Source organism: Lethenteron reissneri, chromosome 52 (assembly GCF_015708825.2).
Source record: "Lethenteron reissneri isolate LAM-NWPU_2019-01 chromosome 52, ASM1570882v1, whole genome shotgun sequence".
NCBI lineage: Eukaryota > Metazoa > Chordata > Hyperoartia > Petromyzontiformes > Petromyzontidae > Lethenteron > Lethenteron reissneri.
This window is the reverse complement of record NC_083830.1, coordinates 3490459-3634637: the sequence shown is the minus strand read 5'-3', so window position 1 is coordinate 3634637 and position 144179 is coordinate 3490459. Positions and strand designations below refer to the sequence as shown.

At 50.5% G+C, this 144179-nt stretch overlaps 4 protein-coding genes across 8 annotated transcripts in view; all 4 read left to right on the top strand.

Annotated features, from left to right (window-relative positions):
* The window catches only part of LOC133355751 (nuclear factor of activated T-cells, cytoplasmic 1-like), a 156390-nt gene extending 113672 nt beyond the window's left edge, over positions 1 to 42718 (top strand). The window contains exons 11-15 of one of the 2 annotated variants that reach the window (XM_061573067.1): positions 4276 to 4331; positions 6067 to 6226; positions 8465 to 9289; positions 29100 to 29184; positions 35681 to 42718. In XM_061573067.1, the coding sequence (XP_061429051.1) occupies positions 4276 to 4331; positions 6067 to 6226; positions 8465 to 9289; positions 29100 to 29161 (1103 nt within the window). In that variant the 3' untranslated portion in view covers positions 29162 to 29184; positions 35681 to 42718. The remainder of the gene's footprint in view (positions 1 to 4275; positions 4332 to 6066; positions 6227 to 8464; positions 9290 to 29099; positions 29185 to 35680) is intronic. The other variant, XM_061573068.1, reaches the window with a different exon arrangement.
* A 14140-nt stretch (positions 42719 to 56858) lies between these two features.
* On the top strand, positions 56859 to 79241 carry LOC133356006 (copine-1-like). 4 transcript variants are annotated; one of them, XM_061573492.1, is made up of 16 exons: positions 56859 to 56986; positions 63515 to 63640; positions 64407 to 64586; positions 65605 to 65679; positions 66743 to 66814; positions 67718 to 67801; positions 67982 to 68071; positions 68830 to 68925; positions 69994 to 70077; positions 70366 to 70425; positions 71189 to 71322; positions 73331 to 73385; positions 74033 to 74084; positions 74828 to 74961; positions 75645 to 75884; positions 76108 to 79241. In XM_061573492.1, the coding sequence occupies exons 2-16, from the start codon at positions 63515 to 63517 to the stop codon at positions 76213 to 76215; spliced, it is 1590 nt and encodes a 529-aa protein (XP_061429476.1). In that variant the 5' UTR covers positions 56859 to 56986; the 3' UTR covers positions 76216 to 79241. The 4 variants fall into 4 exon arrangements, with proteins under 4 accessions (XP_061429476.1, XP_061429477.1, XP_061429474.1 ...); XM_061573493.1 differs by lacking the exon at positions 56859 to 56986 and adding an exon at positions 60539 to 60572; XM_061573490.1 differs by lacking the exon at positions 56859 to 56986 and adding an exon at positions 60923 to 60962.
* Positions 79242 to 82373: 3132 nt separating this feature from the next.
* LOC133355926 (CBY1-interacting BAR domain-containing protein 1-like) lies at positions 82374 to 93232 on the top strand. Its single transcript, XM_061573351.1, has 9 exons — positions 82374 to 82537; positions 84197 to 84431; positions 85171 to 85239; positions 85887 to 85988; positions 87007 to 87027; positions 88696 to 88800; positions 89606 to 89719; positions 90514 to 90630; positions 91502 to 93232. The coding sequence occupies exons 1-9, from the start codon at positions 82506 to 82508 to the stop codon at positions 91682 to 91684; spliced, it is 978 nt and encodes a 325-aa protein (XP_061429335.1). The 5' UTR covers positions 82374 to 82505; the 3' UTR covers positions 91685 to 93232.
* Positions 93233 to 101275: 8043 nt separating this feature from the next.
* Positions 101276 to 121746, top strand: LOC133355902 (GTP-binding protein RAD-like). Its single transcript, XM_061573319.1, has 5 exons — positions 101276 to 101658; positions 110518 to 110951; positions 111753 to 111826; positions 112450 to 112657; positions 113624 to 121746. The coding sequence occupies exons 2-5, from the start codon at positions 110519 to 110521 to the stop codon at positions 113941 to 113943; spliced, it is 1035 nt and encodes a 344-aa protein (XP_061429303.1). The 5' UTR covers positions 101276 to 101658; position 110518; the 3' UTR covers positions 113944 to 121746.
* Positions 121747 to 144179: the final 22433 nt, after the last annotated feature.

Here is a 144179-nt window from a genome sequence, read left to right as displayed (position 1 = left end):
GGAAGTTTTCAGCACCTAAATATCCTCTCGGAGGGAGCTCTCCAGAGCTTGGGGAGGCCGTTTCCGGCAGCGGTGGCGTGAGCCGGCAATTGCCGGGCTGCACCTTGTACCCCGGCGTGAACCCGTGACGCCGTACGGTATCGCCCACTCGCATCGGAAAAAGCGCAAGGGAAAGTACGAGATGTAAAAACAAAACACAAACCTGACACTCCCGTGTCATCGACGTAGCCTTACAACTGAAAAAAATATATATATAATGTCCTCTTACGAATTTGTCTGTAAGTCACTTACCGCCGTGTGTCAATCCACTGCTGCAGGAATGGCCTTCCCCTTTGACGTGTGGGTCCTAGAGGCTGTTTGACCATACTACACCGTGCTGGTTCGCACCCCCCTCTGAAAGTTTGTGAAGAACACTGAGCTAAAGGAGCTCGTGTCAACAGCACGAGCGGAATCACACGATGCTGTCTGATGATGATGGTGGTGGTGCGGTGGTTAGTGCACTGCGACATATGAAGCTGGTTCTCCTGAGTTCGATACCTGGTCACGGCTAACGTCGTTGGTGAGCGATGTCTGAACCGCTCCTGCGCAACCCTTTCACCGACCTGCGCTCATCAGCGTGGTGAAGAACGGTCAAACAACCCTCCGCACAACGCGGCAAGCACGGTCGGCTACGAAGTACGGTGCGAAAGAAGTTCAACGCACACAGGTTGGGGGGAGACCTCACGGTCGCTTCGGATAGATCTCGCCACTGACGATCGCCCTGTCCGAGGATCAAACTCAGGTCACCGGCTTTATAGGACGGTGGCGCTGAGCACGACGCCACTTTCGGCGGGCGTTATTGAAGAGGGTGGTTGCGGTTTCAACAAAAAAAATGATCTTATTTGCGAAGGAAAGTTGCCGTTTTTCGTATTTTACACATCCACTCACGGGGCAGTCAGAAACGGCTCATTGCTTTAGCAGCAAAAAACTCGCCTCAAAAAAACACAAATGGCCGAGGAGGAGTGTGGAATTTATAAATTCATGTTTTTTTTTTTATTTGATGCCTCGAGCGGCTTTAGTTGACACATTGATGGCCCGCACGGCTATAAGTTATTTACGCTCCGCAGGCCACCTCAATAAAGCCAACGCTGCCGTTGCATTTTTTACGCGAAGGTCAAATTCGCGTTGTTGCCCCCCCCCCCCCGCCTCATCCCGCCCCGCTTCCCCGGTGTAAATTCCACATTCCTATGGAAAGTGTAGGTTCTATCGTGCGCGCCGTTGTTCCTGTGCCAGCGCACCTTGGGGGCGCGGCTGCGTTGGTCGGCGTGAGGGCCGTGCACCCCAGAGGGTGGTGGGCCGTGCACCCCAGAGGGTGGTCGGCCGCAGTGGAGATGGAGCGATGAGCGCGTCGAGTGAGACTCGTTGCGGATCGCAATCCAGCAGCGGATTAAATCGGGAGTTAATTTTCCGAGTATCTTTTTTTTGTTTGTATTTGTGCAGCGTCTTAAGCTCAAGGCGCCTCTATAACAGAGTTTAAAAGCGGTGACAGGAACAGAGTGGTTTAGATGGCAGGGGCAGTGCAAGGCCCGAGGGATGAGTGACCGTGACAAGAGGGCACACGCGGGGGTCACGGCGGCAGGGGAGGGACGGGAAGGGGTGGAGGGGCGAGGGAAGAGGAAGGGAATGGGCGATGCAGAAGTGGAGGTGAGGCTTAGAGAGAGGAGGAGGTTAAGGAGGGAGGACTGTTTCATGTACAGGGGTAGTTTTAGGTCTATGGGCAGTGTTGAGTCTATGGGGCAGTGTTGAGTCTACGGGGTAATGGGAGTCTCTGGGCAGTGTTGAGTATTTGGGGTAGTGGGAGTATGGGGCATTGTTGAGTCTATGGGCAGTGTTGAGTCTATGGGTTAGTGTTGAGTCTATGGGGTAGTGTGAGTATGGGGCAGTGTTGAGTCTATGGGGTAATGTGAGTCTATGGGGCAGTGTTGAGTCTATGGGGCAGTGTTGAGTCTATGGGGTAGTGTGAGTCTATGGGCAGTGGAGAAAGAGGTGAGGCTTTTTGAGGGCAGAACGACAGGAGTTTTTAAGAGTAGTGCGACTGTAAAGCGGATTGAGTTGAGGAATGAGTGACAGCGATAGAGTGCTCCGTAGGGATCGCGAAAGGATAGAGATGCGAAGGAGTGGAGTGGCGAGGAGATGGGAGGGAAAAGGACGAGAATGTTCCGTAGAGAAGAGGTGAGCTGACGAGTCAAAACGACGGGTCTTGGCACATTATCCTTAGAAAAGCAAGAAGTGCAAAATGTTTAGATGCGTGTGTGTGTCTGTGTGTTTGTGTGTAACCCGTCCCGAGCGTTAAGTGCAGCGGCCGGCAAAGGTTCGCGCGGGCGACTTGAAAATGCGCCCCATTGCAGAGGAGAAATGCGCCACACAACTGGCCCATTCACCAGTGGCTTCGCCTCGCCTTAGGGGAGATTCCAGCCGAGCGCTCGTGGAGAATTTATTGGCCGGCGCTCGGGAGGAGACGTGGGGGCTGGGAGAGGGGGTGGGGTGGGTGGGGGCAGAGGGGGGGGGGATTCCAGGGGTTTCTCTGCCAGAACACAGAAGACTCGTGTGTAAAAACAGGAGAAAGAAATACAGATTTCTTTTTTGTTTCAAAATATATTTTGGTTTGTCCCCGTGGTAACACTTTTTGTGGAAAGGTCAAAGCGGGGAGGGTGTTGTGGGTGGGTAGGGGTGGGGGGGAGGTTCGTGTGCTCGTATGTGGCCGGGCTGCCTCACAGCGTGCGTGTTTGCGCAGACGTACGCCCTGATGAGTTTCTCTTATGAGTTCTGAGCACGCACGCGCGAGCGAGCGCACACACACAAACGCACGTGTGTGCATATGCTCACGGAACCTCGTACAAAATCCACCCCCCCCGCTCTTCCCCCGAGTTCATCCTCACGTGCTGTCGGTACAAGTGCTGAGCGTGAACACCTGTTGTGGTGCGAGTGGAGCGCTGTGCAGGGGTGGTGTGGCCAGCACCAACGCCACCCACACCTGTGTTTGGCAATCCGGCGCTAAATACTGCGACGAAACGCGTTCGGGTTTACTCGGCCGTAAACAACGTGGCCAAGAACGGAGTTTCTGGGACGATAGCGCTCTGTTTAAACCACGACTACACCACCCACCCCACATTTAATATAATATATATAAATAAACTAAAATATATATATATAATTAGCACAGTTGGCTACTTTCGGTGAGAAGAAGGTTCAACATACATATACATAATATATACATATATATAATAAATATATATAATAAAAACCTGTATAGACACCCAATACAAATTCCCCAATTATACAAGCCACACAACTGGAGCACATACTTGAGTTGCACCCCCCCCTCCCCCACGCCTCCCCCCCCCCTGGCATCACATTGCCATTTGTTAATTTTTTTAGACGGATATGTTTTTGTCATCTTGGTTCTTTCGGTAAAGTCAGGTAGAAGGGAAATAATAAAATAATAAAAATAAAACAATTAAATAATTCTCACGACGTTTCGGCCAAAACGCAAGCAGCCGTCCTCAGGTGAAGACCAGGTTTTATTATTGTATTATTTCCCTTCTACGTGACTTTACCGAAAGAACCAAGAAGATGAATCCCTGCAGTCACGAAAGCTTTAAATCGAAATGTTTTTTGTCAAATTGATTTGGTTGCCATTCTGATACGAGCGGCCGGGTTCGCTGGGCCCGTTTAGCTTCAGGAGCTGCCCCCTCCCCCCCGCCCCGGTCCCTGTCGATGGTGAGTGCGGTTCCACGCTAACACTCCCGCCCCCCTTCTTTCTCCACTGGTTTTCTGCCAAAACAAAAGGGGAGGAAAACCCCGTGTCCCTCGCCATGGATCCTCTCCCGCGACCCCAGCATGCATTTGTCTTTATCGGAGCGCCCGTTAGTTGCCGTGCACACAGACGGACAGGTCTCATGCTATCGCGCTTTCAACGTTTGGTTGGAAAGTATTGAAATACTCTTTGGTTCTTTCGGTAAAGTCACGTAGGTAGAAAACTCATAATAGATAACGACGTTTCGATCGCCACACTGCAGACGGTTGCTTGTGTGGCGATCGAAACGTTCGTGGTCTATTATTAAGAACCAAAGAGTATGGATTCCTGCAGTCACGAAAGCTTCAAATCAAGTCTTCAAATGCTTTACTTTTTTGGGTCTTTTGGAGCAGGGAGGGGGACCCTGCTGTCCGCGAGCGCGGTTCAAGCAGAGGAGTTACTAACGACGGCTCGTTTCGCGTCCCCCCCCCCCCCAACAGATGGGAGGAACCTGTGGGAGGTGGAGGCGAAAGTGGACAAGGACAAGAGTGAACCGGTGAGATTGACCTCTCGCGACCTGAAAAGGTTTCCCGAATGGAAGAGAACTGCGTTGCAGCGAAAACACGTTCCGGTGTGTGGGCACCGCCGCGCGTTAAGCGAGGGTTTGGCCTAGTCCTGTGCTCCTACGCCTGTGCTCTCCGCCCCCCCCGCCCCACCGACCTTCACCAACCACCGCTTAACCAGCGTGGTGAAGTACGATCAAATAACCACCGTGGCTCGTGGCGTGGGGAGGCCGTCATCCGGCAGCAGATTTACAAAAAGGGGCGTGCGTTAGCAAAGGTTCGTCAGTGTGTGATTTTTTTTTGAGTGGCAGTCGTAATAACTTCATCGCGGCGTTTCTTTTTAGTCATCAGAAATAACGTCTTTTTTTATAACACAAAGAAGGAAGTCTCGTTCGTCGCTTAAGTCTGCGGTTTTTCCACCGTAGGAATAGATACACAATTGCGAGCAGAAATAGCTTCTCTTTCGTTCTAAATTTAGCGTACCTTGGCAAAGGACAGACGTATTGTGTGCGTGGAGTGAATGCATATTTACGTCTCGGTATTTTTTTGCGCTGTTCCTGAAGCAGAACTACGTTTGCGTGATTCAGAGAGGGGGAACTTGCTCTTGTTGACGTTAATGTTACCGGTGAATTTTGTTGTCTTTGACGAATTTTGCGCAGCATTGCTTCGGTGTGCGCATCGTTTACGTGCGTGCTTTTGCATATTGTCGTTGTTATTGTGGGGTTCCAGAGTGAGCGAGATGTTAACCACCTGGGCCTGGTATACAGGAGGTTGTTGGTTCGATCTCGACCCTGACTCCCGTATACTTGGAGTTTTCATGTCTCCTCGATTCCTCCGGTTTTCCCCTCCACGTTTAGAAACACGCACTTTGGAGTATTTGGCTGCTGTAAATTTCCGTGCGGCAAGGCCACTTTTGAATCAGCTATAATTTGTGATGGCCAGGCCGCTTATGAAACAGAGCCACATAGCTTAGTGGGCCTTACGTGGTAAAATAAAAATAGTTGAAATAGTTTCGTTTTTTATATTCGAGCATGTTTCCAAGCAGGCATTTAAAAAAATCTAATCACGATGATTGCATTTTAACGGTGATGCTTTCAAATCTCACGTGTTATGTTTTCACATTGTTTCTTTTGTTTTATTGGGGAATACAATTATTGTGGAGTATTGCGTTTAGATCAATATAAATTGTTACATTGCGGATAGTTTGATCGGCAGGTCGTGTATGGTGGGATAAAGTGTGCACACTCCGACGTCTTGCGAGAATTCTGGCCAGATCCCCTCGAGGGAGGCACCCAAAGAGCTCTTGTTAGTGGAGGAGCATCCACCAGCAGTGGCTTGAGCGGGGAATTGCAGGGGCTGCACCTTGCACTTAAATACCTCTGCAACTCAAAAAGCGCCTTGTATCGCATCTCATCTCAACCATTACAGTGGCCTGCTTGCAGTCTTAGCCATGGGTGTGGTGGGGTAAAGGCCTCTGACGGCGTGAAAGAGTAGACCAAAATAGCCCCCTCTTACAGCTCTCCCTAGTGGAGGCTCCTGCACCACAACTGCCATGAGCAAGCAATTGCAAGGCGGCACCTTCAGCTTCGAGTATATGGGTTATAAAACCTAACGTGTGATCCTGGCATTCGCTATCCGCATGCTCTTCGCATTCCATGCCCCCCCCCCCTCCCGTGCCCCCCCCCTCCCGTGCCCCCCCCCCTCCCGTGCCCCCCCCTCCCCCACCAGACGAGCCTGGTGGTCGAGGTTCCTCCGTACCAGAACAAGGGCATCAGCCACCAGGTGCAGGTGCAGTTCCACGTGTGCAACGGCAAGCGCAAGCGCAGCCAGCCGCAGCGCTTCACGTACCTGCCCACCAACGGAGGCCTCTCGCCCGCACTGCGAGACCGTGAGAGCACGCACACGCAAGCATGCACGCACACGCAAGCAAGCATGCACGCACACGCAAGCACGCACACGCAAGCACGCACGCACACGCAAGCACGCACCCGCAAGCACGCACACGCAAGCACGCATGCGCAAACACGCACGCGCTCGCTCGCACGCGCGCAAAGTTCCCTTTGCAGCCCCATACAGACTGATGGGGCAAATGTTCTGCGTTTACTCTTCAGTACATGGGTGTTGTGCTGAACGTGTAACTCATTGGCATTTTTTGTGTGCGTGACAAACCTTACTGTTTGCCTGTATCGGGTGGTGGCGGGCTTAACGGCACATTTATATTTACGCGATCTAACCCATAAAAAAACCTCTGTTATTGTTAAACTGATGGGGCAAGCGCTGTTAGCGAGCAACCTATGGAGGGGCCGGCACAACGTGTGATGGGGTGGTGGTACGTCCAGTGTGCCGCGCCAGGCTGTCATTGTCTCCCCACACTGGAGCAGGTATTCACTTAAGGCTGAGTTGACCTAGAAGAGGACGAGGACCGGTTCAGATATTCGTCACCAATGTTGGCTATGAGTGGGAATCAAACTCGGGGCGACAACACTTTTATAGCAGTGCGCTAAACCACCACCCTACCAACAACAACTGCCATTGGCCACTAAGTGGTGGTGACGTCGCCGCAGTGCCTGTGCCAGGCTAGGTGCGCTTTGAGGCCCACGCGAAGTGTCGAAGGCTCGCCGGCAGGAGATCACCGGACAGACCCAGCAGGTGCCGTGGGTTGACTGACACAGATGACTGGCCGGTGCACCAGCTGCGCACGCGTGCGCACAGGCCCCGGTCAAGTGTGGCCTCAAAACAATGGGCGCAAATATTCCTTGTGCCCCCTTATAACGGGGTTTTTTGGGTCGAGAAATCATATATAGGCCGCGGGGCACTCCGTCCCTGTATTCGCCCCGGTATTTTTAAGGACACACTTCGTTCGTGCTTTCTGTTTGTCGTCAAAGTGGTGCTGGAGGTTATACTTCCCTTCGATGGGGGCGAGCCCAACCAAGCACGGGGCAAGCCGCTGTTGAGTTTCCCCCCCCAAACAAACGAAAGAACGGTCCCGTTGACCTTAGAGGAACGACGAGCCGAGTCGACCCCCCCCCCCCCACCACCTTGATCCCAATCGGGATTTTGAACGTTGCAGAAACTCTTCCGCTTGAGAGTCGAGCACTCTTCTTACCTGACCAGCGCACCGCACGGTGGGTGGCGGTTAATTTTGCCGTCGTGCGTGGAGCGCCGTACGTAGCGCTACATTTTACATTTATTTTGATTGCTTAGGCACTGTCGCGTGATGAACCCCGGGAATCGGCGGGGGGGGGGGGGGGGGGGTCAGATCAAATTCCTGGCCACTCGTAACATCCGCGGCCCCCCACCCCCCCCCATCGTGTTTGCCGGCGTGGTGATGGCCCACGGTCTAAAAAGCCACCCACAGCCGCGCGGGCACTCCGCTCGGCATAACGAATCGAGCAGAGGACCAGAGGGCCCCGGTTGGGTTTGACGCAAAGCGCTGCCAATTTGCGACTGTGACGACGGCGTATCCAGAGGGAGGGGGGCGGTGGGGTGAGCGGGGAGGCCATTACGAGCAAAAGCCCAGTGGCATCAGGTGACAATTAGTGCCACTGATTCGGGGGCGAGGGTGGGTGGGGAGGTGGTGGCTGTTTGTCAGGGCAACAGGCAGGGTCTGTTCCAGCGGTATTTTCACGCTTGCTTCCCATTAGTGCCGGGTCACAGAGCAGCGCGTGGCTGCAGCGTAGCGGCGGCGGTGGTGGGTGGTGGTGGTTGTGTCCTTTACTTAACCGGGAGTTGATGTGCAGGCCCGTTGAGACACGCCATACGTTCCCCCCCCCTCCCCCCCTTTTTTTTCCACGGGCGGTCTGGGTTACTCGGAATATTTCAAAACTTTTTTCGTTCAACAAAGTAGTAAAGCAAAAAAAAAGTCGGAGCGATTTTGCACTTTTCCGCTCAATTGAGCGTTGAGGCACTGGTGCTCATCTCGCGTTTATTTACAGCTGTGTAAAGCGAGTGGTTGGAAATTCCACATTCCTACGACGGTGGTGGGGGCAGGGGGCTGCGAGTCCATCTATGTAACACAACCACAAAGCGCCGCTTATATTTGTTTACCCCAGAGGGGGATGATGGACTATTACAGGCTTTGACGCGTGGGTGGGGGTTGGGGCCCTGTGTCTTTGTGTGCCGGCAGTGCCCATGCTGCCGATTAAGAGCGAGCCGAGCGACGACTTCATGGGGACGACGCCGACGACGACGACGACGCCGGGCGCCCCCGAGCCGGCCGACCTCTCGGTTGAAGTTCCGCCTACCGGGCCGCTGCTGCTCCACCTGGTGCCGCCGGAGTGCGCCGGCATGAGCGCCCACCCTGGCGAGGCTCAGGCGTACCAGGCCCTGCATCCCATGCCACCCAACGGGGTGGACATGCCCATGGACCAACGCTTCCAGGGGCTCGATCACCTCGGGCAGGCCGTGTTCCAGAACGCCGAGATGCAGCACCTACACCACCACCACCATCATCCTCACCACCATCATCACCACCACCAGCAGCAGCAGCAGCATCACCACCACCACCACCAGCAAGAGGATCACCACCACGGCACGGTGCATCACCAACACAATCACCCCCATCAGAGCCATCACGATCATCACCAGCAGCAGCAGCACCAGCTGCAGGGATCCCAGCAGAATAACAACCACTACGGAGCGCTGGCATACCAGGGCTTTCACTCCACAGGCCACGCTCAGCTGCCGTTCGAGACCTTCGCCTTCATAGAGGAGGGCGGCGACGTGGAGGGTCACGGCTTGCACATGGCCTACGAGCAGCTGGGGGTGAACGTAGGGATGCAGCAGCAGCAGCACCAGCAGCAGCAGCAGCACTACGCGTCGGCACCGCCGCTGCCACGCGGGGCCTACTCGGGCTGCGCGTCAGGTGGCATCAAGCAGGAGCCGGCGGAGGGCACGGACAGGGGCCGCTTTCCCATGCAGGGCAACCGGCATCACTTCACGTTGGAGGAGGGTAAGGAGAGGCGCTCGCCCGCAAACGCGCGTGAGGGACGGTCGCACGTGTGTGTGTGCGTGTGTACAGGGGGGAGTATGTGGGTCTGCCCCGTGACCTACCAGCGGGCGTTCGACACTTCACGTGGCCTCAAGGTGCACACGGCCTGGCACAAGCGTCGTGGTGACGTCACCGCCACTTAGTGGCGAATGGCGGTTGTTGTTGTTGTACGCACCGTACGTAGCCAACCGTGCTGATGGGAGGTGCGGTGGAAGGACGACAAACTAAATACACACAAAAAACGTGCCCGCCACACGTGGGAGCGTGGACCTGATGGACATGGTATGATGGGGATGAAGTGTGGACATTTTATTTATTTTACTTTTTTATTTATTTTACTTTTATTCATTTTATTTTTTACCTACGTGACTTTACCGAAAAAACCTAAAAGTATGAATCCTTGAGCTTCAAATCTAGAAATAAAGTGTGGGCAGTCGTACCTTTCCCGAGATGTCCGGCCGGCCAGTGTGGAAGAGTTGACAAAGATGCCATTCGAGGGACGCTCGCTAGAACTCCCGTTAGCGGAGGAGCATCCATCCGCCAGCAGTGGCGAGAGCGAGAAATTGCGGTGGCCTTGCTGCAGCCTAGCCAAGTGTGACCCCAGGGGCAGCTGTCCCTGTGCGAACAGAGACAGAGTGACAGAGACGCAGAGCTGCAAGGGGGGGAGGGAGCATGCGAGCGAGCGAGTGTGTTCATGCAGACAGGACATCGGACAAACCCGGGTCTTGATGTCCTTTCACGAACGTTAGTCAACGCTAAGACCATCCTCTCAGCCTCGCATTCATGCCCGCGCACTGCCACCCAGGGTCCGCTCCTATAGGAGTGCATTGAAGTCAATTGCACACGCAGTAGGAGCAGGTACCATTTCAATTCCTCAATCCCTCCGTTCCCACCCACTGTTGGAAACATTGTCGCGACTGAGGGTTGCAATGCTATGCAGAAGATTCTACTTTTTGGCTTGTTTTTACGATCTCATTTGTATCGCTTCTCATTTGTATTGTTTGAACAGTCTCGCTTGAATGCGATTTTAATCCCTCACCGATTAGTGCGGTTGGCTACATACGGCGCGAAAGAAGTTCAACCGTACATGCTTCGCTTCCGTGGCCCAATATGTAACGGCGGACTATAATTGTCATGAAGTTTTTGCATCGGTATTGCCATGTGGCGCTGTGGCAGAGTACAAGACCCGTGATGTTGATGTCCCAGGTTCAATTCCTGGTGGACCAGCTGACACCGTCATCCCTCCAGGGTCAAGGGGGGTGGGAGGGGGGTGTTTGGCGCGCGACTGCAACTCTCGTATCGATGATCGAATACGAGCCAACCTGTGGCGTTACTTTGTTTTCCTCTCGGGCACTTAAGTGGATTGAAAACTGACCAAAAAATCAGTCAAAAAAAGGGGGTTGCCCAAAATTTTGGGAGCACCAAATTCCAGAGCGGAGAGCGCCGTTTGCGAATATGTATTCCTGTTTTTCCTTCATACCTGTTTCCCATTCAAGGCAGCAAACCAAATTTTGGAAAGCGTTGCACAATACATCCCAATGCAGAGCTTGTTTTATATATCTATATACATCGTGTATATCTGTAAGGAGCTGTAGGGATCCGTTCTCACTTAACGGGGGTAGGGTAACAGAGCCGGCGGCGACGACGACATTCAAGCCGTGGCGTTTTATCGCACGGGCAAAGCAACGGCGACAAAAAAAAAAGACGATCGCCGAGCTGGGTACGCCGGCTCGCTGCGTGTCACGGTGCCGCGTTAGTGACCGCATCAATAGGGACGTGTGTTACGCGTGACCCTGTTTCCCCCGTCGCTGACCCCGACACCCCACGCCGTTCCTGTGCAAGGGGTCATCCGAGGGTATTGCCCAGAGGCAACGCATGGCTGACCCCTGGTGCCCTTTGCGCAGCGTGCGCACACCCCCACCAATGCCTTTGGGGCAGGGGCGGCTGGGGGTGGGAGCGGGGGAAGGGCAGCGGCTCCTGCGGTGATGAAGACCCCCAAACCCCGTTGAGAGGTCATTTTGGTTTCGGGTCATCGTAGGGTGGGGCTGCGTGGGTGGTGGGGGCTTTAAACGACACGCAAACACGCCGAGAGAGCACGCGGCGTTGTTGCGTTATGCAAAAGAAATGAACATCGGCAGCTGCTGAAGAAGGGCATTGTGGGTCCTCGTCTCTTAGGTGATCATCATAATCAATTTGAGCGAATATGACCGACTGACAGCAGCAGTGATGCCAAAACCATGGACCGGTTTTCGTCCTCATTGGTCCTCATCAGCACAGTATTATCACCGATGATTTGCGCACTGCTGCAAAGTCTGCCTCTGGGAACCATGTACGATGTGCAGTCCCTGCTTTCACAAGCTGGAGCCCCATTAGCTTGGCTAATGCCAAGATCAATCGCATCTGTAAATGACGAGGCGGGAGGGGCGTCGGTAGGAGTGCGAATTAGACTGCGGTAAGAACCTCGCATTTATTTTTGCGCGCGTGCGGTGGTTTTCCTTTCCGCCGCACGTTACATCCAGTCAGTCCACCGCTGGATAAAGGGCCTCGTCCTCACCGCACGTGGGGGGTTCCCACTGGTTGTTTGACCATACTTCGCCACGCCGGTCAGCGTGGATTTGGCGAGCCGACGTCATAGGAGCCTTTCACCGATAGACTTTGTTTATTTTCGCGCCGTCGCCCCCTCTGCTGCCGGTCGCAACGTAGAACTCGGCCGGTGCCCGGAAGCGTCCCGTTGTGCCGTGGCTGCTCACCCACCCGAGCACCGTCTGCGCTCGACGCTGCTCGGCAGCCTCTTGCAGAGGTCGCAACCGGGTACCCGATACCCGTACCCTACCTGATACCCGGCTACCCGTACCCGGCCGGGTACGGGTACCCGTTTGCGACCCTGGTGCGGCCGGGTACGGGTACGGGTAGGCCGTGAGTCACTGGTGAGTAACCGATTGTCACTCATTTCCCAACGTTTTGTCTCTTCTCACAATTCAAGTTCCTAGAATCAACCCACCCACGCCTGCAACATGGCTTCATCCCAGAGGTCGCAATCAGGTACCCGATACCCGTACCCTACCCGTACCCGGCCGGGTACAGGTAGGGTACAGGTACGGGTACGGCCGGTTACGGGTACGGGTACCCGTTTGCGGCCCTGGTGCGGCCGGGTACGGGTACGGGTAAGGAATCAAAACCCGTTTGCGTCCTCTGGCCTCTTGAGACCTGTTGAGCTATCACTTGTTGCCAGGTCGCTTCTGAAAAAGAGCGTTATAGCAGTGTGGGTCCTCACCTGCTAAAATAAAAATGAGTAAATTTCGGCAGGGATCATCCAGGTGAGCAGCCCCATCCAATATCCCTCTCACCATTGCTGTGACTGCTAGCAGTCGCCACCGCCGCCTATATAAGTGCCTGCGTGGTATGGCACCACCATTATTTATCGGAGTTACGCGTGCCTGCCGCCAACGATGAGAAGACGACAACACCTCAGGTCTGCTGCTGCTCGTGGTGTTCTCATCATCGTCTTTGTTGCGACGCGTAATCCCCGCCTAGCGATGAGCAGCGACCGCGCTTTTCAGAAGGCTTGCGCCCCTGTCGCATCGTGGAATTCTCTACCCGCGGAAAAAAAACTCAAGAACAACAAAGCTTGAGTTTCAACCACTTCAAGAGGCACCTTAAAATTATTTCAATGAACACAGCCTGACCAGACAGCAGTGCGCGTTCGGGATGCTATCGGCATGATTTTGCGTTTGTACGCGTGTTGAACGTCTTTCGCATCGTACGTAGCCAACCGTTTACGTTACGTTACTGTCGTCTACCGGCGACTCGAAAAATCCCTGGCCGAGACCACGAATCCCCGGTCACGCATTCGGCTGACTTATGAAAACCTTCGTCTTCATCGTTCCGTCGTTGGAGCACCGTGGCCAAGCGGTGAAAGAAACGGGATTGGGCGGAAAGCGGGGATGTTTTTTTTCGGTGGGGGAAGCACGGGGCGGGGCGGCATTTAAACTTTTGGCCGCTGCCGCTGCTGCTGCTGGCAGATGTACGAGCGAGCGATGGAGAGGTGAATTTGGTGCGAAGGGAAACGGGCAGGGGAGGGCCAGGAGACCATGCGGTCGTGTGGGTGTGCGCGCATGTGTGTGTGTGTGTGCGCACGTGTGTGTGTGTGCGCACGTGTGTGTGTGCGCGTGTGTGTGTGTGCGCGTGTGTGGGTAGAGGTTTTTGGATTATTCTTGGCAGCTGCAAAGGTGGCCAGGTATACAGTAGAGAAACAAGCCCGGCCAATTAAAAAAACAACACAAATATTCCATCCGCCCACTGTGTGACTGGCTTCACACGCAGCGAGGTGCAGTCTCGCTCTACGGGGATGTGTGTGTGTGCGTGAACTACATTTGTACGGACAGACGGGAGTACTCACGGGGCTGCTGGCGTGGTGTCGTGGTTGCGATGCCGGACTGCCGGAGTGCCGCCATGTGTGGTGGGGTAATAGGGGGGCGAGTGCAGCCACTTCTTTCAAGATGTTTGGCCAGCGTGGAAGAGTAGGCCAAATACCGTTCTGGAGAAGGAGCCTTTCCAGAGCTCCGTCTCGTTGGAGGCCCCTTCTGCCAGCAGTCGCGTGAGCAAGCGATTGCAGGGCTGCGTCTGTGCCCTCTAGAAGTGCTCACCGTATGGTCAAGGAGTGGAGTGTGATGTCCAGGCTGGTTTCCAGGCAGGGGGTCGGTTGGAGCAGCGCTTTTACATGGAGCCCCAAAGAATCCACTAATAGATATTCGTCAAGGCCATTCGTCGTTAGGCTGAGGGAGCTATTGAAAGTAGCTTCGCTACTTGAGGCGCGACCTCGTTTTGCTTTCCAGCGCTCGCGGCGTTTTTTTCCACCGAAGCAGATCAAGGTTCGCAAACATCTCGGCGGGGGCGGGGGGGGACGGATTTATTTATACGTATATAATTATATATGTAAACTTTCCTCCAAATTGGGAAAGTAAAACGCGTCGCTTGTCTGGAAGTGGGCGCACACTCGCTGTGAGCGGTCTGGCCGATGGATTTAATGTGACCTGCTCGCGGGACGATCAATTACCGAGTCACCTGTGCAGGGAACATCGGGTCTGGACACGGGGAAGCGCAGACCGGATCGTTGCACTAATCACAGCGGAGCCTACGACAACGCACTGACCCCCATTAGTCACCATTAGGCACGCGCCCAGCCTGCGCGTCTCTCTGCCAGCTATCTCCGGCTGTCTTGTTGACTCTGTGTCCCCACTCTCCAATCTTTGCTCTCCCTCTCGTTCTGTACGCAGAGCTTACCTCGCTTTACGCGCATTCAGGGCGCGCGCGTGTTTGCCGTTTTCGCGCTCTACTCGCGGCCGACCTATTTCTTGCTCAAAGTTCGCTCCGCAGCGCGGTCAGAATTCGCTCCGATGCGGCTGCGCGGTCGGACGGCGGGGAAACATTTCGTGAAACTGCACGCGCTGCTCGGCACGGGGTGGCGGTGCATTGTGGGCCGGGCGGCTGCGCCGGTGTCCGCGCTCCGCGATATCGCCTCGCGCGCGCCCCTCTTTCGGAATGCGTCCAAAAGCGATGGGGAAACCCGCCCGTGGCTTTTGAAGCGGCGAGCGGCGACCGATTCGCCGCCGATTGCCGCACGCGCGTTCGCCAGCCCTGCGACGCGGAGAGTCATCGAGCGCGCGACGCCTCGTGAATGCAGAGCAGAGCCCGCAACCCGCGCGCCTGATGAAACCCAGCACGCTGGCGCTCGTACGAACGACCGCGTCGAGGTCTTTACGGCTTCTTACCCGTGTCTCGTGGCGTAGCCGTCGGGTGTGCAGGCGGTGCAACTGCAACCGGGGCCAATGGCCAGAGTATCCCGGGCGGGGAAATTGGACGATTAGCACGGTTGGCTACGTCCGGTGCGAAATAAGTTCAGCAGTCACACTCAAAACAGGGCCCGTGCTATCGTCGGCGCATACCGGAGCAAGTAGAGGAGATGACTTCTCGTTGTGGATGGTGGAAGGATTATTGTGAAATGTTCTGAATCGTCCAACAAGACAAAAAAACAAAGATCCCCCCCCGATAGCATTTACAGGCTGTTGGGGCAGGTTATGTCAGCGAGTAGTGGCAGCACCTATGAAGGCCGGCATGGCGTGCGAGGGGCCCCCTGTGCAGGGATACAGACACATTCAGGCTCTCACTGAACAAAAATTTTAAAACAACATGAGTTGTATTTATCATTTTTACATAAGAAATGCCTAAAATAACGTTGCCCTATTTCATATCAATCGTACGAAAAAAACTTCTGTCGAGTAAAAGCAGACAATTTTTGCGTGGAAAAGTGTAGTTCAAAAGCTCAGCATCTTGATGTAGCCTCCTGGCTGGGCCGGAGGTTCGAGGTGTCGACCTGCAAAATTAATTTGGATTTGCGCAGGTCAACGCCTCTGCCCGAGTCACGGAAACGCGGCGCGAATTTTTTGTTTTACAGTCAGGGAGAAAACAAGACTCCGTTGACGTTTCACGGGTAAGACCGCCATCCTGCAGCGCCAGTGCCTCTTGAGTGTCTGTCACACATCGGATGACCTCTGACCCAGACGCGTAGTCTCAACGCTGTGAATCGTGCGATGCCGGTGTCATTCGCCCGTTCGCAACATAATGTTTTCCTGGTGGCTTCACATTCCCACGTACGGCCACTGCGCCACAAAGCCTGCTTAGCTTTTAGCATATACACTTTCAGGATTTTTAAAGTGGAGCCGTTTCATAAGATATAGCCCGTCATCCCGCGTGAAAACGACGGATGTACGGCTCTCTGTGGATGTTCCTAGCATGGATGCATTCATCAACGTGTCGATGAAGCAAGACCTTCCTGAAGCCGAGCCATTGGGAGCTCGGCGAGGCTTTCCTTGGTAAATATTGAAAATCATCATTATTATTATTAATGTTCCTGGCAAGTGTTCAAAAGATTCAGTGCTCAGCGGTAAATCATTTTGGCTTACTCTTTTGCCGACAAATTCCAGTGGCCCCGGCGCTTACCGGGTAAAAATTCAATAAACGTGTTCCAGAAATGGAGCAGGCGAGACTGGTCTCTGTGAAAGTGATAAGGCACCGGGTGGAATCGGCACGAACGCTCCTTGCGAATTTGATTAGTGAAGCATTTTGAAAGGTGAGCCCCCTCTGGCTCATTTCACGTTTTTTTTCTTTTTCCCGCTGGAATGCAACGGAGCTGGTGTCGAGCCAATCGTCCCCCCACGCTCCCCTCGGCACCCTCACTCCGCACTCTCGCCGCCTGTCACAAAGGCAGAGATCCCCCGTATAGCTCTGAACAGACTGTTGGGGCAAGGGCTGTTAGTAGCGAGCAGCGCCTATGAAGGCTGGCACGGCACGGCGCACGACGGGGTGGGTGCCCCCCCCCCCCAGCCCCGTTTGTCTCCCGAGTGGCGATGTATAAACACACCGCACCAGGCACTCACTTAAGGCCGAGTCGATCTTGGGGAGGCCCAGGACTTGTTCAGATAATCGTGACTGGTGTTGGCCCTGAGCAGGAATCGAACTGGGGTCGCCAGGTTCGTGGCGCGGCGCGCTGACCGCTGTACTACTACCGCTCCCCAACTTGCATTCATGCAAAGTGTGGCACGTCTGGTCAGCGTGGAAGATTCGGCCAATTCCTTTCTCGTGCAGTGGCTCTCTAGAGCGCTCTCTCTAGTGGAGGCCCTTCCTGCCAGCGGTGGCACGAGCGAGACATCGCGGGGCTGCACCTTTGACCTTTTCTCCGTGCACCGCTTCTGGGATGGTTACCGAGCGATGAGGACATCCCGGTAGAAGGAGACGTTCCTCTTTGGCCTGCTAGCACTTAGCGGGGGGGGGGGGGGGGGGGGCTGCCCTATCAGCAGCTGCGTGACTTTTGTATAATGTGGAGCTGTTTGTTCAGCTGATTCGCAAAGCCGACAGAGTTCGGATCAGGCGGTTTCTGGAGGCACGAGTGATTGGATTTTGCCAAATGAGTCCGTGTTGCAGATGAGCGCGCATTTCCATTTTTTTGGAATGCCGTGCCTACCCGCCATGTACCCGGGCGATCAGAGTTCGATTGCCAGCAACGGCTGCACTCAGTGGCGAGTGCTGTTTGAACTTGGTCCAGAATTGCCGCAACCACTCTGTTCACCAACCCGCACGGTCAATATAACCGCACGGCTCCGAAGAGGTTGGGAGTACCCACATTTTACCCCACCGCTCAAAACCTCACCGATGGATAAACTGTCATTGTACCCCTTTAAACTGCGGGGTGGGGACAGAGGTGGAGGTTAATATATGAATATATGTTTTTTTAAAGTGCCGATTATTTCAACTTCCGTGCCGGGAGATGGAACTGGTGACCTCTGGATCGCAAGTGCAGTGTGTTACTTGCGTGTACATTTTTTTTTTTTGTCGATGGTGATGATGATTTTTTCAGTCGGGAGAGTGGTAGAGTTGTTAATCTGCAGATATAATCTCAGGACTCTGAGCTTTGGCACCAAAAACAAATTCCCTTCTGAAATAATAATAATAGCGTAGCGAGCCAGGTGAAATTTTCACAAATGACAAATGTGACAGGTCCCATCTTGCCCAACCAGTTATCGCCCTTACTGGTCCCTTGCCAAAGCTGTCTCTCACAAATTGAATGGTAAATATTTTCCACCGTTAATAACACGGTCGGTCCCGTGTGGCTCTGTGGTTTGTGGTACCAAGCAGAAGGAATGATATTTTTTGTTCCTTTCAAGGATTGCAATTTCAGGAACGGGACAAATAGCCCCAATTCTTGTGGCTCCCCTTCCATCAACCACATGTGGCAAGTAGGATTCGTTATGCAACGGACGAACGGTACAACCAATCGGATTAATGCTATGCGGCAGGGTTGCCACCTTTTGAGATATGTAAAACACCGAGCACATGGTGAAGAAGAGTAGTCCGGAATTCGTTCAGGAACAACAACGACATGCGTGCATTGTTTTAAATACATTTTTTTTGTGAGCGGTGGTGTGGTATTTACGTAGTCAATAAGAGCCAGGACTTAACACTATTGGAACCTCATTTGCCAGTAAAAAATATGATAATTGTTTTTTTTACCCTTCTATCTGGCAACAAAACTGACACCTTTTTTTACAAGGAGTCATGTTTGCATAGACCACAATACCTGCAGTCATAATGCAATTAGTCATAATGCAAACATGACTCCTTGTAAAAAAAGGTGTCAGTTTTGTTGCCAGATAGAAGGGTAAAAAAACAATTATCAAGAGCCAGGACGTTTTCCTGTCCGGGGAAGGCTTTCAGATTTCCTAGGGCGGCTGCTTCAAAGAGACCTCGACCCCCGGCACAAACCAGGACAGGGGGTGGCTAAATCCTCACGCCCAAGGCCTGTAGGCCTACCGTGACGTTTTCCTGGCCACCACTCCCAAGGAGGTGAATGCGAGTTCGTTTACGCCACTCGTGTTTTAACGAAAGACCCACCAAACCCAACAAAGCAGAAACAGCCGTCAACCCTCTACGGTTGAGAACCTCGTCAATGGACCCCCTCTCCCCCTGCCGCCCTCCCCCCACCGTGCGGCGGTGCCACCAGCACGCGGTTTCACCGCCGTCACCGCCGTGGGACCTGGACCCGGTTAACGCTGGCGGATTTTTATCCAAGTCCTCCGATTTTTTTTTTTTGCCCCCCCCTTCCCACGTTTAGAATCCGCATCACACGATTAGAGAAGTTGGTTGCTGCTGCTGCTATAAATTTCCGTGCGACAAAGCCACTTTTAAATGAGCTATCATTCGTGATGGCCAGTCGCTTGTGAAACAGAGCTCAGCGGGGGCCCTACGGAGACAAATCCACATGACCACGGGGGGAGAGAGACATGCAGACTCTAAATATACAGCAGCAGGCGTCAGGGTCGGCATCGAACCCATAACCTGCTGCGTACCAGGCGACGTAGTTAACATCTCGCCATAATGTGTTTTATTTATTTATTATCGATGACGTTGGTCGTGAAAGCTCCGCGTTAAACTAACATCTCGCCACCGTGGCACCCAATGCAGCGGCCAAGTGCGCCGCTAGTAGCGCGCGTTGGGGGACCCTCGCTCAGAGGTCGCAAACGGGTTTTGATCCCGTACCCGTACCCGGCCGCACCAGGGTCGCAAATGGGTACCCGTTCCATACCCGTACCCTACCCGAAATGAGTGACAAACGGTTACTCACCAGTGACTCACGGCCTACCCGTACCCGTACCCGGCCGCACCAGGGTCGCAAATGGTACCCGTTCCCTGCCCGTACCCGTACCCTACCCAAAATGAGTGACAAACGGTTACTCACCAGTGACTCACGGCCTACCCGTACCCGGCCGCACCAGGGTCGCAATCAGATACCCATACCCGGCCGGGTACGGGTAGCCGGGTATCGGGTAAGGTACGGGTATCGGGTACCCGGTTGCGACCTCTGGTGGGGAGTGGCGATGACACGCCGGTGACATCACCACCGGTGGCATCACCGGCGCGCGCGATCGCCGTCTGCTCGTCCTGGCCGCCGACTCAGGCTGGCGAGGCCTGCGTGCTCGCGCTCGCTCGTGAGCCACGAGCCTTCACCCAGGCGTGATATCACGGGCTCGTTGCATTATAGTATGTATGTGGAACTTCTTTCGCACCGTACGTTGCCGACCGTGCCAATCGGAGTGTGCGGGGGAAGGGCAACAAACTTAACACCCCCCCCCACGGCCCATCCTGGCTCCTCCCCCCTCCCCTTAACCAGTATTTAAGGTCGTTTCTCTTAGAGCTCTCTTCACTTGATGCAATAATTTTGCTGTGACGGTTCCACCTGAAGACACGGAGGCTTGTGTTGCCTCCGAAACGTCGTGATTTAATTTATTTGTTTTCTTTTTTAACCTACGTGACTTTACCGAAAAAACCAAAGAGTATAAACTTAACACAAAAAGCAGTTCTAAAGAAATGAGTTTTCAGTCGAGATGATTTAAAAGTGCAGAGCTCCATTGCCTTCCTCATACCGGAAGTGGCTTCCTAATTTCACGGCGGATGACGTAGACGAAATATGTAGAGAGAGAGAGAGCGAGACTAAGTAGAGTTAAGAGTAGATGCAGATTGCGCAGTAAGTGAATCCAGTCTATTGTATGAATCCTGTTGGTTGGGAACAGTCGAGAAATGTAAAATCAACGCTCGATTGGTCCGCAGACGCAACTCGAGGGCTATTTTGCCTTGGCGGCAGTGTTTTTCTCTCCTCCACGAACTCCCTCCGATGTCCCTCGAGGCGATGTTCTCTCCTCGACAACTTTCCCTTCTGTTCATCGGTGATCGTAATCTGGCACCTGCGATCTTACACCCTCCCGGGGCGGATGACAGCATTCGCCATTCGTCTTTGGCTTTGAAATGAAAGTCACAGAGATGCGCGGTAAAAAAAGATCGCTGGCAGCGTCGGGCGCATCGAGATGTCTCGATCAGTCGCCCATTGATTTACGAGCAATCCCGGAGAGTTATTTAATGCGGCGGGGGGGGGGGGGGTGAGTTGGTCGGCAGCATATCTGTGTTCGCGTCGAGTTCGGCGAGTGAGCGAGCCAGCGGTGACACGGCCTGCATGAGTCGTCAAAGCGCGCGGTGGCGTAACTCGTGAACCGCGTTGGAGTGAAGCGTCGGCAAAGCTGCCGTCTTGCACAGGTCACGGAACCTTTGTCTCCGATGGGCGTGTGTATGTTGACCTTCGTTCGCACCGTACGTAGCCGTCCGCGCAATTCGGAGGTACGGGGGGAAGGACAACCAACCGAACACAAACATCAGTTCTAGACAAATTAGTTTTCAATCTAGGTGGGAAGTGCCTAGCTCCGGTGGCTCGCTACTTCCGCATCTGAAAGCGCCGCGCGATGCCGTGTTACCGTCCTTGTTCGATCAACACCGGCAAACGGGGGGGGGGGGGGGGAGTGCGTAAACAATTGTGCGTGGGGGAGAAAGATGGGGGGCAAGAGGTCTGCACGTTTGTCCGAGGCCAAGCGAGCCTCGTTGCGTCCTTGTGGTTTTTGTCCTTTTTATTTTCTCACATCTGGAATTCCAGCCCCTCCTCTGCCTTGCCAACCTCGTATAATAACCACATTCGGTTAAATAATTTGTCAACTCCTTTACAGGCTTTTTGTATATTTTTTATGCGGCCTAGGGTCTCGGTGCGTGCCGGTGTGCATGTGCACTCGCGGGCACACGCAGCTATAGAGACAAAGATCCCCCGTATAGCCTGAACAGACCGTTAGACTGTTGGTGCAACATGTGAAGCACGGCACACGAGGGGGTGGGTAGCCAACACCACGCACGGCCGCCTTCGTCACCCCAGTGGCGACATTGGCTCACCGCACCAGCTACTCATTTGAGGCTGAGTCGGCCTAGGGGAGGCCCATGACACGTTCAGATAATCGTCACTGGCGTTCTGCTGTGAGCGGTGAATCGAACTCGCGTCGCCGGGTTCGTAGAGCGGGGCGCTAACCGCTACGCTACCGCAGGTACACGCATGTACGCACGCACGCGCAAAAAGCAGGCACAGGCACTGCAGCAGATTGCCTTTACGTGGCAGCTTCGTGGTCTAACAACTGCAAAAATGCCTTCTGGAATTTTACTTTCCTAGCAAACTTTGTTATTTTTAGCTTCCATAAAACCTGCAAATCAAATTGGTGTTTTAGCTCAAGCTGAAACCTGGAAGCCCACCCGACTCATATATAATGTGCATGTGTGTGTGTGTGCGCGCGCATGTAGGTGTGTGTATGTGCTTGCAGGTGTGTGTGTATTGTGTGGGAGCGACAGTGTGCCAGTTAACTGCCCTATGAACCCGATGACCTCAATTAGTATTCCCACTCAAGGCCAACACCAGCGACGATAATCCGAACCAGTCCTGGGACTCCCCAAGGTCGACTCCGCCTCAAATGAGTACCTGGTGCGATGTGTAAATATTTCCACTTGGGAGACACGGGCGTGGTGCTGGCCACCCATCCCCTTGTTGCGCTGTGGCAGTCTAGAGAGGCGCTTGCTTTAAAGCACTTGCCCCAACAGTCTGCTATATGCTACACGGCAGATCTTTGTCTTTGTTTGCGTGTGTGTGTATCAATTCGTCTTTGTATACACGCTGTTACGTGTAGACGCGCGCGTGTTTGTGTGTGTGCCTGCGCCTGCCATATAAATGCGTGCGTGCGTGTGTGTATCTTGGTGCGTGGCCAGGCAGTGATGGCTTGCAGAGTCGTGAGCAAAACGGTGCGCGTGATTCCGCCCCTGTTGTGACCGCTCCGCGGAGAATTCACAGGGCTCAACTGATTCTGTTATGTCACCGTCCACCCACCGCGCCCTCTTCAGGTGTTTTGGTTGGAACCTAATGAGGGCATATAAATGGTGTGTGCGCTCTCGTGTGTGCGTGTGTGTTTGTTACTGGTTTTAAAGCACAGCAAGTTGGCACAGTAGGGGGGCGCACGGGTGGTGCATCAGCCAGTCGTCTCAGTCAGTCGACCTGTGGCATCTGAGTCTGCCCCGTGACCTCCTGCCAGCGGGCGTTCGACACTTCACGTGGCCTCAAGGTGCACATAGCCTGGCACAAGCGTCGTGGTGACGTCTCCACACTTAGTGGCGAATGACGGTTGTTGTTGTTGTTTGTTAATGGGAAGCGGCGGTGTGCGCAGTGGGTTAGCGCGCTGCGCTCCGCTCACGGCTGACACACGGTGACGAATATATGAGCCGGTGCCGGGCCCTCCCCTAGGTTGACTCGGCCTCAAATGAGTGCCGAAAGCGGTGTGTGTAAACATCGCCACTGAAGAGACGAAGGCAGTTGGGTGTGGTGCTGGCCACCCACCCCCTTGTACCATGCCGGTCCTCAACGGTGCTCGTTAAAAGCGCTTTCCCCCGCAAAATTATGTTAAAGTTATACGTGTGATATTTGTCTTAATATGTCCGGGGTGTGATCCATTTATAGACACCACGCTGATTTTCTCTTTCATTCTCAATTAGTTGATTGAGTAAGTGTGACACCCGACAGATCCATATCTTACAGGGAGCGTGAAGTGATGTAATAAGTGCGTTGAGATCGGTGAGAGATGTGAAGAGAGCATTGATGAATTGTGTTGCCCCCCCTCTATGAATTCCCCCCCCCCCCTCATTATTTTCGTGGGGCATCTGTGTTAAAATGGATCGGCCCCCCTGTGTATTTTTCCACACTTTAATTTAACTTGCCCTGTTGTTTATATTCTTTCAAATCTTTTGACGCTTAATATCTTCGGATCTACGAAGCCTTAACGGGCTGAAATTTTTGTCCACGCAATTGTCTCGCGTGACGATTCAAGATTTCGTTTGAAGAACCGGTCCAGGCACTGCCGATCCTGGGCCTTTTCGTGTTTTTTTTTTTCCGTAAAATTTCCTTTCAGCTCCGGCTGCCACGAGACTCCCGTGCAGAAATTCTCCCCGTGTGCCGAGCTCCCCTGGTGTTCAATGTTGGGATGTGCAAGAACGAAGGGCGCCTTAAGGTGGAAACGCCACCTCTGGTTTCCGAGAGGTTTTGGCGAGTGCTCATCGTGGGCTTCCCTGGCTAAATAAACGATAATTACGTTCCCACGTCTTCTGTTCCCCCCCGCCCCCGGCCCCACATCAACCATCTCATTTTCCAGCTTCTAAATTAGTTAATCTCGAAATTCTTACAGCGCAAGGCTCTCGCTACGAGGTGCTGCCGTGTTTCACGGGCAGGTAGAGTCAGCCAGTGGGGGAGGGGGCTGGGGAGGGGGCGACGTTGCTACGTGGTATTGGGTAAAAATTGGGTCGTCATTTGCAGGTGGCATTTTCGAATTTGGCCAACTGGGCGGCAGTGGCACATGGCCCAGTGCTTTACGCGCAGCAATCTGGGAATCTTTGAACGTCCGCCTTGAAGCGGACGCACGCACGGGGCTGGGGGGGTGGCGGGGTGCTGGCAAGCAGCTCGCATCAGTGGCAGTGGCTGAGACGACCTCCAGAACTTGAGGTTGACCTATTGCGGACGAGAGGACGGGATGCCATCCATCCAGCCGGTCCTGTGATTGTAAGGGGAGGGGCCCTCATTAAGTCTCTGCCGGTCGAGTTTCAGTCGGGCGTACGGGCATAAACCACCATCACGCGAGCTCCGGTCATCCTCATAGCGGTCATCCTCGTAGTGGTCATCCTCATAGCGGTCATCCTCGTAGTGGTCATCCTCGTAGTGGTCATCCTCCGATCACCCTCGGGCCCACGGCGAGTGCCGCCACTGCGTCGGGGTGACCACTGTGAACTTTTCACCAAGTTGGCACTCGTCGTGTTCACTTCTCCTCCGGAGGAGATGAGAAGGGTGGGTGGGTGGGGGACGAGGCCGATCGAGGCAGAGTTATCCCTCCACTTCAGACTGGATTTGAACTTGCGACCTTCTAATCGCGAGTCACGTGCGCTGCGCTCATCCCCCCATTCCGGATGCGGCGTATACTACATACGTGCGATATTTTTTTTCCCCTCTCCCGACAGTTTTACAGCTGTCAGCAACCTCGGCGTAATTACACGTGGATTTACGTGCACACTGTCCACGTGTGGGCGCGCGCCGCACTTGCGAGCGCCCCAGATGCACAGAAATAGCCGCCCCCCCCATCGCCCTCTACCCCCTCACCTCCCCCCCACACATGGCTGGCGGTGCCGTGAACCCGCGCTCCCTGAAAATAGCGACCTCGTGTTCTCTGACATTGCAGGTCTATTTTTTAGCTCGCGATGACAGCTGCGCACATTTCCGTGTGTCGCGCGTTTTGTGCGCGTTGCTAAAAATGACTTCTGGGCATATTTGCGACGGCGCTATTTGCGTGTCGAGGTTAAATGAATGTAGAGCCATATTTAATACGGGGGCCAAGGCATTGGTCAGTTGATGTTTCTGTATTACGTCGTGTGTAACAATAAAAGTAATAATTTATCGCCCGCTGTCAATGCACTGCTCGGTGGAAGGTCCCTCAACGTCATGTCGCTGGTGGGGGTTGGTTTGACCGAAACTTCACCACGCTGGTCGGTGAAATGAGGGTGTCAACCCATCACTGATGTCAGTCGTGGCTGGGAATCGAACTTTAGGTTGGCGTCCTCATGTTACTGTGCGCTAACCACTGCGCCGCTACTCGGCAATACCCGAATAGATAATAATGTATATTTCCACAGGAAAGCCTCGCTGAGTCTCTTAGACTCTCTTTCATGCGGGTGTTGTGTGTCTAGGCATGTCTGGCCAGTTCTGTTTTACCGTTCGTCCCGACAAGATGACACCACGAGATGAATTTCACCGTGACACCCATGTACGCAAGTCCATGTACGTTGCAATTTTTTTCTCAGCGTATGTAGCCAACCGTGCTAACCCGGAGACGCACCGACAATATCTCGACGACAACAACTTGACTATAATTCAAAACCAGACGCCACCGGACCTGCCACATTAGCAACTCAATGTCCGTGGCCTCCCCGCAAGTTTCGGGCATTATTATTATTGTAACAATGAGTCAACCCATGGAAGGCCTGTGGTCAAGGTAAGCGCGTTAGCGAACGTAGAGCGTTAATTTCTGTTGGTGCAGTCTACGGTAAATGGATCGAGGCCCCGTGACCAGGAACTGGGAGGCTGGGTCCTTGACGGGCGATGGCGATGGCTGCGTGCCGTCCGAAGCGTGCAGTTGTTTTCGGGCCCCGCCGTGTCTCCCGCGTTTATCTCCCCTTTCATTTGTCACCCTCGCCCTCTTCCTGTCGCCGCTCGGCCACGGGGGAAGCCGGCGGTCAAAGTGAGACGTCACCCCTGACGCCACCGCCGCCGCGCGCCCACATTTTTCACCTGGGCCTCACCGCCACCAGTTCTACAACTGCCCAATTCGCACCGCGACCCCCTCGCCGTGCTATTTACACGGCGCGGCACGACGCAGCACGGCGTGGAACAGCACGGCGCGCTTTTGAAGAGTTGGTTGTGCTTCGCCGGGACGCTTGCTCGTGAGAGCGCCTCGCGTAGACTCGTCACAGCGTGCACGGGAGTCACTTTACTGCTGCTGTTTAAAACAATTTTTTTTATTTTACCAGGGTAAGGCCCACTGACCTATATAGCTCTTTTTCAAAAGCGACCTGTCACAAATAATAGCTCGGCGTAGTGGGCTTATCATCGCGTGGAAATTTTATCGCAGCCAAGTACTCTAAACGCACGCTGTCGATTATAAACGTGGAGAGAAAAACTCGAGCACCCGGAGTAAAATCCACGTGACCACGGGGGAGAGAGAGACATGCAGACTCCAAATATTACAGGCGTCAGGGTCGGGATTGAACCCACGACCTCCTGTATACCAGGCGTGGGAGTTAACGTCTCGCCACCGCGCACCCTCATATGGTGAGCGTGTACGCCTGTGTCACGCCTCTCTTCGTATGCTTCACTGCTGTTATATTCCCGCCGTGCGATTGGGCGGCAACGTCGCAGGGAGCTGTGCGCCACCGAACAACATCGGCGAGGATCATAAAACTACCGTGGAAAGTTCTTTCTGTCGGCCTCTTATTCACACGCCACGAACACAACGCGTTTTATTGAGGGACTACCACCGCTGTGTGGCGTTATCTTGGTGTGGCCTGGCACTGTTTTTGTTGTCGCTTATGCTGCCTTGCCCAAGCTTGATAAATGAGGTTTATATATCTATATATTTTTTCTTGACTTGATACCCTTTTTCACTATTTTGCACTCCTGTCGTTTTTTATATTTCTCACTTGCCGACCCCCCCCCCCCTCTCTCCGGGCCTCTGCTGGAGACATCTGCGGAAAACAGAAAGAGTCTCATGGCTCACCGGATTCCTCCTCCTCCTCCTGCAGTCCCAATAAAGAGTCTGATCACGAGATCCTGAACGGGCATGGGAAACCGCACGGGGGCCTCTGCGTTCGTTGACCGCGGGTTGGGAATTTGGCCTGCTCTTCCACAGTGGCCAAAGATGCCTTGGAACTGTTGGGAGTTTTCCCGACATGTTACCCAACGCCGCCACCTCCTGGTTCACCGACTCGGGGCTCTGCAAACCAAGATAACAAGAAGGGGCACTTCTTTTCGAATTCGGCGGAGCAAAAAAACTTTCTTTGTCATCCACGTGGTGAATGCGTTGGCGGCGTCGTCGCCGCCGTCTAAAATAACACGCGACCGCGGTGGTCGAGCTGCCCGTCGAGATTGCGAGAATGTTACGCGCTCGGCGTGGGGGACGCCGCGTGACATGAAATGCACGGGCGGGAGGAGTGATAGAGTTGTCACGGTCATGCCTCTTTTGCTGCATGTAAATCACCTCTTGTTTGTTTCTGGACGACCTGCAACTTTCCGTAACTTTTTTTTTTGCGCGTGCGTTCTCGTTCGTTCACAAGAGGAGGGTGTTTGAGTTGGGTTGAGATCGGTTGCGTCAATTACAACCGATAGTTTTTCTTTCTTTTCATATTTTTCTGAGAAAAAAAAAAATCTCACTGCTGGACTTTGCCAAAGTAAAGCGACTTTTAACAAAAGTTATTACGATCGTATATTTTTTTTGGGTGGGTGGTTGTGCGGTGATTGGTGACTAAGTTGAGCCCGTAAAACTCGCTTCGCTTCAGAACGCCATTAAATCACGGGCTGACGGCCGGAAATCGAAGCCTGGGTCTCGGCAGTGCCAGCTAAATGCTGCCGATGCGCTATTTATTATCCCTCCGGAGTAACCTGGCCACCTCAAAAAAAAAAAAACAAATCTGTGAATATGAATACCGCATTAAAACTGTGTTAATCTCAGCTCTCTTTTTGTTTTCGTGTTGCTTGGAGATGCAATAGCCGTAGCACTCTTGATATTGCCCACGGCTACATCTTAACGCTGCGAGCCTGATCGCTGGCGGAAAATTCCTGTGCACGACAAGGAGCCTGTTCTTGCCAATGTAGAACACGGCCACTCGACGGTTTTTTATTTGAGGATCCAAAGTTCGAGTTTCACGTTCATTTTGTTTTCACAAGCGAGAGTTGATGGCGCTTGCGTTAGGCCGTGTCGCCATCCCGAGGCCAATTGTTTTCAAGGGCCGATGCATAATCTTATCAGAGCATGTGTTTTTTCTTCATATTTTGCCACAAGTACGTGTGGTTAATGCAGACTTTATTCCTTGCAAAAGGGATCTGTTTGGTGTTTGAGCATCTTAACACGACTCCTGTTTTATCGCCAGAAAGGGTCAAACCTCTTCCGATTATTCGTGTTCCTTCATGATTTTTTAAACTGGACAAAAAGGTTCCATGGATATCCACGACATCGTCCGTGACGACATCTAAATAAAAACTCGACAACCACGGCCGACTCGTGCAGCGCCACGGCACTTGAGCCGCCGTTGCCGAGTGGGGCTGACGCTCAGCTCGTTCACCGTGCGCGTGTACGTACGTAGGGTAGCGGTAGTGTAGCGGTCAGCGCTACGCTGCGCACACGAACCCGGTGACCCGAGTTCGATTCCCGCTCACTGGCCAACACCGGTGACGATTGTCTGAACCGGTCATGGGCCCTCCCCTTAGGTCGACTCGGCCTCAAATGAGTACCTGGTGCGGTGTGTAGTAAACATCGCCACTGGGGGAGACAAAGGCGGCCGGGCGTGGTGATGGCCACCCACCCCCTCGTGTGCCGTGCCGGCCTCCATAGGTGCTGCTCGCTAACAGCACTTGCCCCAACAGTCTGTTACGGGCTATATAGGTGGGGGGGGTGGTCTTTATCTTTGTCTCCATGCACGTTAGACTTCTTTCGCACCGTACGTAGCCAACCGCGCTAATCGTAGGTGCGGTGTGTGTGTGTTTGTGCCATCCGTTCCACAGCTTCGGCGTTGGCGACGCAGGCACTCGACTCGTACCAGGCAGGAGCGAGCCCCATCATATAGCGACGCGGCACCATCGTCTGGGGGTAATGAGCACTTTGGTTCACCTTGTCCTTGCGCGAATGACGCGTCGCTGTCGTGCCTTGCCAAGCACGTGATGACGACGCTTCCGCCACCAGAGTCGTTTGTTGTCCTTCCCCCCCGCCGACCACCTTCACCACGGATCAGCGCGGTCGGCTGCGTACGTTTGAGAAAGAAGCTCAACATCACCGTTGGAACCTCATTTGCCATAAAAAATATGATAATTGTTTTTTACCCTTCTATCTGGCAACAAAACTGACACCTTTTTTTACAAGGAGTCATGTTTGCATAGACCACAATACCTGCATATGGCTATAGGTATTGTGGTGTATGCAAACATTTGTTGCCAGATAGAAGGGTAAAAAAACAATTATCAAGTTCAACATCGTACGTGCGTGCGTTCGTCGCGTGAACTGGACGCTCGCGCTCAGGGCTTGTTGGTTTAAGAACGTGGCAAAATATTTTTTTCCTTAACGGTTTGAATGGGTGCCACTCAACGAATGGGGGGCCATTCAGATGTGACAAAACTAATACCAGGTAAAGCCCACTGAGCTATGTAGCTATTTTTCAGAAGCGATCTGGCTATCACAAATGATAGCTCGACGAAGTGGCCGATCATGTGGACATTTATAGCCGCCAAAATACTCTAAATGCGTGACGTTGATTCTAAATGTGGAAGGGAAAACGGGAGGACCCGGAGAAAAATCCACGCGACCACAGATATTTATACAGGCGCCAGGATTGGGATTGAAGCCCTGATCTCCTGTATACCAGGCGACGTAGTTAACATCTCAAATGTTGACTCCAAATTGTAACAGTTCATTGGGTGGAGGTTGGGACGTGGGGCAGGGAAGTGAATCATGACACACCAATTTATATTGTTTTACTCATATATGCCATTTGTGCTTTCGGCATCATTCAATGAGACAAAGATATTTTCATTTTAAACTCTAGCAGCGAGCAGTGGCACCACCTATAATGAATTAACAGCGACGTCCCACAACTATTTTATGAATTAACATTAATATTCCCTTTGCATGAGGGGCACACTTTCGGCAGATTATCATTATTATTATTTTTATTTTCAATACAATACAATTATAAAAAAAATTCAGTGTGTTTTACTTTGGAGGTACATTTTTCAGAAATCGCTGCACCCAGAGGCCACTTGCCAGCATCTGCCATCACAGCCACGCGGTGATTGGCCGAAAAGCGGTCCCTTGTGACACAATTTCGGCCAATGATAGAACAGCTGCACGAGCACTGAACTTCAAACGGGCCCCGCTCTGCTTTGCATCAGTGAAGGCCAGAAATTGGCGAAGGAAATCCCTGGACAGCTGAGCGAAGATTGTCGCTCGGACAAACTGCACAGACAAAGGGCAAATATAATGGTAGCGTAGAGACGCCAAGAGTGACACTCAACAGATGGGGTGGGTGGCTGCACGACAAAAAAAAAACAGAGGGATTTGATTAATCTATTGTTTTAAACTTCTGCCCTGCTTTGTGAGCAGTAATTATCGCAGGAGTGTATTCTCATTTTCAACTTGACAATTGAACCACAACGTTGAGGTTCGTCATAAACAAATGGTAAATTACACTTACTTCGTCCTATATGCCAGCTCTACCAATCGTCGTGGCCACACTGCACCCTCTTAACCCGGCTCTCAACTCACGACGGTGAAGAGTTGTCGTGCGCTCGAACAACGTGCTGCGCATGTTGGTCGTGAGCGGGAATCGAACTCGGGTCCGCGGGGTTCGTAGCGCAGCGCGCTAACCGCTGCGCCGCCGCTCCCCAGTGCGGCATTGACGAGCTCGCTACGCTACGCGTTGCCATGAACGGAGCCACACATCACACCTCTTTGGACATTTCCCCACACCTCGGATTAGCACGGCGCTAATCGAAGGTGCAAGAGGAAGGAAAACAAACTGAACACAAAAATCAGTTCTAAAGAAACGAGATTCAAACGCAGATTTAAAAGTGCATAACTGCAGTGGCTTCTTAATATCGGAAGGAAGAGACCCATAGAGACCCACAGAGATCCACAAGAGACCCATACTCATGTGTATGTTGAACTTCCGTACCGTACGTAGCCGACCGTGCTAAGCGGGGGTGCGGGGGAAGGACAGCAAACGAGCAAACAAAAATCAGTTCTAAAGAAATTAGCTAAAAGCCAGCTGGTGGTGAGACACTGCAAGCATGGATCTTGGTGCTCAGGTGTCAACATTGCAACGACGGCTGCAAGAGGTCACCACATCATTGGCAGCGATTGACTTGTTCACCTTGACCTGCGCCTGTACTGCCACCAACGCTGTGTGGTCATTGTTTTTTAGGCTTCAGGGGCACACAGCAATGCCGCGTAGAGTGGGTAAAGGCTTACTGACGGGAGGTCATGGGACAGAACCAAAGTAGTGTGGCTGACGGACAGGAATGGCCAGCATCCAACTATGTGTACACTCCAAACAAAGACAAAGATCCCCCGTATAGCCTTAACAGACTTGGGGCAAGTGATGTTAGCGAGTACCTATGAAGGCCTGTACGACACACGAGGGGGTAGGTGGCCAACACCACGCCCGGCCGCCTTTGTCTCCTCGGTGGTGATGTTTACACACTACACCAGGTACTCATTTGAGGCTGAGTCGAACTAGGGGAGGCCCAGGACCGGTTCACATAATCGTCACCGGTGTAGGCCGTGAGCGGCAATCGAACTCTGGTCGCCGGGTTCGTAGCGCAGCGCGCTAACCGCGACACCACCGCTCCCCACCGTATACACTCTGCAAACACACACACACACGTATACAAATCCCAACCACGAAAATCGCATGCATATACTCGGGCACATGCGCACAGATGCACTACACACGCGCGCACACTTAGCACGGACTTTTAATTTAGGGTGCATCGGTATGGCAACGGAAAACAAAACAGCGAAGAGCTACGCCCCTCTAATCAGGGTGTCACTGCTCCCCGTCGAGGCTGCCCCCCACCCCCGTCTCTCCCCTACCCTTCTAATGCACACAGCTGTTGATTATAATTAGGGTGCCCCTTGTGATGTTGTTATACATAGCAAAGTGGTGCTCACCACAACATCCCACTTAAAGCAGCCTGGCAACATGAGAGGAATGGGGGGGGTGTTGGTCCTTAGCGGTAGCGGTGGTGGTGGCGGTGGACAGGAGCACATGATCTGGTGTTGATAGCATGCAATGTACGTGTATGTTGAACTTCATTCACACCCTATGTAGCCAACTGTGCTAATCGGAGGTGCGGGGGAAGGACAACAAACTAAAGACAAAAAGCAGTTCTGGAGAAACGAATTTTGCAATCTAGATTTAAAAGTGCGTAGCCTCCAGTGGCTTCCTAATATCGGAAGGGAAGAGCGTTCCAGACGGCCGCAGAAGCAGCGTCCGAATACGCGCGATGCGGCAACCGTCTTTGTTCAATGGCTGAGCCAAAATCCGCCGCTGCGAGTATGATGACCGGAGTTCGCGTGGCCATGGTCGATGCTCCTCTTGTATGACGGAGTGTCGACATCGTACAGGTGCAGACGGTCGACTCGTGGTGGACCTTGAGATTATTGAGCCACTCCCCGTTGGTCTCGGAGACGTCACGTTGTCCCCGGGAATATAAATAGAAGGGAATTCATATTCTTGGTTGTTTCGGTAAAGTCACATAGAAGGGAAACAATAAAATAATAAAAATATATTATAATAAAATATTATTTTATTGTTTCCCTTCTACGTGACTTTACCGAAAGAACCAAGAATATGAATCATCCCTGCAGTCACGAAAGCTTTAAATCAGAAGGGGAATTATTTTCTTTTGTCACTCAAAGCTGCCGCACCTGATTTTCCCACAAACACCGCACGTCGCCCCCCCGGGTAAAAAAATCTGATGTTTTGGTTTTTCACATCACTTGATCTAGGCAGCATGTAAGGGCTAAAATATATAGATATTGTGCAGTGGCAGCTGCAAGGAGGTGGTGACCCAGACCATGTAAATTCTATTGATGTTTACCAAATAAAATACATTGAATGTTATAATTATTGATGTTGGACCCTATTTGAAAAAGCTCGAAAGCAAGCAACCTGAAGCGACATTCACGCCTGCTTTAAGTAGTATAACTCAGGAAACATCACAGGGTAGAACTTTTACTCCTTTATCCAAATAGGAAACGCATTTGGAGAAGCTTGGGTAAGCACTGCTGTCGGCATCCTAAACTACTAAACTAGTCACTGAGCAGCCACTGGATCTTAGCCGCCTCCTTACAGGGGACTCTTAAAGGCCCCCCCCCACTGCTCTCACCTGACCTTCGAGCGACACTGAACCACAGCGTCAGCGTTAGCCGTCCTTTATGTCCGTGAAAATGTTGTACATGTTACAGGTCGTATCATCATCATATTGCATTATTATAATAACAGCAAAATGGCTTATGGTATCTAAATCTGTTTGAGTGTTCCCCCCCGAAATAGACTCGGCCTAAATTCAGTAACTGGCACAATGTGTGAAACATTGCGGTGCTTGGGAGCCACACCACCCTGCACCATCCTGTGCTGTTCCGGCCTTAATGTGCGCTCGCTAGCAGCACTTGCCCCAACAGTCTGTACGCCTATGCGAGCATCTTTGCATTGACATGCGCACGTGTGTGTGTTATGGTGGTGTAGCGGTTAGCGCGCTGCGCCACGCTACGAATCCCGCGGCCCGAGTTTAATTCCCGCTCACGGCCAACACCAGTGGCGATTATCCGAACCAGTCATCGGCCTCCCCTAGGTCGACTTAGCCTCAAATCAGTACCTAGTGCGGTGTGTAAACATCGCCGCTATGGAGACAAAGGCGGCCGGGCTTGGTGCTGGCCACTTCATCGGTGCCCGCTAGCAGCCCTTGCCCCAACAGTCTGTTAAGGCTCTATGGGGTATTCTTTGTCGATGGTTTTTGTGTTACGGTCACAGCCTGAGACGAGGTAAAGCGACGGCAGGAATGGCTCCTTTATAACCGACGGGCGGTGGGTGATTGTGCGCGGGCTTTTTTTGTCTGTGCGGTCTCCGCTACACAAGCCCCGCAGTGTAAGCAAAGATGTACAGAGCTGATACCCTCCCCCATTTTTTTTCTGAATGGCAAGTGGCAGCACCAGATACGGCGGCCTGCGGACCAGAAGCCCCCCCCCCCCCCCCGTTGTGTTGAGGTTTCCAATGGGGAAGGGGGGGGGGTTGGGGGGGGCATTGCGGTGTGGGCTAGCAAAAGAAGAGATTTAGAACATGGCGACAGATAAAATAGTTTTTTTTTACGGTCATCCGATTTGTTGTGGAACGTTTTTCGCCCCCCCCCCCCTCTCCTCATCCTCAAAATCTCGTCTATTCTTAGTGCTCCGCAAACGCGGCCCTTTCAACCGTGGCCCCCAGCCAACCCGCGAGCCACAGAATGTCGTGCTGTGCGCCACGCCGCTACTGAATGAAAATAACCAATCTGCGTGCTATTTTAAAGCCGGGCCGAAATGAAAGGGCACTCTCAAATGTGATATCTTGGCGCGCACATCTGACGGAATTGATTGGAGTCTCGTGCCCCGCGCACCCGCTGAACTTATTTTGTAAGAGAAGTAATTAGGCGTTTGCTTTCTTGGATAATTAAAATGTTTGTTTACCCTTTCGTCTCTGTTTGGTGCCACGGTGGTGAGCGGCTTTCTTGTGGAGGGTTACAGAAAGTTGTTGTGGAACTTCCAAAAGTGAACGGAGCGTGACGCTAACGCTCCGCTGTAATCACGTCTCGTCGCACAATGCATGTGGACAAGAAGCAACTTTTATCACCAACTACCAAGCGACCACGTAGCCACCCTCCCAACTTCTTGCCTATTTACTCGCTGACCTAATTCCCTAACTACCCAGCTATCTTAACTACCTGCCTAATAACCCACTTCCCCACCTCCATGCCTACCATCCACCTATCTACCTTCCAACATTCCTCGCTACCAACATTTCTTCGTACTGACATTGCTACCTACATACGCACACACCCACTTAATCGTCTACCGAACCAACCAGCCACCTTACCCTACCCTACCTGGAAAATCCACTAACCGTTCGACAGAGGTCGCAAACGGGTTTTGATTCCTTACCCGTACCCAGCCGCACCTACCCGAAATGAGTGACAAACGGTTACTCACCAGTGACTCACGGCCTACCTGTACCCGTACCCGGCCGCACCAGGGTCGCAAACGGATACCCGTACCCGGCCGGATACGGGTAGCCGGGTATCAGGTAGGGTACGGGTATCGGGTACCCGGTTGCGACCTCTGCCTTTCTACCTCCATACCTCTCCAGCCACCTACCACGCACTGCCCACCGACTCTACCTGCCCTCCAACCAACGTACGTTCAGCTCTAAACAACCTCACGTCTTCTGGCAGTGCACAGTTTTTTTCTGCAGCACTGCTTCAAGATGGGCAAACATCGGTTAACGCTGTTGCGTTTGTGATTCTTAATATCCCTCTCTTTCCGTTTTCCCCTTTCGCAGGAGGATTCAGACATTGAAATCGGAAGAAGAAAAAAATGGCATTCAGAGTTAGTAGGTGGCAAGCTCCTCTTTTGTCATGGAAGCAACTGGAAGTAAGAGGAGGAGGAGGAGGACACTGAGAGGAGATGACCTCGGAGAGGAGGAAGAGTGGTCGCTGTTTTGTGAAGTGAAGAGGAGGTGGGAGAACGAGGTGGGGGCGTGGGTGGGGGGGGAGTCCTGCACTGCTGTTGGGGCTGGCGGTGAGCAGCACACCCTGGGCCTTGTCGTGGGAGCGGGAGCCACGCAAGGAGACCAGGAGGGAGGGAGTCGAACGTGTTTCTGATCTTCGCCAGCAGAGTGGCGAAAAAGGGGGGTTAGGGTTTTTATTTTGTAACGAATTTTTTTGTTTTTAAAAAAACGGACAATCACTAAAACAGCGAATACTTTGCATTAGCATGGTTGGCTACGTACGGTGCGAAAGAAGTTCAACATACGTAACATTGAGCAGAGACATAGAAAGTGTAACGGACGTTGTACAGCCTGCTTGAGTTAAAACCACAGTGGATACGGAGAAGAAGCTTACCAAAAATGAATGGAAGATGATGCAAACAAGAATCGGGAAGACCCCTTTTCATCGTCGTAAAGTGAAGCACAGTTGTTTGGGTTTTTTTCCCCCCGGATGTAAATTAACGAATAATATAAGCCATGTCTACCTTAACAATGAGCCTTAATATCCAGATCCTTAATTGTGTACTAATGTCAGGTGCAAAACGTTATCGGCGTTTATGTGGACCTTGTGCGTGCGCGTGTGTAATGCCCCAGATAAGGAGGTTTGTTTTAATTCCACGCAGCAAATAAGAACGTTCAATTAATTGACCAATTGGTCTTTCAGACGAATGCCTTTACAATTGATTCAACCAAACCAACCTCGCACCACGGCTCACGCCACAAACATCGGGCTGGTCCCTCCCCCGGCGCTGCTTTAGGCAGACCACAATTCACTGACGAATCTCACTCAAGGCAAACCCCGTTCAAAGTTGCACTTTTTTTTTTAATAACCGACAGGCAGAGGAGCAGCCACGCAATTTCTTGCTGGCACCCACCGTTGGCAGAAAGGAAGCCTCCAGAGAGCCCCCCTAGAGAGAGAGAGAGAGTAGTGGTTCCCAAGCACTCTGCATCAGCCGACTGTCGCTGTCAAGCCTCAGCAAATGTTTGCCCCCCACCGCGCGCACCAATAACATTGCCACAAACAAAAACATGTAAACCGCTCTGCATCGTAGCAAATGCAGCAGTTCCCGTGGACCGCTTCCCACGGGCCTCTGCGTTCGTTGGGAACCGCTGCTCTCGAAGGGGTATTTGGCCTGCTCTTCCACAGTGGCCAAAGATGCCTTGGAACTGTTGGGAGTTTTCCCGACATGTTACCCAACGCCGCCACCTCCTGGTTCACTGAGTCGGGGCTCGGCAAACCAAGATAACAAGAAAGGGGCACTTCTTTTCGAATTCGGCGGAGCAAAAAAACTTTCTTTTTCATCCACGTGGTGAATGTGAGAGCCGGTGGTCCTTAATAAATAACGCCACGAAGCAGTCATTCAAATAGCCGCGTGCATGCGGCTCCGGAGGCTGGCCGCCCCCCGAACCCATTTTATTCCACTGGGTGGACAAGAGCCGGTCACATTTAAGAAACTTTCCCCCATTGTTTGAACCCGCGACCCCCGGATTTCAAGCCTCAGTGCGTTGACCGTCGTACGCCCGCGGGCAGCAGCATCCAGGTTGGTTGTGAAACTCGAAACGTTTATTTTTTTTGTTTGGCAATTAAACAAACCTCCTCCCCCCCCCCCCCCCCCCCCACCTTGCCTGTCCATGTCCGTCGTTTGCGATTGGTTAGTTCTAATTGTTCTCGTTTTATATACAGCAGCGGACGATCGAGAGAGGATAGGGTTCGCCGCCTTTAACAGGAAGCCGAGTCCTGACGTCGCCTGCGGGAATGGTCGGCCTTAAATCCTCGCCGTGTGGCTTTGCCCCCTTCAACCTCATCTCGCCTCGCCGTTTTGCCTTGCACTCGTTCTCCCTTTTTACCTCCCGAAAGTAACCCCCCCCCCCCCCTCACTGCCACTTTGCCTTGGGCCCCCCTCCTGTGGCCCGCTCGACAATTTATTTCTGTTGTTGAACACGAGGTGCGTCTTGCCGAGCAACGGGCAGAGAGAGAGAGAGCGGCGCTCGCGTGGGCGGCGCGACGTCGCAAATCGCGAGGGGTGATTCTGACCGAAAGGTGGTTTTTAGCTCTCGGATCCGTTTCCTCCACCTCTCCCCACCCTCCCTCTCCACCCGATGTCGCTCGGCGTGATGTACGACGTTTCGCTACGTGCGCCGGCGAGATTCTTCAGGAGCAGATGTCTCTGCGCGAGCCCCCTCCCCCCCCACAAACGCCTCCGAGAGCCGCGTTGTTGTTCTTCCCCCCGCACCTCCGATTAGCGCCGTTGGTGTCTGCGTACGGTGCGGAAGGATAAGCGCGACGTACATGCAGTGCGGCCGCAGAAAGCCTAACCAGCCGTGCAATTGTATAGATTGCGTACGAAATGCAAACATGTGAGAAGGCTTGAAAACTAAAAAAACGTAATTGCCATTGAACGATTCATTAAAGAGGCGCCCAACTTTCCATTGGCGTTTTTTGACCAACCGTGGCACGGAAAAAACGATTTGCATCAATTTAATTTCTCTCATTTCTCACCTGGAATTTTGGAGCTTCCCAAGAAGTTCGTCGAAGCGGAACGCGCGTTACTCGAGAATGGTACACGCAAGCGGCGTTTCTGTCTCTGCCCGCGCGTAAACGCATCCCGTTTTTCTCACCATTTATATTTCCTTCCACGCACCTCCGATTTGCACGGTTGGCTACGTACGGTGCGAAAGAAGTTCAACGCGCGTGTGCGTATGTTTCCAAAGAAATGTCACGAGGTTTCCTTTTAGGATGTCGTTGAAGAACTTCAGGATTGAAAAGTGATTTGACATGCGCACATTCTCTCTCTTAGTATACACTTCAAAGAAAGCAGCACGAGTCTCTGTTGGCAAAATTCATTTTCTTCAACTAACTCTTAAAAGTGCCTTTTAAAGAAAGTGAGCTTACTGGTAAAAAAACAACAACAAATGGATGTAAAACTTTGCTTACGTTAAAATGTGCTTTCGAATAACAGGACGACCTGGGCATACAAGTGGCGTTGATGTTACTCATCCCGCTAGCGCCGATATAAATAACCGTCGCGTAACATTTGCGTTCTAAATGTAATCGCCGCGTTTATTTTCCGTCGCCGCGCGTACGCACTTGGCAAAAATATTCTACCGTGCGTTTGCGTCCGTGACACAAAAAAATGAACTTCATGGAAGGGGGATCGTTTTTAAAAAATAAAAAATGGGGAATATTCTTCACGCCACCGTCTCAGGAATCGACAAAACTCCGCAGGAAAATGCCGTCCTTCGAGGAGGTCGCTGTCGTGGATAGCGCGGTAGAGGCCTTCCCGATGCGTCATTTGAACATGTCTTTCGCCTCCCGTCACTGAATCGTACGCACGCGGCTCAAGTTCGTCGCTTGCTCCAATCGTTGGCAGGCTTCCTCCTCCGATTCGGCCTCTCAACGGTTTCCGAAAGACAATATCGGCGTTTGTCGCTGATGTTATTACGTGCAACTAAATTTAAACATTGATGAGGTCCTCGGTTTTTCTTCGCCTTACTCGAAACTTGGCCACCGCCTTTTGGCAATATTTTATTTAAACTACAACGAGGAGGCCTATGTTCAGGATGTGTGTGAAACTTTCCACAAATATTCAACCAAAGCCCATGTTAGAGCAAACGTTGTAATATAGGATATCCCCCCCAAGATGTTATGTGCAAAGCTTGGCATTAGTAGTGTATATATTTTGTTACTTTCATTACAACAAACTACTTTATTTTCCCTCAAGCGTGACCGTGTTGCTTCACAGACACACACAGAGAGCCACTAGCTCCCACTATCTCCGAAGCCACTACGTGATAACCACAGTACCGGTCGCTGTTATTCCGCTGTCTCGAGGGGGCAAGATGATGTTTGTTCCTCGTGTGTCCACTCAGCGATGGTAATGTTCAACCGCTGCGTTCTGGCGCAACCGATTTCAAAAACAACGCAAATATTTGCTGCATTAGGGTTTTTTTTTTACGAGCTATCTCTGAATATTTTAGGACGTCTGCCACTCCCGTCAATATGACGACAGTATATACGTCCGAATAGCATGCTATTTGGAAATACATTACATTTTCACTCGTGTTTGTTAAAGTAAAATAATCTATTGTATGGCATTTCAAAGGACTTACACGAATTAAGCAAAGTTTATATTGTAAACAAAGTTCATCTGTCGAGTTTTTCTGCCCCCACTCGCCCGCATGAGGTTTTTCTCCGGGCGCTGTGATTTCCTCCCTACATGTTAGGCGCTCATTCATTGGCCGATATCACCGTCGTGTATAGAGAACACCAGAACTTGGGCAATTGCCGGTGGCGCCGGCTCCTTACCGCGGTTTCTCGCGACTCCCGAGTAAAAAACCAAAAAAACTTTGGATTTTTACCAATGAAGGCCCACTGTGCTATATGACTTTTATTTTCAGCGGCGACCTGGCCACAAATGATAGGTCAACGAAGTGGCTCATCATGTCGAAATGTACAGCAGCCAAATACTCTAAACGCACGTTGATTCTAAATGTAGCGGGGAAAAACAGGAGGCCCGGAGAAAAATCCACGTGGCCACGGGGAGAGAGACACGCAAACTCCCAAGTATACAGGTGTCTGTATACCCGGCGAGGTAGTTAACATCTCGCAGCCACCACGGCGACCTTACCGAGTTTTTCTTCCTCGAGAGTGAGTGAATACCGTGCCGCGCTATATAAGTCGATATTACAGTTGTAACGTTATAACGTTGGCAGTTTTTGCATTTCATAATGAAGGTTTATGGGTTAGATCGCGTAAGAATAAATGTGTCGTAACCCTCCACCACCCGACACAGCCAAAAATCTTTATTAATAATGTTGGTCGCTAAAGCCTACGTGTTTTTGCATTTCACTTAAAATACAAACGCTGCGCCCCCCCAACTCGCGCTGTTCGATAGTTTCGTTTGATGACGTTGAAAGGATTTTGATCACCAAAAAAAAACACTTTTATTGCCTCGCCAAGTCTGTCCTTAGGGTCCCTTCAGGTTAACGATAGGAGTTTTAAGAATGTTCTTGAACTCACGGGGAGGAATTCTGTGACTGAAAAGCCGATATATGTCACAGCTTATAACCATTGGAGGAAGAAGCTATTTAATGATCTAAGACATACATCGAGTGACTATTAAAAACCACTCTTTCGGACGATAAACTTGCATAAAGCACCGTAATTTCATGCAGAACCCGTGTGACGAGAGAGTGATCTCCCTTGTCGATTCAATCCACTTCTGCCCTTGCAAGGTGAAGTTAAAGGCGCAGGACTGCATTGTGTCGCTCACGCCGGTTGCTTACCAGAAGGGGGGGGTGCTCCTCTAGGTGGGGGAGCTCTACAGAGCCGCCCAAGAGCATCGTAACCACGTGGAATTTTTCTCCCTTTTTTTTTAATCCGCACGGTCACGGGCTCCGCGATTCGTGATGGCGTGCGCAGCTTCCCCACGAGCCAGATACGACGCACGGAAGAGTTGGGCAAGGATTCTTGCGTGCGCCCTTCGATGCGTTGCCCGCGAACAAAAGAATCGTTTTTATTTTGTAAATCGAAGTTGTCACTAATTGTCACAACCCCAATGACCATTTACTAACTGCTACTACTATTTTTTATTTTACCGGATCTAGGCCCACTGAGCTGTTTAGCTCTTCTTCAGAAGCGACGTGGCTATAAATGATTGCTCGACGAAGTGGCTTATCATCAGGTGGAAATTCACAGCACGCTGTTGATTGTAAATGTGCACGGACAAAAACCGGGAGGGGACACGGAGAAAAGTCCACCCGACCACGGGAAAAAAGACAAACACACACCTTGCAAACTCCAAGCGCGTGCAGCTTGGCGTCAGGCTCGAGATCGGGATCGAACCCACGACCTCCTTCATCCCAGGCGGAGTAGCTCACTTCTCGCCACCACCATGGCACCCGAACGCTTTCTGCGTGGGGGGCCAAAACGTCCCGCTGCTTGTGCGAAGCGTCGCTCCCTCTTGCTGTGCTCGCCCAACGTATCCGTAGGTTGTCAGGACCCCCGTAAACTGTGTTTTTGCACTAGTTAAACGTGTGCAGCCCCACGTATAAATAGTGGGGCCGAAGGCTGGGCGCATTTAAAGAGGAAATCAGTGGTGATCGACGCGGTGTTTTTTTTTTGCGTGTAGCTTCATTAAATCTTGATTTGAAGCTTTCGTGACTGCAGGAATCCATACTCTTTGGTTTTTTCGTGCTTTACCACCTGATGACGGACGCTTGTGTTGCGCCCGAAACGTCGTGATTTATTTTATTTTATACCTACGTGACTTTACCGAAAGAACCAAAGAGTATCGCTTCATTAAAATTCACCGAGGCATCGCCCACCACCCCACCCCGCCCCTCCGCCTTTGTCTATTTGTCGCCCCGTACACTCGGTGGAAAAATGTAAAATGTCAACGTAAGGGGTTTCCTGTAATCCGTACATTTCTGTCGATATTCTGCTATTGTTTATTTTAAGCTGCCGCTTTAGACACATCGTTTTTGTTGTACAAATTAACTTTTTAAAAAAAGTTGCGTTTTGGTCAAAGGTGGCTTTCCGTTAGCACCTCCGGCGAGCACGGCTGGCTACGTACGGTGCGATAGAAGTTCGCCATACGTACGGACGAAATTGTGTTGCCTTGTTCGTGCACCAAGCGGGGGAGAGGAATTGCCCATGCTTATTTCCTTGCTTGACAGATCTCTCTGCTGCTGTGGACCCGACGGCGTGGAGGATTGTGCGGCCGTGTTGCCTCTCCGATGTGGATGCGTGCGTGGCTGAATCGTTGGCGACCCGTCAAGCGACGTGGCTCACTAAAATATAAAACAAAAAATGTTACATTTCGATTTAAAGCTTTCGTGACTGCAGGGATTCATCTTATTGGGTCTTTTGGTAAAGTCACGTAGAAGGGAAAATAAAACATAATTAAATAATTCTGAATGCTTCAGACGCTGTGTCTCCCCGACATACCTGGTCTTCACCTGAGGACGGCTGCTTGCGTTGTGGCCTAAACGTCGTGAGAATTATTTTATTATGTTTTTATTTTTTTATTTTATTATTTCCCTTCTACGTGACTTTACCGAAAGAACCAAGAAAACAAAAATGTTAATTAAACCGTCGACGGGTTTTTAGCCATCGCTCGAACTCACGGGTGAAGACCTGCTCGTGTCTTTATATACCAGCTTATGGATGCATCACATTTAGACTCTAGATTTGAAGCTTTCGTGACTGCAAGGATTCGTACTCTTAGGTTTTTTCGGTAAAGTCACGTAGGTAAAAAATAAAATTTAATTAATAAAAGTAAAATAAAAATAAAAAATCACGACGTTTCGGAGGCAACACAAGCTTCCGTCTTCAGGTGGAACAGTCACAGCACGACTGCTGTATCAAGTAACGCTCTGTGTTGTCTCCGAAACGTGATTTTTTATTTTCATTTTACTTTTATTTTAATTTAATTTTTTACCTACGTGACTTTACCGAAAAAACCTAAGAGTAGACTCGGCACAGTGTATAATGACCCTCGTAAAAAGTGTGAAATCCCAATTGAATGATGTTTGTTTTTTAAGACGTATTACAAAAGCACACGCGTGGATTCGGTCGGGCTATCACCACGAAACGTTGAGGGCATTGTCAACAAGGCGTAAACAAAAAGTGAGCAAAATAAAACTCGGGACAATTACTTTGGACGTGTGTTCGACGCTACTGCGAACATTCATACGATTTTTTTTTCTATTCCTGGTTCTTTCGGTAAGTCACGTAGAAGGGAAATAATAATAAAACATATTTTTATTATTTTGAATCCCTGCAGTCACGAAAGCTTTAAATCAATATTTTTTTTCTCTCTCTCAAATTGTAACTTACATTTGCGCGCAAGTTTGAATAGAAAACAAACCCGTTACATCATCTGACAATTCTAGCCGTTCACTGTCAGTCGGTTCGATGTAACTTCTCAAAGTACTCCGTATTTATTTGTACAAATCAGTTTCTCTTGAGTGACAAAACAATTCCCCGTCAAATACACGTGGCGAATGGTCGATTTGTTCTGCAACATCGAAGGGATTGTTCACTTTATTTATATATTTGATCTCATGCTACTCTCACTTTCATTATCTCTTGCAATGCCCGTGTGATTCATTGAACCACTGCTGCCTCTGCTATGTACAATCGTGTAGACCACTGAGACATTGGCCAGCACACAGAGAGAGAGACCGGGACCCCCTTACCGCCCCCTCTCCTGCACTAACCACACCACTGCGTGCCACTGAATTTGGCGAGATGTTAACTCCCACGCCTGGTTTGCAGGTGGTCGTGGGTTCGATCCCGACCCTGACGCCTGCTGTATATTTGGAGTTTGCACGTTCTCTCTCCCCGTAGCCGTGTGGATTTTTCTCTGGGTCCTCCTGTCCCCCCCCGCCTCCACATTTAGACTCAGCATCACGCGTTTTTAGAGTATTTGGCTGCTATAAATGTCCACACAATGATAAGCCACTCCGTTGGGCTGTCACGACCGCATCTGTGCGACTAAGACGTCTCACCAAAAGCCACTTTTCCTCACCTTGCAGCCTCATCCTCCCTCACTTGCACCTGTTATGAGCTTTGCGAGAACGCGTTTCTTCGCAATGCATCGCGTTGTCGCTGGGGAGGAAAACCGTTTTCACTCGCGTTCCTTTTTTTATTTTCTTTCTCACGCGCACTTCGAATGTTACCTTCAACGCGCCACATCCTGTTTGTAAATACGTACGGACAGGGACTGTGTTTTTGCTTTCTTTGGTTCTTTATTGACGCGCAAGCCGTCGGCACAAGAGGCTTGTCCAACGCTGCCCCCCCCAAGACCTCACGGCCAAAAGCGGCGTTTGTTGAACGGCCCAGGAAAGTTGAAACCGCTCCACAGTTTGCCTGCATTAAACAAATGCTGTTTGGGAAAAAGATTAACGCCGCATGGCCCCGTGGGCGAATGCATTTAAAGTGTTATTTTACATTTGGCCACGCAAAACAGACGACCTCCGCATTTTCTTTTCTGAGCCAAGTTACGGCTAATTTGCCTTATGGGGGCCGCACATTAACGCACATTTTTAGGAGCTGGGCCATTCTCTCTCTTTCAAAACTGCGATCCCAACGACTTTGCAGGCTTTGCCTGCCTCCCGGTAGGACGGTGGTTTTCTAAGTCGTTAAGGGTGGAGCGGCGTTGTTCTCTAGGGGCGGACGTCCCCGCCACCTTCACGGTTCATCTGAACTTCGCTTTGCAGGAGGTTTTTTTAACGTGGGCGAAATTAACGTAGCCCTTCGCGCGGACTGTAACCGTTGCCGAGCCGAATCGTACCACTGTGTTGTAAGCACCAAAAAATGACTCGTAAGCTGACGTGTGTAACAGGGCATTTAATAAAAAAAAGGCTTATTGTATCCTGTTTTATAAGAACTAAGTAGCATCTGATATATATAATGTTACAACCCACACAATTCATATGCCTGAGAATCAAGTGGGTGTAGTCCGTGAGCCCAGACCAGAGATTTCACCTGGAGGTGGCATCGCTGTGTTTGCGGTGCCAATTTATTTACGTGGAGCAATCAAGAGTGAATTGTGCGATAACCATGAGAAATCAGTGGGGTTATCAAATAATTGGGCTCCTATTTGGCCGTGTAAATAAATCCAACTAAATTCTAGATTTGAAGCTTTCGTGACTGCAAGGATTCCTACTCTTAGTTTTTTCGGTAAAGTCACGTAGGTAAAAAATGAAATTAAAATTAATAAAAAGAATAGTAATAAAAACCACCATTATTTTATTTTTATTAATTTTTATTTTATTTTTTACCTACGTGACTTTACCGAAAAAAATCCAACTAAAGTTTCGCTGCCTCCGGTGGTACCCATTTCTGCTCTGACCCATGGACTATTTAACTATTATTGACCGTAATGTGTGTATAGAGGAGTTTATGATGTTGTAAAAATACAAAAGAGCCGTTGTTGTACCTAAAATTACGCGTAAAAAAATGTATACGTACAGGGACTCATCTACTTACGAACATTCGACTCACGAACTTTCAGGGATGCGTACAAACCTGTCCGTATGTCCAGTTGCCTGTTCGGGACCGACAGTCGTTAAGTTCAGCCACCGTGCAATAGGTGGCGGTGGTGGCATCTGCAGGAGATGATACTTCTTTTTAAAGCCATTTCCCCCCCCCCCCCCCCCCCCATGTTTCGTGTACACGCCGTAGAAAATGTTTGGAACCGACAGAAGTCAAGTTGGACTTGCGAACAAATCGACTTACGAACAGACCTGGAACCTAACTCGTTCGTAAGTAGAGGAGTCCCTGTTAATGTTTTATAGTTTGATAGATTTTTATTCCGTTAAATCACAGACACGGGTGACACTGACCGATAATGCTTGGATACATCACAGGGGTTTTTGGGTCGGTTCGCCGTGCCGATGTTGTGATGATCCATTTTGCTGCATTGCTCATTAAAAGCCATTTGTCAGGGATTAATAAACGCTCCAAAGAACTTCAGCATTTCTTTCGCGAAGACGAAGTGATTTCACAAGCGCGAATTAGCTGCTCAACAACGCTCTTCGCACCGCAATGTCGCGAATCTCGGCTGTGACGCTTCTCACGGTGACGATAAGCACGTCGTCCAGCGGGTGTCTCGCTCACGGCCCTGCCCGTGGCATCTTGTAACCACGCGATTCCCCACGTTTTCGTTTTTGTAATTTAAATTCTTTTGGGATAAATCGCGCTTGGAACGAGTGGCCCGAAGTTTGTCCCGCAGAACGCTACGACAGGTTGTCTTCCCCCGGGGGCCTGTCGTTTTAATTCGTTTTTTCATTTAAGGCGCTTTCTCACAAACAATGTTTGGACTCTCACGTGCGTGAAATCCAACAACGTTATCGCGCATTACGTATCGATATTCATTTTTTTACGTTTTTTTTTTAACCAAAATACTGGCTCCAATAAAAACGAAACACATTTTGGGGAGGAGGAGGAGAAGACGAAGAAAACAACACAACTAAAATATAAATGGGATTAAGTTTCTGTCCGCCCCCTCCCTGCTGAGGTTTTTCCATCATTCTGCGTGTTCAGGGGGCAGCCGTATTGGTGCAGCTTTGCACCAAATACGGGAGGGGAGGGGCACCCAAGGGGAGGGGCGGGGGGTAGTGGACACCCAACGCATCACCCCACGCGCCTCTGTAGAACAAAACCATTTGCAAACTTCAACAAAGTCTCACGCGGTCGTGGTTAGACAACAACAACAACAACAAAATAATAATACTCTGATCGTTTATTCGTATTAATTAAACCGTAGCAAACGTACCGTCTTACGCTTTTAAGACTTGTAATTTTACTGTGTTTTTTTTTGTTGCAGCAGCGGCATTGTAGCGCGCGTGCGTGCGTGTGCGCGTTCGTGTATAAAAGTACCACCCTTGCATTTCCTGCCACCCTCTCACCCCAAGTACCGTATGGAACGATATCGCGAGTTATTCACGCTTCCAACCAAAGCTGTTTGCTATGCAAATCAATATTTCGGTAATTGTAGCGTCTGTAGATATATGCTTTCAAAGAACGTCGGCTTTGGTGTGTGGAACTTGCTGCAAGGTTTTTATAATTGATAAAAACTATATTATATATATACATTATATTAAATTGTTCGTGTTAGTGCGAAGGTGCAACTTACCCAATGCTCGCATTAGTAAGTTGTCCGTGGCTGTGGGAGCTTTTGTGTGCCGTATGTTGTAAAACCTTGTTTTGTTTTTACAATTTGCAAGTGTTCCTTTTTGTCCGTTTTACCTGTGTCTTTTGAGGATGGGGGAAACGCCGCTCTTGAGTTTAGTTTTGTTGTGTAAACGTGTACAGTTTCACCTTTTGTGCCTTGTTTGGGACTTTCTGTAGTGTACATTCTTGCAGGTGTTTTATGAAAAGTAAAAAAAAATAAAGTTACGAAAACGTAAACGCGATCTCAAAGGGCTGCATTTTTTTTACAAGCGCGTTTCGTAAAATGCGGTTACATTTTCTTCAAGGCCAAATATATCTGGGGCCATTTTCCATTGTCACCAAGAACGTCGGCCACTGCTTTAAACATTGCTTTCCAGCGTGCGTGTGTTTGTGCGTGTGCGTTTGTGCGAGGGGCTGGTAACCCCTCCACCTTCAATTCAATTACCACAAAATCACGTGAAAAATATCCAACTACGCTCGTGTCGGAGGCCCAGAGGGGAAAGGCGTCTAACGTCTCCTGGCCAAACCCCATTTGATGCAGCCAGAAGACCGAACCATTACCCTCGGGGTTCCTCCAGAAGCAACAAAAAGCCACTCCGGGTGGCCACATGGAATGTTCGAACGCTCATTGCAGAGGAGAGGCTGCCAACTCCTCTGTCAGGAGCTGGACTGGTACCGCTTGGATCTCTGCGGTATTCAGGAGGTCCAGTGGACTGGTTCTGGCTCCTGCCACGATGAGGGGTGGACAGTCCTCTACTCGGGGCAGGAGACTGCCAAACAACAGGGAGTGGCTCTTTTTCTGAATAAAATAATGAAGGGGGCCTGGGAGCGTGGCGGTGAGTTGTGGGAAGCTGTAAGCCCCAGGGTACTTTGGGCTCGTCTTCCAATCAACTGAGGCGAGGAGTGGGGGTCGTGGTTATGTATGCCCCCACCGAAGATGAACATCAGTGGAGGGATGCAGGCTAGGCCGATGATTCAGATTCCTTCTATGGCCTGTCACAGATGCTAGCTAAAGTGGCCCCTCGGGATAGAGTCATCCTGTTGGGTGACTTTAATGCCCGAGTTGGTCATGATGCTTGCACTTGGTCCGGAGTGATTTGAAGGCATTGGCCAGATCAGCTCAATAACAACGATAGTAGTTGCTAGACTTTTGTGCAGCCCCATGGGCTTGTAATTACCAATACGATCTTCCGTCAGTGGTGCGTGACATCCGGACCGGTTCTGGCCCCCCTCTTATCCCATCCAGTGCCATGAAGTATGGTAACAAACAAACACAAAACACTCCTCTGTGGCTTTACTCGGCATTGGGAAATCTCCGTCCAGCAGTGGAGTGGCAAAACGCCGTAAATTAGACTCAACATTTTTTTTGTAACTACATGGGTATGGGGTGTTTTCAATAACAAATTAAAAATAACAACCGCGGCACCGGCTGCTCCACCCCTTGAAAAATAAAGATTAAAGGATCTCTAGTTTCAAGATTAAATTCGTGTATTAAGGCGGGAGCTCAAGCGGACCCGAGGATGAGTCATTTGCAAGAGTGATTTGGGGGTGTCACGAAAAATAAAAATAAACGAATAACATAAAAAAAACACACACGAGGTATAGCTATGAAGCCGAATAGAAAACAGAGCAAAGAAAAGCGTGACCGCAAATCTCTGGTGGGCTTTCATTATTTGCTTTTAACACTAAAAAGACGAAGAGCCCCCGTATAGCCTCAACAGACTGTAGGGGCAAGTGCTGTTTGCGGGCAGCACCTCTGAAGGCCGGAACGGCACACGAGGGGGTGGGTGGCCAGCACCACGCCCGGCCGCATTTGTCTCCCCAGTGGCGATGTTTACACACCGCACCAGGTACTCATTTGAGGCTGAGTCGACCTAGGGGAGGCTCAGGACCAGCTCAAATAGTCGTCACTGGCGTTGGCCGTGAGCGGGAATCGAACCCGGGTCGCTGTGTTTGTAGCGCAGCACGCTAATCACTACACTACCGCTCCCTTATTCATCTTCTTGGTTCTTTCGGTAAAGTCACGTAGAAGGGAAATAATAAAATAATAAAAATAAAACATAAAATAATTCTCACGACGTTTCGGCCACAACGCAAGCAGCCGTCAGGTGAAGAACAGGTCTGTCGGAAAGACAGCGTTTGAATGAGCCAATTCAGACGCTGTCGTTCCGACAGACCTGTTCTTGTCGTGAGAATTATTTTATTTTATTGTTTTATTTTTATTATTGTATTATTTCCCTTCTACGTGACTTTACCGAAAGAACCAAGAAGATGAGTTAGAAACAGCTGATGTTGGGTTAATAGATGGGGTGTTTGCCTGTACACCACAAGTTACACGTCTCACTCAGAATACAATGCGACTCGGGTTTACCTGTGGGACATTCCTGGCAGTATCAAAGTGAAGAAAACACAACAATGGGCTTCATACCCCTTACAGCGAATAACACAGGTGTTTAGATTTCCATTTAAATTAGGACGCTGTCTTTCCGACAGCTCTGCTCTTCACCTGAGGACGGCTGCTTGCGTTGTGGCCGAAACGTCGTGCTAATTTTATGTTTTATTATTTCCCTTCTACGTGACTTTACCGAAGGAACCAAGAATAGGTGTTTAGATATCCAAACACCAAAGATATATATCTATTACAAGGCATCGCGTCTCGCGTGAACCACATGGTACCTGTGGAAAAACATGCAAACAAGCATGCGCTGATAATTCACTATGTCACACGATTTTTTGTTCCTGGGTGGTAGGTGTTATTTTCTCATTGTTTATGCCTAAAAAGTATAAAAATTCGTACTCGAATTGTTAATGTTATGGGTTTACTCTCCAACACACCGGCGTGCTGTACTAGTAACGAATTGCTATATTTTGTTTACGTGAAAAACCTTACTAATTGGCTGTGTCGTGTGGTGGCGGGTTTAACAACGCAATTATATTCACGCGATTTAACCCAACACCCCACCCTCCACCCTCTCTATTGTTGACTATTCACAGCCCTCGGCCCCCCAATAAACTTTATCTGGCCGAGCCAGCAGACACACCCACAGAACCCAAAACCCCCAAACAGAAACCCCTTGGCTGTGCGTGCCGTTTTCTACGTCGCTAAATGTCTACATCGCAGGAAGAAACGAGAAGAAAAGGAAAACATATTTCCAGTAGCGGTCAGCCGCGTGGGTGGTAAAACAAAAAAGGTTGCCCTTTATCTTGAGGTTTAGGAAAGTTCCAAAAAGCGGGGGCGGGGGGGCGGTGGTGGCGGGCAACCTTAGATAGCGCGCGTGTGTATGTGTGTGTGATGTCTGTGTGTGTCTGTGTGTGTGTGTGCCCAGCCACCGCATGCCTAAACAGCTTTTGTTCGACCAGTTCGAGGGGGCTAAACGGGCGCGGCACGGGCTAGAGAAGAGATGGAGTGATGTGGTACAGGAGGACGTGGAGCTGAGTGGACTTGCCAATGACTGGTACCAGCGGTGTCAAGATCGGCCTCAGTGGAGGAGGCTCGTGAAGGACGCTACTGGGCAGTTGGAGGCAATCGCCCTCCAACAACAACGGAGGGCGGAGGAGCGACGCTCACAACAACGAGCGGAGCGCCGGGTGGCTAAAGCACAGCAAGTTGGTACAGTAGGGGGCACAGGTGGTGCATCAGCCAGTCGTCTCGGTCATCTCGGTCAGTCGACCCGTGGCACCTGGGTCTGCCCCGTGACCTCCTGCCAGCGGGCGTTCGACACTTCACGTGGCCTCAAGGTGCACATGGCCTGGCACAAGCGTCGTGGTGACGTCACCGCCACTTAGTGGCGAATGGCGGTTGTTGTTGCTGTGTGAAATGTTCACTTGTTATACCGCGGGTGGAGTGGGGTGCGGGGTCCTGGCTGATAAGGGTGACAGTTTAGGCCACGCGGTGGCAAGGCGCACATTGGGTGACCACGGGGTCACAAAGGGTCACACGCACGCCGGTCACACCCACCAAGGATTACCCGCGCGTGGGTCACACACACCAAGGGAGACAAAGACATGCTGTACCCCAAGAGCTGTCGGCCAAGGAGTGTTACATGTCACCGTGTGTTGAACTTCCTTCGCGCCGTATGTAGCCAGACCGTGATCATTATCGGAGTGTGATGGGGGGGGGGGTGACAAGGAACTAACACACAACAAGCGGTTCTAAATAAATTATTTTTTGCATGTAGAGATTAATTAAAAGTGCAGAGCCTCCAGTGGCTTCCGAATATCGGAAGGAGGAACGTTCCAGACGGCCGCGGATGCGCATCTGAAAGCGCCGCTCGATGCGGTGACCGTCTGTGTTCGATGGCTGAGCCAAAAGCTGCTGCTTGCTGCTGTGAGGATGTTGACAGCGAAGTTGTCGTGATGATGGTTTGTGGCTTCGTGACGGGTTGGGGTTGATGTCCTTTGTGCTCTTTTAGACAGACATTATTGAGGTCTGAATACGAAACTGTTTCGTAATAAAATGTGGTTTTAATGACCTTATTTATACGTTTAATATTTGACATCGTGTTTATGTATGTACGTGTTTGTCTGCTGGTTGAGTCGCCTTTGAATAAGGGGTCCTGCAGCTTAATGAGTCATTTACTCAGATAATCAACTTCTGATTATTACGAATCGGTGTGTGTGTGTGTGAAATGGATGGGCACGTGACCAATGAGATGTGTAAATAGTTTTATAAATCGTGTTTACTTTTTTACGTGGAGAAACAAATATGGAAAGGAGGCGTAGTAGTGTCCGTTTATTTGATTACTTCATACGCAACGGTGCTCACGGTTATTCTGTGTCGCGCATTAAACGAGTTTTTTGTGTCGAGTTACGGACCCGTCTCTAACAAGAGGAAGTGCCCTTGCCGAATAAACGTCCGGCAGTCCACCAGCATTTGTTTAAGCAAGCTTGAGCTTGCTGATGAGACGTTGAACGCCGAAACCGGTCCAGAGTTTGCTTTTATGAAACCGATGCTGCTGAAAATTGTTCACTACCCAGAAAGGCAGTTGCGGCCAATTTGTAAAATCGATTACTCTCAGACCGACGTGGAAAGGGGTCGGTGTCGTCTGCTTATTTATTTTTAGAGGAGGAAAACTTAGAATGTATCTCTAAAAATATAAATATAATCGTAAATCAAACGTATAACGCGCATTTTATCCTAGGATCCCATTGCGTAATGCATGACAAGCAGGGAACAAAAACAGAACCAGGGACCAACCGACCGAACTAAAGAGGGAAGGGCACTTTAAAGAGATTGGGGTTTCAGAGCAAACTTAAATATATATTTTTGGCTCTATCGGTAAAGTCATGTGACTTTACCGAAAGAGCCAAGGATATGAATCCCTGCAGTCACGAAAGCTTTAAATCGAAACTGAAATATATCTAGCAACTCTGATTGCCTGACTTCAAGTGGCAAGGCGTTCCACAGCTTGAGGTGACCACGCGAACAAAATCACCGCTCACCAAAAGAGCGCAACCTGTAGACCTGGGAGTGCTGAGCAGTTAGAGATCAGGTGTTAAGGACCTTGATGGAATGAATAATTGGATTAGTTACTGCAAATAATGTGGGGTGGTGAGCCTCATAGGGTAAAAGCGGTATCTTAAAATCCACTCGGAATTTGACCGGTAGCCCATGAAGAGATAAGAGGACCTGGGGTGTTATGTGTTCAGTGAATGGCGTACGTGGTGTGATCATTCTAGCAGCTGCATTCTGAATGTAACCGGTATCGACCAAATATCCCAATGCAAAAACAAATGAACACCACACCAGGGCACATGTAACTTAGTCAGTTGGGATGACGCAAAGCAAAACATTTTTGCCCTCCGACTGCAAAAAACTTGGCAGGAGCTCTCCTGCGAAAGAGACTCGGCGGTGAGGCTATTGTGGGTAGACAAGCATTATAATAATATCGTGAATAATCACTGTGTGTGTGTGTGTATATATGGTCTCGTCGTTGGCAGGTGCTGATTATAGTGCGTTCTACTTATAATCATGACGGTTCAAATCGCGTGCAGGAGCTCTGCTATATATGGGAGACACGTAAGGACACCGCACCAACACAATGGGGTGATATGAGAGACGAAACGTTCGGTTTCAAAGCCTCTACATCAATCAATGTTCTTCACTAATTTTCAGAGGGGCAGGGGCCACTTTCGCGGATAATGCATCATGGGTGTGTTTGGGCCGCCACATTTGAAACCATTCTTGGGTTTGCCAGCCGCATGCCGCCGCTGATGATGATGATGATGGTTCAAGTTTTCAAGTTTCATTTCAAGTTTCATTTATTTGGTATAGCCCTCTGAGCCATTCGGCTCTTGAATCGGGTGCAACCGCAACAAACAAAAAAACTAAATCATGAACAAGAAAACATCTTAAAGTGACTATGTGCAAACAGAAAATCTAAGAAAAGACGGCAAAAGATTGCAGAAAAAGCACCGTACACCAACACTCTGTGTGCATGATGATGGGAGGTGGTGTCACTCTTCGTGTACTGTCAGGGGGTCCTGCACGTCAGGGGCCGTCGGGGGCCCGTGGGCCTTGGCAAGGAAGAACGCCGCTCTACGCCGGCTTCCACCAATGTTAGTGCACTGATAATAATTACAATAGTTATCATTAAAGTGATGAACACTATTGGAACCTCCTTTGCCAGTAGCAAAATATGGACACTCTCGCTCTGTACGAAACGGAGCCGTCGCTTTCAGAGTGCTCGAGCAGCTGTTGAAAAACGAACATGAACAGCGTTCATCTTCTTGGTTATTTCGGTAAAGTCACGTGAAAGGGAGATAATAAAATAACAATAAAACATAATAAAATAATACATTGTTTTATTTTTATTATTTTGGTTCTTTCGGTAAAGTCACGTAGAAGGGAGATAATAAAATAATAAAAATAAAACATAATAACATAATACATTATGTTTTATTTTTTATTTTATCATCTCCCTTCTACGTGACTTTACCGAAAGAACCAAGAAGATGAATCCCTGCAGTCACGAAAGCTTTAAATCGAAAAATGAACAGCGTTCATGAGAAATCGATAAATGAATGAACCCCTCTATATGGGTATAGCGTATATGAGCGGACATCCTTTCGGTGCCTTCGTGTATAAATAAAGTTACGTTTGAGCTCATCAGGAACGTTGGGTTGCTCGGTCAATGGCCAGGGTCAACGGCGGCGTGGTGTATTCCGCAAATATGGCCGACTGTGAGGGCGGGCACAAGCCGGCGTGAGTAGGTTAAACGTTGAGTTTTATAAGGGCACCACGGGGTGACCAGCCCCTCACCACCCAACCCCACCCCTCCCACCCCCCACCCAGCCCCACCCTCCCCACCCAGTCCCTCCCCACCCTCCCCACCCAGCCCCTCCCCACCCTCCCCTCCCCACTCAGCCCCAACCTCCCCACCCAGCCCCTCCCCACCCTCCCCTCCCCTCCCTCCCCACCCAGCCCCTCCCCACCCTCCCCACCCAGCCCCTCCCCACCCTCCCCACCCAGCCCCAACCTCCCCACCCAGCCCCTCCCCACCCTCCCCTCCCGACCCAGCCCCTTCCTCCCCACCCAGCCCCTCCCCACCCTCCCCTCCCCACCCAGCCCCACCCCTCCCATTTTTGGATACACGACGGACGGACGGACACAATAATCCCCTGTGGGCTGGTGGAACCGGGAGATTCCTACCAGTATTACTGGTGACTTCCCATGAAGTGGTGATTGTTGCAGACGTCGGCGGTTTGCAAAAACAAAAAAAATCTCTTTTTTATTTTACCAGGTAAGTCCTGGACATCACAAATGATAGCTCAACGAAGTGGCTTATCACGTGGAAATGTATCGCAGCTGCCAATTACTCTGAGCCCGTGTAAATTATAAATGTGGAGGGGAAAACCGGAGGACCCGGAGAAAAATCCACGCAACCACAAAAAAATCTGTGCTAACTCCAAATATACAGCAGGCGTCATGGTAGGGATCGAACCCACGACCTCCTGTATACCAAGCAAGGGAGTTAACATCTCAACACCAAGGCGGCTGCCCTGATTAATATTATACTCTTAGGTTTTTTCGGTAAAGTCACGTAGGTAAAAAATAAAATTAAAAGTTAATAAAAGTAATATTATTTTATTTCCATTATTACTTTTATTAACTTTAAAGAGTATGAATCCTTGCAGTCACGAAAGCTTCAAATCTAGAACTGATTAATATTAACTGTATTTAAAAAAACACGCTCAGTCTGCTTCACAGCAGACATTAAAGATCCCGTGGCATCGATGGCAAGGGGGGACCGATGCGTGCCGGCATGAGCCACGTTTGAAAAATGACCCACAAATTTCGATTTAAAGCTTTCGTGACTGCAGGGATTCATCTTCTTGGTTCTTTCGGTAAAGTCACGTAGAAGGGAAATAATAAAATAAGAAAAAATATATATTATTATATTATATTACTATATTATGTTTTATTTAAATTATTTTATTATTTCCCTTCTACGTGACTTTACGAAAGAACCAAGAAGATGACCCACAAATTATGCATCGCCCCCTGCTGTGAAAACTCCGCATAACTCGCCTGAAAAAGTCGCGGTAACTCGGTGACGCTTTGCGAGGTAAACCACCGTCATAATAAGTCTACGTTATCGCCCCAATGATAGCAAGTAAACAAAACATGCGTCCTTGTAGCCTAATTAAAATGTGTCAAAGTTTCCATGTTTTTTATCGGTCGAACTTCTTTCGCACCGTACGTAGCCAACCCGTGCTAATCGTAGGTGTGGGAAACTCAACAAAACGACCGCTTATTGTTAGGTCACTTTACAACACTCGCAGTTACTTGTGTAATACATCGTTCTGCCCTTCATCTGAAGCTGCGTGCACGAGTCATAAAGCTTCAGTATCGTCTCCGCTCGCCATCACACACGGACGGACGGATGGCACAACTACGCACGCAGGTAAAAAATTAAAATTTAAAATTAATAAAAGTAAAATAAAATAAAAATCACGACGTTTCGGAGGCAACACAAGCTTCCGTCTTCAGGTGAAGACGGAAGCTTTTTTAAAATTTTTTACCTACGTGACTTTACCGAAAAAAACCTAAGAATATGGGAGGAGTCATCTCCACCGGGGGGGAGGAGTCATCTCCACCGGGGGGAGGAGTCATCTCCACCGGGGGAGGAGTCATCTCCACCGGGGGGAGGAGTCATCTCCACCGGGGGAGGAGTCATCTCCACCGGGGGGAGGAGTCATCTCCACCGGGGGGAGGAGTCATCTCCACCGGGGGGAGGAGTTATCTCCACCGGGGGGAGGAGGGTCACGCCCACAAGGGGGAGGAGTCACCTCCACTCACGTGCGGCCTCTACTTCCGGCTTCGTGACAGCCTGGGCGTTGTGCGGGCAGCAGCAGCAGTAGCAGCGTGACACAGGGACCAGGTGACAGAGACCCCAACACTCAGCAGGAACAGGGTAAGTCTATTGTGACAGAGACCCCAACACCAGGAACAGGGTAAGTCTGTGGTGACAGAGACCCCCAACACTCAGCTGAGACAGGGTGAGTCTATGGTGACAGAGACCCCCAACACTCAGCAAGAAACAGGGTAAGTCTATGGTGACAGAGACCCCAACACCCAGCAGAGACAGGGTAAGTCTATGGTGACAGAGACCCCAACACCCGGCAGAGACAGGGTAAGTCTATTGTGACAGAGACCCCAACACCAGGAACAGGGTAAGTCTGTGGTGACAGAGACCCCCAACACTCAGCTGAGACAGGGTGAGTCTATGGTGACAGAGACCCCCAACACCAGGAACAGGGTAAGTCTATGGTGACAGAGACCCCCAACACTCGGCAAGAGACAGGGTAAGTCTGTGGTGACAGAGACCCCAACACTCAGCAAGAAACAGGGTAAGTCTATGGTGACAGAGACCCCAACACCCAGCAGAGACAGGGTAAGTCTGTGGTGACAGAGACCCCCAACACTCAGCAAGAAACAGGGTAAGTCTATGGTGACAGAGACCCCAACACCCAGCAGAGACAGGGTAAGTCTGTGGTGACAGAGACCCCCAACACTCAGCTAAGACAGGGTGAGTCTATGGTGACAGAGACCCCCAACACCAGGAACAGGGTAAGTCTATGGTGACAGAGACCCCAACACCCAGCAGAGACAGGGTAAGTCTATGGTGACAGAGACCCCCAACACCAGGAACAGGGTAAGTCTATGGTGACAGAGACCCCCAACACTCGGCAAGAGACAGGGTAAGTCTGTGGTGACAGAGACCCCAACACCCAGCAGAGACAGGGTAAGTCTGTGGTGACAGAGACCACCAACACTCAGCAAGAAACAGGGTAAGTCTATGGTGACAGAGACCCCAACACCCAGCAGAGACAGGGTAAGTCTGTGGTGACAGAGACCCCAACACTCAGCAGAGACAGGGTAAGTCTATGGTGACAGAGACCCCAACACCCAGCAAGAGACAGGGTAAGTCTATGGTGACAGAGACCCCAACACTCAGCAGAGACAGGGTAAGTCTATGGTGACAGAGACCCCAACACCCGGCAGAGACAGGGTAAGTCTATTGTGACAGAGACCCCAACACCAGGAACAGGGTAAGTCTGTGGTGACAGAGACCCCCAACACTCAGCTGAGACAGGGTGAGTCTATGGTGACAGAGACCCCCAACACCAGGAACAGGGTAAGTCTATGGTGACAGAGACCCCCAACACTCGGCTAAGACAGGGTGAGTCTATGGTGACAGAGACCCCCAACACCAGGAACAGGGTAAGTCTATGGTGACAGAGACCCCCAACACTCGGCAAGAGACAGGGTAAGTCTGTGGTGACAGAGACCCCAACACCCAGCAGAGACAGGGTAAGTCTGTGGTGACAGAGACCCCCAACACTCAGCTGAGACAGGGTGAGTCTACGGTGACAGAGACCCCCAACACCAGGAACAGGGTGAGTCTATGGTGACAGAGACCCCAACACCCAGCAGAGACAGGGTAAGTCTATGGTGACAGAGACCCCAACACTCAGCAGAGACAGGGTAAGTCTATGGTGACAGAGACCCCAACACCCAGCAAGAGACAGGGTAAGTCTATGGTGACAGAGACCCCAACACTCAGCAGAGACAGGGTAAGTCTATGGTGACAGAGACCCCAACACTCAGCAGAGACAGGGTAAGTCTATGGTGACAGAGACCCCAACACTCAGCAGAGACAGGGTAAGTCTGTGGTGACAGAGACCCCAACACTCAGCAGAGACAGGGTAAGTCTATGATGACAGAGACCCCAACACTCAGCAGAGACAGGGTAAGTCTATGGTGACAGAGACCCCAACACTCAGCAGGGACAGGGTAAGTCTATGATGACAGAGACCCCAACACTCAGCAGAGACAGGGTAAGTCTATGGTGACAGAGACCCCAACACTCAGCAGGGACAGTGTAAGTCTGTGGTGACAGAGACCCCAACACTCAGCAGGGACAGGGTAAGTCTATGATGACAGAGACCCCAACACTCAGCAGAGACAGGGTAAGTCTATGGTGACAGAGACCCCCAACACCAGGAACAGGGTAAGTCTATGGTGACAGAGACCCCAACACTCAGCAGGGACAGTGTAAGTCTGTGGTGACAGAGACCCCCAACACCAGGAACAGGGTAAGTCTATGATGACAGAGACCCCAACACTCAGCAGAGACAGGGTAAGTCTATGGTGACAGAGACCCCCAACACCAGGAACAGGGTAAGTCTATGGTGACAGAGACCCCAACACTCAGCAGGGACAGTGTAAGTCTGTGGTGACAGAGACCCCAACACTCAGCAGAGACAGGGTAAGTCTATGGTGACAGAGACCCCAACACTCAGCAGAGACAGGGTAAGTCTATGGTGACAGAGACCCCAACACTCAGCAGAGACAGGGTAAGTCTATGGTGACAGAGACCCCAACACTCAGCAGAGACAGGGTAAGTCTATGGTGACAGAGACCCCAACACTCAGCTGAGACAGGGTAAGTCTATGGTGACAGAGACCCCAACACTCAGCAGAGACAGGGTAAGTCTATGGTGACAGAGACCCCAACACTCAGCTGAGACAGGGTAAGTCTTTGGTGACAGAGACCCCAACACTCAGCTGAGACAGGGTAAGTCTATGGTGACAGAGACCCCCAACACCAGGAACAGGGTAAGTCTATGGTGACAGAGACCCCAACACTCAGCAGGGACAGGGTAAGTCTATGGTGACAGAGACCCCAACACCCAGCAAGAGACAGGGTAAGTCTATGGTGACAGAGACCCCAACACTCAGCTGAGACAGGGTAAGTCTATGGTGACAGAGACCCCAACACTCAGCAGAGACAGGGTAAGTCTATGGTGACAGAGACCCCAACACTCAGCAGAGACAGGGTAAGTCTATGGTGACAGAGACCCCAACACTCAGCAGAGACAGGGTAAGTCTATGGTGACAGAGACCCCAACACTCAGCTGAGACAGGGTAAGTCTTTGGTGACAGAGACCCCAACACTCAGCTGAGACAGGGTAAGTCTATGGTGACAGAGACCCCCAACACCAGGAACAGGGTAAGTCTATGGTGACAGAGACCCCAACACTCAGCAGGGACAGGGTAAGTCTATGGTGACAGAGACCCCAACACCCAGCAAGAGACAGGGTAAGTCTATGGTGACAGAGACCCCAACACTCAGCTGAGACAGGGTAAGTCTATGGTGACAGAGACCCCAACACTCAGCAGAGACAGGGTAAGTCTATGGTGACAGAGACCCCAACACTCAGCAGAGACAGGGTAAGTCTATGGTGACAGAGACCCCAACACTCAGCAGAGACAGGGTAAGTCTATGGTGACAGAGACCCCAACACTCAGCAGAGACAGGGTAAGTCTATGGTGACAGAGACCCCAACACTCAGCTGAGACAGGGTAAGTCTATGGTGACAGAGACCCCAACACTCAGCAGAGACAGGGTAAGTCTATGGTGACAGAGACCCCAACACTCAGCTGAGACAGGGTAAGTCTTTGGTGACAGAGACCCCAACACTCAGCTGAGACAGGGTAAGTCTATGGTGACAGAGACCCCCAACACCAGGAACAGGGTAAGTCTATGGTGACAGAGACCCCAACACTCAGCAGGGACAGGGTAAGTCTATGGTGACAGAGACCCCAACACCCAGCAAGAGACAGGGTAAGTCTATGGTGACAGAGACCCCCAACACCAGGAACAGGGTAAGTCTATGGTGACAGAGACCCCAACACTCAGCAGGGACAGGGTAAGTCTATGGTGACAGAGACCCCAACACCCAGCAAGAGACAGGGTAAGTCTATGGTGACAGAGACCCCCAACACCAGGAACAGGGTAAGTCTATGGTGACAGAGACCCCAACACCCAGCAAGAGACAGGGTAAGTCTATTGTGACAGAGACCCCAACACTCAGCAGAGACAGGGTAAGTCTATGGTGACTGGCGGTCGACACAACCAGCGGCTCCTGCTTTCGCTGAAGTTATTCCGTCAAGCGCCACCGTCTTAACGTAGTTCACGTGTGCACTATGTCGGCCTCTTGAAACATTGAGAGAAAAGTTATGCACTGTACGAGGGTGGTCCAGGTGTATTGTGTCCCCCTCCCCCCAACTTCGTTCTCTAAAACTTTATATATTTTTTAAAAGTAAGCTTTATTTTAAACGTAGAAGTGAACATGCAAAGGGTAAACATGTTTCAATTAATTTTGGGGTGTCACAAGACGTCTTGGGCCACTCTGTAGAGCGTTATTTAGGAGCGGTGGCATAGTGGTTAGCGCACTGTGCTCGGATTGTAACCCGGCAAACTGGGGCTTGGGGTCGAGGCCGCTGCAGTGGCGAGTGATGTCCGAACGCGTCCACCCACCAACAACCAACACCTCCCATGGCCAGCGTGGTGAAGTATGGTGAAACATCCTAACGGAGACGGGCGTGGCTCGGCCTTCATCCCCCCACCCACACACACCACACACACACACACCACCCACACACCACACCACACACCACCCACACACACCACACACCCCCCACCCCCCCCACCCACACACCCACCCCCCACCCACACACCCCCCACCCCCCCCACCCACCCCCCACCCACACACCCCCCCACCCACACACCCACCCCCCACCCACACACCCCCCACCCCCCCCACCCACCCCCCACCCACACACCCACACACCCACACCCACACGCCACCCACACACCCCCACACACCACACACACACACACCACCCACCCACACACCACCAACCCACACACAACCCACCCCCCAGGCATGAATTGACAAAGAGGCTGAAAGCCATTGTGTAACAACAACATTTCATACGGGGTCAATACCCGGGTAGAGTCAGCGTTGACTACTACGCTGGGCATATTTTTTTGTACAACTTAATCTCTAATAGGCGCGGGGAAATTGTTTTGAAAGTGGTCTGCCCACATAGCTACATGGGGTGGCTGGGAGATGTGTAGCATTGTGTATGCACCCCCCCGCCGCCACTGAATCTCGGGCAGATATCCGCTTTCCTCCGCGGTGGGGGGCAGTTTCCCAAGTCGCGCACATCCGCAGGCTCCGTATAAAGATGTGGCTCCCATCGCGGCTGATGTTGCGTAAAATAAAATAAATATTTTAAAAAACTTTTTTAAAAACACGCTTTAATGAAATGTACCGTACGAGTAATGGCAGAACTCCACGACTCCAGGAAGTGGCCCCGAAGCTTGCCGTGACGTAAGGGACCGTGATGATTTACAGGCAACGTGAGTTGAGCGTGGACAATTAGACCCATAAAAAAGATTGTAAAAAAAATATGTTTAGTTTTTTATGATTGAATATAGTATTGTCATCAGTATGACATACCTATACCAAGTTTGCAGTCGACACGACATTAGGAAGACGGTTGAAATTGAGTTACAAAATTTGAGGATACGACAACAGAGTTAAATAAAAGCGTGTAAATGTTTTGGATTTTTTATGATAGAATATAGTCTTGTCATCAGTATGACATCAGTATGACCAAGTTTTCTGTCGATAGCACATTGGGAAGTGGTTAAAAATTGAGTTACAATATTTATTGAGGATACGACGACAGACGGAGTGAGTTAAATAAACGCGTGTAACAATAAAAAGCAGCCTCATTTTGCTTGGCCGTGCGAAGCGCCGCACGCCGAAACATCATCAACAACAAGAATGTCGGCGTCGCAGAGGACAAGTTGAGGCACAGCCCTGGCATTGTTTCTCTCCGCGAGAGAGAGAGATCCAAAGAGCGCAATTTGGCCTACTCTTCCACTCCGGCCAGTCGCCTTTGGAACGATGTCGGAGTACGGTACGAGTACCCCCCCCCCACGCTTCAGCCGGCCACGCCTACCTGCCGATCGACTCGCCGCGATGATTGTGTGTTTTGACAAATGCAGCTACTTCTTTGTCGTGATCCCCCCCCCCCCCCCGCGAGTATCCGGCCATGTCAACCATGTCTGAGGAGAGCAAAGCTGCAGCTTGCTGGCCGAATCGTCATGATCCCGGCAGAGGCCATACCCGGCCGCACCAGGGTCGCAAACGGGTACCCGTACCCGGCCGTACCCGTACCCTACCCGTACCCGGCCGGGTACGGGTAGGGTACGGGTATCGGGTACCTGATTGTGACCTCTGGGATGAAGCCATGGTGCAGGCGCGGGTGGGTTGATTCTAGGAACTTGAATTGTGAGAAGAGACAAGACGTTGGGAAATGAGTGACAAACGGTTACTCACCAGTGACTCACGGCCTACCCGTACCCGTACCCGGCCGCACCAGGGTCGCAAACTGGTACCCGTACCCGGCTGGGTACGGGTAGCCGTCTATCGGGTAGGGTACGGGTATCGGGTACCAGTTTGCTACCTCTGGATCCCTGCCAACGTGTGACTGCAGGTTTGACCTTTAAGGTGTCCCGGCTCGTGTAACCGACCCCTCCTATGCGACCACGCCCACGCGCTGTGGTGCGACGTGTGCAGATGGCGCACTGTGTGAGCAAGGTGGAGCTGAGCGTCTCGTGCGACAATCTCCTGGACAAGGACGCGGGCTCCAAGTCGGACCCTTTGTGCGCCGTGCTCATGGAAACGGGCGGAGCGTGGGTGGAGGTGACTCGTCATCACCGTCGTCGCCTCCGTCATCACCTTCATCATCACCGTCATCACCTTCATCATCACCGTCGTCACCTTCATCATCACCATCGTCACCTTCATCATCACCGTCGTCACCTTCATCATCACCATCGTCACCTTCATCATCACCGTCGTCGCCTTCATCATCACCGTCGTCACCTTCATCATCACCGTCGTCACCTTCATCATCACCGTCGTCGCCTTCATCATTACCATTGCCACAGTAGACTCATCACCGCCACCATCACCATCGAATCGTCATCGTAACCTTATCATCATCATCTCCATCATTATCGTCGCAACCATCACCTCCTCACACCGGGTCCGTCGTGGGGGTTGTTTGACCGTACTTCACCAATCTAGTCGGTGCGGGTTGGTGAACGGTGGGGGAGGGGGGGCCCGGAACAACTTCAGATTTCGCTGTCCACCGATGTTCAGTTTGCAAGCACAAGTTTGCGTTTTAAGTCAATGTAACAAACAATATATATTTCATGGAAGCTGGTTCGTAAGTGCGGGTACTTGTAAGTCGAGGACTGCCTGTACTCTAAATGCACGTTGATTCTAAATGTGGAGGGAACATTTGGAGGACCCGGAGAAAAATCCACGCGACCATGGGGAAACTCCAAATATACAAGCGTCGGGGTCAGGATCGATCCCGTGACCTCCTGCATGTTACGCGAGGGCGATAACGTCTCCAAATGTAGGGCTGCACCTTTACCTTTTCTTTCAATCGTTCCTTCAGATCGCGCGCACCGAGCGCATCAACAACTGCCAGAGCCCCAGCTTCTCGCAGCGCATCCCCCTCGACTACTGCTTCGAGCAGGTGCAGAAGCTGCGCCTCACCGTCTACGACGTCGACAACGTCAGCGTGCAGCTTGCCGACGACGACTTCCTCGGAGCGGCCGAGTGCTCGCTGGGCCAGGTGAGGGCACGCAACGGCGGACTCCGCTGGGTTCGAGACCACCGCCTGAATGTCTCCGGGACGGTGTTTGTCCTCGTGAGCCGGGTTTGGGGTGGGGGCACCCAACGCAATCACCCCACGCCTCTGTAGAACAAAACCGTAGCAAGCTTCTTCTTGGTTCTTTCGGTAAAGTCATGTAGAAGGGAAATAATAAAATAATAAAAATGAAACATAATAGTTAGTATGTTTTATTTTAATTATTTTAATAAAAATAAAACATAATTATGATGTTTTATATAAATTTTTATTATTTTATTATTTCCCTTCTACGTGACTTTACCGAAAGAACCAAGAAGATGAAGCCCTGCAGTCACGAAAGCTTTAAATCGAAACGTAGCAAGCTTCACAAATTCTCACGCTGTCATGTGTGTGCGTGTCCGCGAGTGTGCCTGCTTGTGTGGGGAGCGGTAGTGTAGCTGTTAGCGCGATGCACTTCGAACCCGGCGACCCGAGTTCGATTCCGGCTCGTGGCGCGTGGCCGAGCAACGGACGCTTGCTGCTGTACAGCGCAAGTCAATCGTTTGGCACGTAGACTATGCTCACCTGTGAAACACAGCGCCTTGGTGATTGCCTTGCGCTATACAGGTTAGAGCAAATACCAAATGTGCAATATCAACCATTGTTAGATACAGTGTTGTCCTTCTCCCGCAGCTCTGATCAGCACGGTTGGTTATGTACGATGCGAAAGAAGTTCATGCATATAACAGGGCTTATTTCAGGAGACTTCCAAAATATGGAGGAAGAAAAAAAACATTGGAAAGAGATGGAAAATCGCGCTCCTTGCAGCTCAGATGCTGAACCGCGTGCAAGGCAACGCTGACTTTGTTAGCCGCGTGCCCACGCTGCGAAGAAATGTCAAGCGCCAGGCAGTCCCACTTTACTGCGCTGTACAGCAGCCAGCAACGGATTCGTTCCGCTGCCCGAACGTGGCCGAATGTTTGTCGCGGTGCCCTCTGTTGACGGTGCATCGCCCTTGCAGGTGGTGTCGAGTAAGAAAATGACGGTGCCCCTGCTTCTGAAAAACGGGAAGCCTGCCGGAAAGGGAACCATAACCGTACGTACGCGATGACACGAGGAACGGTGACCGTCACGTCGCCCGCCCCACCCCCCATCCCTGTCCGTCCGTTTTTACGCCACGCGTTGTTTGGCACGATGTCCGACGTTTCGGTCCGCGTTCTTTTTTGGGCGAGGGGGGAGGCTTCTTCACGCGTCGGGAGCTTTGGACACTTTGTGGAAGCTGCCAGCAGGTGGAGTGAAGTGTCGGACGGGAAACCGAAAAAGGCCAAATGCGGCTCGACCCTTGAAAACGCATAGGAGAGCCGAGCCGGATTAACCACGGTGATGGTGCGTTCAGTTTTGTGTACGTGCCAAAGGATTCCGTTCGAAAACGATACCTTGATTGACACCGTCGTCTGTGTCCGGATGATTTGAAATGTTGACCGAGGCAAGACGAGAAATAAACTAAATTATAATCGACTTTTTATTTTACCAGGTAAGGCCCACTCAGCTGTATAGCTCTTTTTCAGAAGCAATCTGGCCACAAATTATAGCTCAACCAAGTGGGCTTGTCGCATGGAAATTTATAACAGCCAAATAATCTAAAAGCATGTTTTAAAATTTGGAGGGAAAACCCGGAGGACCTGGAGAAAAATCCACACGACTTCAGATAGATAGATAGATAGATCGTTTATTGTCATTGTCACCAGTACAACGAAATTTAAAATGCTCACCAGTCAGGGCATCATTCATAAATTTAAATTAAATAAAACAAGAAAATAAAAATAAAATTAAATGAAATTAAATGGAGAACATGCAGACTCCAAATATAGAGCAGCAGGCGTCAGGGTCAGGATAAAACCCACGACCTCCTGCACACCAGGAGAGGTAGTTAACATCTCGACACCAAGGGAAACTCGTCAGTGGTGGAGAGGAGCCTCCAAATTGAGTCTCGTACAGTAATCCATCGTTTAGCGCGGGAGATGTGTTCCTGAGAAGTGCCGCGCTAAGTGAAAACCACGTTGAGCGGGGAGTTTCTGTACTGCATCACATTTTGCACGTTAAAAACATCGGCCCTGTGTTTTTTTTGCCTGTTTTTCTTTTTACGTGAACGACCACAGGTCATGGCAGAAGAGATCAAGGACAACCGAGTGCTCACGTTGGAGGTGGAAGCGTCGAACCTTGACAAAAAGGTGACGTGTGGGGCCTGAGATTTTAAGATAGAGGGAGCTCTTGGGGAGCTCCTGTAAGAGGGTAGATTTGACCTTCTCTTACACACTGGCTAAGACGGTCTCGGAAGAGGCGGGAGAATAAACTCGTGATGTTGATTCTTCTAAATGTGGGGGGGGGGGGAAATCGGATGACCCGGAGAAAAATTCCATGCTACCACGGGCAGAGAGACATGCATACAGGCGTATAATTTTAGATTTGAAGTTTTCGTGACTGCAAGGATTCATACTCTTTGGTTTTGTCGGTAAAGTCACGTAGGTAAAAAATTTAGATGAATTAAATCACGACGTTTCGGGCGCAACACAAGCGTCCTTCTTCAGGTCTGGACAACTTCGCGAAAGCACACCGCTTAAGTGTGACCACACTTAAGTGTGATCATTTATTAAAATTTTTCATCTACGTGACTTTACCGAAAAAAGCAGAGTATACAGGCGTATATTTTTGGTTCTTTCGGTAAAGTCACGTAGAAGGGAAATAATAAAATAATGAAAATAAAACATAATAAAATAATTCTCACGACGTTTCGGCCACAGTGTCTGAATGAACTGTCTTTCCGACAGACCTGTTCTTCACCTGAGGACGGCTGCTTGCGTTGTGGCCGAAACGTCGTGAGAATTCTTTTATTATGTTTTATTTTTATTATTTTATTATTTCCCTTCTACGTGACTTTACCGAAAGAACCAAGAAGATGAATCCCTGCAGTCACGAAAGCTTTAAATCGAAATTTAGGCGTATATTTGTCGTGATCAAACCCACAATCTCCTGTACACCAGGCGGGGTAGTTAACATCTCGCCACGGATGTGAGGGCACGGGATGACTGGCGCGCTCTGTTGCCGCGTTCGTAACAAACGCGTTTGTCCCGCAGGACTTCATGAGCAAGTCTGATCCGTTCCTGGAATTTTACAAACAAGGCATCGACGGGAAGTGGCAGCTGGTTCACCGCACAGAGGTAATGAAAACGAAAAAAAGAAATGTCCAGCGATTTCACGAATTCAATTATGTTCTGGCTTTGCGCAAGATCGCCTCTGTGCTCGTAATCATGCCGGCATGACGTTTAATCGTTGGGGCCAGACTTAATTTTGGTTTGTGAGTTATTACAATCTGTGTCTTTTTTTCTTTTTTTTACCAGGTGGTGAAAAATAACCTCAACCCGAAGTGGAAAACGTTCCAGATATCACTGCAGAGCCTTTGCAACGGTGAATTGGATCGACCCATCAAGGTGGAGTGAAACCTTTGTCCAGCTGTTCATCCATCCATCACCCTCTCTCCCTATTTGTCTATCCGTGCCGGTCTTCTGTCTGTCAAACCTGTCCATTCGACTGCGGGAGTGCCAAGGCGAGAGTTTGCTGTGTGTGCGCACGTGTCCGTGAGTGTGCCTGCTTGCGTTGGGGAGCTGTAGTGTCGCGGTTAGCGCGATGCACTTCGAACCCGGCAACCCGAGTTCGATGATTCCCGTTCATGACCACCAACGCCAGTGACGGTTATCTGAACTTGTCCTGGGCTTGCCCTAGGTCGACTCGGCCTCAAATGAGTAAACTTTGCCACTAGGGGGACAACGGTAGCCGGGGGCGTAAGTGCTGGCGACCCACCCCCGTCGTGTGCCATGCCGGCCTTCATAGACTCTCGCTAAACAGCACTTGCACGAAAGTGTCTATACAGGGGGTCTTTGTGCGTGGCGTGCGTTTGTCTTTGTGCACGTTGTGCGTGCGTACGTGCGTCACGCAGGCGGCGTGCATGGACATGGACGAGGATGGCAGCTCGGACCTCATCGGTGAGGCCGAGACGACGGCCACGGCGCTTCTCAAAGCTCGCGACGGCGCGGTGAGAGATCGTGGGGCTCACGTAACATCGCTCACCCCCCCCCCCCCCCCCCCCCCTTTGCCCTCTGTCTCTCGCTCTGTTTCTTTGTCTGCTGCGGTGTCTCTCCCCCGCTCCCTGTCTCTTCTCTGTCCTGCTCCTGTCTCCGCTATCTGCCAGGTGTCCTGTAGTGACGCTGATGACGACGGATCACATGACCTCATTGGGGAATTTGAGACGTGCATGAAAAAGCTGCTCGAAGCTCAGACGACTTCGGTGAGACAGATTTTTATTTTTTCTGTCGCTCTTAACCGTCTCATTTTCCGCAAACTCCTTACTTGCGCATGTGTTCTACCTTTTTGGTGTGGCCCGGACTGCACGCAGGGCTATCAAACGCACGTGACCTTCGCATGCAGGGCACGTGCAGCCGACTGCTTGGCTCTTTGCTTTCTCTGACGTTCTGTACGTACGTACGTTGAACTTATTTTTCGTACCGTACGTAGCCAACCCCTGGCTGATCGTGCTTTACCAGTGAGCTCCCTCTCGAGGATACTTTGCCTACTCTTTCACGCTGGTAAGACATCTTTTGAAGAGGTGGGGGATTACCCAGCTTTAGGAAAGTTGCACCTCGATTTAAAGCTTTCGTGACTGCAGGGATTCATTTTCTTGGTTCTTTTGGTAAAGTCACGTAGAAGGGAAATAATAAAATAATAAAAATAAAACATAATAAAATACAATTCTCACGACGTTTCGGCCACAACTCAAGCAGCCGTCCTCAGGTGAAGAACAGGTCTGTCGGAAAGACAGCGTCTGAATGAGCACCACCAAGCTTAAATATACGCTGCCAAGCTTGGTGGTGCTCATTCAGACGCTCTCTTTCCGACAGCCCTGTTCTTCACCAGAGGACGGCTGCTTGCGTCGTAGCCGAAACGTCGTGAGATATGAATTTTATTATGTTTTATGTGTATTATTTTATTATTTCCCTTCTACGTGACTTTTACCGAAAAAACCAAGAAGATGAAAGTTGCACCGTCGTTTCAACCACTGTGCCCGCGAGTCTAAATCGGCGACCTCGAGGTGACAGCTCCGGGGAGCTTCCCTGCGCATGGCACCACGGCAGCGGTAGCAGCAGCAGCAGCGGCAGCAGCAGCAGCGGCAGCAGCAGCAGCAGCAGCTGGCAGCAGCAGCAGCGGCAGCAGCAGCAGCAGCAGCGGCAGCAGCAGCAGCGGCAGCAGCAGTGGCAGCAGCAGTGGCAGTAGCAGCAGCAGCGGCAGCAGTGGCCACGTAGGGCCTTTTTGAGTCTCGTCTGAAGTGACGCCAATTTTGTTTTCTTGGCCTCGGCAGGTGGAGATCGACTGCATCAACCCAAAGAAGAAGAAAAAGAGCAGCTACAAAAACTCGGGGAAGATCCGCTTCCGATCGGCCAAGGTATTTCCTTGCAGCATTCGGCCCACTGCTGGATGAAGGCCTCTCCTCCTCTCCATCAGTCCCGTCTTTTTTTTCTTGGTCGTTCCCGGCCTCCCGTTCCACTCGCATGACAGCAGCCGCTTGTGTCCCGTGGTGGTATTGTATTCGGCACAGGCTGCACTCATAATGTGCGCGGCATGTCGGCGCGAGTTGTGGTTAACTGCTCACTCTGCTCTATCCCATGGCCGAGCGGATGAGTGGAGGCGGCGTTGTTGTTGTTGTTTTGTACCGATCTTGGCTGTCCGATAGGTGGATGTCGCCTATTCCTTCCTGGATTACATCATGGGCGGCTGTCAGATCAACTTCACGGTGAGTTTGGTTTAAACTTCCTAAATCTGCCCTCGAATTTTAACTCTGCCCCGGTTGTTATATGACAGTGGCGCTTAACTCGCTTCCCACCCCCCACTTCCTCTCCTGACTTCCCAGCATGAGCCTTAGGAAATGAAGAGCAATTTAATAACAGCTGGGGAGATTAACACGTGAAAGTTCTCTGTCTGCTACTAATATTACTCGCTGGTCGACAGATCGAGCCCCAGGGGGAGTGTTCATTTTGTGAACGAGATTGGTGACGGAAATATTCATCAAAAAAGTCGATGGCTCTGACTGGTCGCCCGCCAAACAAACACCCAAAGCACGACTGACTGCGATGACATGAACGAGTGTGAGTGAGGACTTAGACCAAGATAATTTAGCAACGTTACTCGGGACAGCAGTGCACCGAGGAAGACCGAACGTGGTACGCTTTGAAAATGTCGATTTGTGTCTAAACATTGACCTGGTTTATCGAGCGCCTGACCTGACAATATTGGCGGGGAGAAGGGAAATCGTTCGCACCCCTCACACCAACATCTAACAACTAAATAGCGTCTGACCTGAGCGCTCGACCACTTTAGTCGACCAGACTAAAAGAGAATGCTTCGATGAAATCCACCGACTTTAAGCCTCGACTAAATCTGCACGGGTTGCTCGCCGCACCGAGACTCAAAGCTCCGACGAACATAAAAATTTCTGCCTCGTGAATTCTGGTAAAACGGTGACGGGGTGACGGGCATCTCGTGCGGACCCGACACAGGTGGGGATCGACTTCACGGGCTCCAACGGAGACCCACGCTCCCCGGACTCGCTGCACTACCTCAGCCCCACGGGACTCAACGAGTACCTGGAAGCCCTGTGGTCCGTGGGCATGGTGGTGCAGGACTACGACACGTGAGTGCTTTGGCCCACCCCCCACCCTGCCCCCTACGTCCAGAGGATCTCTGGATAGAATGCCACGTGGGGGTACTCCCCCCCCCCCCCCCTCCCTCCATTCAATATCAATAAAACACACAGGCCCATTGTGGTGCCAGTCATCTCAGTCGGTCAACCCATGGCACATGGGTCTTGTCCCGTGACCACCTGCCAGCGGGCGTTCGACACTTCACGTGACCTGAAAGTGCACTTAGCCTGGCACAAGCGCCGTGGTGATGTCACATCCACCGAGTGGCGAATGGCGGTGGTTGTTGTTGCTACGGATTCCCGGCCACTACTTATCATCAGCGACGATTTTATGAACCAGCTCCTGGGCCACCTCCTCCCTTCGGTTAACTCTGCACCTGCTGCGAGTGTGCAGTCATTCACGCTGCTGGCAATACCCCCCCCACAACCCCCCCCCCCTTGTGCGCAAATGCTGACCCTCACGGGTGCTCGCTCACACCACTTGCCCCAACAGCCCAACAAAGGCCCCACTGGCCTATCGTTGTTTTTGTTGCCCATTCGAAAGTCAAAACGTGACTCCCTCGCACACGAACGTGGAGCACTGCACATCTCCATTATAGAGCCCCGAGCCAGCGGTGGAATTTCCCTATTCCTATGGCGGGGGCCAGAGAATCCACCAGCCAACCACGCTTCACCTCCAAAGGGGTGAAGGTGCAGCCCTGCCGATGCCACTCACTCCTGGCAGAAGGTGTTTGGCCTACTCTTCCATGCTGGGCAGATGTCTTTGAAGGGGGTGGGAGTACCCACACTTTACCCCACCACACGTGAGTTGCCTACCAAGTAGCTGTGGTCTGCTGCTGCTGGGTCGGCGGTGGTGGGGAGAGGGGAGGGGGGTGGATCTGAGAAACTTGCCTCATTGCTCCAACTTCCACGCCGGGAATTCGTGCCCATGACCTCTGGTTTGCAGTTTCAGTTTGCTAACCAATACATGTTAGTATGACGGTATATCCGTCAGTTTAAATATGTATTTAGAAATATGTATTTATACACATTTGTACACTTTGGGGCGCCACGGTAGTGCACTGTTATCTATCTCGCCTGGGATGCAGTTGGTCGTGCATTCGGTCCCGACCCTGATGCCTGTGTATTTGGAGTTTGCAAGTTCTCCTTGTGGGCGCGTGGATTTTGCTACGGGTCCTCCACATTTAGAATCGTCGTGCGTTTTAAAGTATTTGGCCGCTATAAATGTCCACATGATAAGCCGCTTTGTAGAGCCATCATTTGTGGCCAGGTCGCTTCTGAAAAAGAGGTGCTGATAGCTCGTTGGGCTGCTTTGCCTGGTAAAATACAAAAAACATTATTAAATAAATACAATTAGAATTCCTTATAAGGGAAACAAATACCAATGAATAACAATTGAATGATTACCAATCTATATAATTACAATACCCTCCCCCTCTTTGCCTCAAATCACTGCACCAGATTGAATTGAATTAGATGATGACGTCACCCTGCTGCTGCTGCTCTATTTAAGACCGGAAGCAACAGGAGAGCTTCACCATTTTTGCCCGATGAAGCTGATTGTAATTATCAGCGAAACGTCAAACTACTAAAATTTTAAAATGCTGTTGATTCTTTCTTCAGCACACCGGTGGGCTAAAGTAGTGAACTATTTGTCCTTTGATAACGTGACACATTTTTTACTGTTTGGACGTGTCGGGTGGTGGAGGGTTACGACACATTTATAAATAACGCGATCTGACCCAAAAACCTATATTATGAATAATATTGGTCGCGAAAGCCTACGTCTTAAAAAAACATCGTTTTAGTATTGTCATGCTGTTGTGTGTTTAATGTGCATGTGACATCGCTGTGTCTGTGCATCCTTGTGTCTGCCCACAGCGAGCTCGCACGATCTCTGCACCCCCAAAAAACAAGCCGTTAAATCTGACATGAATTTTAAATTACATCAGGCCTCAGTTCAGTGAAAAATAATGAAATTTGTTTTTCACCGTTCCAGGGACAAGATGTTTCCTGCCTTTGGATTTGGTGCTCAAATCCCTCCAACCTTCCAGGTCTGGTGAAATGACGCTTTCTATTTTGTTTTGTCCGCTGCCTGACATTGCTGCTGGCTGAGAAGGATAACCTGAAAAATCCTTCGGGTTTCCACAGTCGGTACAATGAATATCCGTGTTTGTCTTTGCGTTGGGCCACGTGCTAGTTTTATTTCGGTCGAATTTTGGTACGAAACCACAAACTGCTACGTGACTTCGCTGATTGGCTGACCTGGTAATATTGCGGTGGAGGGGGGCACACTTCCCCCCACCGCTTACACGAACATTTAACAACTAAGTGACTAAATATATATTTTTGGGTTCTTTCGGTAAATTCACGGAGATGGGTTGAAAGAAAAAAAACTACGACGTTTCGATCGCAACACAAGCGGTCCTGATGACGACCGCTTGTATTGCGATCGAAACGTCGTAGTTTTTTAAAAATTTTCTTTGAACCTACCCACGTGACTTTACCGAAAGACCCAAAAAACATAAAGCTTTCGTGACTTGCAGGAATTCAAGTCAAGTTTTAAGTGACTAAATGTTTGACTGCTTTAGTTAACCGATTAAGAGAACGGTTTAAATGAAATCCACAGACTTCAGTCAACCTGGCCAAGGGCTCCGACTGAATTAGACGATAACGCTAGGGCTGCCTGTGTCGCCTGCAGGTGTCGCACGAGTTTGCCCTCAACTTCAACCCCACCAACCCCTACTGCGTCGGTCAGTGCTGGTCCCCCCTCCCCCTCCCTCGCAAGCCGTCCATCCGTCGCCTTCGTTTCGTATTCCCACGCTTGCCGTGCACTCGTCGAATCGTGTCGCATTCTCTGTATTTATAAGAAGCTCCAGATTATAAGATACCCCCCCACACACACACCAATTTGTGTGTGTTATCCATAGAATACGGTGTTTGATAGCCGATTTCGTTTTGAAAAGGTTGAGCCACAAAATGAACGTTTTAATATGCCTGCAGCATGAAAGTTTTACTGTCTCAGGCGGTACCCAAAGGTGAGATGTCTGGGCAGTGGGGACCCGTGGCGCGGTGATAAGGTGCAGCAGCAGCGCGCTCGCGACTTGTTGCAGAGGTCCGCGGTACAAATCCGGCAGGCCACCCTGGTTAATACTGCAGCTGTTATTAACCATGTGATGCACGTCGTCCGCTTCACAGTGTACGTTACAGATCCCGTGACGTAAGTTGACAAGAGTAGGCCATTGTGCGTCCGGCATCCTGGTCTACAGTAGCCACATTTTTATAGTACTTGCTGAATTAAATTGGGATTATACATAAAAACATTGCTCCCTGCCCCCTCCACACTGCTGTGAAACTACAGCAGGCTGTGTCTGTGAAACAGCGCCTTCGTGATAACCTCATGCTGTAAGAGTGGCACACGGATGCCAAATGTCGTCGCGCTTTCATTCGACGGACTGCGATGACTCGCTCGCTTGCCATCGCGCGCGTACGACAGGCGTGCAGGGGATCGTGGAAACGTACCGCAACTGCCTGCCGCAGATCCGCTTCTACGGGCCCACCAACTTCGCTCCCATCATCCAGCAGATCGCCCGCTTTGCCGCCGCCGCCCAGCAGCTGCCCACAGCCACGGTGGGTGGGCACCACGCTTGGCACCGCGCTTGGCCACCGACATTGGCACCACGTGACACAGAGCCACGCTTCCTCCCTCTTCGCTACGCCTGCTCTCCCTCTATGATCGCTGTGATAGACGGAGGCCGCAGACACGGCGGCACTGGACCCAATTATCCGCTCTACCATTTTACAGTAGCGATGGCCTTTGACGTGAGTCCCGTTCCGAAATCGTACGCCAGATAGACGCGAGCCATTGGGGGAGAGCTGTGTGTGCAGGAGCAGGGGAGTTGTTGAATTTCAATGGCCTTTCCACACGTTACCATCGTCGTTGTTATTTTGAGCCTGTAACTTAAGCTCTAGGTAAGGCCCACTGAGCTATACAGCTCTTTTTCAGAAGTGACCAGGCGAAACCGGAGGACCTGGAGAAAAATCCATGCGTCTACGGTCAGAGGATATATGCAAACTCCAAATATACATGCATCAACAGGGTTGGTATTGAACCCACGACCACCTGCATACCAGGCGAGGTAGTTAACATCTCGCCACCGTAGCGCCCTGCCCCATAATTCCCCCCCGTTCTTTCCTTTCCATTCTAAAAAGAAAAAAAAGGGGCTATCGTGGAATTTATTTTTTGGTTAGCTTCCGAACACACCGCCCCCTTTATTGCGTTTTCCCTCCTGCGCTCGCTCTCTCGCTTGCAGCAATACTTCGTGCTGCTCATCGTGACGGACGGTGAGATCACGGACATGGCGGAGACGCGCGCGGCCATCGTGGCCGCGTCGCGCCTGCCGCTATCGCTCATCATCGTGGGCGTCGGCGCTGCCGATTTCACCGCCATGGAGGTGCTGGACGGAGACGGGGGGGGCCCCCTCCGCACCGTGGCGGGGGAGCCGGCCACACGTGACATCGTCCAGTTCGTGCCCTACAAGCAGTTCAAGCAGGTACGCCAGGCGCCGGGGGGGGGGGCGGGTGGGCAAACAGATTGAGACGCCAACGATAGATGGAGGCTGGCGCGTGGATAGGATGGGAGAGTGGCATGGATGAGATGGGAGACGGAGAGTGGGCATTGATTTTTATCGAAAATATTTCCAGGCAATGCTTTATGGCCTCGTTCCCCACTGTGTGTTGTAACGGTTTCCATGTGGTGTTGTTCGTGCCACTCAGATGCCAAAGGAAGCACTGGCCCGGGCAGTTCTGGCCGAAATCCCCCAGCAGCTGACCACGTACTTCAAGCAGCGCAACATGGGTCCAGCCAACGTTCCTCGCACCTAAGGGCACACACACACACAGCAACATACACACGTAGCACGCCACGCCACACCGCACGCAACACACACACACACACACACCCACGGTGAAACACGCGCTCGCAGTCGCACACACTTGCGTACAACATACACGTGCATGCTTGAATGTTTACTTACACACGTGCACTCACACATGCACAAGCTGTTGTTGACAGCACGGATGGCTGGGAAGGGGAGTTCCAGACAACAGGGGACAGCAAAGGTTGACTGGGGACTTCGATGGAAAGCCTCGCTTGCCAGAGCGGAGAGAGAGTTAGATGAGAGGGCGAAGGTAGACAGGCATGAGCTCATTGGAGGATGCTGAAGACAGCGAGTGTGATACTATGTAGGTTCTAGTATGCAGGTATATATTTTATATTTTTATAGATTATGGATCCCTGCAGTCATGAAAGCTTCAAATCAATATCGCACCCATATAGGCGCATTTGTTTCGATCCTTTCAGCACCCACATAGGTGTGAGGGGACACCTAGCTCGCCACCAATGCATCCTGGTTGAGGCTCCAAGAAATGTGGCAGCTTTGGAAAAGGGGACGAGGAGGTCCGTTACGTTGTCTCGGCGATGAAGAGACAGGGCCCCCCCCCCCCCGTCCGTTGTCTGAGCAGAGCGGCGCTCCGATGTTTGTGGAAGATTTTTTTTTCCCTGCGCAGCCTGATTGCTCCCCGTCGGTGATAAACATGGGATCTGTCAAACCATGCAAATATTGATTTGCAAAAGACGGTTGACCATGTGCCGAATATTGTGTGAACCATTTATGGATAACCCCACTAAAAATATATATATAGAAAATAATTGTAGGGAATACTACTTATATTTCCATAGGTTCTAGATATCTTAATCTCAGTACACTTATTAAATATTTGAATAATCTCTGTATATCATGGAGCCATCACTTTCACAGTATGGGGCTGCACTATGGCGAGATGTTAACTCCCTCACCTGGTATGCAGAAGGTCGTGTGGATTCTTCTCCAGGTCCTCTGGTTTTTCCCTCCACATTTAAAATCAATATGCATTTCCATTATTTAGCTACTATACATTTCCACATCGTAAGCCACTGCGTTGTGCAATCATTTGTGGCCAGGTCGCTTCTAAGAAAGGGCTACTATCTAGCACCGTGGGCCTTACCTGCTAAAATAGTTAAGTTTTTAGTTTACAATATGCACTTGCCTGTTGATAAGAGAATCGGTGGTCGTCGGATAATTGATGGAATATCTACGAATGGATCATCCTGTAGGTGTTACAATTGTCACTGGGCGAGGCTGTGTTCGCCTTGGGAATAACCCCCATGTTTTGGCGGCAAATGGATGTTTTCACGTTACACCAGCTAGATGTTGACATTCCAGCATGCATGTATGTATGTATGTTGAACTTCTTTCGCAACATCCGTAGCCAACCGTGCTCATCAGAGGTGCGGGGGAAGGACAACAAACTAAACACGAAAAGTATAAGGGAAGCATAGTTAAGTGTTTCACGTAGTTATATTTCCCCATTACACGCAGCCCCGTCGCGTCGAGGGGGCTGATTGAGGTTCGGCACCCCACTTTTAAATTCGTATAATCAATTTAAAAAATGTTACATTCCCTTTCCCCATACATAATGGGCGAGAGCTAGATCATCAATACAGACAAATCAAATCGTAACGTGACGCTCTGTTTAGTGTTTCATATTTGTTTACAGTTTGTTTAGCATTGACTTCAATTTTTTTGTCAGTTTAACACGTAGGCTTTCACGACCAATATCATCCATAATACAGGTTTTTAAATCCTTTATATTAAGTTCGCATGCTTGCTTGCTTGCGTGCTTGCTTGCTTACGACCGTGCAAATCTTTCGGTCGTTTTTTAACCCACTTCCCGTGATCCAATCGAGCTGACATTTTCCACACAGACTCGTTGTGCCAGACAATTAATGTTCGTGAAAAAAAATTCCCAAAATTTTACACTTTTTAGGCAAAAAAAAATTATTTTACATATATTCAAATAGAACTCATTCATCGCTTTGGCTGAACGTCACAGTATAAGAGCCCAGAGCGTAACCCGTCCACAGGCCGTGGCGGAGTAGCGCAGTTGGTAGCGCCCTCGCTTCCCATGCCAAAGGTCGCGGGATCGATCCCCGCGTCCTCCATAGGCGAATATATTTTAAATCCTTTATATTAAGTTCGCTGCCACGCATATAAAGGATTTATAGTGAAAAACTTTGTTTTTACGGGTTATACTTATTTTGGGTTAGATTGCATAAATATATAAATGTATCGTCAGGTGGTGGCTGGTTTAACGACACATTTATATCCACGATGTAAGCTAACAAAAAACTTATGGAGTTGTGTTCACACGTTTATCGTATTCTTAGGACTATAGACACTTTCCACCCCTCTATTGTGAAGCAAAAGTTGGGGATGGGTCTTATAAATATGGTGGCTTTGTGCCGTGACCAGATGTGTCTAACTTTATTGACACCGTTCACAGGTTTTGGCTGCGTCTTATTGTACCCAAGTTTGCAATGGAGTTTGCCACCTGTCCTGGTTTTTCCCAGGATGTCCTCTTTTCTGAGGTAGTGCTGAAATCTCCTGGGACAATTAAAAGTTCCAGTTTTTGTGAGTTTTGTAATAATGTACCACTCAAGACATAGTTCTCCCCTGTTGTCGTCTTATGAGATTTTTTTTTTCTTCCCATGACATGTCCAGTTTTTTGTACCGCGGAGCTGGCAACCGCAGTTGGTGTGAGAACTAAAACACAAACTCCTTTTTATGGTCATAAAAATACAGGGACTCCTCGACTTATGAACGAGTTGGGGTTCCAGAGGTCTGTACGTAAGTCGATTCGTTCGTAAGTCCAACTTTACTCCGGTCGAATCCAAACACGTTGTACGGCATGTACACTAAACAAGGGGAATGGCTAAATTTCGATTTAAAGCTTTCGTGACTGCAGGGATTCATCTTCTTGGTTCTTTCGGTAAAGTCATGTAGAATGGAAATAATAAAATAATAAAAATAAAACATAATAAAATAATTCTCACGACGTTTCGGCCACAACGCAAGCAGCCGTCCTCGGGTGAAGACCAGGTCTGTCGGGGAGACAGCGTCTAAATGACGCTATCTGAATGACGCTGTCTGAATGACGCTGTCTCCCCGACAGACCTGGTCTTCACCTGAGGACGGCTGCTTGCGTTGTGGCCGAAACGTCGTGATAATTATTTTATTATGTTTTATTTTTATTATTTTATTACTTCCCTTCTACGTGACTTTACCGAAAGAACCAACAAGAAGGGGAATGGCTTTACAAGTTGTATAATCTGACGATGTAGATGCCACTGGTTCTTTATGTACTGCAGATGTAGATGCCACTGGTTCTTTATGTACTGCATATGTAGATGCCACTGGTTCTTTATGTACTGCAGATGTAGATGCCACTGGTTCTTTATGTACTGCAGATGTAGATGCCACTGGTTCTTTATGTACTGCAGATGTAGATGCCACTGGTTTTTTATGTACTGCAGATGTAGATGCCACTGGTTCTTTATGTACTGCAGATGTAGATGCCACTGGTTCTTTATGTACTGCAGATGTAGATGCCACTGGTTCTTTATGTACTGCAGATGTAGATGCCACTGGTTCTTTATGTACTGCAGATGTAGATGCCACTGGTTCTTTATGTACTGCAGATGTAGATGCCACTGGTTTTTTATGTACTGCAGATGTAGATGCCACTGGTTCTTTATGTACTGCAGATGTAGATGCCACTGGTTCTTTATGTACTGCAGATGTAGATGCCACTGGTTCTTTATGTACTGCAGATGTAGATGCCACTGGTTCTTTATGTACTGCAGATGTAGATGCCACTGGTTCTTTATGTACTGCAGATGTAGATGCCACTGGTTCTTTATGTACTGCAGATGTAGATGCCACTGGTTCTTTATGTACTGCAGATGTAGATGCCACTGGTTCTTTATGTACTGCAGATGTAGATGCCACTGGTTCTTTATGTACTGCAGATGTAGATGCCACTGGTTCTTTATGTACTGCAGATGTAGATGCCACTGGTTCTTTATGTACTGCAGATGTAGATGCCACTGGTTCTTTATGTACTGCAGATGTAGATGCCACCACCACCATCTATTCCGCGGGGCGGTTGAACTTACGATTCTCGGTCCGAACAGACAACTGGACATACGGACAGGTTTGTTCGTATCTCTGAACGTTTGTAAGTCGAATGTTCGTAATTAGAGGAGTCCCTGTATTCCTATTTGCCACTGACATGAAATACTTAGTGCGTAAGATTAGCCACTTCATATATGGTGCACATTGTACGATTCCTTTCTTTTTACACACAAATCATTTGCAAACTGAATACCCTACTGCTGGAGGTAAATGAGGAGTTTGCATTAAGGATATAGGCATTGTCGGAATCAAACGCCTATGATTTACTTCACTTCGGGGCTCAAGGTGAAAGGTTGTTGCATGCTTAGAGAACAATAAACTTTGTATCTTTAAACACAGATTCCGACTGTTGTCCTGAACAAATTTGGTGTGTGGAGAGCGCTTAAGTACGACAATTAAATTTGTACTTCCTGCAGAATGAATTCCTGGAGTCGTAAGCCATAAGGCAGATTTGAAACACAGAAGGACCAATACTTCTGCCGTGGCGGATCATCATTTTAAAGCGGCTTGCTCACACGAACACGATCCGTGTTCGAACACGGTCTGTGTTCGTGAGGAAGGAGCCATCTGAGGATCCAAAAAAGAAAATCCAATCAAAAGCATCACCTTGCCATACATAGCAGGGGCAACCAAAAAGATTTCCAAAATCATCAACAAACAAGATCCAGGTCCGATTTAACGCAGTACGTAAAATTCGTGATCTGATCCTATCCGTGAAGGACAAGATTCCTCACCAGCAATATCCCAGCGTCTACAAACTAAGCTGTGTCTGCGGCAGCAGTTACATTGGGGAAACGAAGCGACATGCCTCGGACCGTGTCCGTGAGCACAAGGTAGATTTGAAACACGGTAAGACCAAGACAAATTCTACTCCTACAAGGAGAAATTGTCTTCTAGAAGTATAAAACTGGTAGGAACCTCCTGGTTTCACCAGCCCACAGGAGATTATTGTGTCCGTCGTGCATGGAGGGGCTGAGTGGGGAGGGTGGGGCTGGGTGGGGAGGGGCCGAGTGGGGAGGGTGGGGCTGAATGGGGGTGGGAGAGGTGGGGCTGGGTGGGGAGGGGCTGGTCACCCCGTGGTGCCCTTATAAAACTCAACGTTTAAGCTACTCACGCCGGCTTGTGCCCGACTTCAGTCGGTCATATTTGCGGAATACACCACGCCGCCGTTGACCCTGGCCATTGACCCAGCAACCCAACGTTTCTACCAGCTCCCTCCGCAGGAATGTGTTCTTCTCGAAGCAGAAAGAGTGAATTCTTGATTTGAAGCTATCGTGACTGCAGGAATCCATACTCTTTGGTTCTTTCGGTAAAGTCACGTAGGTAGAAAATAAAATATATCACGACGTTACGATTGCAACACAAGCAATCATCATCAGGTTGGAAAACCACAGCAAGAAAAAATGTCCCACTTCAGCAAACAAAAAAAATTCTTGTGGTTTTCCCACCTGATGACGATTGCTTGTGTTGCAATCGAAACGTCGTGATTTATTTGATTTTATACCTACGTGACTTTACCGAAAAAAACAAAAAAGTACGAACCAAAGAGCAGTGAATTCTTTCTAGATTTGAAGCTTTCGTGACTGCAAGATTCATACTCTTAGGTTTTTTCGGTAAAGTCACGTAGGTAAAAATAAAATAATAATTTTATTAATAAAATAATAATTTCATTTTTACCCCCCTCGTGCAAGAAGAATTCACTGTTAGGTTTTTTCGGTAAAGTCACGTAGGTAAAAATAAAACAATAATTTTAATAATAAAATAAGAATTTTATTTTTACCTACGTGACTTTACCGAAAAATAAAATAATAATTTTATTAATAAAATAACATTTAATTTTTACCTACGTGACTTTACCGAAAAAAAAAAACCAAACAGTGAATTATTCTTGCACGAGGGGGGGAATTGTTCTTCTGGAAGGGGACGTTGTCTTCTGGAATATTCCACTTCTGGTCCGTTCATCTTCCAGAGGCGGAGCTTGGGGAGAGGCCTTCTCGCAGCGCTCCCTGGCAACGCGAAGCGTCACAGCGACTCGTTCTCACCGCCACACAACGTTTACTTCTATAACTCAATAGTAATAATAAGCAAATACATTTTAACATGAGCTTCAAAACCCCCGACGCAAGGACAAGGTGAGAAAGATATCTGTGTTTTATTTTTTTTTTATAAAAATTTGACTTCGTACGTGCAGCCCAAGCACCCGTTGCGCGGTCGCCCTGCCGGCTTTGGTGCTCGGGTTTCCGGCGGAGAAATCAGGCGAGGTCGGGGATCGGTTGCGGCCCGAGTCGGGCTCGGCTCATACAGTAATGAGTTTTTTTACGCACAAATAACGGCAGACGTTCACCAAAACTTCAAATTACCTCTCCGTTTTGTTGCTATTGTTTTCTTCCATATAACATCACGGCAAGGGGCGTAATCCAGCAGCGGAGAGAAAATGACTGATAATGATGCGGAATTAAAACAAGTGATCGGAGCGTGTCGTTATGCGTTCACTTAAAATAACTTAACGGCGGGTTTATATATATATATTGTTTTAAATTATGATTTGCATACTGGCGCTATAATAATGACATTGACACCAACTAAAGTCTCACGGAGTCTCAAGAGCCCTTTGAAGGAGGGCCCTGCCGGATTGGGATGTGTGGACAAATCCATTTGCTGTAGATGCAGATTCTTTTGCTGACACGTGTAGTTTGCACGTTGGACTTCTTTCACACCGTACGTAGTCAACCACACGAATCGGTGGAAGGACAACAAACTAAACCCCCCAAAAAAAACAACTGTCTGAAAGAAATTAATTTGAGGAAACTGGAAAAACCCCTGAGAAAACAATTACTTCAAAACTTCGAAAAGAACAAGAACCCCCGCCACTCTTGTTGTGCTGGAGAAACTTAAAGGACAGAAACAAAATATCCTTTGCACAAAGTGGCAACGGTTAAGTCACCGCTTGTATATCAAAAACCCGAAGGCTAAAATTGAACAAAACGTGGAATGACAGCCGTTTCCTGTGGAATCACAGATCCACAGATCTGGAATACCAAAAAATAATTACACAAATATGGACTGACAGCGTACATCTTTAAAACCCCAAACCAAATCCTAACACCCGTTTCTCTAGTAGTGCCTGGTATTCTCATGTACAAATAAAAACGTTGGTTTAGCGTACTGCGCTACATATCTGATGACCCAATTTATATAATTCTTGGGCCTTCACAAGGTCGACTCAGCCATAAATGGGTACTGGGTACAATGTGCAAATATTACTTCTCGGAAGGTAAAGATGGGCGGGTGTGGTGCTGGTCACACCACCCCCTCTTGTGCCATGCCGGTCTTCATGTGTGCTCGCAAAGAGCACTTGGCCCAACAATCTGTTAAAATATTGTCCAGGAAATCTTTGTCTTTGTGTGGCTTAGCAACAAAGACCTCATCAGTAACCCAACCAAGGTCCTGGCGCCTCGCTTACCCCTGTATCGTATTCAGACATCGCACGGCCAATACGCTCACGGACACAAGTGGAGGATAAAAATCCTTCCACCTATGACTGCGGACCGGAACAACGGAGCATATGGCCATGCTCTACTCATTAAGACCACTGAACAGCGGCACAAAAACAATTTGTAAACCTAACAAGCACCTCCATTGAATCGCTAAAGAACCAAGGCATTGAGCTATAATATTTGTTGCTGTTCAAAACATGTTTTGCTTTACTTCTGCAACACGCCCATGGTGTGTGTCTCTGAACGTGTCTGCGTACGTGTGTCCGTGTGTGGCTTTACCGCGGTGTGACGTAGGGAGTCGCAGGCGAAGGCGGTGCAGCTGTCGGTGACCACCGTGGAGAAACACTTTGGAGAGTTGTGCCAATTGAGCGCCGGCTATGCGCGCAAAACGGCGCGACTGCGCGACAAGTCGGACCTGCTGGTGCGCGAGCTCATGGCCTACTCGGAGACGGAGCGCCCGTCTCTCAAGATGGGCCTTCGGGCCTTCGCCGAGGAGCTCTCCAAAGTGCAGGACTATCGGCAGGCTCAGGTGCTGCCACCTGTCCGTTCGTCATTTGATTAGATATGTACATATGCACACCTGTCAACCCCTAATCTTATTACAGACCAATTCAGACCTTATTGGTCACCCCGTGCCCTTATAAATCTCAACGTTCATCCCACAAAGTCCCGTCACAAGGGAGAAACACAAACAAATAGACAATTTAGTTTTTTGCTCACTTGGAAACGGCTGTACGCCGTATGGACCTGAAAACTCAATTTCCCTGTACAAGAATACGGGTAAAGCGTATGGGTTGACAGGTAAGAGGTGGATGGAGAGATGACCTTTGTAGCTTAGACAAGAGTGCATTTAAACCAAGTATTTGTCAAACAATGCCCCCTTTATCTGATAATGCATGTGACGGGCCTTCATTCAGCAGTGTATTGACAACAGCTTGTATAGTGTTCGAATTAAAATTAATCGTCAAACTAAACTTTGCATTGGTAGAGGGTGCTTATATGACAACGTTCTGCTATATCAGTGCCTGTAGAACTCCCACTGCGTGGAGCGAAATGGATGTCATGCCAAACAACACGTGGTACAACCCAAAAACAGATCTGAGAGCCGTGCAGCACATCCGCGAAAATCTACGCAGTAATCCTTTGTTGTGCCCATATGGTACAGACTGTGCTGCCGCAGCAGGTGCACGAGCCAGGTGCGTTTAAACTGTACTAATAAGGGCAAGCCCTACTGACATTAATGCACTGTTCCTTTCACACGTTTACAGGTTGAGAGGCTCGAAGCCAAGGTGGTGGAACCTTTAAAGTCATATGGAGCCACCATCAAGATAAAAAGGGTAAGGTCACGCATTACAAGCACAGTTAAAGTCAGTTTAACACGTAGGCTTTCGCGACCAATATTATTCCTTGTAAAGGTTTTGGGTTAGATCGCGTTATTTATAAATGTGTCATAACCCTCCACCATCCGACAGGGCCAATCAGTAAAAAATGTGTCACGTTTCCAAAGGACAAAAATTGCACTACCTTATCCCACCGGTGTGTTAAAGAGTGAATCAACATCATTTAAAATTCAACATCATTTAAATTATCTTGCAGAAATTTATAGCAGCCAAATATGCATGTTCATTCTAAATGTGGAGGGAAAAACTGGAGGACCTGGAGAAAAATCCACGCGACTACAGGGAGAGAGACACGCAAACTTCAAATATACAGGAATTGTCAGGTTCGGGATCGAACCCACGACCTCTTGTATACCAGACGACGTAGTTAACATCTCGTCACCGTGGCACCTTGTAAATATGAAGTGGCGATGGTGATGATGATCTTCTTGGTTCTTTCGGTAAAGTCACGTAGAAGGGAAGTAATAAAATAATAAAAATAAAACATAATAAAATAATTCTCACGACGTTTCGGCCACAACGCAAGCAGCCGTCCTCAGGTGAAGAACATGTCTGTCGATGATGACGCGCGGCCCCCCGTGTAGGAGGACCTCAAGGCCGTGCTGACGTCGCAAACCCGGGAGGCGAAGCAGATGCAGCAGCTAGAGAAGATGCGGCAGAGAAACCCGTCGGACCGACACAATATCGTATCCTTGCTGGCGCAGACCTCGCCTGAGAAAGGTCGACGCGACCGCGGGGAGAGAACGTGCCAACTCCACGCAGTAGACACGTGATGACGCGTATGCACACTTAATGTCGACCAGCGGTCCCCAACCTTTTCGTCACCAGGGACCAGTTTCGTGAAGACAATTTTTTCACGGACCGGGGGAGGGGGGTTCATCATTGGGTCTTTCTTTCCCCCTTTTCAAAGAAGCTCTCCAGCAACGTTTGTTTTTTACTCATTTTGGCTACTAGGGGTTAGCAGATTGTGGGCTTACCCACACTGTGACTGAGACAAGTGTGCAGTGCGGGAAAGAGGCGCGGACAGAAGTGGTAAATAATAAAACAATGGGGGCGGGCCACGCGCGGACTCACCGCTCACCACTATGCGGTGTGTAGAGTGTGTACACACACGGACTCGCCGCTCACCACTACGCGGTGTGTAGAGTGTGTACACACACGGACTCACCGCTCACCACTATGCGGTGTGTAGAGTGTGTACATGCACGGACTCACCGCTCACCACTATGCGGTGTATAGAGTGTGTACACGCGTGGACTCACTGCTCTCACCTCCTGCTGCTGTGCGGCCCGGTTCCTAACAGGCCACGGACCAGTACCGGTCCGCGGCCCGGGGGTTGGGGACCCCTGATGCAGACAACTCGAGTTGTCGTTCCCAGCGAAATCTAAGCACTCGTCGCATTCGTCAGTGCATCGAGCGAAGTCTTTTACACGTCAGCCGGCCGCGTCGACAACACATATCTACCGGCACAACACTGCAGTTCTTCTACCCTTAACCTTGCTTCCCGTTCGTCCAGTCTCAGGTACGTGCATAGGTCAAGGTGGGCACCACCGCTCACCACGAACAGCAGCAGGTTTATCCTCGGCCCAGCGGGGTTGTTGTGTTAATTGAGAGGGGCGAGGCGAGCGCCGCGGGTACACGTGGTGCAGGGCTTTTGTCGCAACGCTGAGAAGAACGTGGGATCATATTACCTTTTGTTTTGGCTCTCAGAGCGGCGCGGGAAAGGTACGTATTGCCCAGCCTGCGGGTGCGATCGCTGCGCTTTTAGAGAGTAGAGGATTCCCTCGTTATTGGCAAGGGAGACGTGCCGGATATGCTCGTTCATAGCAAATTTCTCGGATCATGATATTGGCCAAGGGTAATGAATTACCTTAAATATATAAATCACTTTCCCGCGTCACATTCTCTCTCATCACGCGGATAACTTGAATCACGGATAGCAAGTTCGTGAATAACGAGGGAATACTGTGGATGTGTTGAGGGCACGTTGTCGTCTGCGTGCTGCCTATAGGCTTAGTACCTGTCAAGGCTACGGTCAGTAGAAATCTGCAGAAGCACTGCTGTTTTTAAACGCTTAAAATGCATTGGTAAATGCACTGAAATGGGTATTCTTCATTCCACAGTACTGCAACTCTTGACGTGACAATTTATGATTTATTCACTCCTGATAATAATAACAAGAAGGAGAGAAGTTATTGTAGATCGAGTGTTAATATTATGGAGAATCTCATTGTAGGAAAGCCCCGAGTGACATTCTGTTGCTTCTGCATATTAATACTGACCCAGGAATATGCCCTCTGTCACCTCACTGCGCCTGTTTGCATAGACGATTGTTTCACTCTGCACATGAGTAATGCCATTGCACCATTTCGGCTTTTAACTCACTAAAGGGCACCCTCACCGGCTGTTGTTTCATCCATCCCATAGTGCCGTGCGGAGCTGTGTATGAGACAGGGCTGGCATTTGAAAGTGTCGCAAGTGTCACCAATTCATACCTGTCAACCCCTTATCAGTGCCTACCGTATTTAGACCTTATTATTCACCCCGTACCCTTATAAATCTGAACGTTCATCCTACAAAGTCCTGTTAGGAGGAAGAAACAAAAAAAATAGACAATCTTTTTTTAAAACTCAATTTCCATGTACAGGTATGCCAATTCTAGGATGTAATGTAACAAGAGCGGAGGACTCCTGACATGCAGCGTTAAGTGTTTCAAGTCGAGGCTAACTTTGGACAAAAGCATTGATTTCCGAAGACTGACTTTACCCTTCTCGAATCACCTTTGGTGTCGAGTTTTGCATGACCCCTTTGCGGTTATCCCCCTCGTAAACATCGCAAGCAAAATGTGCAGGCATGGACTCGTCTTAGCACTGCCTCGTATACTTTACTTGTGTACTCCGCGTCTTCTGTAGGCAGTAAAAACCACGTAGCATAATCGGCCTCGACTGAAAGACATAATATCCATTTGCAGCACCATATACATGGAAATCTTAAACCCTTATGCATCAGTGGGCAAAGCCTACAATCATGAACTAAACTAAACTATTTTATTTACCAGGTAAAGCCCACTGAGCTATTAACTCTTTTTTTAGAAGCGACCTGGCCACAAATGATAACTCAAAGAAGTGGTTTACGTGGGCATTTATAGCAGTCAAATAACCCAAACGCATGTTTCTAAATGTGGAGGGAAAAACCGGAGGACCCGGATAAAAATCCACGGGGAGAGAGACAACATGCAAACTCCAAATACTCAGCAGGTGTCGGGTTCGGGATCGAACCCACGACCTCGTGCATACCGGGCGAGGGAGATGACATCTAGCCACCATTAGAGGAGCCAGGAATTCGGTTCCCAAAGTCCGCGCTGAACGGCGGCTCTTGCGCGGTGACTCGCAGGCAGAGACGGAGCTGCAGCGCGCCACGGTGGACGCAGCGCGCTCGTCACGGCAGCTGGAGGAGACCATCAACGAGTTTGAGCGGCAGAAAATCAAGGACATCAAGGTGAAGTCCACCCTCTCACGAGCTGAACATGAGTTCACCCTCGCACCAGCTGAACATGGGTTCACCCTCGCACCGGCTGAACATGAGTCAACCCTCGCACCAGCCGAACATGAGTCAACCCTCGCACCAGCTGAACATGAGTCCACCCTCGCACCAGCCGAACATGAGTCAACCCTCGCACCAGCTGAACATGGGTTCACCCTCGCACCGGCCGAACATGGGTCAACCCTCGCACCAGCTGAACATGAGTCAACCCTCGCACCGGCCGAACATGGGTCCACCCTCCCACCAGCCGAACATGAGTTCACCCTCACACCAGCCGAACATGAGTTCACCCTCACACCAGCCGAACGTGAGTCAACCCTCGCACCGGCCGAACATGGGTCCACGCTCGCACCAGCCGAACATGAGTTCACCCTCACACCAGCTGAACATGGGTCCACCCTCGCACCAGCTGAACATGGGTCCACGCTCGCACCAGCCGAACATGAGTTCACCCTCACACCAGCTGAACATGGGTCCACCCTCACACCAGCTGAACATGGGTCCACCCTCGCACCGGCTGAACATGAGTGCACCCTCGCACCGGCCGAACATGGGTCCACCCTCGCACCAGCTGAACATGGGTCCACCCTCGCACCAGCTGAACATGGGTCAACCCTCGCACCAGGTGCGGGGGTGGGGGTGTGAGGGCAAAAAACTAAACACACAAAAAACAACTCCAAGGAAATTAGTTTTCAACATAGAAAGTGATGACAGCGACGACGGTGCCGATTTGCACGCCCCCTCCCTGTCCGCTGTGCAGAAGATCCTGTGCGACTTTGTGACGGTGGAGATGGTGTTTCACGCCAAGGCGCTGGAGGTGTACTCGCAAGCTTACCATCACATGCACGCCGTGAATGAGGAGAGTGACCTCGAGGTGACCGAGACAGCGATAAGGCATATTTGTGTTTACACTTCAGCACGTGTTACACAGCTGCGTAAGGTTTAACGGTTGTGCTCACCGGATGAGTTTTTCGGGGACGTGACTGCACGTTGCCGGGCGCGACATCCGATGGTTTCGCTCCACGTGCTCGACCCCACGACCTCCTTCGCGAACTAGATTGAGTTTCTTCCCACTTGATAATTGTTTTTTTTCCCTTTTATCTGGCAACAAAACTGACACCTTTTTTTACAAGGAGTCATGTTTGCATCGACCACAATACCTGCGGTCGGATTGCAAACAAAAAACACAACTCTGATAATGTATGCACTGTCTTTGAAGTTGATTGGTCTACACCCGAGACAGCTTTTCTTAGAGCCTAGTCTCACATGGTGTTGGACCAGATGACGCCAAAAGGTGTCAGTTTTGTTGCCAGATAAAAGGGTAAAAAACCAATTATCATATTTTGCTACTGGCAAAGGAGGTTCCAATGGTGTAAATCCTTCCCACTGGTTCAGGAAATGAATTCGCTCCCAAAAAGATGTTTGGCGTGACGCCCGATTATTTTTTATCCCAACATCTTGGGGAGATTCTTTGTGAAGTCTTCACTCGTGAACGGAGACTGCCGTTCGCAGTGCGGATACCGCTACACGCCAATTGACACTTTTTATTCGTACGCCGCTAACGAGCATCTTATATTTGCCATCGTAACTTGTACATTTGGAATGCTTTATTGGAGGAAATGTTAAATGCCCGTTAATGCATGCAAATTTTGGGTTTATTTTTGACAGGCATTCCTCAATACCCTGCGGCCCTCCGACTACCAGGCACGCCTTGACACGGTTCTGCAGAACTCTCAGTCCACCCTCAACGGCACCGGTTCGCCCCAGCCAATGGCAAGGTCTCAGGTACCGTGTGCGGCCTCATGGTATCAAACTCTTGAGATTTTTTATTTTATTTTACCAGGCTAAGGCCCTTCCGAGCTGTATATCTCCGAAGCTACCTGGCCATCACAAATGATGCAGCTCAACGCAGTGGCTTATCGCGTGGAGATTTATAGCGGCCAATTGCTCTAAACGTGTGATGTTGATCCTATATGTGGAGGGAAAATCGGAGGACCCGGGAAAAAATCTACGCGACCACAAGCGGAGGGAGACATGCAGACTCCAAATATACAGCAGGCGTCGAGGTCGGGATCGACCCCACGACCTCCTGTATACCAGGCGAGGCGTTATCTGCCTCGCCTGGTATACAGGAGGTCGTGGGGTCGATCCCGCCACTGGGGCGCCCCTGCCATCGTGTAACTGTTGGTACGCCGGACATGCAATCCAGAGGTTGCCAGTTCGATTCGACCTCCCGGCATGGCAGTTGAAACAACGGTGAGAGTTTCTTAAATCCCCTCCACTGCCCACTCAGCAGTGTGACTGCATACACCGCAGTCATTCGGCTGGCTGGTCACGTGTGGTGGGGTAAAGGGCGAGTTACTCGGACCCCTTTCAGGACGTTTGGCAAGCGTGGAAGTGTAGGCCAAATATGCTCGAGAAGGGCTTTCGAGCTTCCTGGAGTTGAAGGCCTTTCAGCGAGCAGTGGCGTGAGGGAGCAATTGCAGGGCTGTGCCTTTACCTTCTCAAAATGTATGGAACAGTCGGGGGGGGGGGGGTAATCACATGGCTATCACTATCCTCAATCGCAGCTGTGAAATATGTTTTTGGCAAATTCTACAGACGTGTATCATCCTCCTTAAGCGCTTTCATGAACGGATCTTTTTTCTTTTTGCAGACGGGTGCTGCTGGCACACAGCGCAACAACGCGAGGCGGTTGGAAGATGACGACGATGATGATGACGACGACGACGACGAAGATGATGATGATGACGACGATGATGATGATGAAGATGAAGACCAACTTCAGGACGTGACATCGGAAGACTTGGATAACCGGCAGAGTGGCAGTCGGCGCTAGATGATGAATTTCACACACAGTCAATGCCTATGAAATTGTAACATTTCATGTTTATAAAGAGCCCAGTGTAGAGACTTGAGTCACCAAACCTCATATAATTTCATTTAAACATTAAAATTTAAACTTGTCCCTTTACTTAAATGAACATTAGGCAGTATTCTGGGCCGGTGATGGAAATGCAGCATTTCTCTGGTGGGAACCAGTCTGTCCATAGTAGTTCTTATTTTATCCTGCCTGGAGTAATGATAGGCTGAGTGGATCCTTGATCACAATTTAAACTCAAGACATTTTAAAAGCTAATCGGATGCTCTGCCACTACTCCACATGGCTAGCCGTCTTTGTATTATTTTTGTATTTTTATCCCCCAAAGTGTTATCCTGATTGTGCTATCGGGGTCATGTCATGAGAAAAATTTCATAAGGAGCTCTAGCAAGCCGATTGAAGTGGACATCACAAAGATGCCTCTTGAGATCCCTTCATTTGCCCTCTGGTCCACACAAAATAACTCGGCAGGCTATATCTGTCCCTTCATATTAAAAAACCCCTCCGTAGAGTTGCACGTTAAACAAAACGGAGTATATTCTAGACCACACAGTGCTCGCTACACTTTTCCACCAGTAGGAGACACCCTTTGCCTGCAACAGAGTCTTGTTCAGCAACAGTTCTCCGAGCTATAAGTAATCAAAATTAATTGCGTGAATGTAATGGGGTTTCTTCTTTTTGTGTGCAGTCCATTGGCGACCATGCCTGAGATCCATAGGCTCACTCCACTTAAAAAAAAACTCGGTCTGTTAGCGGACTCGCTGGATGACGCGGCTGCATGGATTTAAATCCATGATCTCGGCAGCGCTGGCTCGGCCGCTCTTGATCTCCTGAGCCACTCCGGGCACCTTCCTGGTCCAGGCGTCTTTTTTTTGTTTTTAAAGAGGCGTTTGAACATACAAACCCATATGATGTCCGTCCCGTTTTAAGTGTCAATAAAAAAAAAAGATGCAGTGCAGTGCGATTGGACGTCGAAAAACTGACACTTTTTATTTTTAAAAAATTTGATGGCGATTTTAAGTGGCAGATTTTGGTGAGGAGCCTACGTATGTGAAGAATAAAAAAAATCAGCAAAATAGATTCATGTACCGGCTGCCAGCGTATTGGCAGCCAATCCAAGTACGGTAAAATTCCGCTTGATTGTCCCCATTGTCTACACTGGCCTCTTTGAGTAGATGATGTCTTCGTCTTTTACGCCATTCAATTGCCTTTGTGAGATGCCTCACATCGGTGCCAAAATCTTCACACATTCCATGCGTTTCGGTTCACGGGCGCGATTTAAGGTTCAACGATTGCAGCCTTTAGCGTAACCACTTCTGCACCATTGGTACCTCATTTGCCAGTAAAAAATATGATAATTGTTTTTTTACCCTTTTATCTGGCAACTAAACTGACACCTTTTTTACGAGGAGTCATGTTTGCATAGACCACAATACCTGCAGTCATAATGCAAACAAAAAACATAACTCTGATAATGTATGCACTGTCCTTGAAGTTGATTGGTCCACACCCGAGACAGCTTGAGACTAGGCTCTAAGGAAAGCTGTCTCGGGTGTGGACCAATCAACTTCAAGGACAGTGCATACATTATCAGAGTTATGTTTTTTGTTTGCATTATGACTGCAGGTATTGTGGTCTATGCAAACATGACTCCTCGTAAAAAAAGGTGTCAGTTTTGTTGCCAGATAAAAGGGTAAAAAAACAATTATCGTAACCACTTCTGTCATCGCTTTTCGATGGTTTGCTGCGCGATGTACAACCCACGCCTCTCCGGTGTGTTTCGCCTGGTCGTGTCGCGGTACGTCGGACATCTTTCCGATCGAAACGCGGTGCAGGCCGAAATCGCGTCGGAGAGAGATGTGCACGGCGCGGTCGTGACAAACCTACGCGGCTATGTAAAGCGCAGTTCCAATGTTTGTTCATTCAGCGGAAGGCACGCGTTAAAGTTATACCCTCGCCGCTGCTTGTCATATGCAAGTGTCGCATTTACAAGTTTGTAAATGCGGTCAACGTCGCTTATCCAAACTCGCGTATCCACCCTGACCAGTTAACCGCCCTCACCCGGTGCAGTATTTGCCCGCGTGGAGTAACTTGATCTTTTCTAAAGATGTATAAAGGTCCGACCTTTTTAACATATCTGCCGAGACCTCGGTCCCCCGGTGAGTCGGATATGCGACGTTGGACCGTTAGCAGGGCTTCTCAATCTCGCCGCCAACGATCGCAGTTTGCAATTCTACAAATCCTTCCACACGAAGGTAAACAACAATACAGAATGACAATGCAAATACATCGTTTGTTTCCCAGATTGTAGTTCTATATATATATATATATGACAATGTCTAGTTAAATGTAGATAATGCATATTTTGCAGAAGAGTTTAAGAATGTGCACTAAATGCTACACATTGGTATACTTTCATAACCTTAATCACCAAAATTTAAAAGGAAAATAAAACAAATTGTAACCATGTGACGGTTACAATGTAAAAAAAACAATGAAAAACGGACCATTTAAAGCATTGTCTCACGACAACGACCAAAATCTCCCACTGCAAACATCAAAAACTGAAAAAGTTGCCGGTGGCAAGTCGTCTGAACAGAGCACGCCAATCAAACACTATCCCTTCCCAAAACCTCCAGCCAACAGCGAATCAAGCAGCCACTCACCCTGACCCGAGGCTTGGGGGCTACATTCCTTTTCCTTAACGAGATCCGAATGGGAACATTCATTTCAAGTGGCCCTTGGTGGGTGCCGCACACCACCGCCGTTGTGTCCACCGATAACGCGAGAGGAATAACGAGAGGATTTCACCTTTTGCCACGATTGTGCGTTGCCCACGGAAGCACCCTCCGCCCGCCCGCCCGCTCGCAAATTGGCTTCCACTCGCAATTCCCACGCGTTTGGAGACGCTGTCGTGGATTATAATCAATTTCTCTTGCCCAGGAAAGCCACCCCCAGAGTCCCGAAGATTTCTGCCGGGAGTGTTTTGCATTTGGGATGTTTCGCCATCACCAGGTTTATTATTGTATTGTTTGTTTTCGCTGTGAGAGGAAACTGGGGAACTTGGAGGTCACCCGTGCAGAGAGGTGGGGGGGGGGGGGGCGAGAGGGCATACAAATTCCACACAGAAAGGTGAGTCAATCAGGAATCTAACCGAGGCCCTTTTTGCTGTGAGGCACGCGGTGTTAACCGCTGGTGTTACAGAGGTGCTTCTGTGGCCCTCTGGAACGCTCTAACGATATGAGGAAGCCACTGTAGCTTATGCACTTTTAACATCATCTAGATTGAGAACTCATTTCTTTAGAACTGCTTTTTGTGTTGTCCTTCCCACCGTACCTCCGATTAGCGCGGTTGGCTACGTACGGTGCGAAAGAAGTAAAACATGTACAATGCGCCACCCGATTTTGGGCCGCTTCAGAGTGACAGGCCTCAGGGGTCATAGGTTGCCCAACCCTTATTACCGCTCCTCAAATGCCAACTTCTGCCCCTTTGCCAAGGCCCCCCATTTACTGTCCGTCGTTTTGGTGTTCGTGGCACAAGTCTGGTACTGTAACAGTAAACTGGGACAATTCTTAAATGGTGATGTGTTAAGGTCAACTCTCTCTCGCGCTCGTGTGCGTGTGGTGTGTGTTAGCGATTGAGTATTTGAGGCGTCTGTGCACTGTTCCGTGCGTTGCTTTTTCCTTAATTCCATGGGCGTTTACGGTGTGTCACGTCTTGGTAAAAAAAATGAATGTAGCGCTGTAATAACAACAGTCCTTATTCACGGAAAGACTCGTTCGGCGTTAATGCGCCCATTTTCAGGAACGCGCTCACGTGGTGTTTATTTTTTGTTATGCATTTGAATTGCGGGAGGATATCGGGTTGACAGAGACAACCCCGCGAGTTGCCATCGATTCAGCCGCGGTCTTCGCAACCGCAGCGACGAACTCCTCGCCCAAAAATCGTCGCCGACACCTCTCGCACGATCCTGCGGTGCAGCAATCCATGCCAGCGGCTGCACACACCGCGAGATAAATCCATCGCTCCGTCACCGCGCGCTTGCAGCTGCCCGCTCCGTCATCGGTTCTTGACCGTCGGTCATCGTCCGCCTTGCAAAGTCACGTGTGCCTTGTGCGCGTACCCACTTTACAAAAGTTTTAGGGGGTTTTGCCTCGGAACCCCCCTTTGTACATTCTCGAATTCACGAGTCCCTCGTTCTGTCTCTCAACGCGTTGCCAAGTCGGCTTCTCTGCCAAGTAGTGCCGCAGGTAGTGTGACACTGCTAAAAAACACCCATATGAGGCAATAGCTCTGCAAGGTGTCTCCACGTGGTGAGTAACACACTTGCTGGACAGTGCTTGTCATCTTAAAGGCATTTTATTTAGTCTGCAATGAGTTCCAATGCACCTGGCAGTGTCTCCGCGTGATCCCAAAGCCAGTCGTATGTACATGTATGTTGAACTTCTTTTGCAACGTACGGAACCAATCGTGCTATTCGGAGGTGCGGGAAAAGTACAAACAAAACTATAAACATCAAAAAGTTCCAAAGAAATAAGTTTTAGATTAATGTCCGCATCTCCATGCCTGGAATTGAATTCTCAGAGTTATTGAAGAAGAACACCACTTTTTTTTCACGACAATTGGAAAGTTTAATGAAAAAGGTATCCCATGACCGCTTACACGTTGACGGCAAGGAGAAATATCGAGATGTGCAGAGGCCAAACTGAATAATTCTATTACACAGACATCCGCAAAACGGTTTGCAAAAGAATGAGAAATACATTTGAGAACGCAACACATTTTTCACGACTAAAATGTTTATGGAGCATTTCGTGCATATGGTATGCATTCGTAATTCGTTTTACTGGCGTGCCAAGTTTAGTTCAAATATAGTTTAGAGGAATTAATGGTTGAGTACTTTATCAAATGCATTCGTTTTGCATTCCATGTTCGGCATACTTTAAAACCGTTTGGAAAGTGCCACGTGCATATCTCAAATACACGAAGTGTATGCATCTCGTCCCCGTACTAACTTTTCTTTAATAGCTTTGTACTTTACTGCAATAGGTGGAGCGGTGGTGCAGTGGTTAGCACATTGCACTGTGAACCCAGCAACCTGATATCGATTCCTGGCCATGACCGACATGATCACAGTTTGGTCAAGTATGGTCAAACTACCCTTCTGATTGTAGGGCGTGGGGAGGCATTCATCCCGCAGTGGATTATGAAATGCTTCACTATAACATGGATCAGAGAAGTGCTTCCATTAACTAGATTCACGTGGCTTAAAACAGAGGCAGTCAAGCTGTGAGTTAATGCTATTCAGTGGGGGGGGGGGGGGGGGGCTTATTGTATACCTTGATTGACAGGCGACTAATAGCAGCATGAATTAATTGAGGGGTGTCCTGGAATAATCTACTGCCCTCCACTCTCACCTCCCGTCTCACTCCACTCCCCTCCACACACACTCTCCCAGCTCTTCCCCCCTCACTCCACTCCCCACCACACACTCTCCCAGCTCTCTCTATTCATCTCACTTTGCTCCCCCTTTCGCTCGCCCTCCTATCTCTCCCATCACTCCACTCGCCCTCCGTTACACGCACTCTAATACCTGTCCCCTCTCATCCGTCTACTCCCCAGACGTCCTTGCTGTTGACTCCCTTGCCCTCGTTCTAGACCAGGCTCAAGGCCGTCTACATTTTCCTCTATGACTGACCACTATTTCTGTGCATAACAACGCATATGGGAAGGGCGCTGTTAGCCACCATCTGTTACACGATATTCTATTACAGAATCGAGGAGGGGGGGAGGGGGTACACTAACCTTTTTTTATTTAGCAAGGAAGTGAGACACCAGTCACATAGCTTTTGAGTGTGCAAGTGGGTGAGGCCCCAAGCGTTTGGCTACATCGAGAGGGAGATGGATGGGGGGGGGGGGGCATTTAATTCCGTGCACCAAGGCGCATGCCAACCGCGCTGCGCCACTGAGACAGCGAGGAGGAGGTTGGCTGCTCGTCATCATCCGTCTGGAATTCCCTCTGCACAGTCGCGTCTGGCTTAAAGTAAGCATCAGCAGCAGCATTGAACGTGGGTGGTGGTGGGTGGGTCGATGGGGGCCATGGGGTGGATGGTCCCGTACGCGGCTTGATGTACTTTCGCAAATCCCCGCATTGTGCTGCACCTGGCTGCAGGTCGTCGAGCGAATCAGCATTTGTTTTTACTCGCGAGGTAGGGAGAGGGCGACACGGCTGACATTGTGATTTGACGGTAATGCTTGTTGGGGTTGAGTGATGATGACGACAGTGATGATAATAATAAGATTATGACGATTCAGTTTTCAGTTTAATTTATTAGGATTTTCCCGGTGAGCCATTCGGCTCTTGATTTGGGTTCAACCGCAACAAACAATACAATTACAAGATACACCTAAAATTCATGGCAGTGATGCTGCTGCTGATGATAATGAGGTTGGCAACTGTGATGATGATAATGATGACGGTAGCGACAACGGGCATCGTGAGAATAATGATTGCTATGGTGATGATGACGAGGGTAATAATAGTGGTCGTGATTATTCCGATCACGATGACGTCGCTGCGAGAACATCGGCTACATTACTCTCAGCCCGCAAATATAAGGGGTGATCCATTTATCGATACCACACCGATTTTCTAATGAGCCTCTTTCTTCCCAACAGGTGATTGAATTCCGTGAAAGCGAGGGGTCTTCCTTATCTTATAGGGGCAAAGGTTCAACGATTGAAATCGCTGAGGAAGATGTAACATTATTTTGAGGGTGAGGGGGGGGGGGGTGCTATTTTAGTGATGTATCTATAATAGGATCACCCTGCATAACATTCCCATCACAACCAGAATACATGAATTGACACTGGAATCCGACGAGCGATCCATCAATTAACGGCAGCCACCCCCTTAACACAAAACCCCTTCGTCGAGTCATCGGCAGTGGCCACGGTCAACTTCCCCCTTTTGCTGGATGAAGGCCCCCCGCTCAGTTGAAGAGCAAGAAAAATTCATCGCAACCCACCTGCAACGCCGCGTTCCATTCCTAGGGCTGGCCTGCCGCTCTTGCTGTTATTCTGAAACCATCATCCGTCATCCCCCTCTCTCGCCCTCCACGTGCTTTGCCCCAATCGCACCAATTCCCCTCCCTCCTCCACCTCCCTCCCCCCCCTGTCTACCCCACTTTTAATGATGTCATTAACCAGCACGCGTTCTCTAATCCTACTGCTTGTCTCTCCGTATAATTATAATCTCACACACACACACACATCTCTCTCTCTATTTACACTGTCTTAACGCTTTGAAATATCGTCATGGATGGCCATCTTCTTGGGTGTGAGGCGCTCTTCATCCAGCAGTGGATCGAGCATGGACTGCTGATGACGACGATGGCGAATGACCCTCTAGTCTCGGTACGCGTAATGAGATCCTTTACAGCTGCTCCCCATAAATCACGGCGCAATGCATATTTAGAGGAATACAAAATTGCTTATTAGGGGGTCGTGGGGCTGAATCACAGCCGAAATGTTAACGCTGGCGCACACCCAAAGACAAAGGTCCCATCCCCACCGTTATAGCCTTAAGACTGTTAGGAGCAAGTGCTGTGAGCGGGTAGCGGCCCCCTAAGAAGGCCGTCACGTCGCACGAGATGTGTGTGTGTGGGTGGGCCAGCACCACCCTCAGGGCCACCTACGTCTGCACCAGTAGCGATGCTTTAACACACCGCACCCAGACTACTCGTTCGAGGCTGAGTCGACCTAGGGGAAAGGGCGCAGGACCGGTTCAAATCATCGTCACTGGGGTGTTGGTGGCCGTGGGCGGGAATGGAACTCGGGTTGGCCGGGGTTCGTAGCGCAGCGCGCTGTAACTCGCCACGCGCTTCAGATCTCCGTCTCGATCCGAGCCGTGCAATAGCTGTATCTTGGCAACAGGCAACACAAACAGCGGCGACAGCTGTTGTTGGTGTCAAAACTCGTGCCTCTCGAAGACAGCAAACAGAGTTAACGCGCGTGCGTGCGCGCGCACTCAGAACGGGGAGTTTCGCCCCCTTTTAAGGCTGATGGCACACCAACGCTTTAACTCAGCTGGAATATTCCAGAACGCTGTTCCAGGAAATGTTCAGGGATTCCCCTCTCCACCCCCCCCCCCCACTTCAGTTTTGGTGATGAACCGTTTCGTGGGATTATACGAATGTAGTAGGGTAGAATAATATCATATCGGATTGTTACGGATATGCATATGTTGTATTGTAGTGGTAGTGCCTTACGCCGATAATTCCATATTTCCCAAAGCAGTGGAGCAGGGTTTCGGGGAGATATCGAGCGACAAATGAAGTCCTGGATGTTAACGAGCCAAATCAAGAACGACCCGGCCGCCTTTGTCTTCCCGGGCTTTTGGTGGTGATACCAGGCCGCAGGAGGTGTTCATTGTTAGGGCTGGGTCGACCTTTAATCGTCGTGGTCCGGTGCAGGATGTGCATGGCCGTGAATATTTGCACAGAAATGACAGACGGAACGCAGACACACACACACACACACACGCGCGCACGCACTCACCCACAAACCATACGAGCCATAAAATAAAATAAACGAACAATGTAAACAAATCCACACGCTCACAATTAACAAAAAAATATACGTACACAGACACAAAGACAAAGATCCCCCATGTAGCCTTCAACAGACGGTTAGGGCAAGTGGCGTTCGCGAGCACCTTTGTCTTCCCAGCGCTGATGCGTACGCATCACCCCAGGCGCTGATTTTAGGCTGAGTCTACGTAGGGGAGGCCCACACGCACAGCGCACGAGCGGGTGGATGTAGGCCAGAACCACGCCCCGGCCACCTTTGTCTTCCCAGCGCTGATGCGTACGCATCACCCCAGGCGCTGATTTTAGGCTGAGTCTACGTAGGGGAGGCCCACACACAGACACAACACACATTTAGAATGAGAACATCCACTCGGTGTGAGCCGGGCGTCATGTTGCCACTCGAGAATGCTCCTTAATTACCGACAGAAGTACATCGTTGTGGGGGTGCGTGTGTGGGGGGGGGGCGGTAGCGCACTACTCTACGAAGCAAAAACAGTGGCTAATATCTGCACGGACCTCTCCTAGGTCGACTCAGCCTTAAATGAGCACCTTGGTGCGGTGTGTAAACATCGGCACTGGGGAGACAAAGGCGGCCGCGCATTGGCTCTGGCCAACCTCACCCCACCCCACCCTCCCCTTCGCGTGCCGTGGGCGGCCTTCGACGGTTGCTCGCTGTACAGCACTTGCCCCAACAGTCTGCTGAGACTATACGGGGAAGCTTTGGAGGTGGTGATGGGATTCCGTGCGCGGACGCGATGATGTGCAGTTTAATCAGCGTTGTGTTCGGGGAGTGGAGGGGGGTGAGATTGAGAGGGGGGGGCAGGACACGCATCCCTCCCTCCCCTCCCTCCCTCAACACTCACCCCACTTTCTCTCTCTCCCTTACCCCCCACTCACTCACCCACCCACCCACTCACACACCCCTTCTCTCGCTCGCTCGCTAGTATAAAAACTCAGAGCGCAGAGGAGGAGAGAGAGAGAGGCGGAGTGAAAGCAACCGATGTGTTTTTTGGTGATGTGAGTCAGTGCAGCAGCAACAGCCACCTGTGGGTTTGTCGTCTATAAAGCACAGTCGATCAGAGCGCAGTTGGGATAAGCGACGGTGCGTTGTACCTTACGGGGCGTTGCGTCAGCAGTGCGCGTGTGCCAAGTCATAGGCGACACATCTTCGAGTGACGCGGGGGGGGGGGGGGAGAAAGCGTTGCGTGCACGCCAGGCTAGTTGCGGACCACGAGGATACACACGCGGGCACGCTGCGTGCGCGCCTGCTGCTGTTTGCACCGACGGTGATCGCCCATTTACGGTCGACCGTTCGGCCGAGCATCGTTCGTCCACTCCCAAGTAAGTGCCACTTTCAACGCATTCTAAAATCGCACCTCGGCATGAATGCACCGCGCGCGGCTGCAAAGTTTGAAAGGCGCCGTTTTCGGTGATGTTGCGTTGGCTGTGGCGCGCGAACACAAATGACGCGAGCCACGTAACGCAACGCACGCGCAGTGGTCTTAAAAGGAAAAACATCGTATCGTGGGCGACGTTTCGGGCGACGGGGCATTTTGTGCGCGCGCGCGTGTGTGTCATTGTTGCAGCAGCAACAACAACAGCAACAACAAAGAACGTCTGCGGCGACCCGAGTTCGAATCTCGGCCACGGCTTCACGTCCGTTTGGCGAGTGATTGTCACACACCGAGTCGCATCGTCGCGAATTCGTGCCTGGCGAGCGGCGTGCGCGGTGAAGTATGGTCAAACGACCCTCCACCCGACCCACGATCGCGACACGGCCGCGTGGGATCGAGGACTTTGTCCAGCAGTGGATTGACAACGGGGCTGTCTGTGTGTAACATTTGCATACGCAATGCGGGGGGGGGGGGGGGGTGTGCTTGTACGCGATATCATATTCGGTGAAGATTATTTTAGCGGATCGGGTTTTTGATTTAATTCGTTCTGCGAGGGATGGAGAGATTTCCGCAATTCTGTACGGCGGATACAAGACGCAACTTTGTTTTCCGGATTATAAGGCGTGTTTCATGATCCAGGAGGTGTGTGTCACTAGATTTATACTACTCAATTGAATAAACTAAAACTGAACATTTTTATAGTATTTTGCCAGGTAAGGCCCACTGAGCTGTATAGCCCGTTTTCAGAATCGACCCGGCCACGAATGATAGCTCAACCAAGTGGTTTATCATCGTCTTCATCACGTGGAAATTTATAGCAGCAGCGACATACTCTTTAAACGGAGGACCCGGCGAAAAATCCACGCGACCACGGAGAGAGAGAGAGGGAACAGCCAAACACCAAATATACAGGCATCTTCAGAATCGAGATCGAACTCACGACCCCCTGTACACCAGGCGAGGTAGTTAACATCTCGCCACCGTGACACTGAACCATCCCCACCCCCAACGTCTGGGGCACGTCTTACTTTCCAGAGCGTCTTATAATCCAGGGAACATATGGTCGGCGAGCTTGATGCCAGTCTGGTTTGGGTGAGAATTGTGGTGTGTGTGCTGTGATGTTCGTGTCATCATCATCATCACCACGATCCATGGGCTGATTTCCCGGAAGGCATCCACTGCAAATGTCGTCATTTGTTTCCACTTCCCTTCTTGTCTTGTGTCAACATGGCTCAAATTTTAGTGCAGTAAATGGATGAAATTTGTTCACATGGATGGGGAATATCCCTGACGATATTTCAAAGTGTTAAGACGACGTCGAGAGAGAGAGAGCGATCGGCGTTCTTGGAATCATTACCGTATATTGAGATAACGAAAGAGGGACACGTGGCTTAGATATGTGTGTGAAAGAGCTTTATAGCTCATCGGATTCCTCCAGTACGATTCTGAGATATCAAGATCCATGGGCAGATAGCCCGTAGATTCGTCCACTGCACACGTCCTCATTTCTTTCCACCATCCTCTATCTTGGTCCAATGTGGCTCAAGTAGCGGCCAAATCATTCTGACACCAATCTCTTATATCGTCGTCTGTTAGGTGTTCCTCTATTTACCGGTTAATTAAAAATTTCCCGAACAGCAACAGCAATAACAACGATTTAAAGCTTTCGTGACTGCAGGGATTCATCTTCTTGGTTCTTTCGGTAAAGTCACGTAGAAGGGAAATAATACAATAATAAAAATAAAACATAATAAAATAATTCTCACGACGTTTCGGCCACAACGCAAGCAGCCGTCCTCAGGTGAAGAACAGGTCTGTCGGAAAGACAGTTCATTCAGACACTGTGGCCGAAACGTCGTGAGAATTATTTTATAATGTTTTATTTTTATTATTTTATTATTTACCTTCTACGTGACTTTACCGAAAGAACCAAGAAGAGCAATAACAACAGCAACAACACAATTTTAACGACGTGCATTGCACGTTATTAAGAACACACACATTGATGAACGACGCCATGCGCGTGACGTGAAGAAGACGTGTTCGAGAGGGTGGCTTTGGGATGCGACGAGTCGCCACATCAGGAGTGAGTGATGGATAGTCGGTGGGCGAGACTAGTCACGGAACGGCAGCCGCGAGACGGAGCGCGCCAGGAGAAGGCCGCTGGGAGCGGAGACGGAGCGATAATTTGGAATCTTTTTTGACTTGTCCTGGAGAAGGAATCCGATGAACTATGAAGCTCTTTATATTTTTTTTCTCACAGATGTCCGGTAGGGGGGCATCGGGGTTCGGAACGTCGCAACAAGCAATTAGAAAAAAACACGATAAGAGTGCTAATTTATAGGCAAGATAAACAAATCACTTTTTAAAAAAAAACACACCATAAGAGTGTGATGTCGCGACGCCGTGAGAGACGACGATGGATTTGTGGCGGGAAGGCCTTCATCCAGCAGTGGATGGATCACGGTCGACGATAAACGGCAGTGCACGCCGCGGTAGTAAATGGTAGGACACGCGCCTGCGTGTTCACGCGTCTTGGCAAGACGTTACGATCAAAGTCGGGTGGTGGAGGGCTATTGACAAGAATGTCGGAATACAACAACAACGACCACCAACCACGTGGCCTGTCCCAGACACAACTGCGGATCGTCGCATCGACGATGACGACCTGTGTGGGTTATATTCACATCTGGAGCATTGGAGCATTTGTTCTCTACCTTCTTGTTGTTATTGTTGTTATGGCCGGGCCCCCCAATTAAGACGACGCCCCCCCCCCAAACTCGAGGTTTTTATGGCCACGCGTTTACGCCCCGAGCGAATGCGGTGTTGGGAAGGCATTTGTGTCACGTGCCGTGTTAGTGTGTTCTGTGCTGGTAGGGCATTTGTGTCACGTGGTGTATCGGCGTGTTCTGTGTTTACTGTGGGGGGGGGGGGGTCACGGATTAAGAACGGCTGCTCCCCCACAGTTCTCACGCATACCATTGCTGCAGGTGGTGATTGACAGCTTAATGGGCCGCATACGAGGGCTAATTTTGCAAGCTACATTTGAACAATCATTGTAATTTCAAGCACTTTTGTCAATGCACTGCTGTGATGCCACACACACACACACGTGTGTGTATGTGTCGTGCACGTATGTATGTGTCGTGCATATGCCACACACACGCGTGTGCACGTGTGTATGTGTGTCGTGCATATGCCACACACACACACGTGTGTGTGTGTCGTGCATATGCCACACATACACACACGTGTGTATGTGTGGTGCATATGCCACACATACACACACGTGTGTATGTGTCGTGCATATGCCACATGCACACGTGCCTGATGCTGCGCGTATTGCACGCTGCATGTCAGACGAACGAGGCCACTCGAAGCAGCGACGCGCATACAAAGACAAAGATCCCCCGTCTAGCCTGAACAGACGTATGGGGAAAGTGCTGTTAATGAGTATCCATGAAGGCCGGCAGGGCACACGAGGGGTGGGTTGCCAGCACCACGCCCGACCGCCTTTGTCTCCCCAGTGGCGATGTTTACACAGCGCACCAGGTACTCATACTCATTTGAGGCTGAGTCGACCTAGGGGAGATTCAGGACCGGTTCAGATAATGGTCACTGGTGTTGGCCGTGAGTGAGAAACGAGCGCGCTAGCCGTTGCACAATTACACCCACACACGACACTAAACACACCACACACACGACACCCCACACACACCACACACGCACCACACACACCACACACAACACACACACCACACACACACACCACACACACCACCCACACACACACCACACACACGACACCACACACACACACACACACACACACCACACACACCACACACACCACACACACGACACCACACACACCACACACACCACACACACCACGCACCACACACACCACACACACACACACACGACACTAAACACACCACACACACGACACCCCACACACACCACACACACACGCACCACACACACCACACACACACCACACACGCTCCACACTACACACACAAGACACCACACACATACACCACACACACTACACACACACACACACCACACACACGACACACCACACACATACACCACACACACGACACTAGACACACCACACACATCACACACCACACACACACCACACACCACACCACACACACCCTACACCACACACACCACACACACCACACACACCACACACACCCCACGCACACAACACGAGGCTGAAGAGACGTGCATTGTTGCAGGGGGTGAGTGTCTACTCAAGGCTGACTCCTCAGGCTGACTCATCCCGCATGCACTGGGGGGGCGTGAGCGGGGGCCGGGGGGCGAGGGGGGGGCGAGTGAGGGGGGGGCTAATGGGGGGGCTCTGTGCAGGGATGGAGAGAGCGGTGGTGGTGGAGGTGGCGGTGGGGGCTCCGTCAGCAGCCGCATGAGTCTCCATCATCTCGACGGCGGACAAGGGAGAAAAGATTCACCCCGTGGACAACAACAATGACAATTTACACTAAAAACTCGAATGATTCATCGAGTACACTGCCCCTAAAGGGAACACAGTAGCAGCAGCAGTAGTATTGTTATTATTATTCAATAGGCGGTGCCAGTGACGAATGCGCTGATTTGGTTTGTGCTCGAGCACCACCGCCAACGCAGAAGAGTCTCGCAGTGACAATGGGCATCGATTTCCACGTCCACGGCGTCAGACGTGCGACCGACCATACTTCACCACCACCGTGCGCGTCGGTGACGTCAGTGGCGGGAGGTTGCCACCCGCCGCTGACGTCAGCCGTGGTCTGGGGGATCGAGGCCCGGGGAGCTGCGTAATTGCGGTGCGCTAACCGCTGCGCCACCGCTCCTCTGCACCCCCCCCGCCCCCAGCAGCAGCAGCAGCAGCAACAAGACGATAATTGTTGGTGGCTTCAGTGGCGCCGCCAGTAGCAGTGAAGTGTCACTCGGGTCGTCTCGGCGCCTCGCCGCGCGATTTCTCGCGTCCACGCGTCCCCGCCTCCTCGCCGTGCGCGGCTCCTCGCTCCACGAGCCGCGCCAACGAGACGCGCCGCTCGGCTCCGTGGAAATTCCACGTTCCTATGGCGCAATTCAGTTGGCGGTCGGCGTTTGAAGTCGACTGCGACCCCCCCCCCCCACCGGTGTCCCCCCCCGTAATTCCCCCTCGTGATCCACCCCCGTGATCCCCCCCCCGTGATCCCTCTTCCGTGATCCCCACCACGTGATCCTCACCTGTGCCCCCCTCGCGATCCCCCCCCCCCGTGATCCCCACGTGACCCCCCCCCCCCCCGTGATCCACCCCCGTGATCCCCCCCCACGTGATCATCCCCCATGTGATCCCCCCCGTGATCTCCCTTCGTTATCTCCCCCACGTGATCCTCCCCGTGCCCCCCCCTCCGTGATCCCCCCCCGTGATCCCCCCCACGTGATCATCCCCCATGTGATCCCCCCCGTGATCTCCCTTCGTTATCTCCCCCCGTGATCCTCCCCGTGCCCCCCCCCCCCGTGATCCCCCCCCGTGATCCCCCCCGTGATCCGTTGATCGAACAAACCACTCGAGACTCGGGTGCATTGGCAGCAGCAGCAGCTTTAGAGAGAGAGGAGGAGGGAGTGAGAGGAGCTGTCGCCAAGAGGTCCACGCGCGTTCGTCGCTCCGCCGCTGCCGCTGACGGCGCCTGCCACGGACGAGAGCGGGTGGCCCGTGCGTGGCGCGACCCCCGCGGGGAATTCGGGCTATTGACAAGAATGTCGGCATACAACAACAACAACGACCACCACCACGTGGCCTGTCCCAAACACAACCGCGGATCGTCGTTTCGACGATGACGACCTGTGTGGGTTATATTCTTAGGTTTTTTTTCGGTAAAGTCACCAGGTAGGTAAAACATTACAATTAATAAAATAAAATAAATTAAAAATCACGACGTTTCTTAAAGTCTTAAAGTCACTTTATTGTCAAGTGTGTTACATGCATGACATACAACACAGATGAAATTACAGTCCTCTCTCTTGGTCCCACGGTGCAACCAAGCAATTAAAAAATTAATCACAATTAACAGACATAAATAAACAATAAACAATCGGCGATCAACACAAGATAAATAATCAAAAATGTAATAGACTTAAAATAAACAACAGTCAAGAATTTTTTAAATGTAAAATATTATTTAAAAAAAGTATTTAAAGAAATAAGATATTTAAACCAGTGTGATAGTGCGATGTAGTGCAATGTGCAGTCCAGAGATCAGGATGTACGAGTGAATGTGTGTGTGGGGGATAGGGTCAGGGGGCAAAGGGGGGTGGGTGGGCAGAGGGGGGGAGTGATGGTAGAGCAGGGAGGGAGTTGAGTCTCCTGACAGCCTGGTGAAAGAAACTGTCTTTGAGCCTGCTGGTCCTGGCTGGAAGACTCCGCAGTCTCCTCCCTGACGGCAGCAGGCTGAAGAGGCTGTGAGATGGGTGGGTGGGATCACCTGCAATCTTGATTGCTTTGCTGGTGATGCGGGTGTTATAAATGTCCAGTAGAGGCGGGAGAGAGACACCAATGATCCTCTCAGCTGCTCTCACTATGCGCTGTAGAGTCTTGCGGCAGGACACGGTGCAGGTGCCGTACCACACGGTGATGCAGCTCGTCAAGATGCTCTCAACAGTGCCTCTGTAGAAGGTGTGCATGATGGGGGGCGGGGCTCCTGCTCTTCCGTCTTCATGTGGAACCGTCACAGCCACGACAGCTGTATCAAGTAAATGAGAGATTGCAGGAGCTACCACTCCGTTTATATAATGGTTGGAGAGGGGGGAAGGGCCAAGTACAGCACACTTTTTATATTCACATCTGGAGCATTGGAGCATTGGTTCTCTACCTTTTAGCCCCCCCCCTCCCAATACGTTCCATTCATTGGCTACCACATTCAGATAAGCCCCTCCCTCCTCCCCCCCTTAACTTTTATTTAAGAACTTGTATCTTGGAATCTTTGCCCCACTTGATACAGCAAATCTAGCTGTGACGGTCCCACCTGATGACGGAGACTTGTGTTGCCTCCGAAACGTCGTGATTTATTATTTTATTTTATTTCTATTATTACTTTTAGTAATTTTATTTTTTATCTACGTGACTTTACCGAAAAAAAAACCTAAGAGTATGAATCCTTGCAGTCACGAAAGCTTCAAATCTATAACTAGGAGATGTTGACTACCTCGCCTGGTATGCAGGAAGTCGTGGCTTCGAATCCGACCCTGACGCCTATATATACGGAGTTTGCATTTTTCACTCTCTCCCCGTGGTCCGAGTGGGGTTTCCCTTGACATTTAGAATCAACATGACGATAAGTCACTTCGTTTCGTTGAGCTTTCATCTGTGGGCCACATCACTTCTGAAAAATATCTATACAGCTCGGTGGGCCTTACCTGGTCAAATAAAACACCGTTTAGTTTTTATGTTTTTCAAACAACGTCTTGAGTCCAGAACTGACCACGAGCAGGGAGTCTACAGCACGAACGGCTGGGGGAAGGGAGTTAGAGACATTGGGGCCAGCAGAAGAGAATGAGCGACCTCCCCCCCCCCCCTCGTATTCCCTTCCCCCTCCGAGCGAAGGTTGACTGAGGCTTTCGAGAGAAAGCCGTGGGTGCTGGAGCGGAGAGATCGTCAAGGGGATTAGAAGGAGGCGAGAGGTTGGAGAGGTTGGAGAGTGCGTGAATGGGAGGGAATAGCAGCGAGAGGGGAGAGTTTGGATTGCGTGGAGGGGAGGGAGTCGTGGCTGGTCCCCCACAGTTCCCACGCATACCATTGCTGCAGGTGCTGATTGACAGCTTAATGGGCCGCATGCGAGGGCTAATTTTGCAAGCTACATTTTAACAATAATTGTAATTTCAAGCACTTTTGTCAACGCACTGCTGTGATGCCACACACACACACACGTGTGTATGTGTCGTGCACATGTGTGTGTGTCGTGCATATGCCACACACGCACACATGTGCACGACACACACACACGTGTGTATGTGTCCTGCACGTGTGTGTGTGTGAGGCAGACAGGCGTGAGCTCGCCTAGTTAGGATTCTGTGTCCGCTGAGTGTCTGCGCGTTGAACTTCTCTCGCAACGTTCATAGCCAACCGTGCGAATCGGAGGTGCGGGGGAAGAACTACAAACTCGACACACACAAACAAGCGCGTCCTCGAAGTCGACCCCACACGCCCATGGGTCTGGGATGTCGAGGGTGACGCAGCTCTGGAGATTGCGTCCTCCGGGACCTGCGGTTTCTCCCTCCGCATTTTCGAATCAACATCACGCGTTCTCTAGTAGTTGGCCCACTGCTAGACATTCCCACGTGACGATAGGCCACTTCGTTGAGCTGTCATATTACCAGGCCGTACCTGGTCAACTAAAAAAAAATATTTAGCAGTTAGGGTGACGCCGGGTGTCTGGGACCCCGAGGGTGACACCGGGTGTCTGGGACGGCGAGGGTGACGCCGGGTGTCTGGGTGTCTGGGACCACGAGGGTGACACCGGGTGTCTGGGACGGCGAGGGTGACGCCGGGTGTCTGGGTGTCTGGGACCGCGAGGGTGACGCCGGGTGTCTGGGTGTCTGGGACGGCGAGGGTGACGCCGGGTGTCTGGGTGTCTGCGCCCGCGAGGGTGACACCGGGTGTCTGGGCTCGCGAGGGTGACGCCGGGTGTCTGGGTGTCTGTGCTCGCGAGGGTGACACCTGGTGTCTGTGCTCGCGAGGGTGACACCGGGTGTCTGCGCCCGCGAGGGTGACGCCGAGCGATCTCTGTCGCGACGGGTGTCTGTGCAGGATGACTCTGCACAAGTCGGACAAGCTGCGCAGCCTGGAGAGGAGGCGCGGCAGCACCCCGCTGCCCCTGGCGCACCAGCGCCGGCGGCAGAGCGCCGCCCTGCAGCAGCGCGCCTGCCCCCCCGACGGACTCGACCCCGGCAGGGCGGCCGCGATGGTGGCGGCGGCGGCAGGCGCCCGGGGCCCCGGTGGCGGAGTAGGAGGGAAGGGGTCGGCTCGCTCCTCCGCGGCGCCGGCGGCGTCGGCGGGGGAGCACCGCAGCAGCTGGTCGTCCGAGTCGGCCGACTCGGTGCTGTCGGGGGGCAGCACGGAGGCGGCGGGCGCCGTGTACCGCGTGCTGCTGCTGGGGGACGCAGGCGTGGGCAAGTCGAGCCTGGCGTGCGTGCTCGCTGGCAGCGAGGACGCCATGGGCTCCGACTGGGAGGCTGACTTGGGTGCGTGGTGTCTGTGTGTGTGCTTGTGTGTGTGTCTGTGTGTGTGCGTGGGTGTGTGTGCTTGTGTGTGCGTGTGTGCACGTGTGTGTGGGTGTGTGCGTGTGCTTGCGTGTGTGTGTGCTTGCGTGTGTGTGCCTGTGTGCGTGTGTGCGGGGAGTGGTAGTGCAGCGGTGAGCGCTAAGCTGCGCTTCGAACCCAGCGACCTGAGTTCGATTCCCGCTCACGGCCAACAACACCGGCGACGATTGTCTGAATCGGTCCTGGGCCTCCCCTAAATCGACTCGGCCTCAAATGAGTACCTGATGTGGTGCGTAAAAACATCGCCACCGGGGAGACAAAGGCGGCCGGGAGTGGTGCTGGCCACCCACCCCACTCGTGTGCCGTTGCCGGCCTTCAAAGGTGCTGCTACTTGCTAACAGCACTTTCCCCGACCAGTGTGTTAAGGCTATATGGGGGATCTTTGTTTTGTGTGTGTGTGTGGAGGGGAGGGGTACGAACCCGGCGACCCGAGATAGATTCCCGCTCACGGCCACCAACACCACCAGTGACGATTATCTGAACCGGTCCTGGACCTCCACGAGGTTAACTCGGCCTCAAATGAGTACCTGGTGCGGTGCGTAAAAAAAAAAATGCCACGAGGGAGACAAAGGCGGCCGGGCGTGGTGCTGACCACCAAACCCCCATCGTGTGCCGTGCCAGGCTTTCATAGGTGCCACTCGCTAACAGCACTTGCCCCAACAAGTCTGTGAAGGCTACAAGGGGGCTCTTTGTCTTTGTGCGTGTGTGTGCGGTGTCGTGCAGAGGACACGTACGAGCGGACCGTGTCTGTCGACGGCAACGAGGCGACGGTCGTCATCCTCGACACGTGGGACCAGGTACCATTGCGCGCTGCCCTCTTTGTTCTTGCCTGCGTCCAGCAGTGGATAGAGAACGGCTGACACGCGTGCGATCACCAGCGGTGGAAGCGCGCGACAGACGCACTGCGAGCTCTGGCCTTCGTACCCTCCAAACCCGAGTTCTACTCGGAAGCACCGAGTGCGCGGAACAATGACACCCCAACGCTCATCCCCTTGACTCTACATTTAACCACGTAACACATGTAATTAACCCGAACCTAACCCATCACCGTAAGCCATCAATTATCCCCAACGCCCTAAACTTCATTCTAACTGCTAGCACGAACCTGTAATCCTCAACACACAATTCCCATCTAAACCCTAATCCTATCCCATAGCCCGAACCGTGACCCGACGCCCAAACCCCTGTTCCCCTATCCCTCTATCCCCCTAATAACCCTACCCCCCTTGTCCCCTCGAGTCCCCCTATCCCCCTGTCCCCATGTCCCTCCCTCCCCGCGCGCGTGCAAAATGAGAGCGCGTGGTTCCGTGAGCCTCCAGCTGGTCATCGTCTAACCCTGTGCCACTGCCCCCGCACCCCCCCCCCCGCATCCCCCCCCCGTGCCCTCCCCGTGCCCCCCCCCCTCCCCGCTCGCGTGCAGGATGAGAGCGCGTGGTTCCGTGAGCAGAGCCTCCAGCTGGGCGACGCGTTCCTGCTCGTCTTCTCGGTGACGGAGCGCTCGTCGCTGGACCGCGCCGCCGAGCTCGGCTCGCTGGTGCGGCGCGCGCGTCCGCACCCCCGCACCGCCGCCCTCATCCTCGTGGGCAACAAGAGCGACCTGGCGCGCTCGCGGGAGGTCTCCGTCGAAGGTGGGCAGCTTTGGGGGGGGGATTGGGGTCTCTTTTTTTTTTTCGAAGTCGGAGCTTCAAGTGCCGCCCTTGCCACGCGTTTGCACGGCCGGGGAGAGTCATCTTGTCCAACACCATGTGAGACTAGGCTCTAAGGAAAGCTGTCTCGGGTGTGGACCAATCAACTTCAAGGACAGTGCATACATTATCAGAGTTATGTTTTTTGTTTGCATTATGACTGCAGGTATTGTGGTCTATGTAAACATGACTCCTTGTAGAAAAAGGCGTCAGTTTTGTTGCCAGATAGAAGGGTAAAAAACCAATTAACAGAATATACAATTGGCGACATTTCTGCCTATGAAGTCCTTCTGAACTGACAGATTGCTGAATTGACGAAGAGTTTATCAACTGACAGATTGACAAGCGAATGCATGAATGGATTTGCGAGTAATCCCAACGGCTGCACGGACGCCAGGATGACACGGAGAGCCCCGCTGAACGATTTCCCGTTGAATTCCGCTCCACTTCGCCGGCACTAACCCCCACTCCCAGCCCCGCCCCCCGCCCCCACCCCGACACCCGCCCCCACCCCGACCCCCACCCCCACTCTCATCCCCGCCCCCACACCCACCGCCGTCCCCGTTGAGATGATTTCGCTGCTATAAATATCGTAATAAGAAGCCACGCTGTTGAGCTATCATCATTATGTGGTGGCCCAGGTCGCTTCTGCACTATAAGTTGTTAATACGTCAGTGGGGCTTTGCCTGGTAGGATCTGGATGGTTTCGCTTTGCGTTTGGGCGATTTGTTCACCTTTCTTCGACTTTGCACACCAAATAGTTTTTGTGTCACTGTTTGTCGTTGCGACGTTCTTACCCGCCCCAACATCTGTGAAAGAGCTTTACAGCACATCGGATTCCTTCCGCGCTATAAATCAACATTCCGATCCCCCCCCCCCCCGCCGCCCCCCCCCGCTCCACACCACCAGAGGGCCGAGCCGTGGCGCTGCTGCTCGACTGCAAATTCATCGAGACGTCGGTGCCGCTCCACCACAACGCCGACGAGCTGCTGCACGGCGCCGTGCGCCAGGTTCGCCTGCGCCGCAGCGGCACCCGCGGCGGCGGCGGCTCCGCCGGTGCCGCCGAGGCGGCGGCCTCTGGCGGGGCCCGGGACGGCGACGCGTCCGGAGCGGCGGGCGCCCGGAGGCCCAGCCTGGGCGAGCGGGCGCGCAGGCTGCTCGGCCGCTTCGGGAGGCTGTCGTCGGTGAGAGCCAAGTCCAAGTCGTGCCACGACCTCTCCGTGCCGTGAGGGGCGGCGGGAGGCGGGCAGGCGGGGACGCGGGCCTTCACGCGCACGCGGGGACGCGCGTGTGGACGCGCCACGGACGCCAGCATGGGGGATGCGTGTGCGCGCACGTGGACGCGCTTGGAAAATGCGGGAGACACGCGGGGACACGCGGAGATGCAGGGAGACACTTTGGGGAAACACAACACACGGTGGGGGGGGGGCGGGGGGGACACGTCGGGACAAACATTCGCACATGCACACACATCTTGGGGGGGGGGGGGGGGCAGGTGGGGTGCTCGCGTGCGCAATGAGCACCAAGGTCCCCCCCCCCACATATCGGGGCCTGCGCCGTTTGCGAGCACTCACCGAGGCCCGGCGCTTGACGGGGCGCTCGGCGTGGGATGGTGCCGCGTTCGTTCCACTGTAGTTGTTCGTCTCGCTCGGCGCCGACGCTTGCGCGCCAGCCGCTCGCTTTGGGCTCCGTCAACTTTGGGGAGACGCCCAAGGCCCACGTCGCCCCCCACCGATGTTAGCCACAGCCAGGAAATAAACTCAGGTCATGAACCACTGTGACCCCCCACCTTCCCCCCCTCCCCCCCCCCACCATTACAAATGCTCATTGCATACAAATGCACGGCAATGAGGCACCACGCGCGCGCACGCACGATTATCAGAATATTTTTAACGCCCGTTAAAAAAAAGACAATGTATCTCATTGCGATGAAAGTTAATAGATATACACTGCATGTGGATTTTATTTACGTCGGATTATTTTCTACGTTATTTTTTATAAGAACCACACAAGAGGTATTGGTGTTCTAATTTCAAAGCTTTTAAATTTATATGTTTTCAGTGAATAAAAAATAATAATGAACACTGTAGATTATTGAGTGGCCCTTTGGGTCCCAATAGCCTGCTTGGATGTGAAACGCGTTTATAATTTATATGGGAAACACAAGTAGCTCGGGTTATTTTGTTTTTACATCTTTGCCTTCCGTCTCCCTGTCTGCCTCTTGAACTTGCCCAAATTGAACCCTTCTTGGTTCAAGCTGTTGCTCTTTTTGGTGAGTCCACCTTTTGTGCTGTAGGGGTGTGTGACTTCACAACAGACGGGCACCAGCGTAATAATTGTGCCCCAATCGGTGACCTTTTAAAACAAATATTTGTCTCAATTAACTATTCCACCCACCCCCCCCCCCCCCCCCAATTTTATCCTAACCGTGCTTTTTAGTGTCACGTCACGAAACAAATACACGATTTGGAACGCTTCCAGAGCAGTGCAGCCCTTCGTTTCAGAGAAGCAGTCCACGGAAGTGGATATCCCAGAGCTGCTTCTGAGCTGTCTTCGAGCGACCGCTGGGCCGCACAATAGGAGGATGCCACTTTCCCAAACGCCTTCGCGTGCGAGAGCAAAGCTCGTCGACTGGCCGGTGACCTCTTTTTGTTTGCGGGCGAGGCGTCAATGGGTCGGCGGGAAGCCGATGCGATGCACAAAAGAAAAAAAAAACTGCAGGGGTTGTTGGATCATGCAGGTATGGTGCCCGGTGAGAGGCGAGTACAGCAAGTAGGGTTTGGCATGTGAACTGGTGAAGTGGGTCGTCTAGTTTGTCGTGGTTGAACCGGGTGAGAGCTCGTTAGACCAGGATGGTCTTAGTTGCAAGAGCGACCTGGGTCGTTAGTCTGTCGTTGGGGTGGGTGGGGGGTGGTAGGTGTGTAATCCCAAATGAGTTAAGGTGCGGTAACAATTTTCGAATTTGGCTTTCATGTGGACGATGACGTTGGCTCGTGGCGCGACTGGTCCACTCTCGTCGGCGGATTTCTTTAGCGGACACTGTGAAGAAGACTGCGAGTGGTGGCGTCTCATCGTTGATGACAAACCGCGGTAGTGATCCGGTTGATAATAGAGGTTTGTTTTGGGTTAGATCGCGTAAATATATAAAAGTGTCGTTAAACCCACCACCACCCGACACAGCCAACTAGTAAGGGTTGTCACGTAAACAGAACGTGGCCAATTCGTTACTAGTACAGCAACACCGGTGTGTTGGAGGGCCAGGCCACAACATTTGCAATCTGAGTACGACGTTTCGCCAGTAATTACAACTAGCTTCATCAGGCGACAGCCAGATTTGTGGAGAAATCCACCTGTTTCGTTCCTAATATAGAGGCGTAGATGTGGTGACCACACTTCTGCGCTCTTGCACACATTGGGAGGGGCACGTTCTGTTTACGTGACAACCCTTACTAGTTGGCTGTGTCGGGTGGTGGCGGGTTTAACGACACATTTATATATTTACGCGATCTAACCCAAACACAAACCTCTATTATGGATGCTATTGGTCGCGAAAGCCTACTACGTGTTAAACTAATCCGGTTGAGTGGGCGTCACGGTGGCTAGGAAATGTGAACTACCTCGCCTGGTATACAGGAGGTTGTGGGTTCAAACCCGACCCTGACGCCTACTGCTGTATAATTGGAGTTTGCGTGTCCTTTTTCCCCCGTGGTCGCGTGGATTTTTCTCCAGGTGCTCCAGTTTTTCCCTCCACATTTTAGAATCGACGTCGCGAGTGTAGAGTATGTTCCTGCTATACATTTCCACGTGATAAGCCACTTCGTTGGACTATCGTTTGTGGCCAGGTCGCTTCTGAAAAAGCGATAGATAGCTCAGTGGGCCTTGCCTGGTAACAGACAAAAAATGTTCTCTAGTTTTAAAAATAGAGCTATAATTTGTGGCCAGACCGCTACTGAAAGAAAAGAGCTTTCTAGCTCAATGGGCCATTGTAAAATAAAAAAAGAGTTAAGTTTAGAGTCTCATGCACTGTATATGTGGAGTTACTCTGGTCATTCTGATTTCCTACTGCACAAAAAAAATACAATTAAAAAAATAATTGGCTACGCACACCAAAACAGGACCCTCTTGAAACTGAGTCTCAAGACCCGGGCGTTGTCGTATAATTAGCGGAATGCGAATTATTTTCGATTTAAACAAAAACGTCATACGTTTTTAGCCGTTGGAATTGGACGGATTTGGGAAACCAGGTGGGTGTGCGGCGGCCACGAAAAGGGTGGAAATTACAGCCCACGGATAGGAGAGCTTAAAAAAAACTGCGCAGACTTTGCGCAAAACCCAAGATTACCGCGTGCAATTATCTGTCGTGCGTGTTGAGTCTGGTCTGTGCGTCATTGGAGGTTGTGAAGCCCCGTGTATTTTCCGGGCGAAAAATAGATCGCCTGCTTGTTTGGTGTGACATCACCAACATCCTCTGCCCCCCCCCCCTCCTCCCCCCATCCTCTGTCTGCATCTAATCCACCTTGGGATAATAAAAAAAAACTAACCTCAAGATTCAAATGTTGATTTCTCTCAAACTGAATCCATCGTGCTTTTTAAATCAAAAATTTCGAAATTTCCATGCCCGGGGCTCGTTATGCCATCCATCCAAGTTGTCGTCGGCCTGTAACTTGCTGGTCCACTTTTTGTTCCATTTTCTCCTACTTTTATGAAGCTCCTTGTCCACTATTGGCCTCCGAATTTGTACGATTTCATCTCCGCCATCCCTTTCCGCTGTCCGCCCCTCCGCCGCTTAGTTTATTTTTTTCTCCCCCTTCCCCACTCCGTAAAGTGAATTCTGAGAATTCCTCTCCGGCCGACGCTTTTCCCGCGACGCGCACCGCTCACGTCCCCGTGGGTTTCCTTCGCTCCACCAACGGCATCGTCGCTGGCGACCACGATCCTTCATCGCGTTCTCAGCGCCTTTGCCTTCACGGGTCATCCGTATAAGCCGAGGGTTGATGATGCTCGCGACGGATGCTTTTCACCCTTTTTGACGATCTTTTGGTGTCCCTCGTTGAGAGTCCTTCCAAAAGCAGAGGGCTGTAAAAGAGGTCTTCTTGGGGACCCACGGGATTGAGGACTTAATGTGGACGCACGGCAGAGGGTCCCCACTTCTCATCACCGTGACGAGATGTTAACTACCTCGCCTTAGTATACAGGATGGTTGTGGGTTCGAGTCCAACCCTGACGCCTGCTGCTGTATATTTGGAGTCTGCACGTTCTCCCCGTGGTCGCGTGGATTTTTTTCCGGGTCCTCCGTTTTGGCTGTTTAAAAAAAAAATGTCCGCACCATCGGCCACTTCCTTATCATTTGTGACCAGGGCACTTCTGAAAAAGAGCTACTTAGCTCAGCGGGACTTCATTGGTAAAATAAAAAAAATTTCATAGAACACTTGACGATCCCTGCTTGCGAGTATTTCCGTGCTGTCAACATGGTTATTTTATGAAAGTAAAAAATAACTAAAGTAGACGTCAAATGACATTTTAAGTCCTTGCTATCAGCAAAACACTCCCGAGTCATTTGTGATGAGTTTAGTTTTTTACTTTACTCGTGAAAACATTTGGACGAATGTCCCTCCACTGCACTCGACATATGTAGACTTCTCTTAGAAAAAAATGTGCGTAATTATTAATTGTTATTTGTTTGAATATACAGCATCTCGTGGTATTGTCTTTGTTGTTGTTGTTAAAAGTTCGTGGCCCTGTTCAGGCTTTGCCTGCAAAGAAAAATGGCCACGGCTGGAGCTGTTTCCTGTGAACTCGTCGCTGTCTCATTCGCCTCGCGTCTCTGTGGCGTCCGCAGCCGTGTGAAGAATTCGTGTACAAAGTTTTTACTTTTTAGTCTAGGGACGTGGGAAAAGGGGGGGGGGGGGGGTGCCGGAGGAAACCTCCTCCCTTATTTCTTACTTACTTAGGGGGGGCCGCAAGTGAGACCGGGGAAAACCTTTGGCGGGTAACCGCACCCTCACCTAGCACCCGCATGCCCCTCGTGTCACTGAGAGAGAAGCCCGCGCAGTGACAACGAGGGCCTTGAAATAAGAGCGGCGTTGCACGGTTCCCACCACCTTCTGTGCCCTCTAGCATCCTGATGTCGTGTGGCCAAGATTGCTCGCAGCGATGGATAAACACATTCCTGCGGAGGGAGCTGGTAGGAACGTTGAGTTGCTCGGTCAATGGCCAGGGTCAAGGGCGGCGTGGTGTATTCCGCAAATATGCCCGACTGCAGAGGTGTGGACTCGAGTCATGTGACTTGGACTCGAGTCAGACTCGAGTCATGAATTTGATGACTTCAGACTCGACTTGGACTTGCATAACAATGACTTTGTCCCACCTCTGAGCTGGTGTGGACTCGAGTCATGTGACTTGGACTCGAGTCAGACTCGAGTCATGAATTTGATGACTTCAGACTCGACTTGGACTTGCATAACAATGACTTTGTCCCACCTCTGAGCTGGTGTGGACTCGAGTCATGTGACTTGGACTCGAGTCAGACTCGAGTCATGAATTTGATGACTTCAGACTCGACTTGGACTTGCATAACAATGACTTTGTCCCACCTCTGCCCGACTGTGAGGGCGGCCCCTACCCACCCAGCCCCTCCCCACCCCACCCATCCCCTCCCCACCCTCCCCTCACCACCCAGCTCCACTATCCCCACCACAGCACCATCTTCCCCACCCTCTTCTCCCCACCCAGCCCCTCCCTCCCCACCCAGCCCCTCCCTGCACGACGGACGGACACAATAATCCCCTGTAGGCTGGTGTAACCAGGAGGTTCCTACCAGTACAATGTATTTTTGCGAAGGTCGTCTTTGAGGTGGTAGGACACAGGCCATCGGTGCCCCGACCCCCCCCCTCCCCCGGTCTAAGTATGTGTCTATATTTCTAACGCGTAACTTTGTTTTTGCTGTTGCTGTTTAAAAGCCTTATTTAACTAACGCACACACACACAAACATTCATCGCAAAAAGTTCAGCGATTGATTAACTTTAAAGCAGAAACACGGTGCGTTTTTTTAGTGGATTGAGGGGGAGGGGGAGGCGTTTGACCTTTTCGAAACGGTGTGCCAAACGGCGGCTCTACATTTCTGCAACGTGATTTGGCGCGTGTGCGCGTACGTGCGGTATCGACAAGGCGATGCGTCCAGTGGGTTGCGTGGTGAATGTTGTTACTGCTTACTACTGCGTGGGGGGTGGGAGTGGACTGCTTTCGTGGCCAAAAACTTAATTTTTGTTCCCCGAGAGAAGCTCTCTCCGGGTTTGGAGGCAAGCGCCTGGCGTCGAAACGGCGAAAATCGCTTGCCAAGGTTTTTAAAAAAATATATATATATATAACGTTTTACCCGTCCGTTAATTGTTTCTGTCTGTGTATTTACGTCGAACTTATTCTTTCGCGTCCATGCGTAAGGCAACAGTGGCTAATCGGAGGTGCCGGCGAGGGAGGTTGGCGGCGAGGGAGAGGGGACACAACGAACTAACACACAACAACAAAACATCACATTTTGATTTAAAGCTTTCGTGACTGCAGGGATTCATATTCTTGGTTCTTTCGGTAAATACAAATATTAAATAACAAAAAATTCTCACGACGTTTCGACTGCAACACAAGCAATCATCATCAGGTGTGAAATTCACAGCAAGAATTTTTATTGTTTTTTATTTGTATTATTTTATTATTTCCCTTCTACGTGACTTTACCGAAAGAACCAAGAATAACAAAACATCATTTCAGAAGAAAGTTGAGCGCTTGCTTTTTAAGCGTCGCAATTGTTGTTGTTGTTGTTGACGTGCTGGACAGCGCTGGACGTCGGGCCTGACAATCAAAACTAATCTGGCTGTCGCCTGATGAAGCTAGTTGTAATTCCTGGCGACACGTCGTACTCGGATTTAAAATGTTGTGGCTTGGTTCTCCAACACACCAGTGTGCTGTACTAGTATACTACACTATACACTACACTATACACTACACACTAGTGCTGTACTAGTGACGAATTGGCCACGTTCTGTTTACGTGACAACCCTTACTCATTGGCTGTGTCGGGTGGTGGCGGGTTTAACGACACATTTATATATTTACGCGATCTAACCCAAACACAAACCTAATATTATGGAAAAACAATTATATTTCTCGTCTGCCCTCCCCAACGCGCCGAGTTTTCATTTGTGGCCGATCGCACCCGACGTTTACATCCAGATGGAAAATATTGGCCCGGCGTTTAAAAAGACCGGCTGGGATGTGGGCAGCAGTGGTTGATGGTGGGGGGGGCCGCGAGAGTTAGATTTCGAGAAACCTTGGCGTAAAAAATGTTGTCCTTCAGAATTGCAACCTCTAAATGGGCTTTAAATCATCCATTTATTGAAGGGGGGGGGGGGACGGGTGGGTAGTGGTGGGGCTACGGTGGTGGAATATTCCATATTTGTTTTGTTCAAAAGAGGGACATTAAAATTTTTTATTTCTTAGAACTATAAGCAAGTGGGGGGTGGGGGGGGGGAGTTGCCGGTCATCTCTGATTTGAGTGCTCGTTTCGATTGAATGCGGGGTTTTTCCCCTCCCCACACACACTGATTTTGTTTCCAAAGCGAATGTCTGCGTTATCGTAGTTTTTAGAATGCACTGGTGGTGGGATCGTTGATGGATGCCGTGGGGTGGGGTGACGTTCACGTAATTTGCCCCATGCTTAATGGTGGCGGTTGCTACACGCTAAACGTACGGCGCAGACGCGTGAAAATTATTGCTTTGAAATACGCTTCTCAAATTGAGAGATTTTTTTTGTCTAGGAAGATCCCTCCCCCCCCCCCGCCGCCCGCACCTCTCCTATAATTTTTTACTTGCAGTATATATATAAAATATTTACTGTATATGCTGTGCTGTGCCGTATTTGTATAGATGTAAAATAACGTGGGGGTTGTTTGTGACGGTTCAACTGAACCATTTGTTAAAAGAATGGACGATGGGAATATTGATGATGATGATGATGTGCAATTTCTAAAACAAAAAAACCCCGATATATTTATAATATGCATTAAGTTTCTTTTTCTTTGAAAAAAAATGTTAATAAAAACAAAAAATATTTGAAGAAACGCACGTGTGTTTTTTCTTTTGTGTGCTTTTGTGCGATTTCATTCAATGCGATTTGACATTTGACTAAATTATCAAGAAGTTGTTTTATTTCCTCTTAACCCCCCGAGCTTGACCACCCCCTACCCCTCCTCGTCCACCCCTAGCCCCATTCGCATCTCCCCCCCCCCCACCCGGTGCCCCCCCCGCCCCCCACTGACCTCGGCCGTGACTCACACAAAGGGGTTGAGTGGTGGTGCTGCAGTCGGCGCGCCGCGCTATGATCCCAGGTGACCCGAGTTTGGATTTCCCAAGTCCACTTCGAGCATCAGGCGGCGAGTGATAGCCGAAACGGTCCTGAGTCCCCTCCTTGACAGGCCCCATTGACCAGCATGGTGAAGTATGGTCAAACATTATTTGAAGCTTTCGTGACTGCAGGGATTCATCTTCTTGGTTCTTTCGGTAAAGTCACGTAGAAGGGAAATAATAAAATAATAAAAATAAAACATAATAAAATAATTCTCACGACGCTGTCTCCCCGACAGACCTGGTCTTCACCTGAGGACGGCTGCTTGCATTGTGGCCGAAACGTCGTGAGAATTATTTTATTATGTTTTATTTTTATTATTTTATTACTTCCCTTCTACGTGACTTTACCGAAAGAACCAAGAAGATGAATCCATCACCTGTTGACGGAAGCTTGTGTTGCGCCCGAGACGTCGTGATTTATTTGTATTTTATTTTATACCTATGTGACTTTACCGAAAGAACCAAAGAGTATGTATGGTCAAACAATTGTCCCATGCCAGGCGATACATTATTATTATTGTTACATTTTCCAACCTTAGGGTTTTTATTTCTTACCAATGTCTACTCCGCGCTCGGAGAAAACCCACAACACCTCCTGTTTAACCCCGTGCCGGACGTTGATGAAAGTGGTGTAAAGTCTGGGGCAATAGAGCTGGGATAAGTAGATTTAAATGTGCGATCTACATTTTGTGGTCGGTTACTTGGGCCCCTTTTAAAAGTGGTGGCCACCCCAGCATCGTGGCTCGCGAAGGTGGGAAACCCCCTGCAGGCCACGCCCAGCGTGAAGCGATGGATGATGCCGATGACGTCACCAAGCCCTATCCATCACCTCCCGTCCAGCGGCGCACGTGGAAGTAAAGATCAGACTTCGATGTAAAGCTTTCGTGACTGCAAGGATTCATCTTCTTGGTTCTTTCGGTAAAGTCACGTAGAATGGAAATAATAATAATAATAATAAAATAAAACATTATCAAATAATTCTCACGACGTTTCGGCCACAACGCAAGCAGCCGTCCTCAGGTGAAGAACAGGTCTGTCGGGGAGACAGCGTGACTTTACCGAAAGAACCAAGAAGAAGAAAGATCAGACTTTTTTACCGTCAATATTTTCGGGTTTATACGATTCGTTGATCAATCGAACAGTAGATAATAATATCGATAACAATAATAAGACATTTATTACGCGCACGATATTTCACGGATATAAAATATCGTGACTTCTGTGGCGCAGAGGCAGGCGACCAGAGGTCGTGGTCTATCAGTGTCTCTTCAAAAGTCTGCGTCGAACTGTGGAGGTGGGATTAGTACTCGTAGTTCTTTCGGTAAAGTCACCATGTAGGTAAAAAATGAAATTAATAAAATTAAACAATAAAAATTACGACGTTTCGGAGGCAACACAAGTCTCCGTCATCAGGTGGGACCGTCACAGCCAGATTTGCTGCATCAAGTGAGGCAATGATTCAAGATGTGATCCCTTAAAAGCGAGTTGAGGGGGGAGGAGAGGGGGGAGCTCATCAGAATGTGGTAGCCAATGAATGGAACGTATCGGGAGGGAGGGGGGCGGGGCTAAAAGAAGGCACGAAGTGGTACACGAGAGTCGGCGACGTGGACGTTTCACACTTAGGGTGGCAGGGACGGTCCCTGGTTCTTTTTTTTATCAATCTTTGGTAGAGTAACCAATAACTTGGTTGAACACGTAGTAAGCTTTCGCTACCAATAATGATATATATGATGGAGATGTTTTTGGATTAGATTGCGTAAATATTCATTTTTCGGGTTCATCACGTAAACAAATACGTGCCGATTTCGATTTAAAGCTTTCGTGACTGCAGGGATTCATATCCTTGATTCTTTCGGTAAAGTCACGTAGAAGGGAAATGATAAAAAAAAATCTAACGACGTTTCGATTGCAACACAAGCAATCGTCATCAGGTGTGAAAACCACAGCAAGAAAATGTTCTAAATTTCTTGCTGTGGTTTTCACACCTGATGATGATGATGATTTTTCTAATTTGAAAATGTTCTTGCTGTGGTTTTCACACCTGATGATGATTGCTTGTGTTGCAATCGAAACGTCGTGAGAATTTAATAGTTTTATTTTTATTATTTTATTATTTCCCTTCTACGTGACTTTACCGAAAGAACCAAGAATATACATGCCAATTTGTTCCTAGTACAGCGCACCGGTGTGTTGGAGAGTAAATCCACAACGTGTACAATTCGAGTACGACGTTTTCGCCCGTAATTACAACCATCCTCATTAGTCGACAGCCAAAATTGTGGAGAAAAATCCTCCGGTTTTGCTCTTAAATCAATAACTTAATTAATTGCATCTCCCACGTCTTTGAGGAATAAAACAGTGAAGGTGGAAACCGGTACACTTAGCTCAAATGTAAATAGATGTACATAAATTGTATATTTAGTTCTAATAACCCTCGATGGGAATAGCTCCCCATGCTTCAAAGCGTTTTGTTTGTTCAAGCCATGAGATGAAAGTCGATTCGGGATATCTCGGAGACAAATACATCGGCCCTGGTTTGTGAAGAGCCCGTGGGAGGAGATTTCGACAGCACCACTTCTGAGACTCGTCCACGTGACCTCTTATCTGCACTTTCCCTCGTCGCCTGCGACAGAGATATTTGTTGCTTGGCAGTCCGAAGCGGTTTTGTTTTTCAAACATTCTCACACGTGGAATGTATCCAAATTAAGTGCGAAAAGAAATGTTAACATGATAGGGTTCACACCATTGGAACCTCATTTGCCAGTAAAAAAATATGATAATTGGTTTATTACCCTTCTATCTGGCAACAAAACTGACACGCCAAAAGGCGTCATCTGGTCCAACACCATGTGAGACTAGGCTCTAAGGAAAGCTGTCTCGGGTGTGGACCAATCAACTTCAAGGACAGTGCATACATTATCAGAGTTATGTTTTTTGTTTGCATTATGACAGCAGGTATTGTGGTCTATGCAAACATGACTCCTTGTAAAAAAAAGTGTCAGTTTTGTTGCCAGATAGACGGGTAAAAAAACAATTATCATGATAGGGTTCATTTACTTTTCTGTGCAGTCATTGGTGATAAGGCTGAAACCATAATGAACTCGCGACTTTTGAGAATCCGGATTTAATCAAGGGGTGGCTGTAATCTTGAACTGGAACCACGCGTTCTCAGCGTTGCTCAGTCCTCGTGAGCAAACCCAGCCCACATCCACACACACACGCGCCACATCATCGTGATGAAAAGACAATCAATGAACTCCTTGAATCAGGCGACCAGGCACAACAACAACAAGGCTTTTGTGCGCATGTCGTTGAACTGCAGTTCAACACGCAAGGCTTTGGCGACCAATGATATCCGTAATGCTTCGTTCCGTCGTTGAACTTCTTTCGCACCGTACGTAGCCGACCGCGCTCATCGGAGGTGCGGGTTTGACCTGCGTTTGAATGTTCCACTTCGTAGGTAGGTGGTGGGGGGAGGGGGGTAGAAAAACCCTGAGATCGGGGTACAAAAAAACACCCCATCGAAACGTAAAGTTCACTCGAGAGAGGTCTTCAGACGCGGCGGGCGAAACATTCCGGGCCGCGAGTAGAGCGGCTCGCAAGGTGCCCATCGAGGCAGACGTGCTGCGCAGACAGAAAGGTAGGCACGTGCAGAATCGCGTGCACCCAGCCGCCTTTGTCTCCCCCGTCGTACGTGGCTGAGTGCCGAGTCGAGACGAACGCGGGCAGGGCCAGGCGAGGAGCCGAGATCGGTTCACGGCCGACGACGTTGACGAGGCCGCGAATTCCCCGCGGGGGTCGCGCCACGCACGGCCACCCGCTCTCGTCCGTCGCAGGCGCCGTCAGCGGCAGCGGCGGAGCGACGAACGCGCGTGGACCTCTTGGCGACAGCTCCTCTCTCTCCCTCCTCCTCTCTCTCTCTCTAAAGCTGCTGCTGCCAATGCACCCGAGTCTCGAGCGGTTTGTTCGATCAACGGATCATGGGGGGGGGGGGGGGGATCACGGGGGGGGGGTCACGGGGGGGGTCACGGGGGGGGGGGTATCGCGAGGGGGCACGGGGGGGATCACGGTGGGGGATCAAGGGGAGGCACGGGGGAGTCACGGGGGGGGGTCACGGGGGGGATCACGGGGGGGGGGGGGTCACGGTGGGAGGATCACGGGGGGGGGGGCACGGGGGGGGGCACGGGGGGGGGAGGGACACGGGGGGGAGGGACACGGGGGTTATCACGGGGGAGCGGATCACGGTGGGGGGATCACGGGGGGGGGGGGGGGACACGGGGGGGGGATCACGGGGGGGAGAGACACGGGGGTTATCACGGGGGGGGGGGGGGTCGCAGTCGACTTCGAACGCCGACCGCCAACTGAAGTGCGCCATAGGAACGTGGAATTTCCACGGAGCCGAGCGGCGCGTCTCGCTGGCACGGCTCGTGGAGCGAGGAGCCGCGCACGGCGAGGAGGCGGGGACGCGTGGACGCGAGAAATCGCGCGGCGAGGCGCCGAGACGACCCGAGTGACACTTCACTGCTACCGGCGGCGCCACTGAAGCCACCAACAATTATCGATTATCGTCTTGTTGCTGCTGCTGGGGGGGTGGGTGCAGAGGAGCGGTGGCGCAGTGGTTAGCGCACCGCAATTACGCAGCCCCCCGGGGCCTCGATCTCAGACCACGGCTGACGTCAGTGGCGGGTGGCAACCTCCCGCCTGACGTCACCGACGCGCACGGTGGTGGTGAAGTATGGTCGGTCGCACGTCTGACACCGTGGACGTGGAAATCGATGCCCATTGTCACTGCGAGACTCTGCGCTGGCGGTGGTGCCTGAGCACAAACCAAATCAACGCATTCGTCACTGGCACCGCCTATTGAATAATAACAATACTACTACTGCTGCTACTGTGTTCCCTTTAGGGGCAGTGTACTCGATGAATCATTCGAGTTTTTAGTGTAAATTGTCATTGTTGTTGTCCACGGGGTGAATCTCTTCTCCCTTGTCCGCCGTCGAGATGATGGAGAATCCTGTGGCTGCTGGCGGAGCCCCCACCGCCACCTCCACCACCACCGCTCTCTCCATCCCTGCACAGAACCCCCCCCCCATTAGCCCCCCCCACTCGTCTCCCTCACTCGCCACCCCCCCTTGCCCCCTGGCCCCCGCTCACGCCCCCCCCCCAGTGCATGCGGGATGAGTCAGCCTGAGGAGTCAGCCTTGAGTAGACACTCACCCCCAGCAACAATGAACGTCTCTTCAGCCTCGTGTTGTGTGCGTGGTGTGTGGTGTGTGTGGTGTGTGTGTGGTGTGGTGTGTGTGTGGTGTGTGTGTGGTGTGTGTGGTGTTTCTAGTCTGGTGTTTGTGGTGTGTGTGTGTGGTGTGTGTGGTTTGTGGTGTGTGTGGTGTGTGTCTGTTTGCTGTGTGTGTGTGTTGTGTGTGGGGTGTGTGTGTGGGGTGTGTGTGTGTGGTGTTTCTAGTCTGGTGTTTGTGGTGTGTGTGTGTGGTGTGTGTGGTTTGTGGTGTGTGTGGTGTGTGTCTGTTTGCTGTGTGTGTGTGTGTTGTGTGTGGGGTGTGTGTGTGGGGTGTGTGTGTGTGGTGTTTCTAGTCTGGTGTTTGTGGTGTGTGTGTGTGTGTGGTGTGTGTGGTTTGTGGTGTGTGTGGTGTGTGTCTGTTTGCTGTGTGTGTGTGTTGTGTGTGGGGTGTGTGTGTGGGGTGTGTGTGTGTGGTGTGTGTGTGGTGTGTGTGTGATGTGTACGTGTTGTGTGTGGTGTGTGTGTGTGCGACACTTCACGTGGTTTTAACGTGCACATAGCCTGGCACAAGCGCCGTGGTGACGTCACCGCCACTTAATGTTGAATGGCGGTTGTTGTTGTTGTTGTGTGATGTGTGATGTGGCCTCGTTAGCCCGACACGCACGATGCAGCATGTGCAGCATGGACACGTGCTGCACGCATTTGCGTGGCACGCGCATTACGCTCATGCACGCGCGTGTGTGGCATGCGCATAACGTATTCTTAGGTTTTTTCGGTAAAGTCACGTAGGTAAAAATTTTTATAAAATAAAAAATAAAATAAAAATCACGACGTTTCGGAGGCAACACAAGCCTCCGTCTGCAGGGTTTTGGTAGTACATGTTGTTTATGCCATTTATTGTGAAAATTCCGTCACAGTTCCTATTATCACTGTTTCAATGCTTTCATGGTTTTATTTTGGTGATTTCGAAAAGTGTATTGGTTTAGCCATGTTTGTTTGTTGTAGTACAGAGTTAGACTGATGGCCTTAATCTAAGTTGTCTTGTGGTTGTTGTTGGTTGTTTGACTTGCATCCCACTGGGATGTTTGTGAAGTACCGGTGAGGACGCTTGACACCAAGGTTGAGGCACACGTGTATTTATTTTACAAGTTGTCACGACAGGACAGCACTAGAGGGGGTATCGGCCCCCTCACCCGTATAACTGGGGATACACCACTAGCTATCCCTAACCTACCCCGAGTCCTCCACTAACGGGCTAGGGGAGGCTGTCTGGCCCGACACTGGTGAGTCGGGCTACGGTACCCGGAATCCCAGAGTGCTGACTCTGGTTCACGGGACCACGCCGCTAGCTCGGTCCTGCGCGGCCCTGACAAGGGCGGCGTCTCAGGGGAGTCCAGGGCTCTAGCTACCCGGGTCTTCAGTCTTCCCTTCTTCGTTCTAATACTGAGCCCCGAGCTCTCTCTGACATCCTATTTTATACCCCCTCCCGGATCACAACCCCGGGCAGCCCGATGCGGACGTTGTTGCGGGCACCCCCCCCCCCCCCGTTTACTCCCGGAGCTCCGCCCACTGTGTTTGTTCGCCGTTTGCTCCTATGTACAAACAGCCCGTTTATAACAGCCCTACATTTGCACACAGCGTTGGTGTACGGTGCTTTTTCTGCAATATTTTGCTGTCTTTTCTTGGATTTTCTGTTTGCACTCAGTCACGTATTCACTTTAAGATGTTTTTGTTCATGTTTTTGTTTTTTGTTTGTTGCGGTTGCACTCGATTCAAGAGCCGAATGGCTCACAGGGCTACACCTAATACATGAACTTGAACTTGAACATCCCTGAACGTAATGCCATCTCACGACGAGTCGATACATCAGAAAACGCGGCTCAACCAACGTCGTTTCTGGTGATGGTCTCCCAGTCTGCTGGCACCACCACCACCACCATCGCCGCCTCTGCCGCTTACCACGTGCGAGTGATTGGACTCACATGGGAATGCAAACATGACTCTTTGTAAAAAATAGTGTCAGTTTTGTTGCCAGAAAAAATGGTAAAAAAACTATTATATTTTTTCGTCTGGCAAATGAGGTTCCAATGGTGTAAATGCTTACCCGAGCTCTCAGATAAAAGGGCAAAAAAAACAATTATATTTTTTCTTCTGGCAAATGAGGTTCCAATGGTGTAAATGCTTACCCTAGCTCTCATATTCTGATGGTGCATTGTCTTTGAGTTGTGCGCCTGTTGGTGTCATCTGGTCCAACACCATGTGAGGCTAGGCTCTAAGGAAAGCTGTCTCGGGTGTGGAACAATAAACTTCAAGGACAGTGCACATTATCAGAGTTGTGTTTTTTGTTTGCATTACGACCGCAGATATTGTGGTCTATGCAAACATGACTCCTTGTAAAAAAGGGGTCAGATTTGTTGCCAGAGAGAAGGGTAAATAAACCAATTATCATACACCTCTGCCATGTGTGTCAATGAGGTAACTCACCTGCCCCTCTGCCACGTGTGTTAGTTAGGTAACTCACCTGCCCCCTCTGCCACGTGTGTCAGCTAGGTAACTCACCTGCCCCCTCTGCCACGTGTGTTAGTTAGGTAACTCACCTGCCCCCTCTGCCACGTGTGTCAGTGAGGTAACTCACCTGGCCCCCTCTGCCACGTGTGTTAGCTAGGTAACTCACCTGGCCCCCTCTGCCACGTGTGTTAGTTAGGTAACTCACCTGGCCTCCTCTGCCAAAAGTGTCAGTTAGGTAACTCACCTGGCCCCCTCTGCCACGTGTGTTAGTTAGGTAACTCATATGGCCCCCTCTGCCACGTGTGTTAGCTAGGTAACTCACCTGCCCCCTCTGCCACGTGTGTTAGTTAGGTAACTCACCTGGCCCCCTCTGCCACGTGTGTCAGCTAGGAAACTCACCTGCCACCTCTGCCACGTGTGTTAGCTAGGAAACTCACCTGGCCCCTTCTGCCACGTGTGTCAGCTAGGTAACTCACCTGACCCCCTCTGCCACGTGTGTTAGCTAGGTAACTCACCTGGCCGCCTCTGCCACGTGTGTTAGTTAGGTAACTCACCTGCCCCTCTACCACGTGTGTCAGTGAGGTAACTCACCTGGCCCCCTCTGCCACGTGTGTTAGCTAGCTAACTCACCTGCCCCCTCTGCCACGTGTGTTAGTTAGGTAACTCACCTGGCCGCCTCTGCCACGTGTGTCAGCTAGGTAACTCACCTGCCCCCTCTGCCACGTGTGTTAGTTAGGTATCTCACCTGCCCCCTCTGCCACGTGTGTTAGTTAGGTAACTCACCTGGCCGCCTCTGCCACGTGTGTTAGCTAGGTAACTCACCTGCCCCTTCTGCCACGTGTGTTAGTTAGGTAACTCACCTGGCCGCCTCTGCCACGTGTGTTAGCTAGGTAACTCACCTGCCCCCTCTGCCACGTGTGTTAGCTAGGTAACTCACCTGGCCACCTCTGCCACGTGTGTCTGTTCGGTAACTCACCTGCCCCCTCTGCCACGTGTGTTAGTTAGGTAACTCACCTGGCCCCCTCTGCCTCGTGTGTTAGCTAGGTAACTCACCTGCCCCCTCTGCCACGTGTGTTAGTTAAGTAACTCACCTGGCCCCCTCTGCCACGTGTGTTAGTTAGGTAACTCACCTGGCCCCTCTGCCACGTGTGTTAGCTAGGTAACTCACCTGGCCCCCTCTGCCACGTGTGTTAGTTAGGTAACTCACCTGGCCCCCTCTGCCACGTGTGTTAGCTAGGTAACTCACCTGCCCCCTCTGCCACGTGTGTTAGCTAGGAAACTCACCTGGCCCCCTCTGCCACGTGTGTTAGTTAGGTAACTCACCTGGCCCCCTCTGCCACGTGTGTCAGTTAGGTAACTCACCTGCCCCCTCTGCCACGTGTGTTAGCTAGGTAACTCACCTGGCCCCCTCTGCCACGTGTGTTAGTTAGGTAACTCACCTGGCCGCCTCTGCCACGTGTGTTAGTTAGGTAACTCACCTGCCCCCTCTGCCACGTGTGTCAGTTAGGTAACTCACCTGGCCGCCTCTGCCACGTGTGTCAGCTAGGTAACTCACCTGCCCCCTCTGCCACGTGTGTTAGTTAGGTATCTCACCTGCCCCCTCTGCCACGTGTGTTAGTTAGGTAACTCACCTGGCCGCCTCTGCCACGTGTGTTAGCTAGGTAACTCACCTGCCCCCTCTGCCACGTGTGTTAGTTAGGTAACTCACTTGGCCGCCTCTGCCACGTGTGTTAGCTAGGTAACTCACCTGCCCCCTCTGCCACGTGTGTTAGCTAGGTAACTCACCTGGCCACCTCTGCCACGTGTGTCTGTTCGGTAACTCACCTGCCCCCTCTGCCACGTGTGTCAGTTAGGTAACTCACCTGCCCCCTCTGCCACGTGTGTCAGCTAGGTAACTCACCTGCCCCCTCTGCCACGTGTGTTAGTTAGGTAACTCACCTGGCCCCTCTGCCACGTGTGTCAGTTAGGTAACTCACCTGCCCCCTCTGCCACGTGTGTTAGTTAGGTAACTCACCTGGCCCCCTCTGCCACGTGTGTTAGTTAGGTAACTCACCTGGCCCCTCTGCCCCGTGTGTCAGTTAGGTACCCACCACGATTATCTGCACCGGTTCTGGGCCTCCCCTAGGCCGACTCAGCCTCAAATGAGTACTCGGTACGGTGTGTAAAACATCGCCACTCGGGAGACAAAGGCGGCCGGGCGTGGTGTTGTCCACCCACCACCTCGTGTGCCGTGCCTTCATAGGTGCTACTCGCTAACAGCACTTTTCCCAACAGTATGTTAAAGCTACACGGGGGATCTTTGTGTGCGCGGGTAAAACAAAAACAGCAGCAGATGGGGGTGGGGGGTCTGTGGGATTACTCAGACGCAAATGACAGAGACAGCGATACTACTGGAGGCGTAATTAAACATTGTGGAGGGATTTGGGCGGGGGGGGGGGGAGATCTCCACTGATCAAGATGAGACCCGCACTCTCTCCCTGAGACTTATTAGTAGTTACGGAGGAAGAAGAGGAGGAGGAGGAAGACTTACATTCTCAAACTTGTCCTCCTTATGCCATGCGAATAGTTTTTCCTTCGGGGGGGGGGGGGGGTGGGGGGGCAGAGATTAACGAGGTTTGTTGTGCGGGTCAGGGAACTTGTCTGATTTGCCCGGTGGCGTGGCCATGGCTCATGAGTCGGGGTTTTAAATGGGACTCTGTTGTTGTTGTTATTACGGTGGTGAAAGGGGGTTGCGTGATGGTTGTAATTGCACGCGCAGCGCCCACTGGTCGGTTCGTATGTTACTGAACATGTGTGTGTGTGTACGTTGAACTTCTTTCGCACCGTACGTAGCCAACCGTACTAATCGGAGGCGAGGGCACTCTCGTACAACCAATGAAATGGGAGCGGGGGGGGGGCGGGGGGGTAATTGCCCCCCCCCTCTCTCCCCACGTGTGAAACTTCTTGCGCGATATTTTCCGGAACGCTGCTAAGCCGTCTTTGAAGTAGGGATGTTTTTGGTGTAAGGCACTACCACTAGGAGAGCAGTCCATCGGGAACGGCGAATCGGGGTGACCGCCCTGGGCCCCGCGCTTTGCCCCTCCCCCCCCCGTGATTTGACGTCACGGCGTCAGATGTAATGCTGCCGCCGGTATAGTTTGAATGTGTTGTTGTGGTTTGCCCAGGGTCCCGAGTCCAAGATACGCCCCTCATACCTGTCAACCATTACCGTTCACCCCGTATTCTTGTACAGGGGAATTGAGTTTTCAGGTCCATACGGCGTGCAGCCGTTTCAATGCGGGCAAAGGTGCCGTCCATAAATGACGTCACGCGATTTTGGACGATTTTTTACCCCCTCCCCCCCTCGTCACACGGCGTCACAAAAAGTCAGACCCCCCCTCAAATATGACGTCACAAAGCTCTGCCCTCCCCCCCCAAAAATAAAACATGTTTCAAATCGCTTTAAACTATTGTCATTGTAGTGCGTATTTGATGTGGTGCTGCACTCTGATGTTGTAGGAGAAAACATTTATTAAAAAGTCTATTTAATTAAGTAGAACATGTTGTCTATATTTATTTAAAGTTACGGATTTTGATGTGACGTCACATTTCTCAACCCCCCCTCCTCGTCACACATCGTCACAAATGTCTGACCCCCCCCCCAGGTGCGTGACGTCATTTATGGACGGCCCCAAAAAAAATGTTCGTCTATTCGTTTGTGTTTCTCCCTTGTGATGGGAGTTTGTAGGGTGAACGCTGAGATTTATATGGGACACTGGGTGACCAATAAGGTTTGAATTGGTCTGTAATAAGGTAGGGCACTGATAAGGGGTTGACAGGCATGCTATACATTTCACTATACACTACACTATACACTACTATACACTACACTATACACTACACTATACACTACACTATACACTACTATACACTACTATACACTACTATACACTGCACTATACACTACACTATACACTACACTATACACTACACTATACACTACACTATACACTACAATACACTACACTATACACTACACTATACACTACTATACACTACACTATACACTACACTATACACTACTATACACTACACTATACACTACACTTCACTATACACTACACTATACACTACTATACACTACACTATACACTACACTATACACTTCACTATACACTACACTATACACTACACTATACACTACTATACACTACACTATACACTACACTATACACTACACTATACACTACACTATACACTTCACTATACACTACACTATACACTACACTATACACTACACTATGTCATACCTGTGAACCCATACGGTTTACCCCGTATTCTTGTACAGCGAAATAGAGTTTTCAGCTGTTTCAGTATACGCAAAGAATGAACGTTGATATCTATATGGGATACTGGGTGATCAATACGGTTTGAAATGGTATGTAATAAGGGAGGCACTGATAAGGGATTGACAAGTAATACCCCCTGTCCACGATACGGTCATCCTATATTATTGTGCAGGCAGTCCTCAACTCCCGAACGCTCGACTCACGAACACCCCAAACGTACGCACCAGCTTCCATTAAATATATATTTTTACATCGACTTAAAACGCGAACTCTCACTCGCAAACTGAACCGCCGAACTATTTTGTTCAGAGGAGCGACCCTCCGCGAGGTGTGAGTGAGTCGGCCTCGCGCTGGGAGTGCTTTGTGTGCGCGCCTGTGTGCGTGGGGAGCGGTGGTGTAGCGGTTAGCGCTACGCTGCGCTACAAACCCGGCACCCCGAGTTCGATTCCCGCTCACGGCCAACACCGGTGACGCTTATCTGAACCGGTCCTGGGCCTCCCCTGGGTCCACTCAGCCTCAAATGAGTACCTGGTGCGGTGTGTAGTAAACATCGCCACTGGGGAGACAAAGACGACCGGGCGTGGTGTTGGCCACCCACCCCGTCGTGTGCCGTGCCGGCCTTTATAGGTGCTCGCTAACAGCACTTGCCCCAACAGTCTGTGCAGGATACACGGGGCATCTTTGTCTTTGTGGGGAGCGGTCGTGTAGCGGTCAGCGCTACGCTGCGCTATGAAAGCGACTCCCCGACTTCGATTCCCGGCTCACGGCCAACACCGGTGACGATAATCTAAACCGGTCCTGAGCTTATCTAGGTAGACTCAGCCTCAAATGAGTTCGTAACCCTATTGTCGCGTACTGCTAATGCTATCAGCCAGTAAATTCTGTTTACAGTATTAATAAATAACAAATGAAAGCGAGATTGACGTGGTCTGCCGATTACAATTCCCGGAACAGCGTTCCAGACTTTTCCGTCCGAAAATTAAGCACTGCTTATATCAGAACTATACGCTGACGTAAGCTGTGCTTACATCCGGCTTATATTGCATTCGACGCACTGATTTCCCTTTTTCTTTGCCTTAAATGGGCGCGGTATAATGAACGACACTCTCGATTACTCATTTCTGTTGGAGAACAGAGAAACTCGCTCACTTCGTGGGGTGGGGGGGGGGGGAGTTTTTGTTAATGTTAGTCGTGGGCAGATGCGCGACTTTTCACGATTCAGATCTCGCGTAGCGAGCGCCCAGCCACCGCAGGCACACGCACTTTCAAGGGCCCCCCGCGCTAAATGCGTTCAAGGTATCAATTCTGCACTTGCTCTAATACTATAGTACTACACCGCCTTCGAATTTTACAAACGACTGGGTGTTTAACGTTAGCGATTTGTCGTATTATCTGGCTGTATAGCAAATTAGAAAAATACAATGGCTTTACCGTGCAAGTAAAAACAAAGTTTGTGTTTTAATATTTACTTGTTTATTTATTTCTTTAGGGCCCCTTTAGAACATCATGCTCCAGGCCCCGCACTAGTTTCATCCGGCACCGCGCCCAGCCAGGCCTGGGTGGTGGGGTTGGTGGTGGGGGTGGTGGTTTCCATAGCCGAGGGGGGGCGGGGGCAAAGCAAAGGGGGGGGGGGGGGTGGACACAATCAGACAATCAGACAATAAACATGAACGTGCCATCCCGGACAACGCTGCAGCAGTGGCAGAGGTCGCAACCGGGTACCCGATACCCGTACCCTACCCGATACCCGGCTACCCGTACCCAGCCGGGTACGGGTACCCGTTTGCGATCCTGGTGCGGCCGGGTACGGGTAGACCGTGAGTCACTGGTGAGTCACCGTTTGTCACTCATTTCCCAACGTCTTGTCTCTTCTCACAATTCAAGTTCCTAGAATCAACCCACCAGCGCCTGCAACATGGCTTCATACCAGAGGTCGCAATCAGGTACCCGATACCCGTACCCTACCCGGCCGGGTACGGGTAGGGTACGGGTACGGCCGGGTACGGGTACCCGTTTGCGACCCTGGTGCGGCCGGGTACGGGTACGGGTAAGGAATCAAAACCCGTTTGCGACCTCTGAGTGGTGGCCTCCTCCTCCGCCGCGGCTTCGCCCGAGCTAAATCCACAAATTTGCCAACGCGGGGGGCCACAGCCGGGCAGGAGGAGAGGAGTGTACGAGACGGTTGTGGTTGTTGTTGTGTGTGATTGTTGTGTGTTGTTTGTTTGTGTCATAGGTTTACTCGTCCCGAAATGAGTACCTGGTGTGGTGTGTAAACATCGCCACTGGGGAGACAAAGGCGACCGGGCGTGGTGCTGGCCACCCACCCACCGGCCTTTCTTAGCTGCTGCTCGCTAACAGCACTTGCCCCAAGAGTCTGCTAAGGCTATACCGGGGGGGGGGGGGGGGATATTTTAGTGCACTTAGCAGCGAATGAACCTAGTGACCTGAATTTATCCGAACCGGTCTTGCGCCTCGCTCCCTTCGCTCAAATGGAACGCGCGATATTGGGACCAGCTTAATAGGTGCTCGCTAACACCACTTGCCCTCGTAGTTCCACTGGGCTCAATGTCGAGATAAAAAAAAATCAATGTGTGTGAGTCATGGCTGTATTGTCCCCCACCCCATTACACTTGAATGGGAAAACTCACATGAACCATAAAATTGATGGGTGACCCAGTACTTGACATTTCACCCCAATACGCGCACACACATTTATAAATATAGCTACTGTGATTGAAAGCTATTTCAGAGAGAGAGATATACAGTTGATTGATTGTTAGAACGGCATGACTTCTACGAGTAAAAGAGATGAGTTCAAATCCTGGCCACGGTTGGACGTGGTTGGTGCATCCAATGTCCATCCATCAGCTGTCACCATCACCACTACATCGGTCTCACTCGACGTCTCTCGCCTTATCTTGCGACGGGGGGTGGGTCACTAAAATGAACACGACTCAGTAACGCTGCGTCACTTGTTACAACCTCGAAAGCGGCCGCTTTGTCAAGCGGACTGTTCCCGCCACGTGAATGTGGAATATCCACCAAGGGCGCAAAAGGCTGCCAATATCGAGAACGATCACCCAAAGGAGACTCGTTCACTTTGAGGACACTTTTCAACGTGCAACGCAACAACAACAAAAAACCCGTGGAGAGAATCCAGAGAAAGCTTGAGTGAGGCACTCACAAGACCTGGCTAACAGCACCTTACACATATTTACACGGAGAATCTCCTTCGGAAAAAAACCCCTTGAAAAACGAAACTATTTTTCGATTTAAAGCTTTCGTGACTGCAGGGATTCATCTTCTTGGTTCTTTCGGTAAAGTCACGTAGAAGGGAAGTAATAAAATAAAAAAGATAAAACATAATAAAACAATTCTCACGACGTTTCGGCCACAACGTAAGTAGCCGTCCTCAGACCTAGTTTTCACCTGAGGACGGCTACTTGCGTTGTGGCCGAAACGTCGTGAGAATTGTTTTATTATGTTTTATTTTTATTATTTTATTACTTCCCTTCTACGTGACTTTACCGAAAGAACCAAGAAGACAAACAATTTTTTATTTTACCAGGTAAGGCTCGCTGAGCTATACAGCTCTCTTTTTTCCAGAAACGGCCTCGCTATCACAAATGATAGCTCAACGAAGTGGCTTATCGTGTGAACATTTATAGCGGGAGCCAAATACGCTCAACGCGTGATGTTGATTATTATAAATGTGGAGAGGAAAAACCGGAGGACCCGGAGAAGAAAAATCCATGCAACCATGGGGGAGAAAGAGGGAGAGACGCGCAAACTCCAGGGTCGGGATTGAAACCACGACATCATGTGCACCAGACGAGGTAGTTAACATCTCCTCGCCACGCTGATGATGAGAGAGAGAGAGAGTCACCGCAAACTCCAAATATACAGCAGCAGGCGTCAGGGTCGGGATCGAACCCACGACCTCCTGTATACCAGGCGAGGTAGTTAACATCTCTTAGCCACGCTGACGATGAGAGAGAGAGACACACCACAAACTCCAAATATACAGCAGGCGTCAGGGTCGGGATCGAACCCACGACCTCCTGTACACCAGGCGAGGTAGTTAACATCTCCTAGCCACCGTGTGACGATGAAGGGACTACGTGCAGTTGAGCGCGTGGCTCGAGGGCATGACGGGGATATTCTGCGCAAACGGTTTAAGGGACATCATTGCAGCACCAGGGGACCACGCAGACAGATTTGTTGTGAACACGGGATCTCTTATTAAGCTCACGTCTCTTGCAAATGAGGCTGTCGCCTGGTCTCTTGAGTCCTCACCGCGTTAATATAAATCAACGTGGACTCTGTCGAAGCAGCTCGTTTGCGTATTCATCTAAGTCGTGGAGCAAACGAAAAGTGATGGATCGTGGGGCAGGTGGCTCGCTTTGGTGCACAGAGCCGGCGCTGCTGAGAAAGTTTGGGCTCGAATCCAGGCAGCTGTCAGTGATTAGACCGGGGTTTTCGCGTGCAGTGAATTTGTGGTGGCAGCCCGGTCAACCGATGATTCTGCACAAGATAACCCATATTCAAATCCAGCCACACTCAATGTTGCTAAGTTAGAGCTCAGAGAAGTGAATCAATAACGCATGTCCCCTTTGGCCGTCACGCAGTGAACGTTACGTTTTGCAGTACGGTGAGTAGAAAGGTGCCGCGCCTTGGTGTGAATGAGAGTGGTCACTCAACGGCGCCTCCTGAAGTACTTCTGTGATGTCCACTTCCGTGGAGTTGGTCTCTCACGTGGAGTGGTGCTCAGCTCCGCGAGAGTGCACGATGTGTTTTTTGCCTCCTCGAGACTGAACGCCGATGCAAATGACAATTGAGAGACGTTAACGGTTGTAGAGGAAGACATTGATGTGCGTTGTACGTGATGTGCATTGTATTTGCCGTGCGCCACGCATTGTCTCGTGTTGCCTTTGAGCTGGACGCACTCACAGAGGTGCTCTGCTCGGCATCAACGGAAACACGAGCCTCTGGTTAGGTGAATAAACGAGTTAATAAATACACAAAAAGCCAGGACCCCCATTGTAAGCCTCGTGCGCAATATTCAGACAAAATTGAATTAGGGACAAAATTATTTAACGCTAATTAATTTCTTTTTTTTTATGGGATCGGGCAGCTGTTTATCATTTTAAAAAATCTATATGTTTTTCCACTATTGTGAAATCAATTTGATCACTCTGAAATAAAATAACATTTTAGTAGTTTTTATCTCTCTCTTTGTGCCGTAATTCAATTTAAATACAGGGTGATCCATTTATAGATATCCGTTCGGCAACGGTTCGCACGCTGGCCTTGCGATCCGGAGGAGGTCGCCGGGGCTCGATTCGATCTCCCGGCGCGGCAGTAAGAATTGCTACAGCGGCCGTCGATCGGGAGGTCACGCACCGGTGGGGTAAAATGTGTTGATTCTGGCCGGTATGGAAGAGTAGGCGATAAATACTCTCTTGATGGGCACCCTTGCGTTGCCTCGAGTGGGTGGGGTGGCGGGGCCCTTCCAACAACAGTGGAGAGAGCAAGCAATTGCAGGGCTGCACCTTTTACCCGCGTCACTGATTTAGTTTCCTTCTCAACGGAAAGAGCCAAAATGCGATTGCTCTGCTCAAATCTTCTTTCGTGTGGATTAATAGCGGCAGATTAAAGATGCAATTTTAGATTTGTTAGCCACGCTCAATTGTCCGTTCAGAAGCAGAGTTCATTTCGTCCATTCACGACGCGGTCGATGTTTCGGGATTCCCAGGCAGCCGAATCTTTGACGGCGCCGTTTGTGGCATCTGGGTGGTCGTATCGGCCACGTGGCCGCACCCACCCCCCCCCCCCCGCTCCTGATTCGGTTGATGATCGATCGTTGGTGGCGTGGAAGGTCAAACTTATTATAGACGTGGATATTCCACGTTCCTTATGGCGAGCGAGAGAGTCGTTCAAAAGGACAACCACTGTTGACTTTCCCCCACGCAAAGTAGTAGGTATTTTATCGACCCTGGAGGGAGGAATGATGGGCTGAATTACCCCCCACCCCCCACTCCCAACCAGAATCTGAACTCGTGACCTCTACCGCTGAGTCACCCGGCCGGCTTCTTCTCAGCAGACCACAGCAGCCAGGAGAGGTAAAATAAAATTTTTATTTTTTATTTTACCGGGTTAAGGTTTGCTGAGGCTACATAGCTCTTTGTTCGAAAGCGACATGGCCACGAATGATAGCTCAACGAAGTTGATAATCACGTGGGACATTTATAGCGGCCAAATATTCTGAGCGCGCGATGTTGAGTCGAAATGCGGAGGGGAAACCCGGACGACCCCGTGAAAAATCCACGTGACCACTGGGAGAGAAATAGAGAGAGACACCGCAAACTCCAAATATACAGCAGCAGGCGTCAGGGTCGGGATCTGGATCGAACCCACGACCTTCTGCATACCAGGCGAGGTAGTCAACATCTCGTCACCGCGGCACCAGATGTCACGAGTGAACGCATGCATAGCGACTGGCGAGAGACTCGTAGAGGCCCTTCGAAACTAAACGCTGTCTCTCTCTCTCTATAATCTCTCGTTCTCTCCCTATTCATTTAGAGGTGGGTATCTCTAAATGGATCGACCGCCCTCTATAATTTCAACTGCGGAGGGACCACCAGGCTTTTGTCAAATGCAGTTACCAATTAGGAGGGCGTGTGGCGCGCAAGTAGCTTAGCGCGGCTCTGGCTCCTGGTGTCCTGGTGTGTGGATGCATAATTGGGGTGATGGGGGCGGGGGAGAAGGGGGGGGGGGGGGTCCGTGTGGTTGGTAGCCTGGGATCAGCGGGTGACGCGTGTTTGTGGCTAGCGCGATGCGAGTGGGAGCACCAGCTGACGCATCTGCCAGTCGGTCGCAGGCAGTCAGCCTACGGCACACCTGGGATCTTGTTGCAGTGACATCCGGCCTCGAAGTGCACCTGGCGTGGCACAAGCGTCGTGGTGACGTGACCGCCACTGAGTGGCGAATGGCGGGCGTTGTTGTGTGTACTACAGGGACTCCTCTACGTAAGAACGGGTTAGGTTCCAGAGGTATCACGTAGGTATAAAATAAAATAAATCACGACGTTTTGGGCGCAACACAAGCGTCCGTCATCAGGTGGGAAAGCTTGATGCACGCTTGTGTTGCGCCCGAAACGTCGTGATTTATTTTATTATATACCTACGTGACTTTACCGAAAGAACCAAAGAGTATGGATTCCAGAGGTTCTTCACGTTCTGTAGATGTAGATGCCACTGGTTCTTTACGTTCTGCAGATGTAGATGCCACTGGTTCTTCACGTTCTGCAGATGTAAATGCCGTTGGTTCTTCACGTTCCGTAGATGCCACTGGTTCTTCACGTTTTGTAGATGCCACTGGTTCTTCACGTTCTGTAGATGTAGATGCCACTGGTTCCTCACGTTTTGTAGATGTAGATGCCACTGGGTTCTTCATATTCTGTAGATGTAGATGCCACTGGTTCCTCACGTTCTGTAGATGTAGATGCCACTGGTTCTTCATGTTCTGTAGATGTAGATGCCACTGGGTTCTTCATGTTCTGTAGATGTAGATGCCACTGGTTCTTCATGTTCTGTAGATGTAGATGCCACTGGTTCTTCATGTTCTGTAGATGTAGATGCCACTGGTTCTTCATGTTCTGTAGATGTAGATGCCACTGGGTTCTTCATGTTCTGTAGATGTAGATGCCACTGGTTCCTCACGTTCTGTAGATGTAGATGCTACTGGTTCTTCATGTTCTGTAGATGTAGATGCCACTGGTTCCTCACGTTCTGTAGATGTAGATGGCACTGGTTCTTCTTGTTCTGTAGATGTATATGCCACTGGTTTTTCACGTTCTGTAGATGCCACTGGTTCTTCGCGTTCTGTAGATGTAGATGCTGCCACCCGGATGGCAGGCGTTGTTGTTGCTGTTGTTCTTTACACTGGCAAGCACAGGATACACGATATTTTTGCAAGACGCGACAATTTATTTGGGTGGTTGAGGGTTAACGTCACATTTTCTTGCGTGTATAATTAACAACGACAAAAAATACCACCACCCACCACCACCACCACCCACCACCACCACCCACCACCACCACCGTGGCTTGACCCAAAAACAACCGCGGATCAGTGTGCTGGCTGTGAAAACCTTTCGCTTAGCTCCGCTTAAGCGACGAGTCCATGAGACCGGACGGCCGTAACTTTTCCTTTGTTTATATAGCAAACGGGCGTGTGATGTGTGTAGAGGGGGTGGGGGGGCGATTGATTTGACTGCGGCTCAGGGTTTTTTGATCTCGCTCCGAGGGAGTCGGGTGGAGAAGGGATTCGGGAGGGGTCGGGGGTGTGCACGCGGCTTCTCGCTCGTGATGAATGAATGGAAAAGTCTCCCAATGCTGATTTCAGGGAACTGTATCATGGGGCGAGAGAGAAAAAAATAATGAAAATAATAAAATGATATATATATATCACTTTAAGCGCCTCCACCCCCAGCCTCCTACGCATCGCACCACCCAGGCACACACATACACGCACAAAAACACATTCCATGAACTTAAATCTCTCGGCTTTTCACGCAGTTTCTGTCTTTAGTCGTCCGCGGGGTTTATATTTGCTTGGTTAATGTCCCAGGGTTATCAAACACTCGCCCTGACTACAGTCGGGTGGGTGAGGCTTTAAACAAAAACTCGGTTTGATTATGAAAAGCCGCAAATCCGCATACCGATGAGTCCGAAGGAAAGGAACGTGTTCAGGTCGGCACGTGGTGCTCTCTTCGACGTAGATTGTGAACATGGGGACGTCGTGTTTCGCGTTGTTAAATGGTGCGTGGGTTTACTCCTCCAACACAACACACACCCGGGTGTGTGCTGAACTAGTAATCGAAACGGTCACGGTTTATTCTTTTGTTTACGTGACAATCCTTACTAATTGGCTGTGTCGGGTGGTGGCTGGTTTAACGACACATTCATAAATTTCGATTTAAAGCTTTCGTGACTGCAGGGATTCATCTTCTTGGTTCTTTCGGTAAAGTCAAGTAGAAGGGAAATAATAAAATAATAAGAAATTAAACATTAAATAAATGAGAATTGTATTTTATTATGTTTTATTTGTATTATTGTATTATTTCCCTTCTACGTGACTTTACCGAAAGAACCAAGAAGACACATTCATATTTACGCGATCTAACTCCGAAAAAAACCATCACACGGACGGATTGCAGTTTAACACGAAGGCTTTCGCGACCAATATTATCCATAATCGAGGTTTTTGGGTTAAATCGCGTAAAATATAAATGTGTCGTTAAACCCGCCACCACCCGACACAGCCAATTCGTGAAGGTTTGTCACGTAAACCCACCACATTTGCAATTCGAGTGGGGTTATTCTCCAACACATCGATGTGCTGTACTCGTCACGAATTGGCCACAACGAATGGGCCACATTCCTCAAATAATAGCGGAGTTCTTTCCTGAATTCACTTGTAACCATGTTTGCGTTTTTATTATGCCGGAGTGGGAGGTGGGGGTGGGGGGGAAGGGAGGCATTGGGCTACTCGGGACCCGAAACCTTTTGCTCGAGTTGCTTCTGCCACCAAATTTGCCCTTTTAAAAGTGTTTTCAAATAGATAAATATTTATTTCTCCTGCCACAGCAGTCCGCCTGCTGTATTTTTTCACCTGACGACGATTGCTTGTGTTGCGATCGAAACGTCGTGATTTTTATTATAATTTTTTTTTTATCTACGTGACTTTACCGAAAGAGCCAAAGAGTACGTTTTTAAATAGACGATATAAATTTCGATTTAAAGCTTTTGCAGCTACATACTATTAACATTCCTTTCCTTTGTTAATGTTACTCCCTGCACCCTCCCTTGGTGCTGCTGATCCTGCATAATGCATGGGCATAATATGACTTTGAAACCCCCCCGCCCACCTACTACGCATTTGCCATGAATATGCTAAATTCCTCTTCATATGCACATTCTTTTTGTTAAG

Bases quoted from the DNA above. Each gene is read 5' to 3' on its own strand.
- LOC133356006 (XM_061573492.1), top strand. From the start codon at position 63,515: ATGGCGCACTGTGTGAGCAAGGTGGAGCTGAGCGTCTCGTGCGACAAT. The intron at 68,072-68,829 runs GTGGAGTGAAAC...GCTATCTGCCAG, and splicing joins AATTGGATCGACCCATCAAG to GTGTCCTGTAGTGACGCTGA. The intron at 71,323-73,330 runs GTGAGTGCTTTG...TCACCGTTCCAG, and splicing joins GTGGTGCAGGACTACGACAC to GGACAAGATGTTTCCTGCCT.
- LOC133355926 (XM_061573351.1), top strand. From the start codon at position 82,506: ATGAGCTTCAAAACCCCCGACGCAAGGACAAG. The intron at 85,989-87,006 runs GTATCCTTGCTG...TTTTGTTTTGGC, and splicing joins CGTCGGACCGACACAATATC to TCTCAGAGCGGCGCGGGAAA. The intron at 89,720-90,513 runs GTGACCGAGACA...TATTTTTGACAG, and splicing joins ATGAGGAGAGTGACCTCGAG to GCATTCCTCAATACCCTGCG.
- LOC133355902 (XM_061573319.1), top strand. From the start codon at position 110,519: ATGACTCTGCACAAGTCGGACAAGCTGCGCAGCCTGGAGAGGAGGCGC. The intron at 111,827-112,449 runs GTACCATTGCGC...GCTCGCGTGCAG, and splicing joins TCCTCGACACGTGGGACCAG to GATGAGAGCGCGTGGTTCCG. The intron at 112,658-113,623 runs GTGGGCAGCTTT...CCACACCACCAG, and splicing joins GCGGGAGGTCTCCGTCGAAG to AGGGCCGAGCCGTGGCGCTG.